The sequence below is a fragment of the Grus americana genome, chromosome 4, assembly GCF_028858705.1.
Source record: "Grus americana isolate bGruAme1 chromosome 4, bGruAme1.mat, whole genome shotgun sequence".
Lineage (NCBI taxonomy): Eukaryota > Metazoa > Chordata > Aves > Gruiformes > Gruidae > Grus > Grus americana.
In genome coordinates, this window is record NC_072855.1 from 10,646,834 (window position 1) to 10,751,995 (window position 105,162).

Here is a 105,162-nt window from a genome sequence, read left to right on the forward strand (position 1 = left end):
CCTGACCAACCTGCCCCTTCTCCTCAGCACTACTTCAGAGCTGCAGGTTATTCTAACGAGTCTCTCCTCTGCCAGCTAACCTTGTAGTGCTGTTTACATAAGGACTGGCTCCACTTTGTTCTTCCGACCCCGAAAAGACCGAACAAGTTGTCACTGCTGTGCGATACTGACCATTTAATTCCTCCCCTCTCCCCGGTTTCGTACCCGGGGCCGTTCCTCCCCTCACTCCCCCTCAGCAGGCGCTCGCGAAGCCCCGTTCGAAAGAGCGCCGGCAGCCCGCGCCTGCGCACTCCCCTCACCACTAGAGGCGAGGGGGCGGAGCGCCCGCTGCCCACCGCGCCCCGGCGAGGCGCCTTGGGAAGAAGAAAGAACTACGAGGCCCGGCATGCCCCGCGCGTCCCACTGCCCACGGCCGCAGGGAGCGGGCCGCTCGCAGGGCACGCCGGGAGCTGTAGTTCTTTGGCGCTGGGTATTGTCTCTCCCCTTTCTCTGTCCGGGAACCCGACCGCCACCCCTGCCGGGTGAGCGCGGTGACTGACAGCTCCTTGCAGCCAGTGGCCGAAGCGCTGTGTGGCGGAGCCCGGCGCCCGTCTCCTCGGTGACCGGGGGAGCTGGTGCCTCAGTAGAGTAGCTGGAGTCCTGGGGGACGGAGGTGAGTGGGTCTGAGCGGGGAGCGCCCACCCCTGCCGCCCAGCTCTCTCCTCCCTGTCGCCGCCGAGCGCCTGGCCCGGGACCCCGCTCGGGGTGTGGTGGGAGGAGGGGGCAGCAGATGGGCGGCGGGAGGGGAGCCGAGCGGGGGAGGGGAGCGGCGGAGGGAGCAGAGGGGGAGGTAGGGCAGCGTCTGCGCCGCCCCCTCTGCGCGCCCCTGGGGCTGCGGCGCTGCCCGTGACCCCCGGCGGGTAGCGGCCGTGAGATGGGGGTGGGGGGGGTGCGTGTGTGTGTGTCCGTCCGTGGCGGGGGCGGGGTGCCGCGGGTACTCCCTGCCCTCCCGCGTTTTACCGCTTGATTTTTCAAACCGTCCCTGCGGGTTCAGGTGCCGCTTCTCCCCTCCCCGCAGCTCCACCCTCCCGGGTAGCGGCTGTCCCGCCGGGCGGTTAATGTATAACCCTGCGGACCGTTGCTCGAGGCGGGTAGCGGTGGTCACGGACCCGCCGCCCGCCCCTCCGCTCCGTTCCGCGGCCTGCCGGCTCCCTCTCCGCGCCCAGCGCCCCCGGGGTGCAGGAGCCCTCCCCGGGGAGGCGGGCTGCAGCTGGGTCGCTTGTGCCGCCGAAGAAGCCGGGAGTGTAACTTTTAGAGCTTTGCAGTGGGAGTCAGACGTGCCCCTCCTGGCTCTGCCTTTGCCTGGAAGCGCCGTGAGTGCAAACCATCCCAAGTCTTTTCCCGACCGCTTTTATTCCTGAGCAGATCTCGCGTGTCGCTGCTTCAGTCTGAAATGCTGCCCTTTTTCGCGGCGTCCCAGCAGTTCTGGAACGTATTTGCAAGAAAAGAAGGGGGGGGGGGGAATGCCTGACTACCGACAGAACCTTTTCACGTTCTTAAATACGACAAATAAATTAATCTGAATTGTAAATACATGACTGTTTATACAATAGCTTTAGAAAACTTTGTCCTTAGTCGCATGAGTCTTGTCAGACAAAAAGCAAACGTCCTAATGGTGTTCTTTACACTTTGTACACTGGCTTCGGTGCGGGAAGGGTTTTTATTAACAACTTTTTTAGCCTGCTGTTACTAATTAAAATCAGTATCTTTTGAATGATTGCGCTAGGTACACCTAATTGTTTTCTGGCAAAGCAGTTGCTGCTTGTACAGGAAACATAATGGTATGTTTTGCCAATTGTGAAATGCTGATAATTTTTTTTTTATTAAAATATTGCCCCGCCCAAGTTCTCAAACAACTGGTAGCTGTCTTCTACAGGTTGTGCTGTTATATTTCTCGTGTAACTTGTCTATAAACATGTACCATGTTTGAATAGTGAGTGGAATTCAAATTTTATAACTTCATTTCATCTTTGTAGTGGCATCATTTGTGAAAGTCAGTTCTGTCTTAATGAGTAGCACCCATGCTGAAGAGTCTTTGGCAATACTTGAGCCGTGTGTGAGAGGTGAGGGCACAGTCTCTTTCCTCTATGTGCTTCTACTTTGTAAGCTTTATCTTCTTACAGTCTCTTCCTGTTGAAAAACAAAATTAAGCCAACCAGTTCTCTGCTTTAAAAGAAAAAAACCCCACCACATTAATATGGATACTGTAGAGCTATCAGGTCATTTCCAAAGGCTTTTCAAAATGAACTGGTGGTAAGTAATGTAGTCTTAAACTTCCCGTGCTCCCTCACTGCCCTCTGTAACTGTTAAGGTTATAGTCTAACACAGACAATAACAGGAGTATGCCTCCTGTTTCTGTTTGTTCTTTTGTTGCTATGAGTTAACAAGAGCAGAAGCAGGAAACAAACCACCTCTCTCCCTTGAAAGTATGCAAATAAGTAGTATTTTCTCTGTAGTAGAGGGTTTGAAAATGACATGAAAAGCTAGCATGGATATGTAAAAACATTACATAAAGAAATGCAGTGTTTGTAGGATAAAGTACAATTCAACCATAACTGGTATTTTTGGTGGTTTATACCCCAAAAATAATTGGTTGAAATTAAAATGGTAGACCAGAATGTATGCTGGCAAAAACCTCAAATGTTTCATTTGGTTTGCAGTTCTGTGACAAAGCTGATTTCTGTGGGCAAATTATGTTATTTCACATACTTGAACGACTCTTAATTTGTATATGTTAGTGTTTCTACCTGAAATGTCCTGTGAAATGTTTTGTCGTTATTAAACTGTATTTGTTCTGTGTCATATTGCTAAGCTGTGCTGGTACAAATTCTGATGAAGTTTCTGAAATCGTAGTAACTTTGTATTTGCAGTGTTTTTCGAATGATAGTAGGAATTCTATATTTTCAGTGTTTTTAATAAGTGTGTTGAAATGTCACAAAACTATATTATTTGCTTAAGATTTAGTTACTATGTATTACAAATTATTCTGCTTTTATAGGCCTGTTTTCTCCTATAAAATGCACGTATCCTCCTGACTAATGCTTACTAATGGGTTTTGGTATTGTACAGACTTTTTTTCTTCAAGACTTCCTTTATCACACTTAGTGATAGCAGAAAGTCAAAGTAAGCTTGGCTACATGTAGTATTGTGGTGTAACCATTTTTCTGACCTACTGTATGTGACTGAATGTAGTTACGCTATCAAATTAATAAAAATCAGTGCTATAATTATTAGAAGTAATTACAGTAGTATATAATTGGTAGGCTCAGTAAGATTCAGTATTTAGTTTGTACTGAAAGTCAACAGCTCAAATAATTTTATCTTTAGTTACTCATGACAATTATCACAGGTTATATAGTTCACTAACAACTTCATGTTTTAGTAAGCATGCAGATACCTGCAAAGCTTTATATCAGTGCAAATAAAATGTCTTTCTTTCACTGGATACACTACACATCTTGTAATCGATTACAGGAAGAGGATATTCAGACATATGATTATTTTGAAACTGTGGAAGTTGGTGCCATTTTTGTGCTATATCTCTTTAGCTCCAGATCCAAATCTGCAAAGAAATTTAAAGAAAACATAGGCAATTAGATAATTTGATAATTTAGTTTTGAACTAGTTTGTTAACAGTTTGTAACTCAGCTAATCTCTTTTGGAATCTCTGGTTATATGAAACACTATTTTTGTAATTTTTCCATTTGCCTGTCGTGCCATTGTTGCAGTAAAATATATTTGAATGCCGAGGGTTCTTACAGAAGAGCTACATTTGTCCTTTGTCTTGAAGCTTCCTTGACAAATATAGTGAACTGTTATTTGTCATGGGTGTAATTGGCACAAAAAATGTACAATAATATTCAGCTACTGAGGGAGGGAGGAAATGGCTTTTCCAGTGATGTAACACAGATTTTTTTGTTATTGTTTGGGTTTGTTTTTTTTTTAGTGTATATATACATTAATAGCAAAAAAACCTCTTTGACGTTGAATTACTTCCTAACTTTATACTCAAAAAATTACACACATAAATTAGTAACTGGAAGTCTTCACACCTCTGGAACTTAATCATTAGCGAAAAGTAATGTATTAGCAGCCTGCTGGTTTGTTGTTATAATGGCCAGGTTTTGGAATAACTTTCCCTTATGGGTGGTTATCATCTGGAATAAATGCTTGATGTGTAAGGGGCAGAGGTTAGGAAGGCAAATAGATTAATTGACTTGTGAACAGAGTGAAAAGAAATCCTCTTGTAGCAAATGTGGAATCATGAAGTAAGTCAGTGCTGGAGTTTGCCTCTTCCCAAGAGCAGCCTAACTACACTTTCATTGTGTGGGTTTTTTTATAGTTGCATTTAGAGTATTTTTTTTGTAAATTAGAAAGATAGTTGGAAAAAAAAAATCTGTATTATCAGCCACTTCAACATTACGATATTGAATCTTAATTTTTTTTTTTGAACTACTGCTTTTTATTATATTTTTTGATCAGGTTATTTATAATACAATACTTTTTTAATTGTTTCCTTTCCTCATGCAAGCTAGTAGCACACTTTTAGGTGCTAGATACTACAGTGCTTTATGTTGACCAGGTTAGCAGCACAGTTTTGGAGTGTACCCAAGGGACACATTAGGCTATTCTCCAGACAGTCGAGAACAGAAATATTCACTGTAAGGCAAAGTAAAACATGTATATATTCATGCTCTCAGATAGTAGGTTTTTATTTACTGTTGGCTATTTGTTGGTTTGTTTTTTTCATTGGAGAACTATATCTTGAAATGTTTAATGATTATTCTCAGAAAGTACCAGACCTAATTAGAGACAGCTGAATGCGCAGTGATCTCTTGGTTCACAAGTTTAGCTTCATCAGGAAAAGGTCAATCTGTGTTTAAGGGATGAGGCTGGATGCAAGTTGACAGGGGTCTTTTACAGCAATGTGTGTGTTTGGTTAAATGTTTGCAAAGCATTTCTTTCTTCTTGTTATGATTTCCATTCAAAGGTTAAGTGTGAAGTTTCCTGACTTCTTAAAGCTAAGTTATTTTCTGAAATTATAGAGGAACTGTTGTTATTGAAGCTGGATAATTGCTATGTTAAAACAATTTGCAAAATCCATACTACATTTTTGAACAGTCATAGCTGCACCATGGAGACATAAACCCCTGATGTCCCTTTGTTCAAAAAAATACAAACTAAAACCCAAAAGTAAAGCCAAGAGAATGTCTTCTGTAGTATCTTGAAGGCTGTCCTGTTTAGGATTTGGAAGGGTCCTAAGGGAGTCACATCCCATAGTTGAGTATTTAGCAGAATATTCAAGAAACAACAGTGTTTTTTAAAATTTGATAATCAAACAGCTCATATGTTAAGTAGTTAAGACTTGGATCCTAAATTGTATCTTAGTTGGTTTTTTTTTTTTTTGGTGAAACTTTTGGAGTCATGGCCCTTTTGTTTGTTCCATCCTAGGCAGAAACACTGTGGAAGTAGTGTGCTGTGGATTGTGTCACATTTTGAGTGGGTTTTTTTGTTATTTCTGTAGCTGAGAGCAATGTCAGAAGGATTTCTTGGCAATATTTCTTCCATGCAAGTAGTGGGTTGGAGACCACTAATTTAATACTTTAGATATGATAAACAAATGTGTGTCTGTGTGTGTGTGCATACATATTTTTCGTGTGTACCTATCTAAAACATTGTCCGCATTTTGCCCACATTTACACGATACTTGCTTTCAAGTACCTTATGCACTTTCATACACCTAACACAATGTGACTGAGTTATGAATAAGCCTGTGGACTAGCTCAGAGAAGTAATTATTTTCAGATTAGTTCTCATTTGCTCAGACAGAGTTTATTGCAATTTTATGCATCTGTAGTCATCCAATTATTTCAGTCAGTCATCCTCCAGACCTGTGGAAGTAAGAGTTCATATCACGCAACAAGGGGATAGTTTCAAAAGTTGAACAAGTTGTCATTTCTGTTCTTTGCGTTAAAACATTTTAATGCATTTTAACCTGCTTAGTGGAGGAAACCTCTCTAAAACAATGGAATTTACCTGAGTATAATTAGAATGAGCCATCCAGACTTCAGTGTCAACACCAAAATGTACTGAAATCTACTATTTCTTGCTGTTCATAAAAAGATGCTTTATTTGAATTGTAAAATCATGACTAGATTAATACTGGCAGCACGTGGAGTTCCTTCTTTTTTCCTCTTTTTTGGGAAGTTTTTGTCTAAATTAAATCATGTGGATGTTGGAATGACTGAAATGCGTTTTTTATAATGTTTGCTTTCTGACAAGTTATTTTTGAGTAGATTAATTGACCGATGTAACAGAGTAAATCTGATTTTGGATCCTTTTGGTCTAATCCATGATGGAATGTCCATTTGTTGTTGCATATGTGACTGAAATGTATGTGTGAAAGTTAAACTTTGAGATACTTAAAATAAGTAACTTATTTACAGTCAGTCAGTGGGGTGATACAGGCAACTCTCAGGGTAATTTGTCTAACCTGCTTTATATGAATACATTTGGTACCTGTTTCTGTACGTTGAGTATAAAGGGGGATGGGCTATAGCTGAGTAGATATACGTGAGCTCTAATTTTTATGTTGCTGGAAAAGGATAGATGAGCTTCATCCAGGATTTCCACTGTGCTGTAATATGTGGTGGTATTACAATGGTGCAGTAAGCCAGAAGTTAACTGAATAGTAGGTAACATGGGGAAGGTGTAATGTGCTGTAGTATAAAAACACTGGCTGTATGTCAGAAGACTTAGATTCTGTTCTTAGCTTTGCCATTCAGTTACTTTGCCATTTTGGACAGCCACTTTATTTGCATTTGCTACTGCTTCTCATCAGTAAAATTAAGACTGTGGTACCTTTTGTTTTCAAATTCTTTTCATGGTTGTGCTAATTCTCGAGCAAGGTTTTGGTAGAGTTCACTAGGAATATTTCTGAACGGTAAAGGGAATACTGGGTACTAAAAAACCTGAAATATGATTGAGAATTAAAACCTTTTTTTCTTTCTTTCTTTCTTTAGAGCTTCATCAGATGAAGGAGTGATACTCTTGAAACATGACAAAAAAATGGACTAATTAAAAGTTTTCCTATTTTCAGGAAACCCCCCCAAAATGTATAGATCAGCAGAAACAGTCAAACGTCGACTCAACATGCATGCTCCTCCTCGGATAAGAAGCGTGGAAGTCGCTAGAGGAAGAGCAGGCTATGGGTTTACTCTTTCTGGACAAGCTCCTTGTGTTCTTAGTTGCGTTATGAAAGGAAGCCCTGCAGATTATGTTGGACTTAAAGCAGGAGATCAGATATTTGCAGTTAATGAAATCAATGTGAAAAAAGCCTCTCATGAAGATGTAGTGAAACTTATAGGAAAATGTTCTGGAGTCCTCCACATGGTCATTGCTGAAGGGATTAGTCATATAGATTCATGCTCGAGTGATGAGGAAGTTGGTTTTTATGATGGTAAGGGGTGGCTGAAGCCCAAACCTGACTCTAAAGCTCTGGGTATAAACAGAGCAGAGAAAGTTGTTGAAGAAATGCAGTCTGGTGGCATTTTCAACATGATCTTTGAGAATCCTAGTCTTTGTGCTGGTAACTTAGATAATTCTGCATCAAAACAAAGATCATTTTCAGATTCTGCTGCTATTAAATTTGAAGCTGGAAATGAAAGTGTAAGCAATCCAAACCTCCTGTCAAAGGAAGAAATATCCAAAGTCCTGCATGATGATTCAGTTTTTAGAATTGGGCTGGAGAGTGCAGAAGACTTTGGGTTAGATGCAAGCATTTTAAATGTTGCCATGATTGTAGGTTACCTAGGCTCAATTGAACTTCCTTCAACAACCTCAAATTTGGAAAATGAGAGTTTGCAGGCTATTCGCGGATGCATGAGACGTCTGCGGGCAGAACAAAAAATCCATTCGCTAGTGATGATGAAGATAATGCATGACTGTATTCAGCTCTGCAGTGACAAATCAGGTGTAGTGGCAGAATACCCAGCAGAGAAACTAGCATTCAGTGCTGTTTGCCCAGATGATAGGAGATTCTTTGGACTAGTTACAATGCAAACAAATGATGATGCAAGCTTGGCTCAGGAAGATGAAGGGGTTCTGAGGACATCTTGCCACGTTTTTATGGTGGATCCTGAATTATTTCATCACAAAATTCACCAGGGCATAGCAAGACGTTTTGGACTGGAATGTACAGCAGATCCAGACACAAATGGCTGTCTGGAGTTTCCAACATCATCTCTACCTGTTCTTCAGTTTATTTCTGTCCTGTACAGGGATATGGGGGAATTGATTGAGGGAATGCGTGCGAGGGCTTTTCTTGATGGTGATGCAGATGCCCATCAGAATAATAGTACAAGCAGTAACAGTGATAGTGGAATCGGAAACTTCAACCAAGAAGAAAAGAATAATAGAGTTATCGTGGTTGATTTAGGCAGCAATCCAAGTAAACACATTCCTAACAGTATATGGGAAAATCCAGTAGGAAGGGGACAAAATCAGCCCGCTTCCCATTGGAATGGCTTCTGTCATGAACAAGAAGGAAACATTCCTTTAGAAGTAATTCAGAATGATAAGTCCCAAAATGTTAGCAAACACTTAAGTCCTTCTGCTCGTATTGAAGTTCCACTGGTTTCTTCCCGAAATTCAGTACCCCCATCAAAGAAAAACCCAGCGGGCACAGGCAATCAGAGGTGGCTGCCTGTGCATGTTTTACAAGAATGGCAGCATGGAAATGCTAGCGACCAGGAGTCGTACACTGATTCTACAGATGGCTGGTCAAGTGTTAACTGTGGAACTCTTCCCCCACCAATGAATAAGATTCCAGCTGACAGATACAGAGTTGACGGCAGCTTTGGTCAGCCACAGTTAAAATCTCATAAAAACGAATGGTCTAAGAAGATGTTTTGCATGCAGAACAAATTTGGCCCTCCACACAGTATTAGGAAGTCTAAAGAAGATAAAAAGGTAAGAATATGTTGATACTTGTTCCTAAAAAAACCAGAAAAACCCCAAACCTAACAGCCTGTGGTGGTATTACAGCATGATATTTGCATACTAAAATTTAAACATGTATTATAGCATTTACAAAATGTCAGATGAAGAAAATAATATGGTTCTTTCTCCTTTGCAGAGGCTTTGCATATTCCCGTTTAATTGAGTGCAGCTCTGGAATTGTCCTTCTGCTGGAAGTGTTGTCTGTTAGAGCTTTCTCACATTTCTTCTTGTCTCTTCATTGTTTCCAAATGTTCAAGTGGCATTGCAATAAAAAGAGACATGACATTCTAGCAGCCTCAATTCCTTCTGACCTCCAGCAGCAAAAGAATGGAAACAGTCTGGATCTTCCGTCTGGTTCCTTTTTTATAGAAGGCTGGCTTGCAAATGTTATTATTTTAGTGATACCTATTTTTATAGAGATGTAGTCTAATCATTACTCAAACTTGTGTTATACACTTTTAACTTTAACTGAATAAGACAATTGTATTATCATAAAAATTTGCTCCAGCAAACCTCTCAGTACAAGTAGTGTTAAACCTACATCAAAGGATAGTTGGTAGTGGTCATTATAGTGTCCACTATTAGGGCACAAATCTAATGTTCTGCCAGTAAGCTGTAATTCAAATTTTGTTCTTAATAACTACTTCATCCACTTGTTTTGTCTACTATCAGGCTTCTATAAACCAAAGCGAGAAGATTTTTTAAAAAAAAAAGTGTGGGAGGTGTATCCAACATAATTACATATTGTTCCCTTTGCCACATACGCGTTTTGCTGTTGAGGGCACTAATCTCATGGGAGTCTGTTTTTGATAACTGGGATTCTAGTAAAGTGGAAGTCGTTGGTCTTACACTAAAAGAGTTAATAGCAGAGTTGTATCTAAAACATTTGCTGACTCCAGGGAAAGAGAGAACTTCATACTCCAAGTTAGTCTTCAAGAAGCATTGTCCTTCCATGCGGAAGTATTGCTTATATGATTGATTCACGTCTCCATTATAATATCCAAATCTGTTTGAGAAAAAAATACGTTTTTTTCACCAGATTAAAAATATCCAACTGCTGCTCAAGTGGATTACAGTAGAGATTCATTAATTGTTTCACACTGTTATAAACAAAATCTTTGCATTGGTATGACACTCAGGCATAGACTTTTTGGGGACTAGAATGCAGAACTTCAGAACATTTTGGTTTTGGTGCGGAAAGAGAAATATTTTTTATTGCTTTTCTTGCACCGTGAAGCCAACAATTTTCACATACATTCTTTTGTATGCTTTTTGTGCTGAAAAAACTCCCCAAAACCTTAGTATATGTAATAGTTATACACTAGTGTATTTTTAAGGTGAAGTGACTGCTACAGGCAGCAATGTTTTCCAGACCCACAATGATGAATTAAATTTCAAATTATCTTAAATACAAGATGATTCACACTTTTCAAAAACCAAATAAAAATTATCCAAACAGAAACACTTAATTTGTAAAAACTGCCTACCCAAACCACCTAACAATCAGTTCTGCCTGCTACCATGAAGACTACATGCTTTGTGGTCTCTCTGCTGATGGACCAAGGAAAAGGCCTCTTGATGCACAGCACCCGGTGCCGGTGCATTATGGATGTTGTTCCCATGTGTTTTTTGGGAACTGGACCAGCTGCATGGGATGCTGTTGAAACTCCTTGAGGGTCTCTGCAACATGTTTGTATCTGCAGTGTTGTCCATGATAATAATATGGATTAGATTTTTTTTTTTCAGAGATTGAAAACTAAAAAAAAAAAAATATTTTTAAATGTTTGAAACATTTATTTCATGCAAGTGAAGAATATACTAATAAAAATCTCATAGAAAAGATGAAAGATGTTCTATATTGGGTAAACAGTAATAATATTTCACTAATTGTATCACTCAGATCAGCATGTACCAGAATATATGTTCCAACACTAAATATCTCAATCTTCTCTTTTAAGTCAATTTACTAATAAAATAGGCATTCTGGTCTTTGATTAATAACAAATATGTTTGCCAGACAGATTTAAAATGTTTGTACATGACTTTAGCATTTAGTTTCCTCATTAAGGCTGCAGAACCTTTTTTGCATTCTAATTTTATTTTTTAGTATTATTGAAGGCTATTGAAACTGATGAGAAAAGCTCATGAAAGTCTTGAAATCATTTGCAAGCATGAGTTGCAAGCACTTAACATTATTCAGAGTAATTCATAAAGCTGAAGTAGTACTATGTTCTCATCTTAAATTTTTAATGAAAATAGTCAGGGGATGTCATTATTGATGAATGTACCTCTGTACTTCTTTAGGTACTGCAGAAATAGGGAAAGCCCATACTTTTGCACATTAGAGCACTAATTTGCCTTCATAAGAGAATGATATTCAGAAATTCACACTCTCTTTTTGCTTTGTGTGAAGAGTTAAGACTGTCTGTTCCAAAATGTTATTCACGTGGGTTAGGTGCTGCGTTCTAGAAAAACTGTATGTCCTCAGCTGCCTGTGACCTTTTTCAGTGGTAAGGACTGATTTTACACAGCATGCTCCGACACATTCCAGTCATAGAATGAAGTATATAAAGTGGCCACCTGGGATTGCAGTCATATTTTTATAACCTAGTGGCTGAGTCTAATGCTTCATTTGCAGAGCAGTCCTTAAATTGCGTTTTAATTAAGGTGGGGGTTTTTTGTCTTTTACACTAATACTGAAGGATAATACATCCTATGAGTGGGAATGTGTAGAAGCCACTACAGGGAGAAAAGGTTACCAAAACTAGAGTTTTTTGTGATGGACTCCGCACATCCATATTATGTACATCTTCCGTGGAGCTTTCATTACACACTGGGGAAAGGATATGAGTTCCTGGATGCAATTCTGATCTAGCTGAACTGCTGTGCAGCTAAAGAGTGATGATCACCACATGCAATAGAGGAGAATGTGCTGCACTGTACAGTGCTCATGGGGGGTAAAAGGGGCATAAACTCTTTCCTGATTTTATAGCTGCACTGATAAAACATTTGTGAATTGTACAGAGCACAATAGCAGATGTGAGAAAGCTCTAGTGAACGTATCTATTTAAAACTGCACTTCAGAACAGGACCTGGGAAGCGTTTCTTGTGGGTATGGTATTTCAAACTTCAGGTTACAAGGAAGTAAACGCGTTTTCTGAGCTGTTTTCCCTTTAGTGTTGTAGTGCCTTTAATGATTACGTTTTTCAGCTCACAAATTAGAATTGTGGTTAATATTGTAATAATTGGCAAAAACACTCTTAATATTCTTCATACTGCTATAAAGCATTTTGAAGTTCCATGTAAGTCTGAATAGTTGAACAAATGTAAAAACGCCTAATTTGATTAAATGAGGTTTTTTCTTTTGCTTTAAAATGTTATAAGGAATTTATCCCTAAATTACTGAACTCATACTTTCACAATTGCTGTATTTTTTTGTTTTTTAATCTTTGGCTTTTAAAATGGTGGTTGTACATGGGAAGAGAAGAACCAAATCAGGGAAATTTTGGTTCTATTTTACCTCTTCTGACTGAGATTTGCTGGAAGGTATCTCTGGCCTTATCCACCTCTGAAATTATTTCCTGTACTGTACTTCATGTTTCCCATGTTTCTTAAAAGTTTCATGTGAACAGATTTCTATTGAAGCATCTTATGAGACTTTTTGGGGTGTCTCCTTGACTAGTGGGAGGAGGCCTGATGATGTTGCTGAAATTCACTGAAAAGGAAGATCATAGAAGGTGGCTTTGAATCTCAGGATGACTCTGGCAGCAAAAAGCCTCTGAATTGCTTAAGACTGATAGTGGGTAGGGGTACGTGGTCTTTTGAGGTCTATGAGACTAGCAGATGAAGAGACTTGTTACGGTTTCAGTGGGAATGGAATAATTACTGGTTTTTTGTTTGTTATTCCTTTTGCTTCCTTTGCTATTGCCCTGTTATTTCCACCTTCTTGGGCATCGCACTAAGTTTCAGTCACTTACCTACGCGTCCTTTTGCACGATTTTGGGTTACACAGAAGAAAAGCACCATAAGCAATGTGAAAACATCAGGGGATGTTAGGATTGGCAAGGGGCTTGAGAAATTGCTGAACAGGGAAGCATTCCTTTCCCTCTAGACTAAATTAATCTAATACGTTTGATTTTGTTCAGCCCTCACTCTCTGTTTCTGGGCTAGCGCCTGGCCAAAAATGTCTACCCGTTACTGTTTTAAATTAAATTTTACTGGGAAAATACTCCTTTTTCCACTGGAAAGCTTCATAACAGTCAGTTTAGTATTTGAGTTTTCTCTCCGTGAGGACAGAAACCTGGGTATTGACCTCTCACCATTCTTTGTTTTTAAAAAGAAAGTTTGTTTTAATATTGTGGAGGCAAGTATAACATTTAAGATCACAAGAAGTTTTACAACCTGAGCTTAATAACCAGTATTTGGGTACTAGGTCTATTCCAAGTGAATATGACAAATCTATTAAAAAGTAATTAAAAAGCCTTTTAAAAATTTGGGTATTGATTTGTAGAAACCCTTTTCTGCTTCACATTTGTTGTAAGACTTCTATCTTGAGCACGTTATTGTTTGTGCTCATGAAGAGTGTGAATTTGTAAACAGATCCTATTTGTAGATCTTAGAGGAAGAAAAAATAGATAATCTTGTCTGAGACTCACTGGACAATACTATTGCAAATATATATAATTTTTTAAACTCAAAAAACTTATCAACTGCTTTGTAACCTTCATGACTTAAGCTATGAAAATATTGTAAAAACGTAGAAGAGGGAAGGCAGGTAAGCAGTACTGTGGGATTCACTAACGCATCTTTCCTAAGATATTTTCTGAGTTACTATTATTGTTACTCTGTTTTGATTGGAAGTTTAACTGTAACTACTTCAGAGTTATCCTTGTTTCCAAAGCAAGTATTACTGAAAAAGATACGCTGCTCACATTAGAAATGGAATAGGCTTTTATGGTGAAAATTTGTAATTTGCTTTAAATCCAAGAATTGCGGTTTTTAATGGTGGTAACTGAATGGTGAACTAACTGAAAGGCAGATATTTTAGATGCAAAGACAATGTTGGCAAAGCTGTGTGGTTCCCATATTTGTTTTTTGTTGTATAATTACATGTTCTTTTCCCTTTCTTCTACAATTCTGTTTGCTCACCAGCTTAAATTGTTCCACCCCAGCTGTTTATAAAGCAGAATTAATGACAGCTGGATTGCTATTCTTATGCAGTACAATTTAACGTTAACCTTTGGAATTATAGGCTTTTTGAGATGTACGTATATTCCTTAAAGAGAACTCAACTGAAATCCCAAACACCAAGCTAGATCTGAGAATGTGCTAATGTGAATTAATCTGCAAAGAGGCATTTGTATGAAATAGGTCCTCTGATGCATTTTGCATTTCATTTTGAGAAAATGAAAAAGCAATTATGTGTTTAGTAATTTCATGCAGCCTTTTCATATGTATTCTAATTCTCTGAAATAATGATTTAAAAAAAATTGTTAGTTCTAGGATCTGTAAAAGTGTATGAAAAGCCAGAATAATGCTGGGTGCTTTTTTCTGAAGAGAAATCAGATAAAATCTGGAGAGTAAATGTCTGTAATGTTGACTTTGTGAAATTTTCTTATTCCAAATTTATGTGCTAGAGATTTAGAATTTTTCATTACACCTGAATTTGCATGTTTTCTAGATCAAGTGTAGGTTTGGACTGCAATTAACATTGTGACAATTAAGGGGACATGCAGGCATCTAAGTATTTCTGAGCTAGTTTTGAGTTGCAGAATCACAGGAGAAGGTAGCATCTTGAGAAACAAAGAGAAACAATGAAGAAAACAGCATGGAGAAAAATAATTAGCACGGAATTAATTGAAATAATGAAAAATGGCTGTATTTTAAGTTTTAAATGTAGAAGCTTTGAGATAAGATGTAAAATTATTGTCTGAGCTTTCAGTTGTACAAAGATAAGAGCCCAATAGCTTGCAGTTGAGAAGATTCAGAGAAGAAAAGGAGCTGTAAAATACCACTTCTGGAGAAGAAACAGATCAATATGGAATAAAGGTCTTTAATTAACAAAAACAAATATGGAATTGCTAAAACTTACCTGAAGCATCTAAATAGAAACATGAAGAAATGAAGCTTCAAGAGAAAGACTTGAAAATTCATCCTATCAATAAAATGGCCATTATGACATCAATAAGTTTGCAAAGGTAGTACCAGAGAAGAATATTCTACATCATCAAAGCAAATTCTAGCCCTTTTAGGTAATCATGTGTTATCATGCCTTCCATACACTTAGCAGCTGTGCCTTTGAAAAAAATGTCTTTGCACCCCACCTTCTACAGGAACCATATTTTATCACTATTACAAATTTAGAAACTTTTGGTTGTTTTCCAGTCTGAATTCTAATCATGGTCACCTTATACCCATTTCTTCTTCTGCTGGTGTCTCTTCTAGTGCACGTGACTCTTTCATTTTGTTTGATATAAAGTGCTTAGTCCTTCAGTCTTTTGGGAAGTAAAGTTTTCATTCTTCTGCTAACTTCAGTAGCCCTTTTCTGAAAGTAATCTAGCTTAAATTCTTCTTTCTTGGAGCTGGGTGACCAAAATTTTATGCTGATATCTTGATCAGGGTTTTGTATAATTGTAGTGTACATTGTCCCGTCTCTGTTGTAAATACCTCATACAATACGTCTTCATATATTATTTACTTTTTTCACAGCCATATAGCTGTGGCTAACCATAATAACCATAACCATTGACGGTTAATACTTATTTTGAAATCAATCAGTAAAGACATCCTTGCATCAGATGAGGTATCCAATATTGAGATCAATATCCTATTTTAGACACTGGCCAGGAGCAGCTGCTTAGAAAAAACATGGAAGAGCAGTGAAAAATATATCTTTCTAATTTTCAGCAGCGTGTGGTGTTAAAGACTTTCCTCTGGTAGGGACAGCATCCACATCACTGTGCTTTGTAAACCTTTGCTCTTGAATTTGTTGTTTCTTAAACTTAGTTGTACTTTTGGCATTCCTGGTATCACTTGATTGATATCTGTTCAACATCTTTGTTGGCGACATGGACTGTGGGATCAAGTGCACCCTCAGCAAGTTTGCCAACGACACCAAGCTGTGTGGTGTGGTCGACACGCTGGAGGGAAGGGATGCCATCCAGAGGGACCTTGACAGGCTGGAGAGGTGAGCCCGTGCGAACCGCATGAAGTTCAACAAGGCCAAGTGCAATGTCCTGCACGTGGGTCGGCGCAATCCCAAGCACAACTATAGGCTGGGTGAGGAATGGATTGAAGGCAGCCCTCAGGAGAAGGACTTGGGGGTATTGATTAATGAAAAGCTCAGCATGAGCCGTCAGTGTGCGCTTGCAGCCCAGAAAGCCAACCATATCCTGGGCTGCATCAAAAGAGGCGTGACCAGCAGGTCAAGGGAGGTGATCCTGCCCCTCTACTCTGCTCTTGTGAGACCCCACCTGGAGTGCTGCATCCAGCTCTGGGGGCCCCAGTACAGGAGAGACATGGAGCTGTTGGAGCGAGTCCAGAGGAGGGCCACGAAGCTGATCAGAGGGATGGAGCACCTCCCCTATGAGGACAGGCTGAGAGAGTTGGGGTTGTTTAGCCTGGAGAAAAGGCGGCTCTGGGGAGATCTAATTGCGGCTTACCAGTTTCTGAAGGGGGCCTACAGGAAAGATGGTGAGGGACTGTTTATCAGGGAGTGGAGTGACAGGACAAGGGGTAATGAGTTCAAGCTGAAGGAGGATCGATTTAGATTAGATGTTAGAAAGAAATTCTTCCCTGTGAGAGTGGTGAGGCACTGGAACAGGTTGCCCAGAGAGGCTGTGGATGCCCCATCCCTGGAAGTGTTCAAGGCCAGGTTGGATGGGGCTTTGGGCAACCTGGTCTAGTGGAGGGTGTCCCTGCCCATGGCAGGGGGATGGAACCAGATGATCTTTGAGGTCCCTTCCAACCCAAACCATTCTATGATTCTATATTTTCTGCAGTTTAGTAGCGTTGAAAGAAAACAGTACATAATTGTTACTTTACATATAGTTTCATTTCATACCTGCTAATATTTGTCATGAGAAATACTGAAGGATCTCACTCCCTATTTATTTTCTCTTTGTCATTTAATTTTATTTTAAACCTCAACCACCAATCACTTATTTTCCAAGCAGAAGTCAGCTTAATATCTTCCCATACAAAAGTTTCTTCATAATTGTAATCTTCCTCCCTTAGTCGTACTCTATTATTTTTGAAATGAATTGACCATAACTGTAAGCAGTTTTGAAAATGTGTGAGCAGGCAATGTATTCATAAAGCTAATGTCATGATTGCCTTTTCTGATGATTCTTCATTTGCCTTTTTGATTGTTACTGATTATTGGGCCGTACTGACTTAATGTTTCCCGCTAATTCCTGCCTGATGTTCAAGATGATTTGGAACCAGTTGTTATGTGTGTACTTGTAATTTGCTCCATGTTTTCCCCTAGTATACTTGCGTCTTTCTGCTCCTCTGCAATTTCCTCCTAATAGGCTTCCAACTCATATGAGAAACTATTATCTGGTTATACTGAGAAAATGATTTTATTATTCCATCTGCATTAATACCATCGACACGTGTGAGGGGTTAGGATAGTACTGAAATGTAAGTGGTCAATGTCCTGTGCCTAGTGTCCTTAGTCCAGGAGAGAAGCAATAAATTTCACTTACTTGGATGTCCAGTGTGACAGGACAGCCTCTTTTCTATGTCTTCCCAAAGTGCATAGAAATCTTAGATGAAATTTTATATCATTCTTGATTATGTTATGACCTACCTGCCATTACAAATGCCACTGTAATGGTGAGAAGGCAGTGAAATGTGTCATTATCATCTGATTTGTAAAGAAGTATTCTTAAAAGTGATCAAATCCATCAACCATTTGAATCCTTTGTCATACTGGTGCCAAAAAAAAAAAGAAAAATCACTATAGGAATTGCAGTGTAATTAAAGCCTGTGGAAAAACTGCAAAGTTTGAGTGATGCTAGACCTTTTTCAATTAACCCTCTCCCACCTAATCCAATTTGGCAAGGTGATGTCAGTCCATGATGATGGCAGCAGCACAGGGCATTACTTCATTCTTCTTTTGTTCCATGGCATATGGAGCCCTCTCCACAGCCTATCTATTCCTCCGAACTTACTGCTTCTCTTCCTGTTATGGTCCAGGGGCCTGGAGCACAGCAAGCTCTTTTCCCATTTCCCTCCCAAATTCTTTTATCTCTTTCAGGGTACGAGAGGTCATAACCCAACATACCCCATTTTTCAATCCATCCCCTTCTCAGGCCCCATAGACCGTCCCTTTACAAGTCCAGCAAGCCTGCGCTGTCAGTTTTTGGGTGGCGGAGCACGTGCTGCTGGCTGGTAGGATGGGGGATGAAGGCAGCGGGTCATGGTCTATGGTGTTGCCTGCTCTGCATTGCTATAGTGGCACGGTCACTCAGCTAATGGGACCCGTAATCAGGAGAATGGGCGCTTAGGGATGGTGGCGGACAACAAATAGTCCAGAGCAGGATTTGAGACTAATATTGATGACAAAATAGTATTTGTATCAACTACTCAGTTCTCTGATGCTCCAAGACTTGCAGTATTTTTTGAGATTTTGTGCACTGACTATATTGGCATGACTGTGGCATCCCTGCTTCCTATCCCTTTTCAGAAGCGTCTAAATTCAGAACTTTCTGAAGTCTTAAACCTGCATTTTTTGTAAAGATGAACTGCCCATCCAGACTGACCCTTCTGCTTTTTAACATCCGAGAGTCAATTTGGCATGTTTTGAATATCCACAGAAGTTTCAAATTATATGATCTGTGTATTTGGGTTGCGAACTGTTCTGCACTTTGCCATACAAAGTCAGAGTCAAACCTAAAAGCAGTGAGAGTGTTTAAAAGCTTCAATAGCTGGAAATAGGAGTGGGACAAATTAAAATTTGGTGATTTTTTTAGTTAGCATGATTAAGCTCTGTGACACATAGAATGTACCAAATTCTGTATTAGTCGAGCTCCTTAGATTGAGGCTTTATAAATGAGGCTGTTTCTTTTGCGATAAAATCTGTGAATATAAGCATCTTCCTTTTGTTATGTGCTTTTTAGAGGCAATTAATCAGAAATCAGTATTCAAATTGACACTTGTACAGACTCTCATAGACAGAGTTTTTGTTAAAAGAATCTAATTTATTGGACTTCTTAGTATAGGGAGATGCTTACCTGAGGAATTGATTCTCTGGAGCAGGATGGCCAGTTGCTCTCTGGGTGATGATGGTTGTTTTTTGTTGCAAGCGTGGTTTACCTGGATTGTATGAGACCCCAAACTGTTGTTCTGGTGAATTTTTCTAATCTTCGTGACCATTCTAGCATGTGCATGGTCCTTTTGTATTGATTATCTTAAATGGTCAGGACAGAAGATGATTTACTTGTTTTACGGGAAAAGGAGGAGAAAACAATGTCTATCAAAATTATTACATATCAGTAACTATGTTCTTGTTTTAGAGCTCTTAGAACTTTGTTCGTGACTTGAAATTACTCTCTTCTGCTTTTTTCCTCAAACATTTTTAAAAATGATTTCACTCTTGTGCCTATGAATCTTGTGAGAATAACTTTCATTGTGAAACAGTTTTGAAAGCATCCTTCTGTAAATGTAGATGATCAGGCTTATTATAGTAGTGTTTTTTTAACTTTTTAGATTAGCTCTTTTATATTTCAAGTCTTCTCTTCCTGCTCTACCACATAGCAGCCAAAATCTCCGTCCCGTAAGATTCAGCCCCTTTAATTTCCCCTCAAGGTCACAAATAGTAATGTGTTTTCCATGAAAAGATTAAATTTGCTAGATGTTGTAAAGCTGGCCTAAGCCTCACAGTTTTATTCTCCTTTCCCTGCCTCCTTTCTGAATTCCTGCTGCCAGCTCCCTGTATTTTGTCGTTGTCAAGGATCCCTGAACACCCAGCAAAAAATCTCCCACTTCCTTAGTCTCTTGTACTTCAAGAGCTGCCAACGTCCTTGCCTTACTACCTCTTTCCTGCTTCTCCAGCTGTAAAACTGTTGTATCAGATGAGAGGAGTCTCACTGTTGTAGAGAGATGCAAAGACCATATAGTACCAAATGGAAATTTCAGGTTATTATGTATGACAATTTGTTAAAAAGTTATAATGCTTGATAAGTGCATTTGCTAGAATATGGAAGAGCATGATACGGCTCATGCTATTGCTGGGAATTTCTTTAAGCTAATGGAAGATGTTTTCTAAAGGTGTTTGGTTTCTTTGGGTTCTGAATAATTGATAAGGTTTCATCAACTTGCTTCTGTGCACTCAAGCTCCAGGTTAGAGTATCGTATTGACTATCATAGTTTCACGTTGCATTTCTTTTGGTAGTACCAACTTAGAGTTCCTGTCACGCTCAGGCCGGAGTTGGCAGTGAGCATCATCAGTGGTGTTACCATGACTGTTTGTGGATCTGTGTTAGAAAGAGGGTTATATCATTTCATAAACTATAGTTTATTGTTAGTGGACATGAGGGGGCAGCCTGCTGCAGTTTGGGAGCTGGCGTGAATGGTCAGATACATGCAAAGTCCTTTACGCTAGCACAGCTGCTGAAAAAAATGTTATATGGAACTAGTGTGTAACTTGTTTATTAGTTAAAATGACTTCTAAAAACCCATCCTTTTTCTTTCTGTCTTTAAGAACTAGATTTGTGCAAGTCACTTTATATTGGATCATTTTTGTTCTTTCTGTCCCTCTGTTTGCAGTCTAGCATGAGTTGTACTTCTTCACTCTCTCTGTCTTGCTAATACATGAAGTACAACCTTTTCCACTTTCTCATTTGTACTTGTCTTGTACACCTTCCTTGTTATCAGACAGAAATTGTTCTCGCTCGGACACAGTCACAAACTGCTGCTGTATCAATCCTTCTCTGGTCACTTTTGTTTTTAATGCCTTTCTTGTCAAGTAGATTAGGAGGTAGCTCATCCACAAGACCAAATAAGCAGGTTAAACATTAAATTTTAAAAAATTGTATTTGAAGGGGAAGAAAGACTATAGTTTGGTTGGTGATTGATGGTTGTTTGAGGGGAATGCATTTTCACTTGCCATTTCCTGTTAGCCTATGGAAAAGATCGTCATATATTAAAAAATTACGCATCATCCTGCTTTTTCTCTTATGATTATGCATTTAACTGGTATTTCAGTTCATGCTAGTTCGTAATTTTTACTTTGTTATAAGAATAGAAGAAGGAATGGATTTTTTTAGAGCATCAGTATTTTAATTCCTTTAATCCTTTGTTGTTTTTCCTCTCCATCTGCCAAATCATAACAGGATAAAGGCTTTTAGAGATATGTTCTTTTGTACTTTCACTGGGATAGATAGTAGTAGCAGGGTTGTATCTGTATTGCAAAATGCAGAGGATGTGTTGCTGTAGCACGTACTTTTTACCAGTCAGCATGTTTTCACAAATTTCTGTGCTTTTCTGTTTGTTTCTGGATTCCTAAAATGAAGACAATGCAATATCAGATGGACTTTAGTTTATAGTACTGTTCTGTGATAGGATTTCTTAGATTTTCTTGAATATCTAGATATTATGAGTTTTCTTTCGCAGGTTCTGCAACACAGTGTTTCCAAAAGAGCATCTTTAAGATGTGATGGTAAATAGTTCTAGGGCTTACAGGCAATCTGTGTTTAAAAAACCCTGCAGCCCAACGTTCATGTAGCAAATTTCAGTGGTTTAGTTTGGCAGCTAACAGTGAATGAAACAGCATTTTGTTGGTCACACGGTGTACCATTTTGAATTTTTTTAGGTTCATTTAATGTTTTTAATATCTGTTTAATAGTGTAATAAATGCTTTTAGAAGTATGATAATTTCTTTATGGCTAAGAGACTGCAAAATTTACATGAATATCTGTCATTGCACTAGCAATCTCTCTTTGCTCAAATACCGCAAATTTCTTTAGCTGTGCTGATTAGTACATTCTAGTTGCAATGGCTGTTCTCTCGTCAAGTCATGGATGCTTTTATTGCCAGCTGTTCAGAGTCCCCTGAAAAACATTTGCCAAAATGTTGCTGCTATTTGCTTAAGCTACGTGATTCTTTATTCGAATGCATGTGTGTATGCAAGGCAATTTTTTTAACTGATCTGCAGAAGGAGGTCTGCCTTCATAGTCTGAATGTCTGGAACAGACTCAAGAAAGGATGAAAAGGGAGACTTCTCAGCACCATTGCCAGGAAATTAAATACTTTATGAACTGCAGTCTTTTTTTTAGCAATGTCTTCCTTAATTTCCTAGATTATTAATTTGATTCTTCAGAGCAAGGAAGAGATTTTTGTCAGTTGAAAACAGTACTCAGGGCTCAGTACTGAGTTTTGTGTAAGAATGTCAAAAGCCGTAAATAAAAATTTTGATTGGATGCTAATTTACTGTTCTCTTTTCTACTACCACACAATTCGCGAGTGTGTTTTGTCCACTCTCCCTCTTTGTTATGTTTCTGACCACAAATAGGTAAGCAGTATTTACTTCTAAAATGGGTGACAATTAATCTTATCTAGAATCTGTTTCTCAGGGAAATCTAATTAGATTTGTCTTCAGGCAGTTTGTTCCTCTTCCTTCAATTTGTAATGTTACTGTTTCAAAATTTTTTTGAGTGTATGTTCTCTAGTTGTGTGTCTTTAATCTCCCAGAATCATATATGGCAATCTCCACTATTTAAACATGTACTGTACAGTTTAAATTCATTTTGGGCTGAATTAGAATGAAAAGTGAAAATGTATTCCTTATTCAAAATAGATATCACTGCTATTGATAGTTTTTTTCCTTTGTTTCCTTTCACCAGTTTTCTGTTATGAAAGATGAAGTCCTCAGAGCGATGCATTTTGTTTTGAGAAATAATAAAAGACTATTTAGCAGAATCCACACTGTGTAACTATTTCATTAGTTTCAAAATACCCATTGTTCTCGCACTAATGATGTCATGAATTTCACTAGCCTTAGAATTTGCCGAGCTGTTCGTAGTCTGATAGTTTTTTCACTAATTCACTGATGAAGTTGTTAAAAATTGCAATACCGGTGTGCTCATACTTGACTAGTGGTGAAACCTAGTAGTTGTAGATATATATTCTTGCTGTTTTAACAGGAACATACTCACATAGGAGGAACCATGTCAGTGTTTTGATATGTTATGCAGGAATAGTAATGGGTACTGCTGAATTTAGCAGGTGTTAGTGTGGAGTTCACTGTCTGACACAGATTACTGCCTTAGGTATAACTAAGGTATGAGCCAGGAGTGAACCATCTCAGTGGTACCTGCCTGGATGAACAAATGATTTTAGAAATTGCTCAGAAGGACAGGAACTATCCCCATTCCACTGTGAACATTCACAGAGAGCAACTCGCCTGTCGTCACTTTTAGTTGATCATTTTAGCAAAAGCCATCTTAGCTTGATTATATGGCACTTTTGAATGGTCTCTAAAAAACCTTAGAAGCTAATCTCCAGTGGCCAGACTTGCAGTTTTCCTTGGCAGAACCTGCCCAATTTTCTTCTCAGCCAATAAAAAAAAGCCCTTAGTAAATTGAAAATTGGGAGGTAAGGAGGTTTCGAATAAAAATGGATCACTTTTAATACTGAATGAAGAATCTGGAGTCTCAGCCTGTTGCAGTGATGAACCCTGCTACGTACATTGGATCCAGATTCGTGTATACTGTGTTAAGTCTTGACATTTCTGGGAGCTTGTAAACAACCTGTTGTGAATATTGGTGACTGTCAGAGCCTTGTTGCTGAAGCACAATGTTGACTCCATAGGAAAAAAGCAAACAGGCAGGCAACATCTGTTGGATACCTTCTCTTTTATTGCAGTAAGGAGGCTGTATAATATTTTCGAAGATCTTCTCTGCTTTGTATGAGTGGTTGTTAGCATGAGGTTATAAGGATGTGAAATTTATGATTGTTCCTCTGATTAATGTGACGTATATAGACTTTCAAACAAGTGAAAAAAGTGATATAAAAATATTTCAGAATTGAGACCACAGCAGCTTGCCCAGAGGAAGAAACAACTACATATATAAAATTTAATAAACATTACAAAGCTGCCAGTAAGCAATTATAAAAGTACTGATAAATATATTTTTAAGCTTACTGTGCCAAAGAAAGATGCTGAAATGAAATAGAAGAAAATTTACTCTGAATTAAACTCCATTATTTTCTAAAGTGAAAAAGCATCAGGAGATAGGGATGAATTTTTCCCACATTGAATGTTATAGTGAAAGGAATCCAAAATTTCAGGCACATAATCACAAGTTTTCATAATGTGGTGAGTTTATGTACATCTGCTTAGCACCAGTCACTGACTGTGTGCCTACTCTTAGCTTTAAGCGTACACTTTGCCATTTGGCATAAACTAGGTATATACGGGCTGAGCTGTTGTAGCTTAACTGACATCTGGTGACTTTTTAAGGAGAAAGAGTATGTTTATGGGGAAAAGAGAAAGCCATTAGATTTAATCATTGCAGCACCAGTTCTAGTCATGAAACATCCAAGTGAGGTGATTTCTTTCCTCAGAACAGAAGTTCCAGCATTTTGTACTGTGTGATTTAAAACATTGGACTTCACGGTAACAAGCCTTTTTTTTTTTTTTTTTTAAAAAAAAGTAGTGAAAGTAAAATTTTTAAAAGTGTGGAGAAAGATTCCAACAGAAGCTGGGTGAGATGATTTCTAGGATGGTAATTTCCTATAGAAAGAACAAATATTTTGTTATTGTAAATATTTTCCAGTTAAGACAGTAAAGAGCTAGGATTGTCTTGCTTTTAATTAAGCTCTGTCCACTAATACTGACACATAGCATGTGTACATTTTAGCAACCTAACCGATGACTTGTGTTTATAGAGTAACTTAATGCCGAATATTTATGATATTCGACTTGAGACTGGAAAAGTCATAACTTTAATGTTTTTAATACATGATTTTACAGGGGTGTGGCAAGTGACCAACTTGTGTTGAAACTGTGGTCCTGTTACAGGTTTGCAAATCCATCTGCGTGGAATTCCGTACCTATTGATGCTTAAAGTTCAGATGCTGTTTCTATGATCAGCAATGTGCTGAAATTGAAGTAGTAAAATCATTATATCTATTTTCTCTTTTGTTTAGGGTGCAAAATTTGGACATCCAATGGGATTAAATCAGCCTCCTCCCCCACGTTCTTCTGTTCGAAGATCATTTGGAAGATCTAAGCGATTTAGTATTACTCGTTCTCTGGATGACCTTGAGGTAACTAACTTTCACTTAAAACTTAGAAGTGAATGCTGGAATGGAACTTACAATAGTTAATGCTGATCGTTCATGAAAGAAAGAAAGAAATAGCTGTAGTGTAATAAAGTTACTAATCATATGACATTTATGTGGAAGGAATACAGATTTCAGATATCACGTGACTTTTTCGGTGTTTCTTTAGTAGTTTACATTTATGCCAGCAGTGGCCATTCATTCCGTGGGGAATTTTGACTTTATTTTACCCATAATGGCTGGTCATGTAAAGCAAAAAGATACGGTTTTGCTGATCAAAATGTTCATCGTATCTTAGAAATCATTGTATTGTGTTATCATATAAAAATCAAATCCTTGTCATATTCTTTTTTTCATTCAGCTGATGATCATTGCATTGAGAAAATTTTGGGGGGTTACATTTGTTGCTGGAACAGGTTCTTTACATAACTTCCTAAGGAATGTAGCTTACTGAGTATCAAAAAGTTTTTAAAAATACTTAAAATAGGTTTTTCCTTCTTATATGTCAGCAGTGGAGAAAAAGGGGTTCCTTATCATCTTGGTGTTGGTCATTGGTTATGGTGATTTTGGGTCTTTGAGTGTAACATAACAATATTGTTTCAATTCTGGTATAACATCAGCTGATGCCTGGGCCTCAGTGGCCAAACCTTATTGATTTTGGGGAAAACAAGGGATGAAAAGCCATCTGAATTTAAAAAGCTGCTCCTCCTGCTCTGCTGAGAGCCACCCTCAAGCAGCTGTAGGAATATAGTTTCATTATATCTTCTGTTCTAGTGTGCTTCCTCGGGAAGACCTGATCCATAGTGATGTGAAGGTGTATGGAGAGATTTTTCCCTTTGACCTTTTTCATACTTATCTGGAAGTAGGTTTGTGGTTGGGGAGAAGTAAAAATATGTGCAGAGCTCTTTCTTGGCATAGGAGCCATGTAATACGTATTATACTGCTCTTCAGCATGGGAGGGAATGCGGCACGCTGATTCCTCTACATGGGAAGGAGGTGTTTAAAAAGCATTTTGAGATGGGAGGAGGAAAAAAGGAGATATTCTGAGTTTCTTGCTGTGGGAAAATGTAGGAAGGACGGCGTTTCACTGACTGAACTAAAGGAGAGGAGAGCTCAGTGCAGTGGATTTTTGGGTAACAGAATATATGGAAGGAGCTTCTGGCGTGCTTAGGGAATGCAGGTAGGAACTGTAATTACTTATTTCTCAGATGTTTTAAAGGACACTTTTCATTGTGGTCTCTTTCTGTCTTGTTGTCTGAAGCTTTTAAGTGTCTTGCTTTTTTTTCTAGTCATGGAAAACACATTTTTATTATCTTTGTACTCATAACTTTAATACAGTAATTGCATAGCTTTAACAAACAGAGCAAGATCCTCTGGATAAAGCTGTTTGGGAACCATCTAGTTACCTCTTTCTTCATCAGAAAATGGTGATTCTTCTAAATTAAAAAAGTTTGCTACTATATATTACCAGTTTTGACTGAATTTCGGGTCGCAGTAAGAGAGAATCCTCTCAGAATATCTAAGAGCCTAGTGCTAGTAATTCACACGCAGTTAGAAAAACGTGGTTCATGCCGTGTTCTTCCAGAGTCAGAATTCATAGAGATTTATGTCCACATCTCATATTTTGAGAGTGTTTTAAACACCAAAGATGTAATTTAATTTCTGTTATAGGAGCTGTTTTACATTGCATAAATATTCACTAAAATAGGGACTTGGTACTTGCTTTCTGTTAGTTTCAGAAAGATGTCATAGTCACTGACCTAAAAAGTCCATTTTTCTTTCATTATGTCTTAGTTGGTACTCATTAGTGTCTATAAATTGAGTAGCACCAACAAGAAGGATCGAGAGGCTCTCTGTGTTACCCTGTGTCCTGATTCTTAAAGCTGTTACTTTGGATGGGGAAACTTACCTTCTAGGGCATGGTCTTAATTGGACAAAGAAACAATCTCTATTAAAATCCGTGTTTGGATGAGTGCCCTTACTACATGTAGCTATTTGGGTGTGGACCGCTGTCAATTGCTTCTTTTCACTTTGAAATGTCTTTTTTTTCCCCTCTGCATGCCATTAGAAAATGATGTCCTAGCCACCAGAAGAAATACCAACCCAGAGAAGAATTTCAAAAACTTCATGAGTCAAAGTAAAATAGTGTTGAGGTGATTCAATTTTGGTTCTAACTTTAACGTTGCTACTGCAGCACTTTTCCTAAGTACTGTTAAACGAGGTGTAGTAGAACACAATGTTTAGATTATTTCAAGCCATCTATTTAGAGTTGCTGGAAGGGGAACTAACAATACCAGGAAATTCTTAGAGACTCCACCTTTGGAATAATGATTATGAACATATTGTATAGGCTGCTCGGTTGCTTTTGTGTTCCTTCCAGTTATCTTAGCAGAATGGATAAGGTACTAACCCAAACATGAAGTTTAAAAATGAATATGCTTCTCTGAGCTTGTGGGTTTGATTCCTGCTGGCATCTAACTTAGTCTTCTAAATTGAGCAGAATAAGTAGGTTCCATGCAGTTTCTTTTATGGGTAGATGCTGAACACTGTTCATTTGCTTAGGGGTCTGAAGAAGGTTGTATTTGGTTTTTTTGTGAAGGTATGAACTTGCTCCTCTTGTCTTTGGAGCAGTGGTGTGTGAAATATCAGCTGTTAGATTTGCTGTTTTCTGCCATAAGGTGGCGTGATTTCTTTGCAGTTTGTTTTATTTTTTTTAACTCTATCCAAATGTAAAACATATTTTTCTATATATTATTTCAATAAATAAAAACAGTGATTGCAAGAGAAGATTTCACCTTTTCTTTCAAATTGTTAGATTCTGGCTGGCTATACATGCACGGACAATATTCTTACAAGGTTAGAATTAGCTGTAATGATACAGTTGCCCCTCCATAAGCATTTTCCTCTTACTTGCAGAAGCTGTATTATACAGAGAAGAAAATAGACAAGTTTGTGGGATTAACCTCTAGGTGCTGTTTTTACTAATAGAACCTGTATACAAGATTATTTTAAATCTGCAGAGATGAATATAGGATGAGAGTGAAAAATTAATGGATGCCGTTATGCTAAGACTATGATACAGAAAATGTCTCACAAAATGCACAGTTTTATTTCTGAACTGTGGAAATTGTGCTTGTTCACACCAGGGCTGAATATTATTGTTGTAAGTTGGAACTGAATTCAGAAAATTATTGTGTCTAGTATATGCCTTAATTCTGCTGTATGTATTCAGAATTTTTTCCTTATTAAATTACAAGAAATCTGTTTTTGTTAAGACTAATAGACTTTGGAGTAATGAAAGAGATGATCTTATCTTTCTTCCTACTTTTTTTCCCTATAGGTAAGTGCCACTACTCTCCTCCTCTTGCCCAGTTCTGTCCTGGCAAAGACATTGTTTGTAGATTTATAAACACATTAAAGGTGACTCTGAGACTGCAGAGACCAGAACACTGCCTTTGTAAAAATTTACATTAAGCAGAGTAATCCTTTTACTCATCAGCAGTTTTGGTACCAGATTCCATAACACTTTCAACTATAGCTCATTCCATTCATATCTTAATTTTTCTTGAGGTCTGTAAAAATCAGGGACCTTTGCAATATTTCCTTGAAGTCAACAAATTTAGGTTCTTCCTCTCCAAGGTGAACATTCAAACCTGTTGTGTTTCCTGGAAACCATTGTGGCACTTGTACCTTTGGTATTTCTCTGTAGGGCAGAATGGTATCATGAGAGACATAATATCTTAGGCAAACAAGTGTAAGCTCTTTGAATTTTGTTAAATAATCTTTTAATGTAAAGATCTTTTTAAAAGTGAAGACTAATTAATTCTTTTAACTAAATATCAGGACAAAAAAGGATGGCTGTTGCTGTTTTTCTTCTAGTCCTCATCCCATTTTGGAAACCTTAAAACTATATCCTATATGAAAAGGAAGATTTGGATCAAATTTCTAGCGTTTAGTGATGTTTTCAAAGTTGGAATGTATCATACATTCCTTTTAAAAATCAGTGTGAGGAATTTTGTTAGAATGTTCTATCTTAATTATAATCATTAATAATGTAGTATTATTAGCTGTTATTATAGATAATAATGCTTGATTTTTGTCTGTTTTGTTAATTCCACTGAAGCAACTTTTTTTGCATTTCATCTGCTAATTGAAAGCATACAACACATCTCTTTGGTATGAGGTTTTTATACTAATGAATGACATGTCTCTGCTGGATATTAGCTTTGGCATCTGTGGGTGGCAAAACCCCCTAAATGCTCATTTGACTTAATAATGAGATTTTAAGTGGGTACCTGTCTTTGTTTGACTGATTTAAATAATCAGGCAAAGCTTACACAGGGAGATAATAGCTTGTATTAGCCCAACTAGTATACTAGGAAAATCAAGACAGAAAGAGCTAAACATGCACCAAACTTTTCCCACCCTGCCAGTGGATCTAATAAAAAGTATTAACTCTCCCTGCTGAGCTTGCTTCACTGATGTTCTTAGATCATCACCACTGCCACAATGCCACCACTATGGCTAGTATAATTGCGTGATTTAAATCAAGAGGCCTCTTCATTCTCAGCTCATAATTATGAATTTAAAATTTGAAAAGAATGTATATTTTTGTCTTTAGGTTTCACTAATATTTTTAGACTATGATAACTTGCCATGGGCTGCCAGTATACACAGGTTCCACCGTGTACTACCTTCAAGTATTGCATCTTTTGCAAATATTTAGTCCTAATTTTTATCTAAGATGTAACTGACCAATTGACAGTTTTGCTGTCTGCTTTCATGAAGGTGGAGAAAAGGCCAGTTGTGAAATAAAACCACATAGAACAAAATCTCCATTTTTGTATGCAAGAGGTAGTTGTGTACTTTTAGCATGCTAATAATAGACTTCTTAAAGGGCTATTCCTGTCTCATATACAGATGTTCTGAGGGCCGAATTCTAACACAGTCCAGCCCCTAACACTGCTGGTTTGGAAGCTTCATGGATCTGTGACCACAGCCTAGGTTCTTTGTTTCTCTGGTGTATTTTCTCAAATGATTTTGGACACGGTTTAGAAGTTAGCCCTAACAGCTAGCATCACTGTGCCCAGCAGGCAGTTTGGCTGCAACCAACTTGATTGATAGGACTTTGTGGGAGCTTGGTGCTATGACGGTGGCCAGATAGCACCAGCTGTCTTTAGAACTATGCAGTAGCTTATGGTGCTATTTATTTGACTAGTACAGGTACAGCTGGTACGTCTGTAGGTTACTATCATCTTGTTCTGGATGGTGCCTATGGTATCTCTTAGTAATTTTTTTTTTTTCTGACATCATTCCTAGTGTGCCTTAAAGATTTCCAAGAGCATAATTTTTTCATGTTTGGTTGCCTGGACTGCTCTATTAAGAATTTCACATTCTTTTCAGCATACTCTAGAGGATCTTCTTCAGGCTTTTACTTTGGCATGTGTGACCTTATCAGGTACTTTAGTTATATCCATTTTTACTACCTAAAGGAGGACATCATGCTAGCAGTATACATTTATTTATTTTTTCCACAGATTGTGCACCTTAAGTCTTCGCTGGTATTTTATATTGTGCTAGATTACCAATATATGTTCTAAGTTTTCCTTAAATTTATAGACTTTATCATGGAAAATTCTTATGCTCTTGTTTTGTGAAGTATCTGACAAAGGTGGCTTGGTCAACAGATGAGTACAGTTGTGTGTAATCTCTTGTTTATTGTGAATTGGAGATACTTATTTCTAGATACAATCCAGAATGTTAAACTGTGAGATTTTTTTCCAGACAATGAGAACAATGGGATTTATTTTCTGTCATTGCAATTGGTAAAGTGACCATACTTTTGTAATTTCACTGTTTACTCTTTTCTACTGCTTTTGGGTTTTTTTTCTTTATTTCGGATTCTGGAGAAATTTGCCATGTAAATTTGCATGTAAAAAGCTTAGAATGTGCCACGATCTGGATCTCATCTCTGTTTTCTTTGTGAGGTGCATGTGGCAATGCTCATCCCGGCCATGTTCATCCCGTACTTTGGTGCCTGAGAAGAAACCAACAGTGTTGCCTAGGGTGGATTCCATATGGAATTCAGTCCCCATATGTGCTAAGACAGTTGGCACTGTATGGAGAAATTTCTCATGAGGAAGCAATCAGTACATTGTCTGACCCTACCACTGAAGTGCTCTCCGAGCCTTATGGCCTCTGGGCTTGGCCCTCCAACACAAGCAGATTTCTGTCACAGAACCAGAGGCACAGTATATGCTTTCAGGGACTAGATGAGAACTTGTGCTCTGCTTAAATCCTCAGCCAGCAGGCCTTACTTCTTGGCAGTAGCCAGTGTCGACATTCTTGAGACGTTTGATTAAATGGACACAGGTGAATTCATAAGGTGTCAACATCTCTGATGCAGTCACGTTTGTGGAGCTACAAGGATCAGTCAGGATCAACAGGTAAAGGTAACTACCTGAAGCTACAGAGGGGTCACAGCCCTCAGTTCAGCACTGTAAGGTATCAGACCTTGGGTTTGGCTCCATTTCTTTGGTTCTGGTTTTTTTTGTGTAGTGATGAAACAGTCGGTGCTTGCTGGATTGGGATTCTTGGTAGGTGGGCAACCTCTCAGGGATGTCTTTCTCCATAACTTTAGGTACCCAGTGTTCTTTTAAAATTGGGCTTGCTCTCTTTGCACTAAAGCTCTTTGCTCTCCTGGGTCTAATTCAGGAGGCATGTTAACTCCCTGACATTAAGGCAGAGTAATAGCTTACAGCACTGGGGTCTGTTACTGAAACCCAGAATTATTTGCTGCTTAAGGCTGGCCCTTGCTTCAGTTTCTTATGTTACACTTGTTGATTCAAGAGCATCTTTTAAAGCTCCTCCCAAGACGGTGAGCAGTGAGGTAAAGTTACTCAAGGTAATAAGGACAAGAGCAGTCTCTGAAGATGAGAGCAGGCTGCTTTTATGAGACTGGATGACTGGACAGCAAAATGGCAGATGAAAATGCATGCAGATAAATGTAAAGCAATGCAAATGAAGTAAAACAGTCCTAGCTTTGTATATAGAATGATATATATACGTCCTTGAGCTGACTGTTTCCTCTCAGAAGTGAGATCTTCAAGTTACAAAAGACAGTTGCGTGACAACAGCAGCTCAATACAGTAGCAATGAAACAAAATCTTACGTTATGGATTATCAGGGAAGGAATAGAAGAAAAAACACATAATGATTGCATTGTATAAATCTATGATTTGCCCACACCTTGAACATTATGTTCTGGTCTCTTTATTTCAAAAAGGTTACAATATATTAGAAGCGGAAAAGGTTCAGAAAGGTGTAACGAGTACAAAATCATGGGTGGCACAGAAAAAGTAGTTGGGATTGACTGCTCACTGTCTCCTTCAGGACAAGAAGTCAGCACCATTAATTAAAGGTAGCTGGAGCCAGGAGCAAAACAAACAGAACACGATTGTTCATGCAGGAGGTGAGTTGGTCTGTGGGACGCCTCACCACTGAGTGCTGTGGATGCAAGAAATTTGCATGTCCTGGGGGGAAAGTGGACAAGTATTTGGAAAAGAGAGCCACTGGGGATTATTAAGGAGACAAGCCACACCAGGTTGAGGAAATCTCCTGAGCTGAAAATACCTGGAATCTGGGAGAATGTAATCAGGGAAATGTCCTATATGTTGCCCTGTGCTGCTCGTCAGTAAACATCCATGCGTGGCCACTACTGGAAACATAATATTGGGTTTGATAAACCCATGTTTGGAACTGATTATATTCTTAGACTCAAGGATGGACATTGCTTCTCCTCAGCTGGGGGATTATGGATTTTCCTCTCTGCGCAGGAAGCTGCATTACCTTTCACTTGGTGTAAACGTGTCCGTCTGCAAAGCCCAGGGCTGGCTGACCGTAGTATCTCCTAGTGCAGCGCAACTGCCGTGGGCTCTGGGAGCGTTCGCTGTGGGTGCTCTGAGGGAGGCGGCACCTGCAGCTGTCCCAGTTAGAGCATCTGCTGCAAAACGGATCGCCCGTGCAATGCCCAGGTGGGAACGAGGAGCGGGGTGACTGGTTTCACGCCTCTCTGTCCCTGCCCTCCCTTGGCTGCTGTTCCTGGTACCTGGTGCGTCTTTTTTTGTTGCGCCATGTGCTGATGGGGGCGAGGAGGGAGTTTTGCTCTGTGAGACCTGGTTAATATTAGGGAATGAATTAAGGCCCTGGCCCTATTGAATGTACTGAATTAGTATTTCTAGAGTGTAATCGCAGAAGAGATACGGCACGAACGATAGCATGGTAGCTATCCGTGAATTGTTTCTGACCCTGTCTCCATGCTGAAACTGCTGGGATTTTGGCTAGGAGTTGGTACCATTTAATTTTCACTGTCGTCATGGATTTATCAGTCCAGTGAAGTTTTGGTGGGTTGAGTTTTTTTTGTTGTTTTGTGTTTGTTTTGTGGTTTTTTTTTTAAAAAGGAGTTATAGTCACCTGTGGAGCTTCTACTAGATCTTTTTATTCAATATTGAAGCATCAAAGCATTTAATCTGTTCTGATACTTAAAAGACCCAGTAAAAATCCTATCCTCTACTTCCCTCTGGACCGAGGAACTGCAGCAGGATGGTATTTAAGCATTATTTATTGGTCAGAAAGTGTGTGTGTGTGTTTCTGAAAATACACAGATATTGCTGGTCTGTCTGGAGAGTAGGTGTGGTATTGAAAATTACGCGAATCATGTTTCACTTGGAACTTGATCCTTGTAAATGCCAAAGCCCTGCTTGCTCAAAAGAACACGGAGCGTTTTGGTAGGATGAGATAGATTGCATAATGTACATACATGTGATTGTAATCATACTGAGACATGCACCTACATGCCAGAAACTGAAAGAAATTCACTGTGAGTCTTAGAAGTTTTAACTTTTTTTTTTGTTTAAAGAAGTAATTTTAGATTATATTTTACGTATTTTTAATAGAGATTGATGGCCTAGTTCATTCAGATAATATGCTCGTCAAAGGGGAATTTATAAAAATGAGAATATTTTGGAGGAGAAAACAATGTTGACTCAATGCTTAAACAAGTTTGGACAGACATTTAAGACGGAGTCCTGTAGGCCCTTCCCGAATGCATTTTACATTACCAGATTCCTCAGCAGCATGCTGTTGGCTTTACAGCAGCTTCGTTGTTACACAGGACCTGCCTAAACACCAGTTTAAAAGCTGCCTGTTCCTTTTGATGAGAAGATACCGAACCAGTATTGAGGGCGGAGAATGTGCTGGGGAGGGAGGAGAATGGGAGAGGTGTTGATAGGGCAACAGGCAGAGAAGCCTCATTTTTTCACTGGACTCTGGAAGAAGTAAATATGTGTTCAGAAAGAGCGTAATAATAAAATTGGAGGGACTGTTTCTTAACAATGAGCTATTAAACTATTTATACATGGAGAAAACTTTTACTGATAGTCAAGTGTCTGTAAGTATAAAGTTTTGTTTGTCTAAAGCGAACAGAAAACAGGAATATGGTTTAATGAGTAATCTTCCGAGCTAAGAAATCTTGCAGTGAAATATGATAAATAATGCTTCTAAGGATTCAATGAGGTTTTAAAGAGACAAAGTTCGTAAGTATAAGTATTTAAATTGACTTTCTATATAAGCTCTATTATGAAATTAAGAATACACCATTTTTATAGACATGTTTTAAATCTCTTTAGCATTGTATTGTCTTTAAAATGTGGACCATAGTAGATATACAGATACTTCTCTAAGTAAGTTTTTTTATAAATCTTTCACTTAATTTTTACTCTACTTGCACATGTGTTTTTGTAAAGCAAGAATGGTGTGTTAGAGTTATAAGTTACCTTCATATTGTTACAGCATTTTTTTAAGGTGTGTAGCTAGTGATTTTTTTCTTTCAGCTGGATTTGTATCCAATAAAACAGAATCCAGATGGTATGAGTTATTAAACTAACTGAAAATAAATAAAAATAAATATTTATAGAATACAAAATTTCTGAGATGTAGAGACTTCAGACCAGTTTTAGCTTCTTGTTGCTCAGAAAACACATATTTTTGTCAGTAAAGGTCCTATCTATATTATCAAATTTTAACATTATCGTCTTACTTTTTATGTCTACATATCTCTGAGTATAATTGTCTTTAAAGCTAAAAGTATAGCAGCAAAGCTATCAGTTTTTAAAATGAAAAGGGAAAGAAACAATTGCAAGGCTTAGGAAGGTATATATGCATTGTTTACTTAAAAATTAGTAGTTTTCATGCTCAGTTTTACATTGATTTCCTCAAAATCTAGTGATTCTTGGAGGCTCCATCTGCAGTAGTAGGAAATTCAGAAGCGGCTTAATGTGTTTCAGTGATCTGTCACTTAATCATATTCTCCTTAAGATGTAATTTAATTTTAATTTACTATTGGGCTGCAAGTCACCTTCCATCTGGATGTGCAAGTTATATTGTTTCCGCATGTTTTTATTAGTGGAGAGAGTTTAGTTGTCTTAAAATGTCGATCAACAGAAGGAAAAAAATAATTATTTAAAAAACATTTTTGAAAAAGTGTATTTTTATTATCAGTTTACAGTCAGGTTCTACAGAAGTATTTTTCAAAGTTTACATACGGCTTTCAAAACCAAATATTTGTTTTTAGAGTAGATTTCTGGATGGCAAATCTTCCTGAACTTAACACTTTAAAATGTGTACGTCAGTCTCAGAAGTGTAGGCAGACAGCAGAGGGCACTCGGAACAGCAGTTTGCATCCATTCCCTTTACTTCACTGAATTTATTATATGGAATTCTTGGTATTTAACAAGGCAGCTTGTATTTCAGTTATTTATACACAAACAAATTCCAAATAGTTTGATTAGAAAATATTTTTTATTAACATTGATAGAGGGAAACCACAGTGTTGTAAATATGATAATCTTCCTTAACAGTATCACGGCATGGGGGGGGTCTTGTGTATTGTTGAGTAGCTGACAAGTCATTGACAAAAATATATCTAGACAGATTATAGAAAATTTGGAGAATTAGGAAAAAAAAATTATTTTATAGTAGAGTTTTCTTAATTTGTGTATAGGCTTTGATACTCCTTTTTATTTCAGTAACTAGGGTCAGCGAGCTAAATCATATTCTTAACAGATATTTTTTTCTCTGGCTTTCATGCAAGTAATATCTCTTTAATATGAGATAAAAAAGAAATACTTGATATTCATGAGATTTAAGATTTTTGGTGGTGCATTCTGCCAGTGTTGAATTTACTTTAGGAATTTGTGTGACTAGGAGCTGGTCCAGGGGATTGCCTCTTTCTAGTTGCCTGGTTTTTTTTGTGTGTGTTTTCTTCTTTTAGGAGTCAGGAATATATTAAATCCTATTCGTCTTTTGACAAGTTAAAACTTATCCAGGCTTCCTGTCATTCTGTCTTTCTCTTCATCTTTTTATGCTCTGAAAACAAATGTACAAAAGAAAATAAGAGCAGGAAGTGGAGGGAGGGTAGAAGAGAAAAACAGATCAACCATATCTGGGGTCTCTACCCCTTCCCACAGTTTAGCTTCTAAGCAGATGGATGTGGGTTTACAAATGTCGTCTTTGGTATATCTGAATAAGGTTTTTAAAGCTGTTGTGTCATATTTTAACACTTTCCATTAATAGCTTTGCAAATTAACATTCCTTCTGCTTTTGACCTTTGAACTTCGAGTTGCCTGCCTGGTTTACAAATATGGTACACAGAATCACAAGATTTTCAATTTGGCAGCTGCTGAAATAACCTGTGAAAATGTAGAGGGATATGAATTTTTTAAAGGGCTTTCAGAAGCACATGACATTTCATAGCCATTATCATTAACTGGTACTGTCTAATTGCAAGAGCTTATTTGCAGGGTTGGTAGAGTCACTGTATGGAAAAAATGTGGCTGTGCAACGCTTAGTTCAATGAAATAAAATCAACAACTCTAAAGGTCTGTTTAAACTAAGGGATTATTAGGTTTATAACGCCAAGTATGAGTGCCTAGAATGTACAAAACATTGCCCACACGCAGTGTTCCTAACAGCATTCACAACGGTTGCTCCGGTGAACTGCTGGTCTTGCAGCTACATCCCGTTGCATGTGGGGTTATTTTCCTCCTGATCATTCCTGTGTTCTTGTGGGTAACGTCCTCACCCCTTAAAACTCTGCTAGTGCATCTGGTCTTTCTAGGTGCTTGCTAGAGGACTTAGGTTGAGCGTTAAGTAAACGCTATTGATAAAAGACCTTTTTTGTGTTACCCCAAAGGGGTGTTCACAGGAAAGTTCTCTAGGCATTTGCGATCCATTTGTGCTTTTTACTTACCCAGTGTAAGGATTATTATGCACATGGTCACCTGCGTATTTGTAATGATGTTGCCGTTTGGTTACGGTATTGACAGCGAAAATACATTCTGCATCCCACTTGGTTTAGTGTCAAGCAAAATGCAGTATTTAAACAGCTCTGGCATTTTTTCTTTAGAAAATGATAAATTTTTAATACTTATCCACATATAGTAAAACTATTCTGTGCAAGTATGATAGGGCATTTGCTTCTTAAGTCCTCAAATAATGGAGGGTGTGATTTGTAAAACGCATTCCTTCCTGTCCACCCATTTGTTTCCATTGCATTTCTTCATGGTATTAAATACTTGTAGAAGACAGCATTCAAAAGTGCAGTAGTGTGTCTATTCAAACAAGTAATCAATCACAAAATGAACTTTGTCCATTGCAGGAATTTCCTTATGTCTCTTGAATGCTTGTCAAAGTATACTTCCTCCATTCTCATCTGCAATTAGCTTATAATTTCTTTTCTGATCACTCTAAATTAAATTGAGAAGATTGAGTTTTCCTGTTAACCAAGTCTTTTCATCCTGAATCCCAAAATGGGAAGATGTGCAGACTTGGACTGTCTTTTGCAAGCCAATCTTACCATGAGATCTTGAGTAAAGGCTCTTAACTTCTTTTTGCCTCATTTTCTCTCCATATAAGTTCAGAGTAATGTTTGCTGCCTTCATAGGGTTGTTTTTGTATTAGTGGCTCAACCTAGGAACATGCTGCATTGAACAAGGGATAAGATTCCTCTTTCCTACTACTACTAGTAAGTCCACCTTGGCTTTAAGGACATCGCACTAGTACAAAAATGCCCCCTAATCATTCCCAGTTTGCAATTCAGGTCTTTATTTTTAGCAGAAGATTGTGTTCTGATTGCTTAAAAAATACGAGCAATGAATGTTTTAGGTCCTACCACTATTTACTTGTGAATAGCAGCAAACTTCATGAAATCCTGTACTTTCCATATACAGTCTGTTGAAGACACTGCTGTCAGAGGCAAGTTAATAGCACTTCCCTCTTGCATTACAAGGAGCCTATTTTGCTCTCTGTTCCTAAGGCGCTGTGCACAGAACTGTCTTGACATCAGTTGAGCATAGGCTCGGGTAGCGAGGAGGGAAGGGCAGAATAATAGTTGGTTTCTGAAAGAAGAATTTTGTCTTTAGTGACGATGGGCTGCTCCTAGGTTTAACCAAATATGCCAAGTTTCCTTGTACTGCGGATTTTTACATGCAATGTCTAGTGTTTCAGGAAAGTTAAGCAGAATAGACCATCTGAGGTCCTACTTTATTCTGGCTTGCATTATGTAAACCTCTGAATATAGTGGTTTACTATGTAAATGTTTCTATAACTAATGTTAGGGTGATTAATGTTTTTCTGAAAATTGTCTTGGAGATCTGTTTTATTGAATACAGGACTATCACACAATTCAACGTCATTTTATTTTCCTGATTTGCTATAGGAAATGTTTTAAAATACAATCAGCGTGATTTATATAAAATGATCTAGCTTTTCTGGTGAGAGATAATTGAGATCTAATCAGAATCCCTGACGAACCATAGCTTCTCGCATTGGCCTGTTGCTATGGGTGACATAAAGGGAGTAAAATAGAACTTCATACGAAATGCCTTTAAACTTTACTGGCATGTACAGGCATGGAACGGGGCTGAATTTTTTAGTTTAATCTTTGAGAAGCTGATGTGTTAAGGAAATGCTTTTTCCATATTAAGTGAAGATGAATTTAGGAAGAGTACTGTTAGGAAAAATAACTGCTGTTTCTTACGAAGAGCGGGTAAGTGATATGAATTATATTTAGCTGAAGCAAGGCATCGTTTCAGTGAGAAATTAGAAGAGGCTATTGTTATTGGCAAGAAATCAGAGAAGAATGTTACCAGCTTCAGAATGCTTTTTGCTTAGCCTTTAAGCTCTTTTACTTTAAAGTATTTGAGTTAAAATTTCTTTGTAAAGGCAAACATTGGATTTTATTCTCAGAGAAGAGTAAAGGGAATCTTATTGTACCAACTAACATTCAGATTTTGAGATGTATTTATGAACTGTGCCCAATATATATGAAGCTAAAAAAATCAGTATGTTTATAATCTGTGCCTATTTTTTAATTCCATGCAATGTGTTTTGTATATGCTTTCTGTACCATTATATCAATATTATACCTTTAGGTAAAACTGTATATATTTTGTATATATCTTTATCAAAATAATTTTAGGGATGGATCTGGCATTTAAGGCACTGTGTTTTTTGCAATAAGATTGGTTTTGTTTGGAGTAAAAGCTGAACGTTTATTTCTTAAAGGAATTCCAAATGTTATCATTTTACTGTTCATATGTTGTTTTTATAGATTCAAATATTCAACAAAAATGTTTAACCATCAGAGAAGAATGTATTCAGTAAAATTATTGTACAGTAGTTGTACTGTATTTTTTTTTCCTTGGGAATTCTTACATCTATAATACTTTTGTATTAACTATTATAAATGCACCACTTTGGTGGTAGAGAATTGAAAAGACAAATCATGTAATAGTCCTCCTTTAAGTGGCATGCTGAAGGGGCATCCTTCTCATAGAATTCTAAATCCTGAAATGAATTGCAATAATATTTTGCAACAAGGATAAAAGTAGTATAATATTACTGTAATATTTAGGTGAGAAGTACGTTTGCGATTATTCATTAGAAGGAAAATCTAGCAATAGTTTATAAGTAATGTGGCTTTATTTTTTATTCAAAATGTTAGAACAGTGTCTACCATATTTTGAGACATGATCTCCTTGCCAGAGATCATTGGAGTTCATGGCTTTTGTACAATGTTAATGCTGTAATGTGTTTAAAAGGATAAAAATACGTGTATGTAATGTAAGTCCTGGGGAAATGTGACTGAAGATCTAGGGACTCGCTCATAATTCATACCTTGGCAAAAGGAGAAGTTGCTTCAGGTGATTTAATAAGGAATTCGAACAAAGCCAGATGCAAGCAGGCAGTCGACTTAGTGATAGGCTTTCCCTGAGTTAAGTGACAGAATGTTTGAAAGTTGGCTATTTGTATTCAGTCTGTAAATCTTCAGTGCTTCATCTCTTAAAGAACACGACAAGTTTCCCAAACTTCTTTTGTAGATTGAAAACATATGAGAAAATCAGTTCAGAAGATTGGTGGAGCTAGGTATGCTATTCCAAGCCGAAAGGCTTAATTAGAGGAGCTTTTGTAAAATAGTGTGTAGTATAAATTCTACAAGGTAAGTCTAACAGATTCTGAAGGCAGCAGTCAGAGAATTCTTTGGATGCAGTGAAAAATCGATGCCTGTATTGGAAGAAAGTGTGCTTTAGAAAGGACACGTAGAGAGGTCGTTTTTAATCCCTTTTTCTCTGAATCTTTCTGGATGCCCAAGAAAGAAATAGATGTTTCTGTTTAGTCTGTGCTTTTGTCATTGTTAGGGTAGGAGAGAGGAATACTTCTTCACTCTGCTTATAGATTTTTATCCCTCTGCATCTTAGAAGGAATTGGAAATACGTATGTCTTTTTTTGACTCAGGAAGGCACTCACCCACATTCTATTAGCACAGATGATTTCATGTTGCTCCATTTTATTGCTAAGGCCTGGCGTTTCCTAGGATGTGTCACCACTCCTGGTATCCCCGTCTTTCCCTTTGTTCTTCTCAAGTACTTGAGCATGACTTTGACTTGAATGACAAATTTTGAGGTGGAGAAAAAAGACATTTTTGTATTGTGTTACCTGGGTAGTCTGTAAACATGCATTTATTTGCCCAGTGTCAAGTCTGGGATATGGGTGGGGTATTTTGGGGTTTCCTGCATCCTGGTTTTATAGCAAACTTTGACAATACTTGCTTAGTTTCCTGAGACCTGACCCATGTAAAATGGAACTAAGTGGATTTTCTGGGTAAGAGTTTCTGTCCACTGAAAGATGTCATCGGTCTAGTTTCATGCAGTGATGCACACTTCTAGCAGGTTATAGACAATGAAAGCTAAAAGATATAGGCTGTTTCAACCCATGAATTATTCTCCTTTATGCCCTCTCTCCCTTTTTACCCTGTTGTTGGTGCCAGGTACTATGTTGTCTATTTCTGTTCTGGAACAAAAAGTTTATGAGCTCATAAAGTATTTTTCTCCCAGTTAATTATTGTAAGCTAATACTCTTAGATTTGTTGCAAGCAGATCCTGAACACGACATCAAAAAGCTCATGGGCTCGTCTGGTTTTTCCACCTAGCAAAGAGAGATGATACAAAGAGAAATTTTACATGCTTTTTCTTAATCAGAACTTTATGCTATCTAATATATGCTGAAGCATTTCCCAGTTTACAGAGACCTAGAACATCTTTTATGGTGCATGATAACTGGGAAGGTTGCTGGCCCTGACACTGAGCTCCTCACTTGGATCACAGGGATCAAGATCTTGCCCTGAAGTCTAAGGAAGAGAGTTGCATTCTCCACCTTTGCAGGGGTGTGTGTGTGTGTTTGTATACCTCAGCTGCTAACCCAGCTAGATGAGCAAGCAGAGCTCCCATCAAGAGATACACTGGAAGACATTTTAGTTTTCCTAAACTAGATTTATTTTTTAAATTTTGGTAATTTCTTACCATCAGACTCCTGGCGTATGCCATGGGATTTTTTCCTAAACTGATTTGGAAGTCAGCGTAATTTGAAGAACTAATTTCAGTTCTTATCTGGTTGTGAAAGATTTGAGGGTTGAATACAATTAGATTTTATCTCTGGGTGATAGTTCATACGTACATTCACAAAATGAATACATATATGTCCTGTCATTTGGAATTAAATACTGAAATACATTTTTTTTTAATCTTTATATTAGCCCTGACTGGCACAGGGTCATACCCTAACCGTCCTCAACTTTCAGAAATGGCTACATACAGGAACGGTTCAATTTTATAGCTTTTTAATACATATGGGGTTTTAATAGGTAGTTCTTAATATGTTTGTGGTAAGTGTTAAATTTAATCAAATAATCAGACATATATATAGTTGATCAAATTTTGTCCTGAGGAGCCTCCAGTGGTGGCAAGTGTGAGAGCTGAAGAATGAAAACCAGCCCCCAACATAGAGTGAATTTTTAAAATGAGATCATCATAGTATTTAAAAAAATCTGGTCTTGCAACTTATACCTTTGGACAAATCTAGACAAGCTTCAGCTGAACAGTTTAGAAGAGAAACTGTTTTGTCTAAATGTGGACTGCATGCAATTTTCTGACAGGTTTATATTAAGATTTCTAGCTGATTTTGTTGAATTAAGTGGATTTAGTTCAGTTACATAGATGAATTTAAAGTAATGTTCTTAAAATAAATTTTATTCTGTGATCTACAAAAGTAAACTGATAATGCTTGGAACATGCTGGGTAGTTTTAGTGATACTGTAATGTAAAAAAAAAACCCCATATAGTTGGTATATAGTAAAACCAAAGGGAAATTTGTAATATCTTAATAGCACAGAAATAGGTGGTTGATATTTAGATAAATTCTGTTCTTCTTATGGGCACTATTTTTTTTTTTTAATGTTTAGACATAATAATTACTAAGGCCTTGCTTGGAGAGATTTTAAGATATTGATACATGTAATGTAATGTGCATTTGGCAAAGCATTTAAAATAAACGCAGAAAACCAATCCCTGGTGTGTAGAAAGCTCACTGCATTAACTTATGCTAAATGGATTGAGGTAAAACTGTATCTCATTGTCCATAGATCTTAATTAAGTGGTACTATTACTGTAATGTTAGAGGTTTTCTATGCAATCACACCATTTTTCCTTTAAAATGATATTTTACAACTTCCCAGTTTTTGAAAAAAGTAGTGTAAATATTCTTTTTACTATCATGAGAATCCTATTCATTTTACTTGATACCATTCAAAATCATGGAGAATTGTACTTGGTGTTTGAATATAGATTCGTGCAAGCTGCCAAAGTAAATGACCATTCCTAAAATGTATATATTTTGAAAGGGTTTTTTTTTCTGTCTAATGTGTAAACTGATACTAATACTTTACTTTGAGTCATCCTTTTCTTCATTCTTTGACAAATGACATTGAAATTGTTTATTCATCAGCTGTTCTGTACGGTACGTGAATAAGAAATTAGAAGCAATCATGTTTATAAAACAGAATTCAGTAATGTAAATTAAATTCTCTAAATTACAAACACGAATTAAGTTATGGCTTCTGAATGCATAAGATGCTTGCTAGACTTATGTGCAAAACAGAAGTAGAAAAGAAAAACAGAAGTACTTTTTGGATACCTGAAACAGTGCTATTAAAAGATGTGAGAGGCCTGGATACACTTTGATTGTATTATTATGCTTCCCAGATTCAAAAGCATTTATTTTTGCATAGTTAAAAGAAGTGCCGTAATTTTTTTGATCTTTTCCATGAAAGATGTATTTGTGTTTAACAGAACTAGCACCAGAGGAATGATGTCAGTAGAGACTAGTTTAGACTTTGAAAGTTCCAAAATACTTGTCTTAAAAACTAGATCAGATCCTCTGCTGCTGCTGTGAATGGTGAGGCCACAACAGTTTATAACAAGTGATGTTCTTCAGCTGGTATCAACAGTGAAGATCCTGCAGTGAAATGAAAAGAGAAAGGAGAATCCTAGAGTCACAGAATGGTTTGGGTTGGGAGGGACCTCAAACATCATCTGGTTCCAACCCCCCTGTCATGGGCAGGGACACCCTCCACTAGACCAAAGCCCCATCCAACCTGGGTTTGAACGCTTCCAGGGATGGGGCATCCACAAGTTCTCTGGGCAACCTGTTCCAGTGCCTCACCACCCTCACAGTGAAGAATTTCTTCCTAACATCTAATCTAAATCTACCATCTTTCAGCTTAAGGCCATTCCCCCTTGTCCTGTCACTCCATGCCCTTGTAACCAGTCCCTCTCCAGCTTTCCCGTAGGCCCCTTTAGGCACTGGAAGGCTGCTGTAAGGTCTCCCTGGAGCCTTCTCTTCTCCAGGCTGAACAACCCCAACTCTCTCAGCCTGTTTTCATAGGAAAGGTGCTCCAGCCCTCTCATCATCTTCATGGCCTCCTCTGGACTTGCTCCAACAGCTCCATGTCCAAGAGTGGAGTAGAGGGGGAGAATCACCTCCCTCAACCTGTTGGTCAGAAAATATTATTCTTTTGAGGATTACTAAAGGTTTTTGTGGATTTTGAAGTGGAGAGGGAATGTTTGTTGCCAAGGCTCGAAAATACAGACAAACTATGGAGAGGTAGCTTTTCTCTTGAGATGCATATATATGTTATGTTTATTTTTCTTCTGTGTGTTTTCTGTCTTGAAGAAATTGTAGATATTATAGGGCATTCTTTCCTAGCTTTTTAAAGAGCAGTAGAAAATAAGAGTTTCTTCTAGAAAGTTACTTAAATGTTCAAGGACACTTTAAATGACCAAGAAAAGATTCCCTAAATTAAAATGCTAATAATTTTTAATAGCTATTAAAAATTAATATAAACTTCAGTCTAAAAATTGGCTGTCCTTCCAGTCTTTCACTTAGCTGAGTGTCAAGATGCAAGCTCTGGAGTACACGTTTGGGAAGTGGTCACCTATTGGGTTTTACAGAAATGTTAGCTGCCTTGAGGTAATTCATGATCAAAGGTGAGAAGTTTAGGGTAGATAAAAGCATAATCTTCAACATTTCTCTAGACGTCTGATTATCCTTGACAATTTGATGTAAAATACTAACAGAGATGGTGAGGAGTCCTTACCTCAGTCCTAGCTTATTGGAAACACTCTTACATCCTTTTGGCTTGCTGGAAGTCAGAAGTCATCAGCAGGGCAAGTTTTCAGTGTCACCTGACTGACAGAATATCTGACTTTTAATTTTGATGCCACATATCTCCAGATATTGCAGCAAAATAAAGTATAGGAGGTGGTGTTTTCATTTGAAGTCTTTTCAGTTCACTTTTAAGGTATGTGCTTTCTGACTTATACCAACGGATTGACACTATCCATCTAAGGAGGACTGTTGGAAGCAGTGTAGCTACTCACAGCAGAAGTACTTCATCCAGTAAATATTGTGGGATCAAGTTCCAGGACAGTGGTTAAAAGGCCTGGGGTGAATTTCATGGTGGGGAGGAAACACCTGTTTCGTGGTTTCTTTAGATTTTCCTCTCACATGTTATCTGTTGTTAATAAGATGATAAAAGTAGCTAACACTTCAAATATTACGTGAAGCTCAGAGTATTTCTAATATTTACCATGAAACTTAAGTAACTTTTTTTTTTCTCTTTCTTATTTCAGTCAGCAACTGTTTCTGATGGAGGTAAGCTGATGCTTGTTTTTACTTTTATAATGAAGAAGTGTCGATTTTCCACATTAAGCAACACAATATGTGGTAAATAAAGTGATGTGTTACAAGGTGTGAGTCCAAAGTGTGCAGAACTCTGTGACTTCCTTGGGAACTCTGCCAATGGAAATATTGTGGGATTATGTTCACATACTTTCACCGATTTATTTGCATAATTTTTTTTGTGGCAAATCTCTCTATATATGCACATCTTTATTATGACTAGGCTTCTTCATTCATAATAATAAAGAGGCAGAGCTGGTAGACTTTCATATAATTGGATGGTAGATAAAATCTTGTTCTCTATTTTATTGTCCTTTACATACTCTGTTTGCTATTGAACAGATATTCTCTAGCTCCTAAATTGTAAGCTGTGTTGGTGCATTTGTTGAGGTTGTAATTTCTTTACAGTGTGATGCATTTTGAGAAGGGGGTAAGTAATTTGATATTTGTAAAATCCCAGCATGGAGCTTTTGCAGTTCTGGAGTACTTCTGTGTAAGCTCTTTATGTCACCTAAGCTTGTTTGTTTTGATTTTAACATGGCTTTAATGTTTTATAGGACATCCACTCTTTGTTAAACATTAGGAGATGATTTCTCTGAACCTTTGAAGTTAATTGAAGCAGTTCAAGTATGCTTCCTTAATGGAATAAAGGAATTTGTATAGTTTAGGATATACAAGAGATGGCTTTTCTCACTTGTCTTGCTTGGCAGGAGTTGGTTCACTTGATCCTGCAAAGAAAATTACTTACATACATATTATTACTTTTAGTATTCTTTGACAACAGTAAAAAGACAATTTTATGACATAAAAAGGGGGTGAACTGTTGCTGTAATTAGTGCAGTGAAATTGATGAAATATTTCAAGTGGTAAGGATAATTTTTGTTATTACATGCAAATGTAAATGCAAAATCAGCAATACTATTCAAAAAACTCCACCGTGTCCTAATATCTGATGCCTTGCAAAGCTGAAACTGCAGTTGAGAGAAACATTACTGTTTTGGTCCTTTTGACAGAGCCATTTTCCAACGACTGGCTGACTTTATGAGGTAGTTTCTTCTCTACTGCTGACACAGTCTGCTGCTGTAACAGTACTTCTGTCTAGATGAGAAGATAGACTCTACGTTGTATCTGTCTTGTCTGCAAAGAGACAAAAGAATGAAACAAAATAATTGTGACTATTCGGCTTTCTGTTTCTAAAATGTAGCCTATATTTTTGTGGGGACAAAATATGTATTTCGTTTTCCCCAGATGTTAGCTGTTTGATATAAAAATCAAGAAAAATGACAGACTTTTTTTGTTTGTGTGTGTAGTTGAATTAAATTCCAGGTGCTGAAGGGCAAAAAATTTGATTGATCTTTTTTAACTAAAATGGAATGTACTTGCATTGTGTCTCCACTAAGGTTCTTGTTCCTGAAATGAACATTATGAAAATTATTATGAAAATTATTTTACTTCTGTTGCCTACCCAAACTTGGAGATCCCTGTGATAGTACTCATATGATACTCATTTCAAGCTTTTTATGCTTCCAGCTGAAAATTTATTTTAAAGATCTGACTTATTTTCAGTGCTTCTAATATCACTTCTGTATTTCATTCCAATTCCATAGGTAATTCTGTTTTCACAATTAATTCTGTACATTTTTCAGATGTCATGAAATCTAAAGGCCATATAGGTTGCAGAGGTGAAAGAACAGACAATAAGTAATATGAATTTTTCTGCTGAGTTGTATGACCTATTTTTTCAGCTACTGCTGAAGACTTAACATGGACTCTGTCTTCACTGTTAAATGCTACTTAAGGCAGGGTCGTGTAATTTATGTAAAAAGCAGTTGTCGAACTATACTGAATAATATTGAATCAATGCTTAAATACCTAGAAAGTGCATTGGAAAAATTAGAACCAGGGAGACCGTAACCACAAAAAATGAAATGAAATAAAATCCTAATTTGTTTCATTTAGAGCTGCATTGAGTAAAAAGCCCTGATTCATGTCTGAATTACATTTTAAGGCTTTCACTTTTATTGAATATGTCACAGCACTGAAATTTTTCCAATCTGCTCTAATCTCACTAATCCATTAATAGATCCCCAGATTTACACATTTTAGGGCATGTCTGGATTAGAGAAATTTGCACCAGTGTAACCATTAGTATAGCAGTGCATACTGCCCTTCCTGGACTAAATCTTAATAATAGTATTTGTACGTATAAATAGATACTATAAATACTGTTGTTAAACTTTAGTCTGGGAAGGGAGATTTATGTGTAAAAAGTAATTATTATGTGTTTATATACATCCCTTCAGTATAATAGGAGGCATGACAGCTCTCTGCACATTTTCTTTCCAATGAAGTCCCATGTCATATGGCTTTTATTACATTAGAGCCAGGCACTGGAAACCAGCTATACCCTTCATTGCATTTTAGATGGCAACTCAGCTTGTGCAAGGCTGGGATATTCTCATTAGCCAGAACTGTGAACTTGGGCTTTGCAAGACAGGTAACTTGTAAAAGATAAAGATACTTGGATTAGTGTTGTTTCCAGAGATGCCGACCAGTAGCAACTCTAACTGTAATCGATTTGCTTAATGAATTGCAGACACCAGCATGCAAACTGTAACAATGCTTAGATGCAAGGTCACTGCTATAGATCAATTAATCTGCAGCACCTATGCTCTAGAAATAGCAGAAACCATTTTATGTTACTACAGCGACCTGTAAGTTGCAGATTTCTTCTGTCCATTCCTGCTGACTCTGGGAATAGTGAGAGTGCGTACACAGCATGCAGGCTGTGGCTGATGTGTCGGGCACTGTGCCGTCTAAACCATCACAGGGATGATCGATATTCCCCAGCTAATGTCTGACTTTGGCTATTGATACCTAGATGGCACACTACAAAGGGAAAACCTTAAGGTAAAAGGACATATAATAGATGTACATCATAATTCGTCTCCCAGACAGACAGGTGGTGAGGTATCTGAGCTATTAGGAATTTCTAAGTCCATTCTTACCTGCTACTCCCCACAGAGATCAGTTCCACAAAGCTGGAGTCTATTATTTCCAAATACTTAAACATAACAGATTCTATATGCACATCTTTTTCCCAAGGTACTACTTTGCTGTAGTTTCTGCTAATTTTTGTTTTTAGTGTTCATCACCTGGAAAGAATTTTCATAAGGAAAAGCATTCTTGAAGATCTTTTTTGAAAGGAATCAGATGTTTACAATAATAAATAATGTAAAACTGTATTTTTAAAAGTAACTAAAGAAGGTAGAGCAAAAAATCTGCAATGAAATCCAAAATAAAACAAAACATTGCTGTTTACACTATAAATACAGATGGATTATTTCCTCCAACAGGTATATGACTTATTTTTCAGTTACGTTGGCAGCGCATGATGGTTGTAGCTGTGTTCCACTGTAACATAAATAATTCAAATTCCTTTAGCAGCAGTGGCAAAAGGTCTTTTCTTTAAATTATTTATGTAGCATTTTATAATGCTTTGTGTTAAGTATACTATTGCTTTCCTCTGCTTGAAGCCGTGAGGGTGAAGAATCGATTTGTTTAGAATGGTGTTAGAGGCTAGCAGGAGTTGCTGGGGCGAAATGGGTTAGCTTCCCTTATCCCAAAGTTGCAGAGGAACAATGTGCCATACAGTAAGACTGACCTGCCCCCAGTGGGTACCGGGATGTTACAGCTGAACTTGGTATGGATTCAGAAGGATGGCTTTCAGTGTATGGCTTGAAGTATTTGATTAAGTGGCACCACAGTGGTTCTTACCAGCTTTATCCAGGTAATGTACTTAGTGATTAACTGGAATATCTTAATTATATGAATGTATGCGTTTCAATGATTACAAGGGGTACGTGTAGCTTCTTACAATAATAAAAAGTACTCGCAGGTTGAAAAATATATATGGATCTTATGAATGAATGCATACAAAAATATCCTTAATTAATTGTATTCAGACTTACTACTTTATATTATTTAACCCAAAACTTCCAAAGCCATCTTATCCTGTATACTTTCAAGATTTTAGCTAATTAAATGCCTGCATTGTCTTACTTAATGCTGGTTTTGTAAAACAAAACCAAGAACCTCCACAGCATGTGTAAACACAAAAGGTGTAAAAGATTGTTTTTCTGTGGATTTTTAGAAAACATTCTGTGTCAATTCACTGTTTGAAGAAGGTAATAAATGAAACTGAATGAGTTTGCACAGAAAGTGGTGCTTCCTTGCTAGGTACAGTGGCTCTCGAACAGAACGGAAATAAATTTAGGTCCCTGGGATTCGGGATGCTGGGTAAGGAGCCTTCTTTTACAGGTAATGCAAGATGAGTCGATGCTTCCACACAGTGAGGAGAACGGAAGGCAGGCATTAGGAAATGCCACCACACTGCTAAGTCTGCCGTGCACCTGAGTTGGAGTTTTCACAGTAAACTCCTTTGGCGTCCTGAGATTCCCGATAGCTAATCTTCTTTTTTAAACACTTAACGAGGAGGAGGAGGTCACTTTGCACAACAGCCTGGTGGTTAGAATGTTTGAGGGTGGGAATCAAGGCTCTATGCTTCCTCTAACGATCATCACAGAGTGATCATTAGACAAAATATGTGACTTGGTTGGAAAGTTTCTCCATTCCTGCTTTCCAAGGTGGGCTGTGTGTTCTGAGGAATGCACAGGTTGTGAGAGTCAGGAAACCTGACACTGAAGTCTTACATTAGAAACATTCCTCTGCGAGGGGAGCGGAGCAGGAGTTACGGCTTACACAGTCTTCATTTAAATGAGATTTGGATAGATTGTGTACTCGTGTTATAGCTGGTGGGTTTTTTTTCTTCCCATGTGACCTTTCTTTTTCTCTGATTTTAAATTATGCACTGGTATACCTGCACGAGGCTGTAACTGCTTTAATTGCATCTGTTGGTACATGTGGTAAAAGAGACTAGAATAACCCTAGAATAACTAGAATTCCCCTTTTCTGGGAAACCCTTGTTCTGTGTTGTTTTCAGGTTGACAAGTACCCCAGCAGAAATCTGTACAGATTTTTAAAAGCAAACTGACTGCATTGTTATTCTAAGGAAAAACAAAACAGTGTCAGGGTTGAGTATGAATTCAAATAGTTCTTTCTGAAAAAATCTGAATTAGCTAAATAAAATTCACTAGAACAGAGACAGTTTACTGTGAATGAGTAATCCCTTAATGCAGCTTTGACACTTCAGAGGACCTGTGCCAGTAGCTCTCAAAGTTGTCGAAAACAGTCTTATTTTGGTTCCTTTGTTTTCATGGGACCTCCGGAGTCAGCAGCGTATCAGAGGAACGAGAACCCAGCGCAGTTTAGAGCCGATGTAACTCTGACAAACTGGAGAGAGCGAGCAGCAGCTAGCAATTAAAGGTGGCAATTAGCAGTCACCCACTGGCGTAAACCCCCAGAGACCGTCATTGCCGCTCGGCCTTCCTGCCCGCCATGAGGAAGGCGAACAGCCGGCAGCGGAGGGAGGAAGGCAAAGCTGACCTGGCGAGGAGCGCTGTGCCCGCCATGCTGTGATCCCTTCCCAGTCCTAAGGCGCTCTGGTTCGTGGGTGTAGAGTTGAGCACTTCGTGTGGCTACTCCCTAATTTCCCCGTGTCAGCCAAGTAGGTTTAAACGGTTTGGTATGTGGGATGAGGTTACCTTTCTGATTTTGCCTGAAAGGAACTGGGATGTTTTCATCAGTCATCACTGGAGAATGCTGGGGATTTGAACCCTCTCAGAGTAAGGCAGTAGCTGAAACTGTTCCAGATCCAGAAGTGGGTGTCTGTTTATATCCTGGACTGTAAAATAAAATGTATCCGCATGCAGAGTTAAAGCAAAATACTTCAGATAATAAATTTAGATATAATTCTCTTCAGGTTCACATTAGCTTCTTTCCCAATAGTTTCACTGTGTGACAGGTATTCTCTAATGAATCTAACAGTTATGCTCTTTCATATGTCTTAAAGGAAAAAGTGAATAAATATTTGTTATAAGAAAAGTTGGCATTATTTGCTGTTTTTAATTAGCTTTGATTAATATGACGATTGGGCAAAGAAAAATATTTATATACCTTTTGTGTTATTATGGTCCTCAAATATTATCCTTGTTGAAAAGATAAAGTTACGATTTCATTTTCCCCTAATCTAATTCTGTATCTTTGTCGTATTTTCTCTTACTTTTGTCTTAAACAATAGCTTTGCTTACAGAAATTCGCAGTAGTTAACTGTTACATCTTAGTAAATATTTCTGAGCTGCAGAATACATTTAAAAATGAAGTTTCAGAACTAATTTCTTTAAACTTTTCTTATCTTTACAACTTTTTTAATAACTTTGTCCTATACTTATAATTATCTGTGAATGGTCCATTTTTTCAAAGTTCATACTTCCTGGGAGAAATAGTAATGTTTTGTAACATAGAATTTGGAAATGCGAAGTGCTTTGAAATATATATAACAGAAAAGGAGAGCATGGGAGATCTTATAAAGTACTAATTTTGGTGAAATTACTCCTTGTTTTAGTTAGTGCAGGTGATTAACTGAGGAAGATAAACAACAGTAAAAATGTCCCTGTGAAGAACAGGCCATTTCTTACTGCTTGTGAATTTCATTTTCTCTATCAGTTTACATTTATAGCGAGCTGTATATTTGCTTTTTAATTTGGCATGGAATTATTGAAGATATCATCTATTTCATTTGAGGATATAATTTTCTCACATCTATTACGGCTAATTTTTCAAAGAATTGAATATCTGCTTTTTTTTATCCCTTCATCACGGAATCTCATTTAGTTTGGCCTCTCTCTAGTGCAGCCTCTCCTGCTCAGAGCAGGGTCCGTTATGAGATCAGACCAGGTAGCTTAGGGCTTGATTTCATTGTGTCTTCCCAATTAATTAAACCTCAGAGCACCTCTGTGAATTGAGTATCTGTGAGTACAACTATACCAGTTTTTCATTTGTGTAAACAAAATGGAGATGTGAAACGAGATGTAAACAAGATGGAGAGAGCAGTGATTTGTAAAAGGGCACGCAACAAATAATTGACAAGTTTATGCCTAGGACCCTGTTGTATACAGGTCCCTCTTTTACTTAGATCAGCCATTTCTTTCACCTTTCCACTTCTATGAACAAGTGGTCACTTTAAGAATTTTTTTTTGTGCATATTTTTACTGGTACGTGACAAAAGATGATCTGGGGTTAATGCTTGAAATTGTTACACTGCTGCACAAAGTTGTGTTTTCCTGAATTCTCTGTGGGTTCTTGTTGATTTGTTTTTCAGAATTCAAAAAGCACTTCTGTTTTTTCAAGATCTGATAAATCTGGTCATTTCTCAGGTTGGGATCCCTACATTATAGCACTATGATGGCTCGAGTCTGGAAGGGAGTTACAGATCCCTGTTTTTATCAGGAACCATAATAAATCGAGGATCTATGGTTTGATACCATGGATGAGGAAGGCATCTGTTACTAGCTCATTTTCCTTAGTATTATTTTCCTCAGTTGACTCCTTTCCTAAATTCTCAGTATTTAACAGGAATCCTTTATTTCCATGAAAAACTTCAGAGTCCTGTATCTACTGATTTCAGAGTATATGAAATTTTGCTATCTCCTATCACCAAATAGGTTTTTGCCCACTTTCTGGTGAACAGTGGGTTCCTGCACGTGGGTTCTACCTTCCTTGGATGATCTTACGAATGAGTGCAGTCCATGGGGTGAGGAATGTGAGCAGAAAATTTTGTCCAAAATACTTTATTTTGTGGAGCAAGAAAAAAGATCTCCTTTTGTGCCTGCCCCTTTTGCTTCTGGCAAGGGGGATTGCTTTTAAGACACTAATTTAATTTTCTTTGCAGTGGAACAGAAGAAAATTGAGAGATGTTTCGGGTTGTTTTTTCTATGCAGGTGCTCCTAATAGAAATGGGGAGGGATATTCTGAAGTCTGCACTACTGTGAGCTTGAAGAGGAGGAGGTGTGATAAATCAAGTAAACAATGCTGAAGAGTAAGAGTGAATAATACTTTCTTGACAGATTTGTTCATTTTTTATTTTTTTAACAGAGCTGAATAGTACTGACTTAAAAGACTGCATCAGTGAAAACAGCCTCAGTAGCAATGCCAGTCTTCCCAGCGTACAGAGCTGTCGACGACTTCGAGAAAGAAGAGTTGCAAGCTGGGCTGTTTCATTCGAGCGTCTTCTTCAGGATCCGGTTGGTGTTAAATATTTTTCGGTAAGTTTTGAGGGACGGTGAGAGGCCTTTCAAAATACCTGATACTGCTGCAGTAATCTTCCTGTATTCTTTTTTCTTTCTTGACACTACCCTTACATAGGACAAGAAGTAGGAGTTCATCCTTGCACAGTCGTTATCTGAGCATCTTTCTAAGTTTAAACCGGTTCACAGTTGAATAAGAGTTCGTAGTAATACACCTATCACCATGCATTTCTGGATAGGAAAAGTTTCAGATAAAAATGGAGGCTATGCTTTGCTGTGTATCTGAACTTTTAGAAAGCTTCCCCATTTTGTAAAACAATTACATTTTATCATATTTGTATCTGTAGCCTTTGTGTAAGAAAAAGGCATTAGTTTCAGTAGTTTATTAAGTAATCTATTCGCATTTACCTACTGGAATGTTGGAAGCCATGTAGAACATTTTTTCAATGATATGATGGATTATCTTCCTGCAAAAGGTTTTTAGAAATATTTTTTGGAAGTAATTAAGGTAGCTAAGAGTACTGCTTAAAGCTGCAGCTTGCAGAAATTGTGTTGAGTATTTGCAAAGCACAAATTAAGCTGCTTTGCAGCACATTTATGAAACAGTAAATAGCATCACCTCTCTTTTACATTCTAGGAAATTGAGGTGTATATACTTTTGCATTGTTGCACTGAGAGTAGGTTACTGATTGTGAATATGTTACACAAGGACAGTTTGTGCTGCCCAAATAATTTTCACAAAGAGAATATAAAGAAACCTATAGTGTAGGAGATGTAGATTATTGGAATCTGCAGTAACTCAGACTCCTTTGCTTGATACAAAAGTATTAAAATATCAAAATGATTAATAAGCGGACTTCCATCTTAACTGGTATGGGGACCTGAAAAACACATTAACAGTGAACACCCATTTGAGGAAACAGAGAAGATGAAAGCAGAGTAATATATCCTGGATATTATGTTCCCTCTCTTTCCATTTTTCTTAGCAGAGTAGCCAAGATTTATTAGCATTTCTGCTTAGATACTGAGACTTCTACTGATCTGATGTTACATTCCACCTGAAAAAGGATGTAGTTTGTGGGGGTACTGCTGAAAGTTGTCTTTTCTAATTACTTGTAAGCCATCAGTAAACTTACTTCTGTCCACTTAAGAAATTGCTGCAGTAATTTTTCAGCACTATGAAAGTTCAAAACTTATATTAAAAACTTAGAAAATAGCTAATGTAATTTTATTAAATTTTCAGATTAAAAGGTTGAAGTTAGATTTCATTTCAGCAAAAGGCAACCTCAGATATTCAGAAAGTTTTACTTTCCCCCACAGTTTATTCTAATTACAAATTATTTTTATAAGCATTGCAAAAGTGCATGTGTTAAAGAAATATCCAATTTAAAGAACGATTAGGGAATGTTGAAATTTATTGTGTGCACCACCATTTTCTTGAGGCCCAGGAGAGATCCAGAGCCATTGCTCAGATTTACTTGCAACCTGGCTATCGTAACACTGTGCAGTTACAGAATTCTGCCAGTATTCAAGAAGACTGGAGCGTCAGCATTTGATTCATGATTACATAGTAAGCATCTTGGTGCATTTGGGATTCAGCATGCATAGACCTTTCCTGAGGACAGCTTTGTCACTGAGCAGGCATTGCTATCTAAGAAGAGATTTTGCATGTTTTGCAAATACTCACGTTTTGCATAATAGTCTGCTGATGAGAGCAGTGATCCAGGAAGTGAGAGACCTGATTGCACGTTCCTTCCTCAAGTGGTTCAAACCAGCTTCTCCAGCTTCCCAGCCGTGTGTGACACTGCAAGGTGGCATCATGGTCCAACTGAGGCATCACTCGGTCTTTCTAATGAAGCTGAATTGTTGTGCAGCCAGCTGTGCCCAAATCATGAGGCCAGAAAGCAAGCCAGCCCAAGATTGACTGTATATTGCTGGTGAAGGCACTGAGTAGGGAAGTAGGCAGTTGGGTTCCAGTTCCTGCTCACTAATTTGATTCTCCTTCAGTGTGTAACTACATGTAAAATGCAGAAATGTCCCCTGACTACTCTTTTATACCTGTGTTTTATACATTTGGTGTCTCAGGTTAGGTATCTGAAGAACTTTTAAATTGAGAGCTTGCTGGTAGATTTAGACTGCCTGCATTGTAGTTTCTCTCAATTGCTTTCTTGCAGTTGGACTCCCTAAACTCTATGTAAATCTTAAAAGCACAAATAAAGTTAAGTTTTAAGTTTTTAAGATTCCTCCTGCAGCGCTTTCTGAGACTGCCTTGTATGTTAGGGAAGCTTGAGCGATACCAGTGTGACACTTGAGTGAAGGTTGTGGCTTGTGGGCTGACTTAAAATAAAATTTCCAGTTAAACACTGATACTCTAAAGTGTAAACAAGCATTTTTCTGATTACATGAATGCCTAGATAATTTTTTCTAGAGTACCAAGTTAATTTTTTTTATATCTCCCCACCCCCCAAAGGTTAAAATGCTTTCAAGAAATGTGTGCTGAGAGAATATTGAATGATACAGATTTGAATCGGGGACAGTTTTTGGTTGTACAATTTCCCAAGTAAATGGGGTCCCAGTCTTCACTTGGACCTTTGGATGCTATAATATGAATGTCCTGATTATTGCATGTTGTACTGGGAGATTATGTTTTTTCTAAGAATGCATTTTCCAAGGAGAACCCATGTAACCACATCAGCAAGCAGTGATAAACGATTTTTTGTAGTTGCCATGTGATGCAGAAAGACTCTGTAATGAATACGGAATTGATTACGGGCACTACTTGATAAACATCTACTCTATTAGATTTGCAGTTGAACTGCAATTAAAGACAGCTGGTTTACAGTGTAATTTTTTAAATGTAGTTATAAATAATTTAAATTTTTATTAGAAGTTTATTCACTAATTTATGCACTGCTTAACACAAAGTTTCAAATTTCATCTTTGTATATGCAAATGATTTGATTGTAACTTGATGGATTCTTATTGATTGTATATGTTTAGAAAGAAATGAGAAAGAGGAGAAGCACTAGGCATATATTGGCATTGATTTTTACTGTAGAAGAAAACTGGACTGTGAGACTGAATGAAATGTTACCATTATGCAAACTTTAACATTCTTATCAAGCATTATAAATAAGTTGTTTGAAATGGCAAGTAACTTCTTTTCTTTGAGACATTTATTTATTTGTTTATTTTTCCCCTAGGAATTTCTACGGAAAGAATTTAGTGAAGAAAATATTTTATTTTGGCAGGCCTGTGAATATTTTAACCATGTACCTGCACATGATAAAAAAGAGGTGGGTCAATGTTATATTTCAATATATGGTGGTGCTTACTAAAAATTGTTACTTCTTCAAGATTATTGAAATTGTTGGAGCTATGTGTGGCCTTTGTACTGTGACTTCAGTTTAAGATGTTGGATATATTTAGGCTGCAGTGAAGTGCAGAGGTAGCTCTGTAAAAATAAGCTAAGGTATACTGGATGTTGAAAAATGGTTGGCTGCAGCCCAGTGCAACGCAGTGCAGAGCAAATTAATGGAACCTGTCAAGGAGAAGTGAAAATTAGCCTCTCTTGGGCTCTTTCAGCTAGGCTGCCTCCACTAGTCATGATAATGTGTTTATAACTAACTTAGATATATCTGCTGCTGTAAGCGTAGTCATGTTTCTTCACAAATCATGAAAATCCGCATCTCATTCTTTTAGGATAGTCCTACTTTGGTCAGGCAGTTTTGGTGAATTTTGAATTTTGTGCTGGTTGGCAATGCTTCTGTCTACACCACAGCCAAATCTAGTCAGGTGAACACTGTGAAAATGGTTTCATCTACCAAGTTCTCCTTTGATCTTTTGTGGACCGTTGAGGTTTTTTCCCCACTTTTTTTGGTCTTCGAACAATGCATTTTTTTGAACACCTCACTTAAGGGCTCTGAGCTCAGTTTGGTGGGGTTTTTTTCATTATTTCCAGAATGTGGGGTTTTCAAAGTAAACAAGTTAAAAATAGAGCATGAGTATTTTTAACAGTAAATATTCAAATATCTGTTTACATTTTTCTGACTTCTCGAAATTGAAGCATATTTATTTAAATAGTAACTGTTACGTAAAAGGTCTAAAATCTAAAAAAAATTGATTATCCTTCATAAGACAGCATTTGATGTATTTCACCTTTATTATTTTCATAGTTTGATTATTTTAAGTTTTATTTTGATGGCAACTTTTACTGCTTAAGATATATCTGATGAATATTTGTCATTTTAAAGGAAAAGCCCTATTTATATTCCTAAAACTAACAAAAGCTATTAAATGAAAAATGCTTATATATTAAGGAAACTGGAGTGGCTGTATATTTTTGTGGGGAATATATCAGTGTAAAAAATACCTGTATAAAAATACGTTTGCAAAGCAAACATACATTTAGCATTTATTTTCTGTAGCTTTCTTACAGAGCTCGAGAGATCTTCAGTAAGTTCTTGTGTAGCAAAGCTACAACTCCAGTTAATATTGATAGCCAGGCACAGTTGGCAGATGATATTCTCAATTCTCCACATCCAGATATGTTCAAGGAACAGCAACTTCAGGTAACCATAGAAAACATGACTGTTGTACATTTATGTCTATTGTGTTTTCCTCTGAAGTGCTTTAAAATATCTAAAAGTAGTTTCATGTGCTGTATGCTTTACTGTGCATAAAAAACCAGAGAAGTCAAGATCATACAGATTCTATTAGCAGAATAGAAAGAGGCTGTATAATGGAATGCTGCTTGACTGTTTTTCTGTACATTTGCATATGTGTGGAAAATCAATATTAACTAAAAAATAATCTGAAAAATCCCATTATTGAAATGAAGGTTTAGTGCAAGTAAATAATGCCATTTGGTGCAACAACATTGCATATGGTGTTTGCATATGGTTGCTTATTCTTTTCTTCAGTGGACAATTGTGTACACAGATAGTGTCTGATTTTGGTTAAAGTGGTTTGTAAAATATGTCTGTTGTATTGTAGGTGTCCTTCCCTTGTGATTTATAGAACTGTCAAAGAGCTTGTTAAAACTGTTGGTATCTGAAGACCTCTGAAGTGGATGCATTTTAAATAATTTTTGATGTTCAGAACAGTTATGTAATGACAGGATACATTTCACATTTTCTGTAGAATTTAAGTTTCTTCTTTTTTCTCTTAAGTAATCTCTTTGGTAACTCCAACCCTAATAATTTATTAGTAGAAATAATTTTAAGATCATGTTGTTTCGAAGTCAAGGATATAGCTTTAATTGCATAAAGGAAGCGGGTCACAGTCTTAGTGCAACCTCAGATTGTATGCTTTTGGAGCAGAAGAGCAGCTGGGTATAGGGTCTTCCTCCATCTGCGAAGTGGAGATAGAAAGGTAGGTCTAACTGCTCGTCTGGTAGCTTCTAGCGTTACAGCTGCCCCCCTGTGCACCTGAGGCTTCTGTGGGGATTACCAGCCATCATCTTCCCTGAGATTTTTTTTCATGCATTCCTCATCTTGGCTTTGTGGAGCCCATGCCTGAAGTCCTCTTCGTCCTCTCCCAGTTGTTTGGTGGAGCAGATGGTGTTCTTATGAGTCTGGTGGCTGGGCTGATGCAGGCTTTCTTCCTTCTTTGAAAATGCTGTGTCCTTAGGTTGGAGGGCTCGTAAGGTGGGAGAAAATGCTGAAGTGCTGCTGTGGGTCTAATCCCAGCCATGTGGCCTGACTGGACCTGACCTGCTTCTCTCAAATTATCAATCCCTCTGTAGTTCTCCTGTCAGATCCCTCAGCCAGGCCCGTTCTTCCCACTGAAAAATGAGGTGAAGCAGGATGAGAGTTACTTCTGCCAAAGTAAGCAGCCTTGGAGCAAGGTGTGCTGTCTGAGGTATTAATGATGTGTTGCCTGGCTGAGGTTGGTGCTGGGTAATCAACTGCCTTGATGGCCCTTAATATCTTGATTTCACTAAGTGGTGGTTCTGCAGTAGGTCAGTTTGTGGTCCTAATGGGTGGCATGACCTTAGGAACACAGAACTGTAGGTATGTGTCGTTATTACAACACACCTACAGACTTCCGAAGTTCAGCTCGGGGTGGTGACACCATCTTAATAATGCAAAGGCTCTGTGTTTGGGGTCTTCCATGAGATTTTTTTTAGATTTCAGCACTGAGCATAGAGTGCAAGGGTGCTGATCAGTGGTGGATAAGTGGTGGTCGGATAGGTGTTATCTGATGCTGGGGAATAGGGAGTGGTGCTGTAAGGCTGCAGTGGAGTTGCAGAAGTGGCTTAGAAGGCACTGCCGAGGCCGTTGGCTCTCAAGCACTGCCTGTTGGGAATGCTGCTGGAAGTTGCTTTCTGTCCATAGCCTGACAAATTTGCCCTTGAGCCTGTTGTTAGAGGTGTTGTAATATGACAGTGTGGATGCAGCCAAAATAGCTAGTTAAGGTTTCATTGTTTTGAGTGTTTCTGGATGCAAGCCGGTGTAGGTCACTTGAAGATCCTAAAATAAGAATAAAATATCAGTTACTTCATGTAGAGTTGTAAAAATGGATGTAAGGGTTTTTTTTTCTACCCTGGTTTATGTGTAAAGTTCAAATTATGCTTTTATAAGCTATATTTCTCTTCCTCCTTTTTAAGAACGAGAAATAGCATCTGCTAGATTTTTCCAAATAAGTGTAAGTCATTGACATGTGTAAATTAATATGATAATAATGCCAAATATAGGAAATTTGGGATGTAGTGTGGGCTAGCAACATAGTAGGGCAGATGATGATCAGCTCAAGGTAAATTAGTTAAGCTGTCATCACCCTGTCCAGCAAAGTTAAAAGGTTGGAATGTTTTTGCTGTATTAAGTATATTTAATTTGCAGTAACTTTGCTTGTGTCTCTTAGTTGTCTGTAATATTTTCCTTTATTCTTCCTACCTTGCATGGAATAACAATTTTATCTGCTTTTGGTGCCAGATTCTGTGACAGGAAGCAACTCTGAAAAGCTTTGGTTTTCATCATGTATCTGTATTACATTTAAGGCATTACTGATCCATAGCTTTGCTGTAGAATCGTGTCTTATATTTTGGAGCACAAATTGCATTTAGCTTAAAATAGTGTGATTTGTTGAGGAGTGTAACTTCTTTAAGTTTCATTTTCTTAAAAACCTCAAGGACAGGTGAAGTATTTTGTATTTCTCAGCTTGGTTTTTGCATCTGTGTTGGTGTTTGCAGACTGCACTTAAAACCATTTTGCCCGATAACCTTGTATCAGCAGTGTATCTGGGAGTCCTTGAGGTCGAGGCATTTTGATTTCTTGTAATTGCTCCTCTATCTTACGCTGTTTTGGCAATACACCACAGTATTATTCTTTGAGTTCAACAAAGCTATGTGCATTGTGTACACTAAATAATTTGTTGAGCCTTGGCCTGAAGACTACGTGTGCTCTGAAACTAGTTGCCTTTTTGAATTTTGCCTGTGTACGTACCCGTGGTCAGAGAAAGATTGTATTTTTCATAGCGTGAGAGAGAGATTCCCCCTTGTGAGCAGCTTTTCATTGAGGGCACTTTAGTCTTTGCGCTGAGCTGTTTCAGCATGTTAAGATGGCAAAAGTGTACAAAATATACAAAAGTATTTTTTCCATAGTTTACCACGTGGAAAATGGTTTGTTAGAAGGCTGAACTAACATGACAGCACCTAAGAGGGAATGGGAATATATGGGGGGAAGGCAAGAATGTAGAAGTCGGCATTCAGTTTGAATTAGGTTTCTGTGACACTGCAGCATCTTGCTGTTTGCCAGAAAAGCTTTGGGCTAATGCTTGTTGAGAAGGGTGTCTCTGCACATTCTGAAAAATTGTTTCCATCTGCTACTGGACCACTGTGGCTTAGTGATGTGCTTCCTTGTAGACTCTTGGGAATGCCATAACCAGTTGGGTGGCACATACTGTTCTTTGCTGGTAGGGAGTTTGTCATGTCCAAAGAAGGCAGCATTTGTACTGCTTTTTCAGATCAAGTGAATCACTGGAGAGGATGCAAAGGTAAAACTACAGGTTTGCAAAAATGGAACAAGAAATTCAAAGGTTGTTTAGCATTTAAGAAAAAACTTACCTTCCTTTACTTTTGTAAATTTAGCTTCGGCTAAATTAGCCTCAGACATTTGCTCCAGGCCTGGCATAGAGCTGCTTCCTTCTGGTGTAGTTAAAGATAAATCTTTGTCTTGCCTAGAGCAGCCTTCTATGTATACTGTTCTTTTTCAAGGTCTTGATTTTACAGCACCTTGATTATTGACTCTTCCAAAGATACTGATTTTTTTCTTTTTTTCCTTATGATTGGGCACATGAACATTACATAATACTGTAAAGGACTCTCTGTTCCTCCCTGTGTCAGTAATTAACCTTGTGTATCTTGTATCATTGTGTACTATTGCATAGTGTGTTTATATCATATTCCTGAGTTTTAGACCATAAACTTTTTTCTTGTTCACAGCTACCATAAAACACACCGCATGTAATACTGATGTAATAATCTTTAAAAAATATTTAAAATAGCTAGCTTGCTCCGCACTTCACATAGAATGTACAAAAGCATAAATGGAGTAAAAGATGGCTATGAGGATGGTGTTGTCAAGACTTTACGTCATCTCAGCTTCTCATACACTTTGCACAAATCATAGCATTTTTCTCAACCTGTGCTAAGGGAATAGATCAACTTATGTTTCACTTTAAATTGGTGCGGTAGTTTTAACCAGGTCTAGACAAAGTCATGCCTACTGCTGTTTACAGGTAAATGTCCTAAATTTTGTGGGAGTTGGCTGTTGCAAAATAGCTTCAGTTTTCTTGATGTGTTATTTAAGCTTATTGTAACCATTATCCATTGCATTTTAATTTCAGATATTTAACTTGATGAAGTTTGATAGCTATACTCGCTTTCTCAAATCCCCCCTTTACCAAGAATGCATCTTAGCTGAAGTAGAAGGTCGTCCTCTTCCTGATCCTCAGCGTGTTCCCAGCAGCCCCACTTCTAAACACAGCATCAGTTCAGAGAAGTCCAATATCTCAACACCAAAAAAGGTTACCTTTGTATTGTTGTTATCTGAAAACTATGTTCTTACATAATGTTTTTCAAGTTCTTTAGATCAAAGATAATATATAAAAAACAAAGTGGTGCTGGCAAATATAATTACAAAATCTTTATGTACTCATGAAAAGACTTTTTTTTTTTAATCCATACCTTTGAATCAGTTTTCTAGCTATTGACTTCCTGAATATAATTTTAAATCTTTGTTATTATTTAAATATGTGTGTACAGATAAAAAAAGATTATTTTAATGCATCAGTTCAGAAGCCTATTTTGATTGAATATTGGAATTAAGGTGTGATATTTTAACCTTTGCTGAGAGCAGACTTTTTATCAGAAGTTATTGGAGAAGGCTTAACCTAATCTAATTCATCTTTGCAAAGGATAGTTTTTTTAATTTCATAGCCCCTACTGAACTAAGATAATTCTGTGTAAAACAGATACAGTTTCTTAAAAATTAGACCAGTAGTCTTACTGATCTCCTAATGTTATTTAGAATTCATTTTTTCTTCATGTAGATAATACCAACATAGTGTTACATAACTGTATGGGTAAACCATGACTTTGCATTTTTCATGTCAATCACTATACAGCTCATCTGCTATTATGTATTTTTATGACTAGGAACTTTTTTAGAAGTAGCATTTTAAGGAATACGCTAGTAATCTAAGAAGAATAGTAGCTGGTTAAAAGCAAGTTTAGTTTAATATCAAACATTCCTGATGTTTGTATTCTTCAGCACTAATAAATACTTCGATTATACTTGTAAATGGTAAACAATGCTTTGTCATTGTCTTTAAATGCAGTTCATGATCAAGCCTAGCCTGGGAAAAATACCTGAAATATCAAAATGAAATTCTGTGTTTTAAAAGCGAGGCAGATGGCCTTTCCACGTTAACTTGGGCATTGCGAGTGAGCTGTGGAGAGTTCTTTCATGTTTGCAGGAGCTCTCTGTGGCTTGTTTTCAGCTACAGTTTTGTGCTCCTTACCAAGCAGCATATTTCCATCTATCTATTTCTTGTTTCCACTAGGTTGGGATTTTTTTTGATTGCTACTGGGAGGGATGCTGGCATACACACTTGTGAGTGGGGTAAAGCAAAGCTAACCTGACCATCATACTCTCACTTTGGGATGAAATGTAGGAAGGTTTATTTTAGATAATATACGTACAACTGTCATCCAACCAATTATTTAATTGTGTTTTGGTGATAGTTAAGTGGTAAATCCAAGTCAGGAAGATCTTTAAATGAAGAGTCAGGAGAGGAGGACACTGAGAAGAAAAAAAGGGGAACATTTTTCTCATGGTCAAGAAGTAAGAGTTTGGGAAAATCACAGAAGAGAAAAGAAAATGGCGATTATCCAAATGGTGAGTATTCGCATTCCACTTTGTTGCAAAGTTGTTTCAGCAATAGATGTGACTAACCTCATCGTGTTTAGTTTGCATCTAAGTGCATCCTTGGGCGTGACAGAAGGAAAAGAAACTGTCAGGTCAGAAGGCTGTAGTGTGGTTAATATCACTGGGAGGCTTTTGGAAGCAGATGTACAAATCAATAGATGAAAGTATGAAAATATTTAAATTTGGTTTTATTGACTTCCAAGAGACTTTTTTTTCCTGCTTTCCAGTAGACTCTGCATTTCTGTGTGCTGGCAATTGCTTTTTCAAGCAGACAGCTACTATTTTTATAGTAAGATAATTTCAACACTTATAGAGACGTTCTGGAGCTGTACATGCAAATAGTGCTGTAGTTACAGCTGTGTACAAATTCCTTCATCTGCATTATCCTACCTTCCTTTCTTTTATTAGTACCACACAGGTATGTTCACTTTTGAACATACTCACTACCTGTGTCCACCTTTCCTGACTAAAATGAAAAAAGAAGATTCAGAATTGTGAAAACCCTTGTAGTGTGCTGTTTTGTTATTTAACTGGTTTTGAGAGTTTAAGGAAGAGTTCCCCTATGAAAGCACATGTACATGGCCTCTAGAGGAAGAGTTTTGTATTAACTCGTTCCATTGGGTTAAAAATAACAGAGAAATTCCACCGAATCACCAAACTCGGATCATATTGTTACTGTGGTTTCTTCTTCTCTATTTTCTAGTAAAGGCCCAGACCCACAAGATGTCTGATCATATGGATAGTTTAAGTGTTCTCATTATACTCATATGTGAAAAGACATCAGAGGCATTTGCTAAGATTATAGACTTAGACTTCTGAAAGTGACTAGTGATTGTCTTAGATTTTAGTTTTCTAACACCATACTTGCACTTTGAAAAATATTTATCTCCCTTGAATATATCTGAAGAGGTAGAATAATTTTTAATTTTTTAAAAGCATTTTAAGATAAAAAAAGAATTGTTTTACGTTTTTTTTTTAAAATATAAAAGCAAGTGGGGTTTTTCAAGAGTTACATAACTAAGATATACTTGACCAAATATTGTTTCAGTTTTCCGTGCTTCAATGTACATTATGAAGATTTGATGTTTTTTCCTTTAATCTATAAAATTATTTTTCTGACCACAGGAGCTAATATTTGAAATAACTTTCTGTATTATAATAAATAATAAAAATAAGCCTTTTTTACTGATTGCTGATTCTTTCCACAAACAGATTCTATTCAGTCCAATGGATTATCATATAGACGGGAATCACAAGGCTCCATGTCATCAACCGCTAGTCTTGACTTGGTAATGGCCAGTTCTTAATAATGAAGTGGGGAAGCAGTGAAAACAGTGAATTATTAATCTTCTAAGTAGTGTGAAGTCATTTGTTTGAAGTGTTACTTTGAGAAAGGGTCTTTAAGTGATACAGTTAGAGGGCAAGATGTAATATTAAGCAATTTTAGAATACTAGAAACGTAACAGAGGTGGTGTTCGTATATTGCGGCTTATTTTGTCCTTGTAACAGAAAGATATCCTTTGCACCTTGTCTGTCTTCACTTCAGGCACCAGCAAACTTCCAGAATAAAAGTTTGCCTTTCAAAGAGAGCTACTGCAACTCTCTATAAACAGCTTTTTCCACCTACCGGAGCTTTGAGATTCTGTTCTGAACAACCACATGTTAAAGCTTTCCATCTGCTTGACCTGTATGCAAGTTGTGTTAGGCTGATTGCTGTGGTACCAGTGTCTGTTGTGCTTCCTTCCTCTCCATTTCTTTTGAAGTTATGAGTTTTTCTTCATGCCATTATTACTTTACCCTACTCCTAAAATCTGAGAAAAGAGAGGGAGGGAATTTCATTGCAAGCACTGATTTTGTCATAGTATGTAGGAAAATAATGACTGAAGACGCTGTGATTGCTAACCATCAAGTTCTACCTTCGCAGTGTAATACTAATGAAATGCAAAATTAAAACAGTATTAATAATAGAACATATATGTAATACTTTAAATTTATTTAAACTGCATTTATATGAAGGAGCAATATGAAAAAGGAAATTTTTAAAAGTTTTTTTTGTAGTCTTAATATCCCTGTAGTAGACTAGATTTTAGCAACTCTGTAATTTTGCCTGTGCTACAAATATTGATCACGGAAGCAAGCATGGCAGTCATTTTTATTTCTGTTGCAGAAATTCTTACTTAACTGATTAAGTCAGAAATTTACAGTGATTTGGATGAGAAGCAGCAAGTTAGAGAAGAGAAAAAGCACGATGAGTACCCTAAAAGACTGTGGAAAACAGTATTTTTGTAGTGTCCTTTTAAGTTATAAGTGAGCTTTTTGTAAAATTTTCAAATATACTTTTGATATTTCATAGTAGTGTTACTGTTCTACTGTTACTGTAGAATGAAGGTTAATACTGTGCCCTTTAGCCTTACGCCGTAACGTTGTACTTTTTGTTCTCTTTAATACAAAAAAAAGCATGGCCATCAAGTGAATTATTTTAAAAATTTAATTTCTCTGTGGTGTAGTTGTATGTGTAGCATTCAGATTATGTTAAAAGAAGAAGAAATTTTTTTTGAGGAACCTGATGTCGAAAGATATTCCTTATCGCTTAAATGTTGATTCATAATGTGCCAATGGTAATTTTTACATCAGCAGGTCATTATTGAGTATAGACACTTAACTATTTGGAAGCTAAACATGATTTTATTTACTTCTTACACTTTTTGATTAGGAGTCTAGTTCTATCGTTTGAGAATCTCGTAACCTGTTTTGCACACTCAGTGTCTAAAGCTTCATCTGTTCTTGAAATACATTTAGATTTGTGCAGTGCTGTTATCTTTATGTAAATGGTGTTTTTCAGAATTTAAATTTATCTGATATTTGGAAGGATTTCTAAACTGTAAACATAGTAGAAAGTATGCTTCTTGGCTTGGTTTGATTTGTACAGACTCTAAAAGTTTATGCATATTCCTAAGTTTCCCATTGGGTGCTGACCTTTCTTTCTTTCTCCTGTCAAGTCTGAAGCCTCAAGGTTACCTGCATTTGTACCAGATAAAGAGAAATCCCCCAAATACTGCTGTATAAATCTTCCGGATGGTTCATCCAGCAAAATGGCTGTTAAATCCGGATTCTCTATCAAAGAGGTGCTATCTGGCCTCTGCGAGAAACATGGCATTAACATAGCTGCGGTGGACCTTTTTTTAGTCGGGGGTGATAAGGTATTGCATATTCCTGTGCTTTTTTTAAAGTGTTTTCATACTCATCTTGCTAATAAGGAATTTTCTGTTCTCTCAATAGTAATATATATGTTCTGGTTCTACTTATAGCTTTATATTGGCGATGCTAGTTAATTGAAGGAGATTTTTGGTGAAACTAGAACTGGTGGAGTACTGTAGTTGTGGTATCTACATTACAGAAAGCAGAAGAGAGCTTATGACAAGGATTTCCTTATAATAAGAAGTTAATTTAGGTATCTAGTCCATGTAGTTGGTTCAGGGGAATGGTTAGCTTGTACTTAATTGAAAATATCCACAAAGAAGTGTGTTGTGGTAGATGGTATTTCATTAAAGCAAAGAAACATAATGACATTCAGTTGTTCAAAGGTGAAATGAGATAAATTAATGGTAGAATGAAGGGACGTGTTTTAATATTGAGGAAAATTTCCAATAGAGCAGTCAACGTTGGTGTGCTGTGATGGCTATTATTCCAACAGAAGTATCTCCAATTCAAAGAGAAGCTCTGGATGTGAAACATTTATTGTCTTAAATTTGTGCTTTTGATCAATCTAGATGATTACAATGACAAAAATCAACGAATGTGCATAGCTATGTGCCTGTTCTTTTAAATCTTTTAATGACTGTTAACTTGCTGTGTTTTCTAATGCATCATTCTATGTAATAATTTATTTAAGTTGAAGGACCTAGGCTTGTTTTAAAACACTGAGTTCCTGGGTATTTGCTGTGGTGATTTGACCCTGGCTGGAAGCCAGGTGCCCCCCAAAGCGGCTCTGTCACTGCCCTCCTCAGCTGGACAGGGGAGAGAAAATATAATGAAAGGCTCCTGGGTCGAGATAAGGACAGGGAGAGATCACTCACCAATTACTGTCATGGACAAAACAGGCTCAACTTGGGAAAATTATTTTAATTTATTACCAAGCAAAACAGAGTAGAGCAATGAGAAATAAAACCAAATCTTAAAAACATCTCCCTCCACCCCTCCCTTCTTCTCAGGCTCAACTTCAGTCCCAATTTCTCTCCCTCCTCCCCCCAGTGGCACAGGGGGGACGGGGAATGGGGGTTGTGGTCAGTTCATCACACGTCGTCTCTACCTCTCCTTCCTCCTCAGGGGGAGGACTCCTCACACTCCTCCCCTGTTCCAGCGTGGGGTCCCTCCCACAGGAGACAGTCCTCCACCAACTTCTCCAACATGACTCCTTCCCACAGGCTGCAGTTCTTCACGAATTGCTCCAGCCTGGGTCCCTTCTATGGGGTGCAGACCTTCAGGAGCAGACTGCTCCAGCGTGGGTCCCCCATGGGGCCACAAGTCCTGCCAGCAAACCTGCTCTGGCGTGGGCTCCTCTCTCCATGGGGCCACAGGTCCTGCCAGGAGCTTGCTCCAGCGTGGGCTTCCCATGGGGTCACAGCCTCCTTCAGAGAATCCACCTGCTCCAGCATGGGGTCCTCCACAGGCTGCAGGTGGATATCTGCTCCACCATCATCCTCCATGGGCTGCAGGGGGACAGCCTGCCTCACCATGGTCTTCACCACGGGCTGCAGGGGAATCTCTGCTCTGGCACCTGGAGCACCTCCTCCCCCTCCTTCTGCACTGACCTTGGTGTCTGCAGAGTTGTTCCTCTCACAATTCTTATTCCTCTCCCTGGCTGCAATTGCTCCTGCTGTTTTTTCCCCCTTCTTAACGATGTTATCCCAGAGGTGCTACCACCATGGCTGATGGGCTCGGCCTTGGTCAGCAGCAGGTCCGTCTTGGAGCCGGCTGGCATTGGCTTTATTGGACATGGGGGAAGCTTCTGGCAGCTTCTCACAGAAGCCACCCCTGTAGCCCTCCCCGCTACCAAAACCTTGCCATGCAAACCCCATACACTTGCTGACTCCAGTGGAAGCTGAAGTTTGATCATTGTCTCACAACTAGCCAAAATAAAAGACACTTAATCATGTTGCATATTGAATATCCACTAGCATGCATACAACCTATATTAATAATTTTTTGAGTTATGTGAAAAAAACTTTTAAGCACTTAGCTGTTCTTTTTTGCATATTTTAAAATTAGTTTGCGCTCTCTTCTTTTGTTCCTGACATGCTCTGTAGCCACTTGTATTGCACCAAGACAGTAGCATCCTGGAGTCTCGGGACCTACGTCTAGAAAAACGCACTTTATTTCGGTAAGAGTCAAAAATACTATCTTTTTCTGGCATTTTCCACCCCATATTCCATTTTACTTTTTGTAAGTGCACTAAAGTGTATTGTCAGTTACCTGTGCAGTAAAACAGTAGTTAATACAGAAAAGAATTTGCCTGAATCCAGTAAAAAAATCCAGTTAGCCATGCAATGCAGCATTTTAGATGTTCCCATCTTAGATCATCCAGCATTAGGGGATTGAAGGTTCCCATTCATTGTACAGGCACATTAGAAGAAATAGGTCTTAGTGTCAAGCAGAGTCTCATGTGAAGAAGGAAGGTGACCTAATATTTGTAACTGAAAATGATTAACTTCCACCTCTTGCAGTTCACTCACAATTTGAGTTTCTATTAAAGTAAAAGTCCACCTTCGGATTGCAATAACACTTAGGTAAGAGATACATGTTTAGCATGGGGATTCTCTGAGTTACGCAAGTGCCTAAGTTAGATATCCTGCCCATGTTTAGGCACTGATAATCCCTAGATTTAGAGCCAGCTGCTAAGTGCTTTCTCTACAGGTAATAGTGTGATTGGGGTACCTCTAAAAGGTAATTCAGATGAGGACAAACAGGGTAAGAATCAGTGGGAGGCCTACAGGAACATTTCAAACTGAGTAGAGCAGCACCTGGTGAGTTTTAAATGCTGCCAGAGGAAGCTTTCTGGATTGCTGTCTTGGATACAAGTGGGATTTTGATGCCAGTGTTCCAGTTTAGGGACATTTAAATATTATTACGATGTCTAACTGCTTGAGCTGAAGCAGTTGTGAACAAGCATCTAGGACAGATCTGCAAGGCCAAAGGGACCTTCCACATCAGGAAGAGATATGTTTAGTAGGTTGAAGCAGCACAAAAATGAGATGGAAATTGAACTGCCAGTCTCCTAGTCAAAGGCTTTTTTTTTTTATTGTTGCATTTAGGATTAAAGATTAAATGGATATATTTATTGATTACATGTTCCCATTCAGTTACATCTGTAATTATCTGCCTAACTGGCAGATTACAGCAAGACTAATTGTATAAATATAGATTCATCTGAGCATAGATTTATAACCCTGAATCATAAACAAGTCAATGCCATAATAGTATTATTAATATGCGTGTAATATAATTTGGTATGTTATATATTTAGCATTACATAATATTATTTTATACTATACATTTTTTTCCAAATCAGCTGTTTTGATTTTTTTTCCAAAAAGCCAGAAAATGTTCTAATGTTGCTAAATTCTAAAAATCCAAACTACTGCTATGAAAACCACTGAAATAATTATTTCAGGAAAAAGTAATGAAGTAGAATGTTCCTGTTACTGTATTGAGTTGCACTTTTGAATTGAATAAAGTTTATTTTGTCAGGCATTCTTCATTTTGGCTTCATGTTACTTTTCTTTAGGAAGTAGGGCTAGTTTCTATTTAAGGGTACTTCAGTTTAATGAATATGGTATAGCATATTCAATTTTGAAATTGAGATTGAGCAGTCTTTTATTAGGTGTGAGATGTCTGAGTTTCCAAATTACAAAGGAATTTTAAGTAGGCAGTACCATATGTTACTTGTGTGTTAATTAAAATGTAGAAATGTTCTACAGTAATTCCTTCTGTGGGTAGACACTGCGTAAGCAAAAATACTCAAATACTTGGAATATTTTCAGATATAAGAGAAATACTACATGGATATACTCAGTTACCTGAATGTCTGCCACTTCTGTGTCAATTATCAGTTAATGGTTAAAGTTGATCATTTCTATTTAGTAGCTGTTGTATTCTAAGAAAATAGGAAAGACAAAGTTCCAGTTATTCAGGTTACTTGTGGCAGGGAAAAGTCAATAAGACTAAACATCTTGTATTTAAGTAATTTGTGTGAGAGAAAAGATGAGGTTTACATTTAATCGTGACTGACAAAATCACTAATAATTTTTGTTTCTTCTGATGATGTACGTTTCTTCTGATAGTTTTGTTAGTAATAAGCCTACCCTTGTTTTCGTATTATAGTGCCATTATACTCAAATGTGGCTGTTATGGAGGAATCAGGGCACAGATGAAGAGCATTTGAAAAAAAAATGCCAACCCAAACTAGGCACAGTTCTGTGCAGGGAAGTAGGCATAAATGGAATAGTTGTTTGGGTTTTAAAAAAAATTCTTATTTCATTTTTTTTTTTGCTGTTATGTTGAAATTACATAAAATTGCATAATATACTCTGAAGACGGCTGTCTTTATCCTTTACATTCCAACTGAATTGCTTTTACAGATTTTGCATATAAGTTTCTCTTACAGCAGTTTTTTGTGATGTGGTAGCATCTAGCCAGAAGTCAGCATCACCTGGAACTCCACTGTATTTGTTCCTAGGCTTAAAAATAAAAATGCCTGTCCAAGCCCATCTCAAGTAATTGAATAGGACATTGTGAGTCTCTCTTGTGGAAGTGGGAAGAAATACTTTTGTTGCATCCAAGGCTGTAGTACAGGCATGGAGTCACCTTGGAAGCACTCCTGGCCCAGAATGGTTGGAGCAATCTCGCTGTGAAGATGAAAGTGTTATGGATTATCTTCTTGGTCTGAGGATCACCATGCAATTAGGTTGGCTCATGCCTTCACTCAGCCCTGACGAGTGAAACAGTGGAAGTTTTATTTGTATTAAAAGTGCTTTATACCTTCAGGTTAGGATAGGTTTGTGCTAGTGAAGTTTCAGGATCACTAGCTGTAAACTAGTATAACTTTGCTGTAGATTGGATTTTCTATATTTTGTACATTTTGTTTATTGGAATATTTTGTACTTAATGTTACAATTGATATATTTCAGGCTGGATCTTGTTCCAATCAATCGATCGGTTGGTTTGAAGGCTAAACCCACCAAACCAGTAACAGAGGTCTTAAGGCCTGTGGTTGCAAAATATGGTTTAAATCTTAATGAACTTGTGGCAAGACTAGTAAGTATCTTTTGATGTAATTCAAGCTGCAATATTTTTTGTCTGCAGAAGATCATACGATAGTGCCTGAAATTATTCCTATCCTTATAATTAGGCATTAAAATCTGTATTTATAACTACGTGTTGAGATGAAAATGCATAGTAGTCATAACCATTATGCTTAATAGTAACTACCTCAAAGCTTTAGTCTGCATCTGTTTTATAGTCTCCTTCAGAATAAACCCAACATCCTAAATAACAGAGCCTGAAATTAGCTTCTTCCAGAGCTCAACTTTTCCCATTATTATCCAGAAAAAGTTGACTGAGATTAGTTAAAGCTATAGTTCCATTATCCTGGGAATCACGAAAGTGGCTTCAAATCCCCTTGCAGAAAATTTCTGTGGAAGCAGACTGGTTCAGCTTCTCTACTACTAAACACTTGGCTAGCATTTTCTCTAGTCTGTTTTGATGGAATATCAAGAAATGGAAAGTTACTTTTGTGGTATTTCTAGAATGTATACTGTCTTGGCTGAACCAGTCCATGTTTTTAAAATAACTGAAAAACATGTTAGTATAAAGATAACCTCATTGAATAAAATTACAAAATTAACCAGAGTACATCAAATTTAGAATATAAAATAACTTCAAACTTCCTCTGAAAAATATGATTTGCCGAACATGCACACTAATGGTCCTGGAGTATTTGTGCATACTTGCAAATTGGATTCTTTTCCCCAAATGCCATTCTCCTCACATAAATGACTTACACTCGTTGTAATCGAGGTAGTTTTACACAACTGGAATAAACATTTTTGGAATGGTAGAAGAAAGATATATTGAGACTACACTGAAACTTAAAAATGCTTTCCTCATTTTCTTTCAAAAAATGTCAGACTGCATAAACTTGTTCTGAAAACAGCTTTTTCTCTGTTATATACAAACTGTGATCCGACTTTAGAATGGTGAGCAGGAACCACTTGATCTTGGTGTCCCTATATCTAATCTGGATGGTCAGCGTGTTGTTCTAGACGAAAAAGAGCCAACAAAGGGTAGAGGTAAGTTGACATAAAAGTTTTTATTTGTGATGTGAAGTCAGTTTTGTAAACCCTAGCTTTGGTTAGTTTCCTCTGTTGATGCGAAGGTGAGGTAAATGTGAATAGATTTGGATATGTCACATAGAGTATATATTCTTTTTAACTAAAAAAGAGTGCAGTTTCTAAAGATTGAAGATTAAATTCATTTGTTGATACCAAGTACTTTACTGTTGCTATAAGACATTTTGCACTAGTAATACTTGAACATTCTACTTGGACTCAGGCATACATCGGCACACACATTTAGGGACATAGTGCCCAGTAATAATAGTGAGAATAAAATGCCAAATAACTTCTGTGAGTTTGGCAATTAATTCTAAAGAAACTTTCTGTAGAAGTAAAACAGATGCAGGTCGTGCAGCTGCTATATATACTGCTATGACAACCCCCTTTAATGTGAGAAAGTAGCAGAGCCTACATCTCCAGTTTTGACCGATGATTTCTGGACAATACTAAAAAGGATGTAATTTTTTATTTCCCTGGACAAGATAATTTGAAAAATAGATCAACTCAACAGCTGACAGTCTTTTAGCACAATTAATACAGATTAATGTAAGCAGCCTTGAGAGGAAAAGTTCAGTTTCATTAGGAGACTTTTTTATACATATAGAACACTTAGTTTTAAAAATGAAATTAGATGTGGTTAAATTAAATTGACTTAGAGCAGAGATCCTCTTTGAGGAAGAACCTCTTTGAGGAAGAACTAGGAGAATAAAGATGGAGGTATTTATTGAGGAGAATCACATTTGCCATTTTTATAGGAAATGGAACCAATTGTCATTTTGAAAAAAGATATAAATCTAAATACTCTCACAGATAATTAGTTTAAGTATTACAAGTAAAACTGTAATCCTATGTGCTGCTAGCTGCTATAAAAGCCTAAATCATAGAGGATCATTCTAGCAGCGGGCTCATTCTGTGGCAATATACCAGTGAAAAAGAGCCATGATTCTGTGTTTGCAGTTCAGTCTTCGATTAGTGTATTTGTTGTAGGCAGATGTAATTTGAAGGAGCCACTTGGTTACTTAGAAGTAGACAAGGAGGATATGGCAATGTCTAAAAAACAGTTGATGCACAAAACAGGTTGGAAAAGATTCAACATGACCTTTCAACGGTCTTTTCTGCTGATTTTTTTTTCCTTACTTAAATTTTAAATTTGAGAATTAAAAACTGAATTATTAGATGAGATTTTAAAAGCTATTTGATCTAAATTAACTGAAAATTCAGGAGAACTTAAATGAAACTGCATCATCTTTAAACTTTAAAAGTATTGCCAGATTAGGAAAATTTGAAGAAGGAGATTATGGTAGGTTTTGACTGAAAAGTATCAGAGATATCAACTGTGCTGCCTCTTTATTTTCTGTGTACATCTTTGAGAAATTTTAAAGCAAAAAAATCTGTTTTGTGCATCATTGTCACTTAAATATTACTTTTTTGGTAAATTATGAATTTTTAGTTATAGAAGGTATGTTTATGTTCAGTGTTTACAGATAAACAAAAAGGTGCATCAGTAAAACAGAGTGCAACTGTAACTACTTCAAGAAATCAAGTATCTACTGTAAGTTTTCTGCAATGATTTTTCCTTAGATCATCTTCTGTTTCCTTCTGGAATTTTATACTAAAAGCTGCATTTATCCATGATGTTGAATCAGCCAAATTATGTAACTAGATTGAGTATAGCTGTAACTCATCCAGTATTTTTCCACTGTCAACAGCATTTATTTGTGAGAACTTTGTCTTCATGATGAATCAAATAGCTCTTTCACTGTGTCGTATTTGTTGTTTCTTGTCTCATTGGCTTATCTATATTTGAAAATGATTGAATTACTCTGAAATTCAAAGACCCTTTCTGTAATGTGAATTCTTCAGAGTAAACAATATTTTATTTATACATTTTTGGGAAGTACTTTGCAATAATCAAGATTAAACTAAAACATTTGTTATGGTGGTGTTAGAGGAATGTTTTCAAAATAACTTTTGTGTTCACTTAGACCATATTATGTACACAGTGATATAGCCTAAATGTAAGTAGTACCTTAACTTTCCTTCTAATGCAGGGAGAGGGAAGAACTCTAGGAAAGTCTAATTCTATCAAAATGAAAGGCGAAAATGGAAAAAATGCTAGGGAAGTCCGGCTGTCAAAGAGAGAAGACTCTATTGCAAAGATTGGGAAAAAAAAATGTCAGAAAATAAATTTGGATGAAGCAGAGGGTATGTGAACTTTATAGTTTATGTATTAACATAAGTAGACTTAGAAAAATGAGAATTTTGTATCCGTGTAGGAAAAGGTACTGTGTGTTTAATACTGTATTGTGAAAATCATAGTCATGATCCTTTTATTTTTGTTTGATATTGTGTTTGAATTGTAAAGTCTTTGAAGCTGAAGGTAAAATTTTAAGAATACCTAAACATAGATGTAGGTGCCTAGTGGGATTTTCAAAAGTGAAAGCTACCTAATTCCAAGTAAAATAAAAAGGAATTAGTTACTCAATGGCAATTGAATATCCCATTTGACACCCTTTGCAAGCCATGTAGAAGCTTGCCTTTATGTTCACCTTTACATAAGAGTCTTTACCTCACTGAAAGGCATTCTGCACCATGGTGTAGACCCGAACTTACTCAGGTAAGAATTTTTGAAAATTTTATTCTAAAGTCTGTGACAGTCAGGGTAATACAATCTGATGACACTGGAGGAGCTGTGATGGGCAAGAGTAAAAGCTTAGTTTACATTCAGTAACTGCTCTGAAAAGGTGGTTAGAAGTAGAAATGAGCAAAGAAGTTATGGGTAATCTTGGATATTCTGAGTCTTATTTTTTACCTTCAGTTACATCTTAGTAGTTTTGGTGATATTGGGAAAGAAGTCATAAGAGAATTTGCTTTCTTATAGAAAGATGTCCATGGGAGAAAGAGGAATAAACCCACTGTAGCAGCAGAAATTTTGACATACCACCCTCTGCCCTAGGGCATTAACAGAAGGAATTACCTTGTCAGCCCTGCACGTTCCTCCCTATTTTCCCAAGTAGAGAAAAATCAGAGGACATATTTTATCCACAGATTAACATTTACTGCTGATGTTACCTAATATGCATATCCCAAACCTGGTTACGCACAGTTACACAGCAAATGAATGTTCATCTGTGAATAAATGTCCACTGACTGGAATGGAAAAAAATGCTTTGACTGAAACTTTTATTGCAAAACAGATGTTTGTTAATATAAGTGTTATTACAAAATATTAGTGCATTTTAAATTATTTTCTGTTGCTTATTATTTTGTTAACTTGTTTTCCATATTTTAATATTTTCATTTTTCTTCCTAGGGCTGAGTAAAACATTAACATAATTTGAAAACTTCAGAATTCGAGGCTTTCACATTTTATTTTGAATTTTGTGAAATTTGTCCAAGTTCGGAAAATACGTACCAAATGTTGTAGACTGTTTTTTAATGAAAAAAACCAAACAACTGTTCTATGAAGTTTGAAATTTCCTAAAGGAACATTTTTGTATGACGCATATTAGAAATGTTGCATGTTTTAATATGCATACCGCCATTTTGCAAAACTTTGGCAATAAGAAGCATTTTGAAGCTTCCATCTTGGCTACATTCAGATTTTATGGCATTTGACAAAGCATGTTAAAAAGTCATTTTTACAAATACCTTGCAAAGCCTGCCAAATATGAATAGAGGATTAGGAATAAGGTCATACAAGTGTTAAGTGTATGACTTCATGTTATGCTAAGTTAAAACTGATACTAACATTGTGTGCTTTTTGTAATGGCTTTTGCTTCAAACAGTATTTATAAGCTGGGTTGATTGATTTTAATTCACCTGTTGGAGATGGCCTTTTTAAGCATCTTTAATATTCCGTAGTTTCAGTGTTCTCTTCTGGTAAAATTAGGACATGCAGAGACCCTATATGAAGAGTTACATATTTTTATATTTATATGTTTTGTACCAAAGAGTTTATTGTTGCGATGCTTCTTTTTTGAGGAGTGGTATAATTCTTGGCTTATGATTGATAAGTTTCTTGTTGCCAAGTTTTGAGACTTTCTAGAACAGTGGTGATTTACTATGAGTATTATTTATATATAGAAACACATTAAACCATTGGACATCATTAAGGACATGATCAGAAAATCACTTCCGCTTGTGTTAAAAACTCTATTAAAAAAAAAAAAAAGCTGCCCCATTGCTTTTCCTAATGGCTCCTTTGGTGGTTATTGACTACCTATATGCTACTGATTCATTGCAGCACGAAGTAAAATGGGGTTACTGAAATCAACATCTGATCGTGCCCTGTGATGATAACATCCTGGGTTAAAACTACATCATGAATTGAATTTAAACTGTGATAAAATATTATTAAACTGAGAGAAATTCAATATAATAAGGAAGTTTGCAACATTTTGAATCTTTGAACTTTCAAATGGCATGACTATTTTTGAGTTAAGATGGGTAAAAACCATCCGGAATATAAAAATGCGCACCCATTGTCAGTAAGACCAGAGCCTTGTTTTGTATAAAGCATTTAAAAATCCTGTGTGTATGTACAGATTTATTAACTGCGTAACATAGAAGATGTGTTCAAGGCTCAGTGAATTGCAGCTGTTCTAAACTGCAAAACTCTTACAATAGCAATCCTGATGGTCTTAATTATAGTGATGCTAGTGAACATTGCTGCAATTGAAAAAGTTCCTAATTAACATGGGATCTTATTTCAAGGCAGCATTGAAAGAATTGAAGATCTTCATGGAAAATAAATGTGCTGAAAATTTGCGTTTTAATGACATTGCACTTTCTGACAAAAACTTGTCAATTTTGGGTTTTTCCCCAATAGAATTTTTTGAACTCATATCCAAAGCTCAAAGTAACAGAGCAGATGACCAACGTGGACTGCTAAGGAAAGAAGACCTTATTCTTCCTGACTTTCTTCGTTTACCGCCCACTGGACCAGAACCATCCTCATCTACTCCCACAGGCCCTAAAGGGCGAGTTTCAAAAAATGATGGCAAGGATGGATGTACATCACCAAGTGGAAAACAGGAGTCCGTACAAAACTTTAATGAAAATTCAGTTAAGAAAATGGGTTACTCAGAAAATAAACATAAATCTGCTTTGACAGCACTCCACAGTCAGAAGACTATCAGTGTTCCTTTTAATACCGCATTGTCTCCGATTCCACATGCACAGGAAAACAATGCAACGATATGGAAAAGGCAGTCAAGAGAGTTACAAGCTGAAGGCATACAGATGGTAGATGATGAGAACGTGGCAGACTTGACTCTTGTGGCTGAAGGAGATATTAGTAGCCCTAACAGCACTTTGCTACCACCGCCACCACCAACGCCACCGTCAGACATCAGTAAACTCACAGAAGCCAACTATCCACCCCCAACTCCTTTTGCAGGTAATCAGGAAAAATCTGGATATCAAAGATCCAATTCAGGTATTTCTAGATTTTAATAGTCTTTCCTTTTATGTAAAACTACTTTTCCTTGGCACTGTTGATCAGTATTTGGCACCCATTAAAACAAGAAAGAAAATTCTCTGTGCACCTTAATTTTTTTACAAAAGGAAAAAAAAAAAAGATTTTCATTGCCTTAGTCTGTGCTAACTGTAATATTTCTGGTTGCCTTTAACAATGTACTTCTGTTTGGATTTGGCATGTGGCCAAAAACGGACACATGCAGACAAACCTTTAAAATACATCCATATGCTATAATTATCTCATTCTTTACCCTAGGAGTACAAAACAGGATTATCAGCATTTTGAGCTGCATAACACTGTTGCGTTCCAGATTTTCTGAGCCATTTGTCGTGATGAGATACATGATTAGGGTTTGGAAGTTTTAAGTGCTTTAGCAGGAACCCTAATTATGTGTTGAGAATTGCAGTATTGTTTATGATTAAAATTTGAAATGGATAAACCTTAATTTAAAAAATATTTCTCTAATAAATTAGATATTTGTGACTAAAAATAAAAATGTTACAGTTTTTTTTAACCCATACTTCGCTACACAGAGAAATAGATTGCATCTGTCACGCTTTCTCCCAAAATACTCACATGTGAAAGTAGCTCTTTCTATTAGATAATTTTAGAGAAAATATGTAACTTTTTTAAGGCTGTAAGTTTCATGGTCTAGCAATATCACAGAGCAATATTAGCCCAAGGCTGAAGTACGGAATTTCTTTATAAACATGGACTCTACTAATAATTGCTATTACCAGAAACAAGAGTTTGAAGACGATGGGTGTTATGACATTGACGTTTTACAGTCACTGTACTGTACATTTTAATGTAAAATATAAGAAGAGGTATCTATGTGCTACATTTATTTTTGATGTTTCACAAACATATGGTGCCATAATTTGTATGATCACATTTCTTTGTGATGTGGGAATATACATTTTAATTATTTATCTTTTTACACAGAGTATTTGATACTGTTCTTTATCTGTATGGTTGATGATTTGTAAATACTTCTTTGGTTGTTGGATGCTTTTAAATGGCAATGCAAATTATTTCATCCTCTTGGTATTTTAAAAGCAAATTCCTTTATTAGTAGTATTTGAGAAATGTTCTATAAGCGCTACCACTTAATTTCTGAACCTGAGTATTGAACAGACTTGTAACCAGTGCCTACGAATAACAAAACCACAAAATGTACTTCAGACATATTGTTGTGCATATGCATAGATTTGTGTTGGTGTCTTTCTGATAATATGACAAGTGTACAACATAGGTATCAATTTGCATATTTTTCAGTGAGAACTGTTAAAAAAAGCCATTTGCACTTAAAAAAAACTTCATGAATTTACAATATTTTAATGCATGCCATACATTTCTGTGTAACCACTGAACTGTAGCTTTCCCTTTTCCCACTTTCTACTTTTTACTTTGTAGAAATCTTTGTGTAGTTTTCACATGTATTTTGTATCTTTGTTCTCTCAGGAGTAATAAATTCTAGACCTAGTTACGCAAACTGGTTTTAAGCTTTGATTTTCTTCATTATTTAAAAACAATTCTTTCAGTCCTGGATTAAGAATTCTGATTGAAATTATCTTCCAATAACAAACAGATTAATAGATATGACCTAGCAATTACTGTGAGACAAAGTTGACAAGTTGGCAGACGTTGTGTTTGTTAGTAATCTAGATATCAAAGGGCAAATGCTGTCTTGAGATGCTGATGGGTCACATGTGAATCCATAGCATTGACATGTGCACCAGAAGGCAGATAAGACAGGAGATTTCTTTTAAATGAATCACAACAGGAACTCCTGAAAGGAGAATCTCTTCTGTCTTTGGGTTCTTGGGCTAAACTTTTATATTCATTACTTTCCTTCTTATTTTAAACTAAAGCAATTCTTCCCTGGTCTTTTACGAAATGAGCTGGTGATCTCAGTTCATTTGATACCGAGTAACCCATATAACCACCTCTTTATTTGGTAGTCGTGGGTAGGAAATGAAGGGTTGGATGGGTGCTGGAGACTGTAGTACTCTTTTCATTCTTGGAGATGGGTTCTACATAACAGTACTGTGAAACCTAATTAAAATACTACAGAGAAGCTTGTGGTGCTGTTACCTAGGCTCCGTCATGTTCTGGGGACTGAAAATGTCATTTTTCCAAAAGTCACTGTGTTCCCATGTAGTCATGGGCTTCCATGAAAGAAAATGAAGCAGTTGAAAGTCCTGTAGCAGTTCCCCTTTTAAATTATTCAGACTTTTCCACAAATAACTGATATCCTACCTATTTAGTATTATATTATTTTTTACACTGGTGATTGTATTTTATCTTTTTGTCATAGTTGCCTATGATAAACCTTTAAGTAATCAAAGAAAATAATTTTGCAAAACTGAAATCTTAGTTTCTCTTAGCTTTGTGACAAACCAGATTTTATCTTTTTTTTTGAAAAATAAAAAAAAATTAAAAGATGTAACACACCTTCCTTATGGCTACAATCTTATTGCATACCCTAACTATTCTACACTTCTCTCCCAGTACACTACTGTTTTATGGGAACTGTATTCTGGAAAAGAACGGTGATTTTATGGAAAAAGTGTGGGCTGAAACAAAACTTCCCTATTTTCATGATTTGATTTCATGGAGTTTGCATGGAAAGACTATTCAGTGATGTACAGTAATTGCAATAAAGACTGCTGGAAACTATCTCCAGTCAATAACTGATATTTCAAAGGACTAAATCATTAATAATGGTTGCTTTTTTAAGTGCTTTAATGGTTCTCTGTTCATAATCTCCTAACGATGGAAAATGTGTTTCTGATTGGTTTAATGAACTAAAATGTTGGATTAAAAAGAAAAAGAATGACTACATAATTTAAAGCAGTCTCTAATCTTGGTTTCAGATTGGTATAAGGGCAAATAACATGTATGCTTACACTAAGTGTTGGGCTTTTATACGTGGGATTTATGTATGTTGGGAAGAGGGCTGGGGGGGATGAAGCATCCCTCGCATTCTGCAGGGGGCAATTCTCGAACTGCAGACTGATGCAGCCAAGCCAGGCTGATATCCATCCCTGAAATGGGTATCACTTGAGGGTTTTTTCATTTGAAGATCTAGAAAACAAAATACGAATAATGGAAAACAGCAAAATGAGTTTACATTGCTCAGAGCTTTTGAGAACAATTTTTCAAAGGCAGATGTTAACTTTCTTAAGTGAAACATCTTTATACTGCAGTAATATTTAGCTATGAAGTAAATATCAAATCACTTTGCAACACAGGAATCATTACTGATTCTAGATGTATTACTCATCAAGAAGAAAATGTCTTTATTCTTTAATAAGCCTGCTAGCTCTGGCAAATTTCCCACTTTAAAAATCAGGGATTTCTGGAATCTGAACTCTAATTCTGAAATGTGCTTACTTCATGTCTCTACGTATCATGATGGTGGTACCTATTTGTAGAAGAAATAATTATTCTGTGGTGTAATTGGCTTGAAGTGATGCATTCATTTTTGTAAGTGTTAAAATACGGATTTAATATCTTTGGGGTTTTTTTAAATTGTTTGGTGGGGGGTTTTTTTTGTGTTTTTTTTTTTTTTTTTTTTTTTTTTTAAATTGAATGGTATAGTCTAGGTACTTGGAATGTTTTTTCCAGGGGGTTAGGCACGTTCATTACACAAGTGAAAAATAGCTGTCGTGGGGAGAGGCAGTCTTTCAAACCTTTAGTCCCATCAAGACCTGTGACTATCAGACCAGAGGCCTTGCGCTAGATTATTTATTCAGCGATATTCCACAGGGGCCTGTGAGTTGTTCACTGCAATTGTTGCCTCTACTACAAAGTAGGTGGGCGTTTATTTTTAGTAGTAATTGGGCTTGATTTCAGGGAGTTCCATTTCTTCCTTAGATAGGACAATTTGCAGCAATCCAGACTGAAGGTGCACAGACTGTAGATTTGATTCCATCAAACTGTTCTTCTTTCTGGTATTAAAAAAATTGCCCTTTTTTTATTATTTAGGAAGAGAAATATTCTTAAAATGAAATTACAATTACAGTCAATGGAATTACTGCCTTTCAAATAAAGGTTTGGGGTTTTTTTCAGCAGAGGTATAGACTGAATCCAGCAATTCAGTCGAACAGAGTTTGTTCAAAACTCCCTTTATAGGTATATAATATCATTGGTTAAGGTAGAGAGCCAGCTAGGGAAAATAAGAGCATGGTGAACTGTCTGGAATTATACTTGAATAATAAAGCTATGGAAGATAAAGGGTGTATTTAGACTATAATAAACAGTTACTGAATTCACTCTGATGATACCACTTTGTTTCTGAAATAGATGGGCAATTGTATCCTCAGAATAAATATTCTTCCTTTCTTATTGGAAAGAATTATTTCAGAAATGGGATAGTTAGTACCAGTGCTAGGATTTTTTTGCTTGGAAAGATAAATTATACAGAAATAAAATGCAGGGTGGACTCTCAGAGCCTGGGGCTGGCTATTGTTCCCAAAGACAAAAAAAAAAAAAAAAAAAATCCCAACTGCTCTTTTTTATTATTCACAGAGAGGACGCAGTATGCTACAACTGCAGAATAGAGATCAGATAATATCAGCGGTATTTCTGTGACTACTAAATGGCTACTAAACTTTTCAGTTATAAGGGTAATGAGTTCCAAGTGCAATAAACTTTGTGATAGTTAGGAGATTAAAAATGATCATGCATATATCTTCAAAAATTCAAAATAAACCTTTATTTTTGTAATAAATTTGATAATATTTTACGTAATTAATATTTTACATAATCCCTTGATTCACATGGCATATTTTAGAGAAAATCGAGCGGTGTTTCCTATGTAAATCAAGATAAACATGTAAATGAAAACATAAATGAAATAAAAATTTAAAAAGAGGAAGGGATTATGACTAAAAGATGTAAAAATAATGTAAATCATTATTTTTAACAAAGGCTATTGTCCTGCAGTTAATTACATTCTTACTGGTTCTTTGTAATTTTATAGAAGATAATTGGATTCTGGATCAATATTAAGAAGTACTCATGGGATCCAGTAATACCAAGGCCAGAATCTGTTAATCCTCTTTTAATCAGAGCATGATTAAATGGGAGAATTACGTGTAGTACATGACTGAGATCAATAATAAACAAAGGAGAAGGAGAGTTACGTTAAGTGTAGAAAACCGGGAAGCAAGGAAGGCCTTGAGGGATAACCATTTGAAATGCAAGCTTATTTCAATCAAACAGGAAGATACACATTGTCGAGAGAATTACAAATTTTAGCACCGACTAGATAAAATGTTAGAAAAATTACAACTGCTCTTTGAAGCAAATGCACAGAGGCTAAACCCAGATCTACTCAAAGACATGACTTATATTTGGACGGCAAAATGAACTTAGTTGAATTATGAGTTGAAATGTAACTGGTAGCCCTGCTAAACCACATTTCAGAATTTCTTAATAGACAAATAACATAATGAATGGTAGATTAAATTAAAGCTGATTCAAGTAATTCAATCCACTATTTCCCAACATGATACTCTCCGCAATACTTAAACCCGCTGTTACTGACTGCTGACGGAAAGGCAAACCCAATGTTAACTGTAAATGCCGGAAGATCAAACCGAGGGCTGAGTACTTTTAGACTGTTGCAGAGATGTTTTGTCACGCCTGTTGCTTGGAAAGTATTCAAAAATTATTTCAATGTACTGGAGAAACAGAAAGTTTAAGCAAATTGGCCAGGGTTATTGAGGACGTGCGTGTCACTTTGGATCAAAATTCAGATCATCTTATTTTGTTTATTCTCCGACCATTCCTGACTCTTAAAAGACGTGTGTGCAGTTCCCTTCAGCAGCTGTTGTAGCCAGGTACATAACAGGTCCCTGCCCCCAGCCAGCAGTTTGCAGTGGTTCCTTTTTTGATTATGTTTGCCACTGGTGAGCGATAGTAGCCAGACCAGCTCCCTCTTCAATGCAACATTCAGAATTTGTCTTTCCAAATCATGTTTTGTGCTTTGTTCTTGCGAATGCTTTGGAGATGAGTGCAATGAAAGAATTTCTATCCGCCCTTCCTTTCTAAACTTAACGCTGCAAATGTGTTCCAGCAATTCCCAGGACAAAAGTAAATAGGCTGATAATGCAGAGCATTGGTGCTTTGTGGAATAATCCATTTCCTAACGCGATGCCCTCGTTGTTACTGAGTCAGATTTCAAGGCCCTGAGCATATGCAGCAGTTGGTTTTTCATCATGCAAGTGAAATACAGCATATAAAGTCAAATTTCCTTTGAAAAGATTTAGCATAAACTGTAGGTAGGAGCATTTTATTAAATCCTTTCTCCTGGTTGTTGTATCAGTTAAGAGATAAAAGGAAGGAAACTTTTGAAAGGAATTCAACCTGCAGAATTCTAAATCTTAAATGTAAAATATCCTTTTCCCTTCAGCAGCATAAATCACTTTGCAAACTTAAATGCTTACAGTACTAATTGTACACCAGCCAGTGTGGAAGTCATTTACCCACCACTTAAAAGAATCCACGTCTGGGAAGTCTAAAATTTTGAAGTACTATTTCCCAACCGTTTAGGGCAGGAAGGCAGAAGTGTCTTTCCCAGAGTGACTCTGCCAGGCTACATGTATCTTAAGGAAAAGAGTTGCTCATGCTGAGAGATTTCCAGGACATCGAAGTGAACACCACTGCAGAAGTGACCGTCCCAATGCTCCTTTTTTATAGTCTTGTGAAAAAATGCTTTATCTGGCAGCATGTTATCACCTTAGGACAGGTTGTTGTGCAGAATCAGAGATGAGAACAGGATCTGCCCGATATCCTGCATTAAGGACCACACTGGTCTATGAATTCAGGGACTGAAAATGACTGATTGCATTTGGAGGTGGTATATGCCAGTAAATAACCAATTCCAGGAGCTGTTCCTGAAAACCTGGGTGATTTCTTTTCACGAAGGTTCTGAGTAGTATATATCTTACCTGCTGTAAGTCAGCACAAAATCATTAAACTGGAGATCATTCTTTTTAACTGAATATCTGATCTCTGACGAGAGAAGTTGAATGCCTGGGATCGACGGTATAGAAGCCAGCAGAGTATTCTTGTTATCTTTCAGTAGAACTGAGAGCCATCTACATAATAAATGGTTTTGGCAAGAATGGTAGGATTTTAGCAAAGGTAGAATGCTAAGTGAGCTGCTGAATCTACATGGAAGAGGTGCCTGTCTATATGGAAATGGTGTTGGGAAAATTATGGAAGAGAAGTTAACGTTGTCATGTATGAAATCCACTACGTATGGACTTTCAATTACAGAGCTCATCTCTTACAGTGAAACTTAATAATCGTCTACTTGCTTTTATAAAAAGAAAGTATGGTATGAATGGAACTATATTGAGTATTGATCACTTAAAAATGAAGGTACTGAATTTCAGATCAGATCTAAACTATTCTTTAATGAGTGAATCATAACTAAAATTAGCACATTGAAAATATATGGATCTAATAATTACGCTATTGAAATAATATCATTGCAAAATTTTGTGGGTGGACCTTTAAATCCCAAGCATCTGCATTGAGTTATGGTTATTTGATCCTAGCATCTGCGTGTGACAGTTAGTGCTGTTCCTGAAATTTCCAGGTTTTTTGTAACCTCGCCTTGGCCTGGAATTTCGCCACATGCTCCCTTGGTCCTAAACTGCTTGGAAAACAACATCTTTCGCTATCTTGCTTAGTTCTTACTTAGAGCTTGAGGAATATTTTATACAGACAAACAAAAATTCCCTTTGTCTTCCTCTGTAAAGACACTTTTCCATAATCATCATGTTAAATTCAGAGACCTTGACACTAATACAAAAATCAAAATTTCAGAAAAAGAGAAATATTGGTAAAGGAAATCAGGAGATCACCCAAAACACTGCCTGATCATTTACCTTGTGAAAAATGCTGACCGGTACACCTAGTCTTCTAAGCAGTCATTTAGCTGCGAGTCTGTAAGATAGCAGATCTCCACTTTAAAGACCGAAGGTGACATGCACCATCCCATCTTTAAACCAGCTGGAACACATTAATGGGATCAGATGCGCAAGAAAATTCCCTTAGAGCTGTGTGGAATGCTTAGCAGGGGAGCCGAAGATTACCAGTAGGCGTGATTGCGCTATTCCAGTCTGTTTGGAAATTAATCTGTGCAACTACTGCTCTAAGCACTGCCTTCTTTTCCCTTCTGAAGTTAGGTAGGACATTTGACAGATTAGATTCAGGAAAACGTAATATCATTCCTGACATGCTTTATGTAAGGCAAAGCAATCCACAGAGATACCCATGGAGGTTTTCATCGCTTCAGTGCAAGAATAGGTGAACTTTTATCTGTGAAAGCTCTCTGCACCTTAGATGGTGCCCTGCATAATAAAGTTTGCTCAGGTGTTTGTTACTCAGAATATGAGGAAGAGACCAGTGCACCAGTGTTGTAGGCATCATTTAAGCCTCACTGTAAAGCTCCACCGAGTACATGCAAATCTTGAGTCTATTTTGAAATTTGTGGGATACACTTATATACAATCTCTTTTGGGGAATCTCTCCTATTATTTGTGATAAATAGCCTTGCTTCATAAATGCTTGGGTTTTAAAAAATTAGGGAAAAAAAGCACATTAAAATATTTTTTCAGTGTAGCGCTACACTTGAAATCATCTTCCTGTTTGGTGTAGATGAGCTAAGATCTTTTCTACCTTGCCAGGAAAAGAGAAATCATCTTCACAGTGTTATCCCTTAGTAATTCCGTATTCTTTTGAACCAATATTTTAGATAAGACTGTCTCTGTTCCTGTCCTGCCTCTAGTGGTAATTTATTAGATGCTTCAGAGGGATTGCTCCTGAGAAGGGCATTAATAGAAAAAACTGCCCACAGTACAGATTTATTCCTCTTCAGAGGGGCTTTTGTCTTGTGAAGCCCGAGAGCTAACACTGACTTTATTTTTGCTTTGTTCTTCCTAGACAACTTGCAAGCCCAGTTGTTCTGTGTGATGATTCGGTGACACCATAATTCCAAGACTTAATGACATTTCTTATATTTAGCTATAGAAAGACTTAGCAACCAAATAAATACAGCAATACCTGCACCTTCCATAGCGTTCCTCGGCAGGAGTTTCCAGCTCTTTCATCTGTTGTTAATGCAGGCTCTATTTTTTGACTGTGGAAAGTGTTTCAGCTTAGTTCAAGTCAACAGAGCGATGAGACCTGACACCGCCATCAAAGTTCTTTCTTTACGTTACATTTAGTAGAAGCATGTCTTCTCAATACTAGGACAACTGGATGACTCATGCTCTGTCAATGCAAACTATCTGGTGTAATTTATCATTAGTATGTTGGTTTTTTTTTTTTAAATTAGTATCTCTCTTAAACCAACATGAAAGGAGAATCAGAGATCTTCCTCGAAGGGCATAGAACAGTAGATTAAAAAGATCAAGAGTACAATTCAGTACATTCATGTTAAGATAAACATTTTAGAATAGAAGAATAGCATTTTACACCACCGCCATGCAAACAGCAGTTAAAATTAAGCCAATGTTCAGCTGCAGTAGGAAGATGTAAACCTGAAGCGTAATATAGTGTCATTAAATGTTAGCTGTAATTTAGTAGGCTGGAGTCGTGCTGGGCTAACAGGGCTGAGAAAGCTTTCTGCCTTCTCTCTGCTATTGCTCAGCTGATTTGTTTGGAGTGTGATCTAATTTTTCTGGATGTGAAAAAAGGCAAGCATTACTGATGTGGAATATCCACATTATTAATGTGGGGCTCCACTGTAGCTCAAGCACTAAAATGATATTGCCCTACTTAGAATTTTAACTTATTTTCATTAAATAGAAAGCTTTGACCCTTGAGAAGACCCTGGAGTGATTTGAATGAAACAGTATGAAATTCCCTTTTTTGTCCTTTCCATTTCTGTTTTTCCCCTTCTCCATATCCAAAAGTTCTTGATTGTGATGATTGTACATTGAAATTTCTTTTTCTTGCAATATACACCATATACATTGCTTTTTGGAACAAACACAAATAAAAGGTTTCACAGCCAGCTATGGGATTTAACCACACAAGTCTCATGGGATTCGTGTGACTAGATGTGCTAGTCAGGCACTTGTGTGCAGTGTGGCAAGAAGTTTAACAATGGTTTAGGTAAGGCGTGTTGGACAAGATGGTATCTTTTAAAAGACCAGCTGGTGCATGTGGAAAAAAGAAATGAAATGTGAGATGGAAGCCCTTACTCAGGTCTGCCTTTTTGCTTTCAAAGTTTTTCTATTTTTTTTCTTGGATACCAGTTGGTCTAATAAAAGCAGTTCTCTCTCTCCCTGCAAATTTTGCCCCTTTTTATATCATTATTGTGGGGGCACCTCAACTCCAGAAATCATGCTGATAACCATGGTGCAAATCATGACATCAGCTCATTTTTCATCCTTCCTTTCTCATTGCCTGTTGAAACAGGCAAACCAGCTTTGTCTGCATTTGCTTTAAGCAGTGCCTAGCAGTTCGCAGTGTCATCCCTAACACACAACTGCCTTTTGGGGAGCTCAAGGTTTTAATCTAGGGTTAACTTGGCATAGTAACAACTTTGTATGAGTAGTTCTATAGAATATGCCTAAATCCTAACAATTGTGATTTTAGAAGCGCTGTACCAAAAAAACCCTTCAAGGTTAAAAAAAATCACACCTAACTCAGGTGTTTCTTGAATGTTTAAAGCCCTTCAGCAGATTAAGTTATTTCTTTTCTTCTTGTCCCGTAAACCGTGGCCCATAATTGCTCGGTTGCAGTTCAGGATAGTAAACTGCAGCTTTGAATCATCCTTTCTTAGTCTGCTAGAGAACTAATCTCTAGCCAAGTAAAAACAGTATCTCAGCAGGGATCTGGTATTGGAGGCCAGCGCAAGCCAAGGAACATCCCCCGTTGTGCCCCAGTGGAACCTCTGTATTCTCCTCCTTCACCTTTGGGTTTGCTGGTGCAGGAGTTTTTGTTCTAGAGGTGTACAAATTTATACTAAGTCGTTACTTTTAATGGAGTCTTTTTAAAAACTCTGAAAAATGCTAAATTAAGACAGATACATGAATATGTATACACATATCTCTGAGATCTACTGTTTAGTTATCTGCTTGGTACATCAAGTCTCCTGGATGGGGCAGAGGAATATCCCTGACTAGGTAGAGCTGACAATCTACCATTAGGACCTCAGAGGAGGCTGCAATATTGAAAACTGCTAAAAGCCAGGAGAGACGTAACTCTTCTGTTTTGTGTTTTTTGTTTTTAATTCTTCTGTTAGGTGCAAACCACAGAAAGAAAAAAGATTCGCAAGGAAATTCTTGTGAGCATACCTCTCACAAAGTGAAGACCAGCAGAAGCTTTAATCTTTCTGGTGCGAGAGAGAACCCCGGTACGGAGCTCCCTGTAAACAGGATCATCGACGTGGATGGAGTCAAACTGGATGACACGGGCACACGCTCCTGTGGCGATTCTGAAGGGAACCTCAGCTTCGAAGGTTACATCTCTGAACTGAGGTCCTGCCAAGGGAGGATGAGGACTGGAGTTTATAGGACATCAGACCTTCCATCTCTGATTACTGTCAAGAGTGAGAAGAATAAGGGCACTGAGAATCAGTATAAAGCTACTTTTGTTTAAATCTCTGTTTTTAATCAAGAGTTCTGGTATTTTTGCTTGGCATCAGCAGCAATGGAGATATCCCTTAGAGACATGTTCCTGCAAGTTGTAAGTTTTTTTCAGTACCCGTTGCCTTCAACAAGCCTGCCAGACCATCTCTTCTGATAGGAATTAGAACCCATAGAGTGAAAAAACAGTATTTCGATGAAAGTATTCAGCTATTTGTTTTTGTTCTCTTACCATTTCTATATCATTTTCCCTGGGATGATTCCATTGCACAGTGCAATTAAAATTATTATTTCCACCCCTACCCTTCTTATAAAGACAAACTCACTTTAAATTCCCCTATACAAACTTTTTATTTAAGATAATTTCACTTTAATATTCTAATGTTTTTCCTGGTCTGTAGGATTCCCTGTGTGTCAGTAGAGTTTTGAAGTAGAAGTAAAATCAGTTACGGGTGTAAAAAGATTAGGATTATTTTCTTAATACCTTCCTATCTGTCTCATAACATTTGGGCAGAGGTCCAGGTGGAATTCAGTCTTGTCTAGTGCATTACCTGGATGGACAGATGCAATGAGACCATTGTTATACAAGCACTAAGAAGGGGAAAAAAGAAAAAAAAAAAAAAAAGCTGTGAATTTCCTGTGCTAGGAATATTAGCTGCTCCCATAGCCAACACTGATGACATTTCCATACCAGAAATGTATATACTAATGACATAGTGGTGGGACGGTCATCCAGGTCCCTATTCATCACTGCTCTTGGTGTCTCAGCTTTGGGGGGAGGCGGATTTTGTTATTGTTGTTTCAATAAGCAGTTAAGTGCCCCTCATCCTTCTTGTCATTAATTCTAGTTTCAGTTAATCTTCTAGCCTTGGGCAGAGTTTTGAGACTACTGAACATGTTGCTTTTGCCACCCGCTCCTTTTCCTGCTTTCCCATTTCTTGGGAAGAGGTTATGAGTCCGGGCAAGCAAAAGGGTACATAAAGAAATGCAAGCGTTGGACCTCTGCTCATCAACGTGAAACAGTATCGAGTGTATATACTGAGACCTTCTGGTGGTTCACTGCTTTGAAATTGTTGTGAGACTTAAAAAGTCACGTTGCATAGCTCCTAGACTTACTGCCCACAGGCAGTAAGTGTGAAGTGTTGCAGTAGTTATTCTCTAACTTCTCTTTCTTTGCTCCTAAAGCCTGCCAAGAATTGTGAATTTTCTGAATAGCCAAGAATACTGGAGACACTCAGTTTCTTAAACTCAGATCTGTAAGATGAGAAAGAGGTACATATGATTTTAAAACAGTAAAGTAAGATTCCTAAAGCTTGAGGAAAACCCTTGTTAACATTAGGCTCTACTCAATCTGTGACTGAATGAGGATATATCTGATGAAATAGATGCTCTTTTAAAAACTTTCAAGATTGAAAGGAATTTGAGAATCATGCTAAAATCATAGTGGTGTAATGATACTAGAGACTTGGGGAAACACAGCGGGCAGCAGTTGAGGTCGGAACCAGAGGTGAGTGAACAGGCTTGGAAACTGATGTACCTGGGTACCAGTCCTGGACTGTGCTGTTAAACTACAGCCATAGCATGCGGGCGCAGGCTGACTTTGCAAGCACTCAGACTATACCTGTGCTGAGGACAAAGGGGGAAAGCTTTTATACAGATCCATAGCATATGTTGTTTTGTGATGTACTATATATCACCTGTGTGGGACACAACGTAACAAAACAGTCATAGCCCAATGATGTGAAAATGTTTCAGTATCTATGTATTTTTAAAGTGTTTTTCCTTTTTTTTTTTTTTTTGCTAATAATTGCCCATGAAAGGATATTTCTTTGCACAGATAAATGGCCACATTTTTTTCCTATCTTCAGGAAAATTATTAGCTTTGTCGTTCTAATCAAGACCGACATTACACGAGTCAAACTCAAGAGATGGCTTTTTGACCTGTGATACGCTTTGCCGTTTTTGAGTGTCTTGGAAAATCAAATCCTGGCTCCATACAGGTAAAAGCTTGAAATTCAAATACAGTAATTACATTCTTTATTAATCTCTGATCAGTGTTTTAGATGAAACAAGGTTGCTTATCTTACATTGTGCAAGTGCGCTTAGATGACTTTTAGTAGCAATACAAAATTCTTCAGCTGGAAAAAGAGACAGCTGAGGGGAGATATAATAAAGTCTGAAAAATCTTTAGTGCCATGCAAAGGGATTGATTATTCACACTCTTTTCTAATACAAGATTTAGAGACCATCAGATGAAGCTAGAAGAAGCCAGGTCCAAATCAAAGAGTCAGTTCTTCACCTTCTCCTGTTTTCTGTCCACAAGCTCCTGTGCTCAGAAGAAAAAAAGGCAAATAAAAATGCTGGTTTTAAATTCTGAGTGCAGCAAACTGGATTTGATTGTATCAAGGATTCAAAGGGAATTTGACAGCACGGGAGAGTCAAGCTGCGTGCAGGAAAATGAAGGATGTGAAAGAACGGAGTTTTCTTTAACATAGGGAAAAATCTTGGCACAATGCCTGGAAATCCTGTAAGCCAAGGGACATGGGAAAACCCGTTCCTCCCCGTGCTGCACTGTTGTGCCAGTTATTGGCATATTGTCTAAAACAATGACTTCTTAGCTAGGACTCATGGAAATTCATTACTTAGACTGAGAAATAATTAATAATATTAGGTCTCCTATTCAATATCTGGTGAAATATAAAAGCTAAACCTGCTGGGATCAGTTGCCATGGATCATGGAGTTAATAAAAATGAATGTGGACAGCCTGTCTCTGGCTGATGTTTTCCAAGATTTTGCTAAGGATGTTGTCCAGTTTTAATTACTGCATGACTTCTACATTATAATATGATTTTAAGTTGCCTCATTATACTGTGATTTCCACTACTAATGAAATTACTGGCAATTAAAGAAACAGCCCAACTGAAGTGCTGCATGATAGTTTAATCCTTTATTTTGCCAGCTAGTTCCTAAAAACAATCAGATTTTATGTGGCTTTATTTCACTTAGAAAATCCTGCAGCATTCTAAAGCTTATTTAGTATACCAATTCTCTCATATTTCACTTCTTGTTACAGTATCTGATTTTCAAATAATTGTTTCAGCCTCATAGGCTCCACAACAGTCACTTTTTTTTTTTTTTTTACTTTATTTTATTTCAAAGGCTCTGTGAAGAATAGAAGATATGCATATAGGCAAACTTGTGAAGGGACTTCCCCCTTAGCATTACTATAGCAGTGTGCCTTGTCAACAAATTTGTGATATAACACACATGCAAAATAAACCACTGCGCAGTTTAGCTCTGGGGGACTGCGTGACAAATAACCGATGGTTTTTGAAGGCACATAAACAGGCTTTGCAAAGAGACTTTGCAAGAGATTTACTGCTCTGTGGGAAGGAGCCAATACCTGACTGTGCCATGTCCTTTCTCATGCTCCTGAAAGTCTTCTGGGGGCTATTTAATGTCTTTCAAGGATGCTGGGACCTTCGTGCACTACTTCTCTGCCTGAAAGCTTTGGCCTCTTTTCTTGCCTTTGCTGTAGCGTGCATTGCTTCAGTCCTCCTTCTCTTCTGACGCTGGAATTCACTGTTAACAGAAAACTGTTACAAGACGCGGCTCAGCCGGTAGCCTCCTTATCTCATTGTACCAGAGATAATCAGGACTTATAAGCTTATTTTGATTTTTTGGAAGTAACCTGATTTTTGCCCCAAAACTGAAATCCTTGCCAGTAGTTGTTTCTCAGTAGTGGTGCCACTGCTCATCCCAGACCTCTCTGACACAGTATCGATAGTGAATGTCGTTTAAAATTGTCTTTCCTGAGGTACTTGGTAGCTGGCAGACTGGGCGAGTGTGTGCCGTGATGCAAACACCTGGAGGCATATTTGCACAAGTTCTCAAAGATTTTGAATAGTTTCCAAAGGCTCAGTTAGACAAAGGCCACGGCCCAACGGCAGGTCCTTATCAAGAGGTGTGAGAAGCCAAAACCGTTGCAGGTCCAAGGCAATCCTCCTAACTCTCAACCGCAGCTCATTGTGCTGGGTTTAGAAACAACCGCATTTTCTGCATCAACAGGCAGATTTCCAGGCTTTGTGGGAATGGAGCAAACCTGTGTGACAACACTGTTGCTCTGCGGAAAGTGTGGGTGTTTTTACCCTGCAGCAAAAACAAGTGGCACATCCAAGTACTTCTCTCTGCCTGTGCTCTTGGAACAGCATCCCAAGTCTGGCATCATAGGCTACTGAACAGCCGGGAGATTTGTGAACCCTAATCCAATACCTATTAAATCACAGGAAAAGCTTTCATTGATCCCACTGAAATGTTTCCTTGCTGTAGACCAACTGTCATTTTTAGCCAGATTGCTCTTGACTTTTTTCTGAAGACTTTTATTTGCTGAGAAGAGCTGGATGACCAGGCGTCTGCAAATCTTGCCTGTGTTACTCAAAATGTTAGCAAATCCAAATGTTACACATGAACCAACATATTTTCTGAATTGTTTGTGTGGAAGATAAGGAAAGAAAATTGTTTATATTTTTTTCATCCCAAGTGATCATTCTGTTGTACAGTCTAAAAATGTTGTTGTACAGAATTTGATTTGTATTCTTGTTTTGTTTGTGGTTTTGTCTTTAAACTCCTATATAATAACTTTCTAATATGAAAACGCACATTGGATTTATTTCTCATGCCTTGTCTTCCCAAATTATTGAGAAATCCTGTACTGCACAATAATGTTTATAGAATCTTAAGTGTGTCAAACTCATTTAAAATGTTAATTGTGTATGTAGTAAGTAAATAATTTATACCAATGGAACTGATAATACTTCATTGATATCTAATTTCAATGTAGGGAAAAGATGTGAAAAAGGGGTTTTTTTTTTTTTTTTTTTTAGTTATTCTGGGACCTGCTGCCATTTGGACATCATAGCTTCAATGGAAGTAGGAGACAATGTGAAACTAGCCTGCATTTTATTAGATTTTGCAAAGATGTCTTCTTGAAGCTAGCTTACATAAAGAAGTTCCTTTAAAAGAAGATTGTTAAGAATTTCTGCCAAATATTTATATACCTTAAAAATAGCTCATCCTCTGGAATTTAATAATAGTGGGTTAGGTTTTTAGCCTTTAATTCCTTTTGCTCTATTTGAACATCAGAAAGGGATTGCAAACCTGAGGTAAGGCGGTAGCTGAATGTTTTCCAGGTACAGCGTAATCCTCCTCTGGCTTCCCTTCTGCATAGTCTTGGTGGGTTGTCTAGCTCTGTGGTTTCTGAGTGCACAAATGTATCAGAACTGCTCTGCCCTTGCAGCCGGCACTGCTAAAATACAGGAATGCTCTATCGGCCAGAGAGCAAGAGCGGAACAAACAGGGGGACCCAGTGGCTCAGTATCTGTGTACACTAACGTGAATCAGTGACATGATGCTCCTTGAACAGTTCCCTTCTCATTCACCATCCTCTTTGTTTATGCCTTGAACACTGTGCCAGAGCAAGGGGCAATGCAGAAGTCTGAGTACCAACAGCTGAAAATAACAGCGGATGGGGATGGGATGAAACGTAACTCTTCCAAGTCCATGCCGACACTGCGTTACTCCCCATGATAATCTCGTACCAGTTTCCAGTGGTGATGCTGAATCCCACACCTGCAGGTCCACAGAGCTGCAAAGCCACTGGAGCATTTCCAAGTGCCCACAGCCTGCACCAAGCCTCAGGGCCAGTACTGTAAAGACCACTCACCTACCTCAAGTCCGAGTTTGGGAAGCGTATTCTTAAATACCTTGTGTCTGCTTTGCCAGAATGCACCAACCTGCACCTCGTTTGCATTCTCTGCCTGCAAAGATCTGCTCACGATCTCAAAACAGTGCGTAACTTAGTTATTGTACGGCTTCAAGCCTCAATTCCAGAGCAGGCTGGTAAAGAAATGAAAGGCCAGCTAGAGGTTTGTCTAATTAAAGCTAACCCTCTTGGAGTGGCATAATCTTAAATCAGGGCACAAAAATGAAACTAATGCCTCTCCCTGTTCCTGTGAGAGATAACTGGGGTCTTTCTTAATGATTTGGGTCTTTCCTGGCAAGATGAAACCCTGTGACGAGGGGAAACTACCCTTCAGATATTATTCTCCCTTATTTATAGATTTGCACAAGCATCCTTTTCAGTAACTGTATTTGCTAGTATATGAACAACATGAACTCAGATATCAACAACATCCACATCGACCTCTTCCACACTTTTAAAATTTCCAGAGTCAATGCTAAGACCAGGATGAAGCAATGCCTGGCTGAGATCAGTCCTCTGTATGCAAAGCAGTCAGCTGAAACTTGTTTGCAGCCGGGAGATAATCGGCGATGGTGGACAGGTATCTTTGATCTTATCCTTGCTCATTTGAGAGTTGAGTAAAATGTGTGCATGTGAGTATTAGAAAATCCAGAACGATGCATGCTGCAACTTCACGCTCTGGCAAGAGGGTGAAGGCACAAACAGGCAGATGTTCATCTTCCTGTGGGAAGGTGCTGGATGGCAAAGCACACTCCATCGGTCTTGCACCACCTGTCTCCTGGAGAATGCCGGTTCTCCTGTTGCATCTTGCTTGTTTTATGCTCTTGTGAGAAAGGGATAGATAGAAAGGTATGAGATTTTTGCTGCCATTTATTGTAGCATCAGCTTATACCATGAAAGGACCCACTCTGCGGTGCCATAAGTTGTAATTTTCCTTGCTAGACAACTGTGTAGTTAACAGGATTGGACCTCATGTGAGCAAAAGAAAGTCCAGTTTAATTCAAAATAGACTTAATAGAGGTAATCTGAAAATCATGATTTCCCTTTTGGCAGAAACCAGCTGGGACCTTCTTGCCTAACTTCAGATGTCTAATCCAAAGCCGCCTTTGTATCCTAAACATGGGTGTTACTTTATATATTTGTTAGAGATATAGTTAATAATGTCTATGGATATAAAGAATTATTTTTTTAATGCTGTCCATAGATAGAAAGAATGATTTGTTTCATCCTCACATTGAAACATATTTTTGGACAGGTGTCATATACCTTAAATTTCACCCTTCTATATTTTCTAGGTCTCCCTTGCCTATACTGGGACCCTTGATGCCTACCTCAGATGTAAATACATATGCAGCAGGTCCCTGAAGCTAGATAGGGTGACTCTGATCTGCCAGTTTCTTCTGATGTGTGAACAATGCAAGTCAATGACAGCTCAGATTGTTTCTGCAGCAATTACCCAGAGCAGCAATTACATTTCTGCAGCAATTACAGGGAGTGGCACTGGAGGTACAGGGAAATGAGGGGGAAAAAAGAGAGAGAAGGAAATACAGTGGGAATACTGGCCACCTTGCGCAATGGTGAGCCGAAGCAGTGAGGTAGTGAGTGGTTCACAAATCACTTCCGAAGTCAGGATTGTGCAGCGGGGAGAGGGCTGCTCACCCGGAGGGACACCAGGTCCTTCCCAGTACGTCGCTGCCTGCCTGACTTTTGGGAGTGTGGGGAAAATGGCCGTTAGGTTTTGTCAGGGACAGAATCCCTATTTATTTTGGGGAAAAAACCTGTGCAGCAATCTCCAACAGGATGAGACCGCAGACAGGTGAGAGCAGAGGGAGGTAACAGAGGAGAAGAGGATGCCACGAGTAGTGGGGCTTTGGTATGCAGGGAGAGGTGGGCCCTGCTAAGAGACATCCGTGTCCCTGCCTCCAGGAGGCAAGCTTATCTCTCTGCCTGCTCATTAAGTTTCCAGCTCTGCCAGGCACACCCCGAGGCATGGGACTGAGGTCCAAGGGTCCTGCTCCTGCATGGGAACCAGAGCTTGGCAGCAGGGAGACCACGGGGAGAAGCTGGAGGAGTCCCTTAGGGATTTGCCACCAGATTCGTCATGCAGAAACCCCAAGGGAAGCCTAGGCAAACACTATGCTGGATTAACAGCTTGACACTACGGATTGATAAATCTAAGAATATCTTTATGGTGACACTGCAAAATCCAGTGTCCAAGGACTCTTGCTGGACCTGGGCAGCTGCCACAGTGACGCTGGGCGACAGGAGCGCTCCCTGCGCAGGGTGAATGTTTAATAAGACATCTGGTTTCCATTCATTTATATATGGAGAAAAATATATATTTGTTTATATATATATACAGAGGTTTCTATAGAGGATATTATTAGGGTTGCAATCAGAGTAATTAGGGCACTATTTGTGAACTCTGCTCCCCACTCTGCCAGGGGAAGTAGCCCCGAAGCCAAGGCAGGTTGTGGGGCCGGCGTCCTTCCCGTGGGGCTGTCTCTCCCCGTTAGTGTTCTTTCCCTCTTCCAAGGGGAAGACTTCAGCTGCCTTCAGCTGCAGCAGCGGAGCCACCTTCCCTCACACATGCCTGACTTATAGACCATTTTAAAATATGCCATGGGGGCGTCTAATATGCTAATGAAGAAAGTGGGTGGAATAGCAGGAATTTGAGCACAGCTAAAAATGTACGTGCTTAACAATTGCAAATCAGCCTGTGCTGAAGTTACCTAAATGGGTTGGCATCAGTGGAAGGTGGGTGCTTCTACACCTCTTCTTGTCAGTTTTCAGTGAGTACACAGCTAAAAAAAAAAATCGTACGCCTCTGTATATGGGCCTACTGTTTCAGCCAGGGTTATCGGCAAAGGTTTATATCAAAGTCCTTGAAAAATACAGTTACCTACTTTCCACTCTTATTCATACCGTAGGAGGAACAGTCTCTTCGTGCAAACACATCCTAGACTGGTTGCAGGCATAGTATTTTAGGTATGTCATGACATCCGGGTGTATGAACAGAACTATATCACCTTGAAATGGACTTCTAAAATCTTGGTTAGTTTTTGCAACTAGATCCATGTCTGGGGTGTATAAATGGAAGTTCTGCATACCATGGCTTGTAGCAGAGCTTTAAATCACTCACAGATTTGTGTGATTAGGGGTATAAAAATCACAGTCTGGTTTTGTTTCTGCAGCTCAAGCCCAGGTCTTCCATTGCTACTTTTATATGATTTGGTTTTTAAGATGAGAACTAAAATTTTCTGGGTGCATGAAAGAAACATTTGTAAGCACAGCTGCAGGTAAACCTTTTAAAATGTAGACCTGCAACTGCAGTGGATGAATCTGGCTGAAAATGTGATTTCAGAAAGAAGAAAGGATGAAGCCATTACAAAATCAGTGCACACAAAGGCGGTCAATTAGAAAGAGAAAAATCACAGGCAGAATATTGTCTGATTTTGCATCCTGCCAAGGCAAAGCCACCTATGCCAGTGGGAAAAAGGATCCAGGAGGCTGTGCTCGCAGAGTTGCAGCCTGATCAGTATGATAAATGTCTCTTTGGGAAAGTAAATGTTAGCAGGAAAGACTGGTATGGGAATGGATGAAAGGGAAAGTACAAAAAAATGGGGAGAGTCTTCGTAGGAGTGCGGAAACTGGAGGAGGGGATGCCCAGGGTGTTTGCTGTTGCTGCAGAGAGCTCGTTTGAACGGCCGCATCTTCTGGGTCCTGTGCTGTGGAGGGTCCTGTGCCTGCTCCTGCTGGATGCGGGTGATGAGGAAACGCCGTGGAGCTCTGTGCTAGGGAAGGAAGATGAATACAACCCTCTGACTGGGGAGGTCTGATTGATACTTTTAGCTGAAGGTAGGTATAGCTCTGAGCGTGGACTCAGTGGTATGGGAAGAGAAGCTGCTAGTGGAGAGCAAGACCAAAGAGGCCACCTCCTTGGGGCAGCAGTGAGACAAGGGGTAGAAGTGGTGGGAAAGCACCAGGATGTGGGGTTTGGTGGGGAGTGGCGTTTAGCAGTGACATTTAACAAAGCTGTGCCAAGGCCAACAGAGGAACCATGAGGAGAAAATACTGGAGTTCAGGGGCAGAGGCATCTCCATGAGGAGCTGTGATGGTAGCGTGAAGGTCTGCAGAGTTGCTGAAGGAGGGCTACAAGCCCTGCAGAAGGCAGACACAAGAGGAAAACCCGATAACGTGATGAGACCAGCTCACGCGTGGAAGGAAGATGTTTGCTCCGCTGCCGCGCCCTGGGGAGACAGTGGATGCTGCTGGCAAGGTTGTGGTCCAGGGTGGGATATCCATGGCCAGCATGTTGAGGGGGACAGCGTGGTGAGGGGGTGAGAAGAAAAAGATAACATCATAGATCTGAGAGCGGTTTTAGTCCCTGGAGAGAAGAGAAAGGAAATCAGTGCAGAAACCCCCAGAGCTGTGAGCTCGTGGGTGCGGGAAGCCAGGAGAGCTGCTAGAGGTACTGGAGGGGCGTGGGAGGTGAGAGGAGGGAGGAGGAGTAAACATTTGGGTGAAGGCGTATCTTTCTGTCCCAGGATTATCTGCTAAAGCACAGCAGCACCAAATCCGTGTTTGCCGGGTCCCAGCTGTCCAGCAACCAGCCTTTTGCAGCTGCGCTTTTACCAGCCTCGCTGCCTCTACGAGAGGGGAGGATGGTTTGTAAAAGGATTTGTTTGCTCTGTTACGGTATGGCAGAGGTGATGCACAGCTTGGGGGCTGTGAATATTAGCAGCAAAGTCTGGTGCCGCGGAGGTTGGACTGGGACTCCAGTCTTCTCTGAAAGCCAAAACCACGTAGGGTTTTTCCCCCCCCCAGGATTTCTGAAGCTCCCAAGGAGAGGAGGGGGAGACACCCTGAGGTGTTTGTGGTTGCAATGTGGCTATGTGGAAAGCAGTGCATTTCGGGTGCTACACTCTTTAAGGTCCATATGAATAACTCAACTTTTCAGTTTGATTTGAGCCAACGCTTTTATTTTTTCTTGCTGAAATAAGCAAACAGGCAAAATGATTTCAGCTTTCTTCCTTTGCACGTGGCCTTAGCAAGAGGAATGCAATGGCTTTTCTCTAGGTAACACTCCGGAACAGAGAAGAGGAGGTGGAGGCTCATTTCTTGCCCCGTGGTGAAGACGCTGATTTTGGATGTGAGTGACCAGACTGAGGTTGGACCATTTCCTGAGACAGGTCTGACCTGTGCCCTCACGCGTTGGGCAGCCCTGAGCAGTCAGTGTTAGAAGGAAGGGTTCCTCATGCACTCCTGGTGCTGCTGCCTTGCCTTATTTTAAAACCTTTTAAAACTCACTAGACTTGGAGCCTGTGAGTATTAGCCTCAGTTCTGACGATCAGGATATTCAGTAACGGGGACAGCTGATTTTTGGTAACAGCTCCCAGGACCAGATGATGGGAATGATCTCAAGCAACCGAGATGAAAGGAATCCCATGTGACAATGACAGCAAGGCCTGCAGCATGGTCTGCAGGTCCCCTCAAGGAAAAGAAAAGTTGGGAGGGTTTGTACGTCTGTCTCAGGCACTGAGTCCCTTGCTGGTACTCAAGGAACAGAATTGCCACACGTGATCGTTTGCATCCTACCCCTCCCTGAAAGATAAATCAAAAATTGTATTTTTCATGCTAGATATACTTCTAATTACTTCCAATTCACGTGCATTCATCAGGTTGTATAGACGTTTCAGACACAGCGCACTTGCAGAGACCTTACGTCTAGCACTAGTTCCTTGTGTCAATGATGCCGTAGCCTGCAAATGGTTCCTTACCCAGGGAGCTGGGTTTGGGCTTTGGAATGATAACGTCAGCTAAAGCCTGGAAATCAGATCAACACAGCCCCATTAGCTGGCTGCCATAAGTTACCTTCACAAGGGATAAAGAACCCGGCTTTGCAAGAATAAAATCTTATTACCTTATTTCTAGGAAAAAGCATAGAAGTTTGCAAAATTTTATGGGATTAGTCATTAGAAAAGATTATAATTTGTCTTTAATTTTGCAGAAGCTGAGTGGTGATTTCTCAGAAACATTTACAATGGTCAGGAAATAACAAAAATGGAGAACACTGATGAACTTGTAGTCATGGGACAACCCTCCCCCAGTGTACTCCGCAGCTGGTACACAGGAATGAGTGCAAATGTCTGCGTGTGTGTTTAAACTTGTCTTTTCCACTCATATCTAGTGCACTAATTCGTGAAAGAAAAAAAAGTGGAGTTATTTCATATTGGTGGCTGACAGTTAATTTACTTTTTGTTGATAGTTAATGATTTAGGAAGTTTGTTAATATTATTTCATTATTACTAAGTAGTTCAGAGTCTGGGCTTTCATCAATTATTTTTAAATTTAAAGAAATAAAAAACATTGAAATGTGGGAAGTGAAGAAAAGGCAAACGTATGAGACAGCATTATCAGTATGTGCTATACCCCCCGCAGCAAGGATTTCTGTCTCTTTCTGCTCATTTATTGCGTGGTTATTTGCCTTTTCATTTTCCCATGATGATGTCAATATAAAGGGAAAAACGATTGCTGAAACAGAGGGATTTTTGCCTTTGATACAGAAAGATTACAGCCTGCAAACACGATAAAGACTTCCTAGTCTTATTTGGAAACCTTTCATTGACTTCAGCAGCAGCAGAATCTGGCTCCAAATGCATTTGGATTATGTGTGCTCCACAGGAAATGTTCAATATTATGTGCAGCAAAGTTACGAATCAGAATGTGCCTTTCTTTAAAAGGAAAACGGAATTTTCTTAGAAAACAAGAAGCAGACTCTCGCTGCAGTTTCACTGGTGGGATGAGCTGCAGTACAGACTCCAGGCCTTAGAGCTCCAAATATTCTGTCAAAGAACAAAGCCAGGTCTTTCCTCTAGCTCCTATTTCCAGATTTCCTCTCTTTTATATATATACACATACACACACTCTTATATTTATGTATGTAAGTATTTAAATATATAAACATGTAAACGTGCAAAATATTTTATATTTATATTTATATTTATTTAATGTTTTACAGACCCTCATTTGAAATGGGTGCTAAATGAAGTCTAAAATCTAATGCTCGGGACTTTATCTTGAATGCCATATGGATTGTTTCCCTCTGCTGTTTTTCTCGTTACAGTACTTGCTCCATACACACCTGAGTGTTTTCTTCCTTTATGGAAAGTTTCCTTTAATATGCTGGAAATAATGAGTCACAGATGAAATGATTTGAAAAGGTGAAGGAGAGCAGCTCTGTGGCCTCATCAGCCCAACTCACGGGGCAACGGTTTTGGCGCGGTGTCCTGGGTCTCCCAGGCTGGTGGGTTCTCAGCCGCAGCGTTACAAACCGAACAGCATCTCCTCCCTGCAGCAGAAGACATTTCTCTCACGGTAGGCATCCCCAGAGGTCTTAACAACGTGCCATCTGGTGATATCTCGGTCTTTGGCAGAAGCAGAAGGCTGCTGCAGGTGCAGACCATTCGACGTTCTGCGTGTTGAGGAGGTGACTGGCTGCTGTTCTGCCGTCATCTCTGGTTAGTCCATTCCTGAGGTCACGCTGTGATTCCCGTAAACCATCAGAGCACCAGAGATTGCAGCACCGGTGTACGTGAGTAAATAAAAAAGGTTATGCTTGCTGCAACTCCCTAAGTTTTGTGCTGCTTAGTTTTCCCCCATTTTTATTATGGTCACATTGGAAGCTCTGTGCATCTGGATTCTCGATGGAGAGGCTGCAGACTCAGACATGTGTTAGGGGAGGGGATGGCCTCCCTGCTTGGCGCCTCTCTGCCTTTGGGGTCATTCCCGGCTCACCCAGGACCGTGCCGCTGGACGGCTCTCTCTGGAACGGCATACAGCTGGAGTGGAGTAAGGGATTCACGTGCCTCAGCGCTCTTCCCCCAGGTTTGTTCCCCAACCGTCCCTCCATGCAAACTTCTTGTGCTGCTCATGGCCAGAAGCTTCACATGATGACACACAAGTATCTGCAGCCAAGACCTTATTCTTCACCCTTATAAACTCCCAAGCGCCCAAAGCCTTGTGAGGTTTATAAGAATTCAGTATCTAAACTGAATCTTCAGTTTTTTCTTGCCAATGAGATACACTTCTCAAAAAAACCCGTGGCATTCTTCATTTTTACTGATTCCAGGAAATGCCTGATGAAGGCAGGCAGACTTTCTTCTAGTTATAAATAGCTCAAAGAGTCACCGGTCATTTAACATGATTTACAAAAAACCCACACCTTAAATTCTGCCTTTTCTCTGTGGCCATAAGACCCGTTCAGACGTGTCTCTGCTGAACTAAAGCAGGCAGCGTACATGTAGCAGTT

General features: G+C 38.0%; 1 protein-coding gene across 6 annotated transcripts; it reads left to right on the forward strand.

Moving 5' to 3' along the window:
• Positions 1-550: 550 nt before the first annotated feature.
• Positions 551-95,774, forward strand: RGS12 (regulator of G protein signaling 12). Of its 6 annotated transcripts, XM_054824735.1 has the most exons (18): positions 1,132-1,352; positions 7,062-9,009; positions 25,195-25,314; positions 45,912-45,933; positions 54,013-54,182; positions 57,368-57,460; positions 58,592-58,735; positions 63,012-63,191; positions 64,411-64,564; positions 65,807-65,883; positions 67,594-67,794; positions 69,901-69,974; positions 72,781-72,907; positions 73,845-73,941; positions 75,462-75,538; positions 76,038-76,191; positions 78,818-79,426; positions 90,747-95,774. In XM_054824735.1, exons 2-18 carry the CDS (start codon positions 7,153-7,155, stop codon positions 91,100-91,102), a joined length of 4,512 nt encoding a protein of 1,503 aa, XP_054680710.1. In that variant the 5' UTR covers positions 1,132-1,352; positions 7,062-7,152; the 3' UTR covers positions 91,103-95,774. The 6 variants fall into 6 exon arrangements, with proteins under 6 accessions (XP_054680706.1, XP_054680710.1, XP_054680705.1 ...); XM_054824731.1 differs by lacking the exons at positions 1,132-1,352; positions 90,747-95,774 and adding an exon at positions 551-652 and having other exon boundaries at positions 78,818-80,957; XM_054824730.1 differs by lacking the exon at positions 90,747-95,774 and having other exon boundaries at positions 78,818-80,957.
• The last annotated feature ends 9,388 nt before the right edge of the window (positions 95,775-105,162 follow it).

Excerpts from the sequence above, each read along its gene's own strand:
- RGS12 (XM_054824735.1), top strand. The coding sequence starts at position 7,153 with ATGTATAGATCAGCAGAAACAGTCAAACGTCGACTCAACATGCATGCT. Across the intron at positions 65,884-67,593 it reads CAACCGCTAGTCTTGACTTG|TCTGAAGCCTCAAGGTTACC; the intron begins GTAATGGCCAGT and ends TCTCCTGTCAAG. Across the intron at positions 73,942-75,461 it reads AGAGCCAACAAAGGGTAGAG|TGTTTACAGATAAACAAAAA; the intron begins GTAAGTTGACAT and ends GTTTATGTTCAG.